The sequence below is a fragment of the Cryptomeria japonica genome, chromosome 2, assembly GCF_030272615.1.
Source record: "Cryptomeria japonica chromosome 2, Sugi_1.0, whole genome shotgun sequence".
In the NCBI taxonomy this organism is placed as follows: Eukaryota; Viridiplantae; Streptophyta; class Pinopsida; order Cupressales; family Cupressaceae; genus Cryptomeria; species Cryptomeria japonica.
In genome coordinates, this window is record NC_081406.1 from 201,915,607 (window position 1) to 202,059,785 (window position 144,179).

The following is a 144,179-nucleotide window of genomic DNA, read 5'->3' on the forward strand; positions in this document are numbered from 1 at the left end:
GCATCCGCTAGATCCTACCGAACTACCTACCAACCCTGTCCACTAGCTGCCTCTCTAGCACATAGGGCATCCGCCCAATCAGGTACCTGCTCTGGAAGGTGTAGGGAAGCTCAAACACATCGTCCTCCCACTGCCAATTTGTGGCTGCGACGTGATCATGTCGTATAAATGTACGAAACTGCATCCGTGACCTCTGCCTTTGAAGTGTATCGGCCTCGTCACTGGCAGATGCTCATAAGCCCACACCTACAACAATGTCACCCCGCAGCCCAATCCCACTGATCCGTGGTATACAAATTGATGTAGCTCATAGTACAGGTGTGCCAGCACACATGGTCCCCAGACATATCTGGTGTGCTGTGTCACCAGTGTCTCCAATGCTCCTCCCCAGCCTACAACCAACCCCCGTGTCGCCCTATCCAGACACAGGAACCCATTGATCGCTCCTCCTATCACTGTCGGTAGCGCTAGCCTTGTAGCTGTCATAGTGTCCCAAGCCACATGCCCTGCCCTCATCTCCAGTCCTGGGTCCTGGAACACTTGTCTCAGGGCCTCCCTGTCTCCATCTCGATCATATGGGATCAGCTCCCCATCGATTGGTATCCTCAAGATCCTATATACATCCTTGAGGGTGACTGTCATCTCCCCCATCGGCAAATGAAATGTACAAGTCTCAGAGTGCCATCTCTCCGCCAGTGCAGTCAATAGTCCCATGTTCGCCTGAAACTCAGGCACATACAACACGTGTCTCAATCCCATAGCCTCGATAGTAGCTCGCTCCTCGGCTGTCAGCTCAGGTCGCAATCTCTAAGTCGATGGGAATCTATCCCATGACTCTAGCATAGGCAAATACTCCTGCAGTCAAGCAAATCAATCATGTCAGTCATCATGGCATTCCCTGTTTATCACAAAATGCTACTTTTTATCTAAATGCATATGTAATTCTATCCTAGTGACACTCACTGTTCATCACAAAGTGTTGCTTCTATCCTAGTGGTACTCCCTGTTCATCACAAAGTACTACGTGTGTGGCACTCCTTGTTCATCACAAAGTGTTGCTCACATTTGCACTCACTGTTCATCACAAAGTGTTGCTCATATTTTAGTACTCCCTGTTCATCACAAAGTACTCTATCTTGGTACTCACTGTTCATCACAAAGTGCCTTGATCTATCCTAGTCTTCCCTAGAGGACCTGTTGAGTGTATCCACTTAGCAACTTATCCAATCGACAGTGTATGTTCATTACAGAACTGTCGATTTGACCTAGAAGACACAAATTCATATTTTTTAGACACAAACACGCTTACCTGACATAAATGCACTTGAAGACTGCACAGACATGCCTGAAAAACACAAACGCGCCTGACAAACATAGACGTGCCTATGCTCTGCACAGATGCGCCTAGGTGACATAGACGTGCCTTCTTGGCACAGACGTGCCTACACATCACAAACGCGGCCGCATTTGGCACAGACGCGGTTTCCATCACAGACGTGCTTGGCACAAACACAGACGCGCCTTGTGAGCATGGATGCGCTGGATGTTTTTGGACATTTTTTGGACCCTATTCTAAGCGCATTTATTACCCTATCTACCATGCATTAATGACAACAATAAATGCATTGAAGTACGAGGAGGTTTGGTGGTACTTACCGACTCTCCTGCCTCTACTGGCCTCTGGAATCGACGAACGCGATCGAATCTATGAATGAAGGCCATCGCTGCTGACTGCTGCTGCTCTATTTTCGCTCTGCACTCTACTCTTGTGGATGTGTAGATGACAATGAGGATGTATTTCCCCCGTGGTCTATCTTATAGACTAACCTAGCCCTAGCCCTCGTTTTCCGAGTCAGCCTTCATTATCCCGTGACTTTGTCACTTTATCCGGTCAGTCCATTCTATCTCATCTTTCTTATCGAGAGATTGTCTGCAATCTTTTCAGACATTCTCATCCAATCTCTTGAGGGGGCATATCATTCCCATCTTGGAGCAAATTTGTATCAGTTCATCTTATCTTCTTTGAAACAACGCAACAAGCCACATTGTCTCAAAGAGGGGCAAAATGTAGACACCTAAAATTGTCATGTCTAATTAAATAAATATCTTTATTTATTTAATTACTTTAGCCTAATTCATCTATTAATTAAATAAATCTTTATTTATTTAATTAATTCATTTATCCTCTTCTAGCCTTATTTCTCATTTAAATAAATAGATTTATTAATTTAAATTATCCTTTTTCTAAATTAAATAAATATCTTATTTATTTAATTATCCCACTTCTTCTATTAATTAAATAAATCTTTATTTATTTAATTAATTAATTAACCTTTTCTACCTATGACACATGTCATTCATCTCTTAATTCATACACTACCTACCCCTTTCATTATTTTATTATTTCTTTTACCTACCCTTTAATCATAGCCGACCTCCTTTTACACCTCTCAATCTTATACCTCCATTTCTTATTGTGTCTTCTATATAAGGAGATGCTTCCTTCATTATCAAACCCTACTCAATTATCCTAATCATCTTTTATGCACTTGACTACACTACAATCCTACTTGCAACCACATTCCGTTCTTTGTTGAGCTCTTGTGCACATAAAATCTGAGAGCAAATATATCAAGCAAGATCAATGGAGATAGGAAGAATGGAGATCAAAACCCTATTGGACATGTGATGGTATAATCTTTGTGATTTCATTTGGTTTGCATTGTCTTAGGTAATCTTCATATGTTATGGTGGATCTTTGTTGTTGTTAGGCTAGGGTTTTGTGGTTGAATTCATTTAGCCTTTCAATATTGTTATTATTGTTATCCATTTTCACCATATACACATACAATTGGCCATCTCCTGTAGTGTTATGTTCTTTCTCTCAGCAACACCATTCTACTGAGGGGTGTAAGGAACTGATAGCTAATGTTGCAAACCATACTGTGTGCATAATTTTTGTAAAAGCCTAATTCATATACTCTCTCCCATTATTTGTGTGTATCCTCTAGATAGAAAGACCAAACTACTTCTATACAAATGTCTTAAAGACTCGAAATGAATCAAAGACATCAGACTTGTACTTAAGAAAGTATACCCATGTACGTCTAGAGAAGTCATCAATGAATGTGAGCACATATTTGGCCCCTGAAATTGATGGAGTCAGAAATGACATACGATCATTGTGTACCAAATCCAAGGGTGATTTAGCATGTGTGGCTCTACCCATAGGAAAAGGATCCTGGTGATGTTTGCCAAGTGCACAACCTCGACAGACACCATCAGTATAGGATATTTGAGGGAGCCCAATCACAAGTGCATGTGTACTCATCTGTTGTAAGTATCTGTAATTGACATGGCCAAAGCGCTCATGCCAAAGTCTGTTCATTGAATCTACATGTGCTACAAGAGAAACACCTAAACCATCTAGACTCTTAAATCCATCAAACCAGTATAACTAAGAATCAGGACCAACATTGCTAGTAGCCACAACCAAATCAATATCATGGAGCTCTCTAATAACCACATCATGTGGTGAGAACTCAATTGATTTACCAGAGCCAGAATGATAAATTTTATAAAAAAAGAGGAGGTTTGTCGAAATGTTAGGAACCAGAAGAACATCCTAAATACAACCACCTGTCAATCAAACAGTACCTAAACCTAAAACTAAAAGTTGTGTTGAGTCAACAAATGCAATCTGTAAAGTATCACTATGAGCAAGTGAGGTAATAAGTTGTTGAGAGTATGTCATGTGGTGAGAATCCCATAAATCAATAATTCAAGTGGGTGTGGAAGTAATAGCTCATGCAGAAAGAGCATGTCCTTTCCCTATAGAAGAGGAAGAAGGAGGCTGAGGAGAAGAAATATGATGTTGTTGCATGGCTTCCTCCAAAGTCTCTAATTGTTTCAAACACTGGGAAATTGGATGTCCTTCTTTGCCACAGAAATGGCAAAGTTCTTCTGATTTCTTCTTAGTCTTGGAGGAAGACTCACCAAACTTAGATGATTTCTCCTGTTTGGGATAGGACTTCAATTTAGAATAAGACTTAGGTGGTGGCTGGGAGGGACTCTCACTGCCAACTGAATCATTCTTAGGCTTCGGTTTCTACTTCTTGTTCTCTTTAGATGTATGTGCAACCAATTCTTTGTTATTTGATCTTATGAGAGAGTCCAATTGAGATAGGTGATCCTTCTCATGAGTCAAGCAATCACAAAACACATGAAATGTAGGAATGGTGAAACGTGCACCCGAGGCATCCATAGTAGAATAGAATGTAGAAGCAAATATCTGATAGGGACCTCGAAGATTAGAGAGAATCAAGTATATAAACTTTGTGTCTGTCTTATTTTTACCACAACTGTGGAGGATAGATCTGCTGATTTTAAACTTGTTCAGAAAGCCCTCAATGTGAGGAAAGGAATCAGATAACAAAGAAGAGAGTTCTACCTCAATTTGTAATGCTTTGAACTCATTAATGGTACCAAAAAGATCAGAAAACTTGGACCACATAGCCCGAGGAGTGAGAAAACCATCAAGGTGAAAGAGGAAGTTGTTTGAAACATGTAAGGAGATGACACCCATAGCCCCATCCATCTTATTTCTGTGGTGAAGAATCTCAAAAAGATGCTACAATTGAGGCTGAGCCTCATCCAAACAAGACCACAACCCTCTTGGTCTGAGAAGCCTCGTCATACGAGCTTTGCAAAGGTGATAGTTCTATGATGTAAGAATCTCAACTGAAGAATCTACCATTTGTACATGTACCTATACCTATACCTGCTCTTGTGTTTTTTTTAATTAAGTAATCTTTTAGACTAGATAGAGGATGCAGAGGGGTTTTTTTTTTTTAGTTTTAGGTGTTCTAATTTTCTGAAGTAAATTGCAGAAAGTAGAAAATAACACCCCCCCACAAGATGAAAACCAAAGCCTAGTACAATCTGAGAGCCAGAAAGAAAAGCAAGAGCAAAAAAATTGCTTTAGACAATATCTTGTGTACCTCATAAAAATTATATAACAATGGACCCCAAATCTGAATAGGGCTCTCCAAGACCTTTTTGACGCCTATGTTTGCCAAAAAAGGAATTTGTTTGCCCAGGTTATGGCTCCTGGAGTGCGGAAAAGAGCTTTGACTTTGATGGCAAAAAATAATTACAAAATGAAAAAATCTTCAAATCTCACCTCCAGATCTGAAAAGAGCTCAAAGAGAGCTTTCGAGTGATGTAAAATTTTCCAAAAAATTACTTTGTTTTCCCAAGCTATGGTGAAAAAACCACCCCCCCTATCCAAAAGACTTGCAAGAGGGGCCTGAGTGGTGACTAGGCGAAGCTGCCGATGGAGGTGGCACACAGGAAGAGCGGAGGCGGCGCTGCTGGCGGTGGCGGTGGTGGTTGGCTGGCAGGCGAGCTAACTGCTAACCACAACAGTTAACAAACCGCAAGCCACTACTGCTAGCCACAAAGGTTATTAACCGTCAGTGGCAACAAGCCTTGCGATGGCTTCGGTCACCACGATGGTGTAATAATTGCGCGGCCTGGGCAAGCCATTAAACTTCCCAAAACAATTTTTATTTTATTTTTGACGAATTTCTCGAAATTTGTTGCAAAAAATGGGCAAAAACCCAAAAAAAAATCTAGAGGCCAAAGTTGTCCAAATTGGACAAATTTATATGAAAATGGGGGTTTTGGGGTGTTTTGAGCTCAACGGTGAGGTTTGTTTGAGCCCAAAATGCCCAAAAACAAAGAAGCACACCATATTCAAATAAAAAGCTCTGAAAAACTTGAAACCCTAGCCTCCAAAAATCTTCTGAAAAATCAAGAACAAGTAGCAGTAGATGGAAGCTCTAATACCATGAATAAGTTGAGAAATACAACTTCAGAGATCCCAAGAACACCTGCATTCAAAATACTTGTCACAAGAGAAGAATCGAGGCAAAAAAGCAATAATGGCTCTAAAGAAAAAGATTTTCATTCAGAGAGGTAATAAAAAAGAAATACAATACAATCCTTATAAAAGGAGAGTGTGCAGCCCTAAAAGGTTTGCAACCCTAAATGAAAATGTATTTAATAATTAAATTAATTATTAAATACATAAAATACATAACTAAGAGAATCTTAAGAAGGAACAAAAGGTGACTTAATTAAACCAATTAAGTGAAAATAACCTTTTACTCTAACAAAAACTATATTTATTTCCTTTCTAAAAGACAAACAGAGTTTTATTTTATTTCCTAAGATATTACAAAGAAATAAAAAAACTTCATATTTTTTGAAATAAAAATAAATTAATTTTATAGATCAAACTTCCTTAATCCTTTGGAGGAAAATCCACTTATCTGGTAATGCTCTCCTTTGTTGAAGATCTTCAATCCCTTTGATTTCTTCTTGAATTTTCCTCTCACTTCCTTCCAAAAATCTTAACTTTTATTCAATTCTCAAGTAAAATTTCCTACAAAAATCTAGAAAGAGAAAGAGAAACTCCAAAAAACAACATTTAAAAAAAAAAATCTTCCAAAAACAAACTTGTCCAATGCATACAACATTCTCTATATTTATAGATTTTGAAGATGTAAAATAATTTTTTACCATCATAAGAATAATTTTCAAATTAGGGAGATTCTTCAATTGATAATTGTGAGAGAATATGCCAAAATTAAAATTGTAACTCCCTTATGTGACGATCTTTGATAAAAGAAGGTAATTGAAGAATTCCATGAAAATGGCGGACGAAAGTTCTTGGCAGGGTTTCAGAAGGCATGAAGGCTTTCGTTACAGAGATGGTTTAAATCTGAAATGGCCTCTAAATAGAAACTAGAACCGTGGTCATTTCAGAGATGACTGATCAAGGTTCAGAAGACAGTCATGGCCATGGAAGGGTCTGGAGACCTCTCAACAAAGAAGCCCTTCAACTGGAGCAACCACGAAAAATGACAGGGACTGGAGAAAGGCAAGATTTGATGGCTATGCAACATTAAACAACAGGCAGTAGACCGACTTAAAAATGGTGCAGGAGAAATTTTGGAGGCCAAAACCCTCGATAGAAGCTGCAAAGGTCCTAGACGTATGCCCGAACTTAGTCTACAGTAGATTTTTGAGCATAGAGATTTCTAATGAGGAATGGAGTGAAAATATAAGATTTTTTAGTGAACATGTCCTTTTTTTGAAATGGGGGGGGCACATGGCCAACTTTCTCTAAGATCAAAGCGTGGTGTGTTTCCATTTGGGGTGAGGGAGTGGAGCTTAAAACTTTAGAAAATGGTTTCTTTCTAGTTATATGCCCCTCTGCCCAGGACAGGAACTGAATTTTGGATAATGACCCCTTCTTTATGGATGGGAAAGGTTTTAATATTATCAAGTGGAAACCAAATTTTAACCCTAAGGAAGAGATTCTCAATAGGGTTCCAATATGGCTAAAACTTCCAAGGCTGCCCCAAGAATACAAGGATATAGAAACCCTAAGGAGAATAGGTGAAAGTCTAGGGGTTTTCAAGAAAGCAAAAGAATTTATTGATCCTTCGAACTTCAACATGATTTTGAGGATTTACATAGAATGGAATCCGGTTCACAATATATTGGACACCCTAGAAATCAAAACAGGATCGGGTATTTGGATTCAAAAGGTGGTGTTAGAAGATTTTATGGAGTCATGCCCATAGTGCAAATATTTTGCTCATCCAAAAGGGGATTGCAAAATAGGGGATAAAGGGAAGCTCAAAGAATAGAATTTTCTGGCTGAGGAAATTATAAGGCTCTAGGAATCTAATGGCTGGGAACATCATTGGGAAGCTTTGGACTGGGATGTGCTTCATAACCACAAATAGGGGAGTGCTTTAGAGCACGACACAATCTATAAAGTTGGTTTAATGAAAGGGCCTATTGATGAAATGTTTGAATCAGAGTCCTCTACGATGGATTTAGAGACTTTTTTAGTTGTTTGCAGGATAAAATCTTTGGTTTGGGAGACCAATCATCAAGAAAATGATCCTCAAAGGCAGAATTGGGAGAGGCTTATAGATGAGAATCCCTGGGCTACTGAAGTAGGTAATAGTGTTTCAGATAAAATCATAGAGGAGGAGAACATCCAGGATGTTGATCATCTAAAACATGTCGATAACTATATATCAAACGAGATCCAAGATGACAATAAAGATGATAAGGAGGAGACAATAGTCCCAAAGACTCAGCCAGAAAACATGGACAAGAGATTTACAAGAGATGATCAAATGGTCCCAAATCCAAGACAATAGGGAAACCTTACAAGATTTTCATAATGGTCAAGACCTAGAAGAAACAGTTTTCAAAGATATGCAAATCTCTCCCATTCGAAATCTAGAGGCATCTTTTGAAGGAGTTAAAGATAATGGAGGGGAATTGATATCATCATATTCAAAGGGAGAATAATTTGATACCCCAGAAGAGGAGGATGAGTAAGGTTTACTTTCTCTCGGAGGGGATCTGGAAAAGAGATCTCTGGAAATGACACCTACTTAAGATGGCAAAGTGAAAGTACAGGAAAAGAAGAAAAGAGGACCTAAATCCAACAGAATTAGACTGGAAATTGCAAGAAGTGTTGTTGGCTAGAGTAAACTCAGACTAAGATCGGGAAGGGATGTGGTCTCTTCCTGAAGGAAATGAGGCTCCTTTCATGGAATGTTAGGGGCTACAATGCCCCTGACAAGATTACACAGATAAAGAGATGCCTTGACCAGTTTAGACCGGATCTAGTTTGTTTGCAGGAAACTACAATTAATATAGAGGATTTAGATACTTTTTACAGTAGATTCAAAAAATGGAAATGTGCTTTACTGGAAGCTTAGAGAGCTTTAGGTGGTCTAGCTATTATGTGGAATGACTCCTTGGTGGATGTTACAATCATGAGACAGGGTAATTGGTGGCAATGGGTGAGAGTTTACTCAAAACAATTGCATATGCATGTGTATATGATCAATGTTTATGGTCCAAATAACACTAATTTAAAAAAATAGGTCTAGATTGATTTATCTGAGTGTCTTAAATAGGACACTGAAAATCCTTTCATTATAGGTGGTGACTTTAATGCCTTGGTTAGACCTTTAGATAAAATGGGTGGAGTTGGTTGGAATAGACAAAGTAATAAAGACTCCAATTCCTTTAATACAGAATCTGGTTTAATTGAGATTCCTTTCAAGACTGGTGAATACACATGGACCAATAGAAGAAGTCATTTTTAAACATAGCTCAAAGACTGGATAGGTTCTTCATAGCTGGTGATTGGTCATCTAGTCTTTGGACTTGCACTGCAGATATTCTTCCTTTTATAGGGTTTGATCATTACCCCATATGTCTTCGAATACAAGATGAAAAAGCTCCAGATAGATGTTCGTTCAAATTTGAAGCAATGCGGCTTAGGGACATCAACCCCAGATCTCTAATGGAGGTTTGGTGGAAGCACATTCTAGAAAAGACAGGAAACAAAGCTTTCACTTTCTTTAAAAAACTTCAATTTGTTAAAGAACAACTAAATAAATGGAATAGAGAATCTTTCAAGAACATTTTCAATGAGAAATTGAAATTAGAAGAAGAGTTGAAACAGATCCATGAACAAGTCATCCTACAAGGCATGGACGAAGTATATTTTTTGAAAGAGAAGGAGCTTAACAAGTTGTATTATGAAATGTTAGCAAGAGAGGAATCATTTTGGAGACAAAAATCCCATGAAACTTGGCTGAAGGAAGGCGACAGAAACACCAATTTTTTTCCACACATCAGTAAAGGTGAGGAGAACACAAAATAAGATTTTATCAATTAAGAATATGGAGGGTGATCTTCTAACAGATCAGGAAACTATTAACAGGGAGGCTATTAGTCACTTTTCCAAATCTTCCAATGGAGAAGTGCTAATAGATCAGGATCTATAGTCCATTATGGACATCATCCCTACTTGTGTGAAGGAACAACATAACAGGATGCTATTGAGTGTGGTGTCAATGGAGGAGGTGAGATTTGAGGTTTTTGGTATGGGCTCTGACAAAGCTCCAGGCTCGGATGGTTTCCCTACCCTCTTTTTTCAAAAATTTTGCAACATTCTGGCTAGAGATTTGTGGGAAGTTGTGGAGGAATCAAGAAAGGGTGGATTTGTCCTTAGGGATTTCAATAACACATTCATAGCCCTAATACCGAAGAAGGAGAATATCTCTACTTTCAATGATTTTAGGCCTATATCCCTTTGTAACACCATCTATAAAGTGATATCAAAGGTGAGAGCAAATAGATTGAAACAAATTTTGGAGGAGGTTATTTCTCCGGAACAGAGTGGGTTTGTACCTGGAAGATCCATCTATGAAGGAATCATCTTAGCACATGAGGCAATCTATTCCATTCGGCTATCAAAAGGGGAAAAAATGATGATAAAAGTGGATATCAAAAAAGATTATGATGAGGTAAATAGGGGTTTCCTTTTAAAAGTCTTAACTAAATTCGACTTTCATCCACTTTGGATAGCTTGGGTAGATAGTTGTATCAATAACCCATGCTTTTCTGTTCTCATCAATGGGAGCCCACATGGTTTCTTTCCATCAAACAAAGGGTTAAGACAGGGGGATCCCTTATCCCCTTTTTTATTTATAATTATGGTAGAGATTTTGGGGAGATTGATCACTAAAGAGTGTAGGGTAGGCCGTTGGAAGGGGGTGAAGATTGTAGTAGGGGTGGAACCACTTACCCATCTTCAATTTGCAAATGACACATTATTGGCTAGAGAGGCATCGGCAAGGGAGGCTAGAGTCATAAAATGGATCATTGATAAATATGAACACGTGTCAGGTCAAAGAGTGAACTGGATCAAGTCAAAGATTTTTTTTTTTTACATAGAACCCTTCAAACAAAGGGAGATTAGTGGAATACTTGGCATGAAATTGGGAAGCCTACTAAGCAAGTTCCTAGGCATTCCTCTCTTTGGGGGAGCAAATAAATCAGCTTTATGAAAAAATTTGGTGGAGAGCTGTTTCAACAGACTTGAGGGGTGGAAAAGTAAATTGCTTACATTGGCTGGTAGAATTTTAATTCTTAAAATGGTTGTCTCGACGATTCCAATTTTATCTATGATGTGCCTCAAAATTCCAAGTAAAATCATAATTGTGATTAAACAAAAAATGAGGAAATTTTTTTGGAATGGAGAAAATGAGCAGGATAAAATCCCTTTATTGGCTTGGGAAAAAGTTTATAGTTCGAAGATGAAGGGGGGTGTAGGCCTAAGGAATTGGAAAACTATGAATGAGGCTCTCGAAGAAAAACTTACCTAGAGCATTTATGTTAATACGAACCGGTTATGGGTTAAGGTAATAAGGGCTAAATATTTGGACTCTATGGAGGACCACCAAATTTTCACAATTAGAAATCTGCCAAAGGGATCTGCACTATGGAACTTCATAGTGAGTTGTAGAAAAGTCCTAATAGGTCATCTAACATGGCATATTGAGAATGGAAGTTCAGCTAAATTTTGGGATGACTCTTGGGCAACTTATCCTGTAATATAAAATATGGCTGACTTTTCCAATATAAAGACACAACTATGCAGTATTTGGGGTGACCGGGTCAGAGATTATTTGGAGGTTAAACAAGTCTTTTTGGGGGAGGAATGGTGCTAGAAAGATCTATCAAACACGGGGCTTTTAGAGGATCAACAATCACTTTTAAAATAGATTTTAGTTCAAAGGAAGATTTTTATCATGAAAGAACATGATAGAGTGGTTTGGTGTGGATTCAAGGATGGTAAATATTCAGTAAAATCAGGCTATCAGATCTTGGAAGGTATGGTGGAAGACCACTCAAAAGTGAACGACTTAATTTGGCACAAACACTACCTCCCCAAAGCATGAGCTTTTACATGGTTGGCTATCAAAGGGAGAATTCTTACAGGTGAAAGAAGGAAGTGTCTAGGGCTGGTAGGGCCCACAAAGTGTGTAATGTGTGGGGAAGATGAAGAGGATCTTGACCATCTTTTACTACAATGTAAGGTAGCTCAGAACTATTGGTTAAATGTAAAGGGAAGGCTAAATTGGCATGGCCCTTTACAAAATTCTCTCAAAGATTTCTTTGAAAGTTGGCCAAGGAAAAATAAGCGGTCTAATTTTTCAAGCATATGGAATATTTGCCCATCTCTAGTGATATGAGAAATATGGAAGGAAAGAAACTAAAGGATTTTTCAAGATAAGATAGAAGATGTAAGGAGGCTTGTGAGTAGAATTGATCAGGCAATCGAAGAGTCTTTAGGGGCAGCAACTTCCCAACTGGAATCCATGAATGTCCCTTTCACTCTAGAGGATAAGAGGATTCAAAAGTTATGGCCAAATATCAAAATAAGACACAGGGTCTGGAATAACAATAAGCAAAGTAATAAAATGGACACATCCATAGAGTGGAATCCACCCCAAAGGGGATGGATCAAAGCAAATTTTGATGGAGCTGCGCAATATAGTATGGGCTTGTCTAGTGTGGATGTGGTGCTAAGGGATCATTGTGGAGATTTGGTGAAATTAGGGGCCCAACATATTAGGAAGGGAACTAATAATGAAGATGAAGCATATGCAGCTTTGTTTGCAATCCGGTGCGCTCGGGAACTTGGTGTTAAGAAATTACATCTGGAAGGGGATTCGCTGATCATAATCCAAGCTATCAAAAATGGAGAAATTAAGGACTGGCATTTGCAGAACTTTTTATCATTGATATTAGAGGATTTGAATTCATTTGAAGATGTTGTGGTCAGTCGTGTTAGGAGGGAGGGTAATAAGGTGGCTGACAAATTATCTAAATGGGCCTTGTCTTTTAACTAAGTGGAGGATTCAAGATTTGAAGTTTTTTATGGTGATTTAAATTTAGATGAATCACTTTAAATAATGATGACCCAACATATATTTTTGTAAGCTGAGAGGTTGAATACTTTTCATGAGGTAAGGTGGTGCGAAGGATGGGTAGTGTCAGAGGATTTTTTAAGATGAACAAGCATTTTTTTAAATGGATGTTTTCTATGGTTTTGAAGTTTTTAAATTCAAACACCTTCTGAAGGATAGGAAATTAGATGGCAGTTAAGGGGTGTTGGGGACATGCGTGTAACTTTTTCAATAGAAGCTTAAAACAGGGTCTCTCAGTTGTCATTTTTAAGAGTTTTTTGAAAAAATTGGTAGGGGAAGTTATAACATGTCCTTCGTAAGTAATATGCCTTAATGATGGTAGTGGCATTAGTGAAGCGAGCCGAGGATAGTGGATTATAATCAAGCAAGTATATTTAATGATTCTATTCACACTCTGCATGAAGGTGGTAATTTGATAGTTAAAGCAAAGCACATTTATAACTTGGCGTCCCGATGTTTATGTAAGCGACAGTTCACACAAGCTAGCTTTATTTTTAATGAAGCTAAGATCCCAGATTTTCTTCAAATCTCTCTTTTTCTTTATCTCTATGTTTATTTGCAGGTGCAGATTGGGTTGAAAGATGGGGGCCACTTTCACTTTCAAGACGCGGAAGCAACAGAAGGCTCTGTATGGGTCGGTAGAGAATCACAGGCTTAAACTCCTCCTCAAATGCCTATCTGATGAGGTGGTGAATGCAGTGCAGAGGATGCTTGGTTTCTTTTTTCAGTAGGCAACCCATAGATGGAAATTAAATGTGGACATCGCAACGATGCTCATGGCACGGGGTCTTGAATTAGGGGTTGCAGTAGGTGACATTCGTTGGGTCATGAAATCCCTATTTGAACAAGATTTACTAACTAGAATTGACTCTATCTTGGAATGGGCTTACCTAGGATATGGGTTTGATTATGGAGAATGTTTCGAGAGTCAGATTGCAGTGGAGAGTTGGGTTCGTTCCCTTTGTGTGCTAGCCCAGAATGGTTAATCAAAGACTTTACTTGAACCATATTTGGATAGAATGACATTCTTTAGTGGCGGCAATAAGGGAGTATCAAATATCTAGGGGAAGTCAAAGGCCTTGGTTCCTGACTATCATTCCTAGGAGGAGACGTAGCGCAAGACATCGATCGACTCGGGCATGATTCCTTTACTAATTGTGTTTGGTTCCCTGTGGTCTTTTTGTCTGCTCGACAGTGACCAAAAGTATGAAATTTACAACATTTTGTAGTTTTGTTTATGGGTTCTTTTAGTAGCTATACTTGGTCCTACACAGGGTGATTTTCTTAAGTATAAACCCGTTGAAATCCTTTTTATTATAAGGTTGATGGATTTCTTATTGTTTAAAAATAGTGGGGGAAGTGTCTAGATTTGAAGCCTTATCCCCTTGAAGGGGTTAGTGGCTTGTAGAATGAATGATATGCATAGCTTTTTGAAGAACTTATGTAAAAATTAGTAAGCAGTAGATAATTTGTGAGATTATGGCCTTTTTTGGGTGATGATTAGGCCCAATATATGTAATGTTACTTTTATTTCCTTATCCTTAATAAAAATTAATTTTTATCGACCAAAAAAAAATGTAACTCCCTTCTTGTCAATTTATTTATTTCTTCCATTTTATCAAAAATAATTTTTGTAACTCCCTTGTCATAAAAATACTGTGAATAGAGATATTCATGTCATAGAATTAATTTGTAACTCTCATGTCATAATATTTGCTAAAATAATATTTATTCCTTCTAAAATAAATAAATAAATATTGTAACTTCCACTTGTTTTTTATAGTAACTTTCCTCTTCTTTTATGCCAAGTGTCTTGGCCTTCCTCTTTTCTCCTACACCATGTGCTTAATAAACTATATGCATTAAAATAAATATAAAATAAGTATTTACTTATTGGTTGAATTTTAAAATTAATTACTTGCATCTACTTATTATTATAATGTAAAGAATATATATATTTATATATATCTATTTTTGGTTTCTTAGTAAAATTAGTTTTATATATATTAGTCTATTATTATATTTAATCAAGTTTATTATTTAATTTAATACATTTATTTATTTTAAGTTTGTTTGATTTATGAGTTAATTTTTAATTTATTACAAATAAATAATTAATCGATTTCAAACTTATAATTTTTTTGAATATTCTAAGTAAGAGAGTTATGACATCCTCCTCCCCTTACATTTTGCATCGTCCCAATGCACTTATAGAACTTACATAAAGTTAGCAATCATCCACCAAAATAAAACTCACTAAATACGTTTATCAGTTCTTTGTATTCATTTACATATGTTATCTTTTATTCATTTAGGTTGTTCATAACCCAAAATATACGACATAAATTGAACCATTCAAACAATCCATCCCAAAAATAAAGTTAACATCAAGTAGAAATAAAAAAATATATTCATTCAAATAAAAATGTATCTTTATACAAACAATATGACACTAATTCTTCATTCAACAATAATAAATAATGTGTATCAACAATAATACATAAAGTGTATAATTCATTCAACAATTCATAAAATAATATAGTCATGTCAACAATAAATTGTATAAAATTTCAACAATAAGTCATAAAACATGTTCATTTCAATAATAAGTCATGAAATCCATGAACAATAAAGTATAAAATATGTATCATTTGTAACAATAAATCAAATACATCCATTTGAACAATAGGTCAAATAATGTAATTATATCAATAATCAAAAATTGTTTATATCATATCAATATCAACATTAAATAATAAATAAAATCAGTTCAACAATAAAATCTCTTCAATTTCAATCCATAGAAGGGATAAAAATGGTTTAACAATAAGTCATATAATGAGCCAAATTTTCAAATAAAATATTATTACAACAATAAGTTAAAACGTATATCAACAGTAAGTTATAAAATATATATGTTCAAGTGCAACATTAAATTCAAGGACATCAAAAGATCAAAAATTAAATAAAGGAAAAATCTTTGTATATAATAAAAGAATTCATCAAAATTAAATAAATAAATAAATGAATGAATGAAAATCAAAATCTAAAAGATTTTTAAAATCTTGAGGAGGGCAACGGTGATGAAAATTTGAATGAGTTGGTGGGAGATGAGGTTGCCATTGCCTCTATGGACATGGCTGAAATGGACAACTCTAGGCCCCCTCTAGGTCCTAAGAACTTGAACCTAAACAATGAGGAACCTGTTGATAATATTGACCCTATGTGTAGAATTTTGTAGCTAATCCTGCAAAATAGAGAAAAGATCTAGCTGGAAAATAAAAGCAAAACTAGCAGAGAAAATCTAAACAAAGAACTCATCAACCATTGTATATTCATTGTAATATGCAAAGCATTATTTTATACAAAGAATAAACCAACGCATGAACATAGATCATGCAGAAATTGTTGGAGTGGATGGAATAGGAAGAGTAAGTTAAACTCTAGTTCTCCGTTGTTAGCTTAAATGCAAAACATGCAACATCTATTGTGATTATGGTGCAAACTGTGCTCCCACCATAAATCACGGAGCAAACAGAAGTAATGCGCTAACACCCTCCATTAAGCCTAACTAAGGAGAGATCTGGGTCCTAGCAACAAAACTTTATCAGGTACCCAATTAAGAAGAAAGAAGAAAACCCAATTGAAAAAAAATCCTAACCATTATTCAAACTATAGAAGAAAGCCACAAACTACAAATGAATCCACACTGCAACAGGATTGTATAGAATCATAGAAACCACTACATGAGTACCTTTGGGATACTTTGAAAATGCTCCAAGCTAAAGAACTGCAAAATTTCCTCTAATTAGGATGATGCCATTGTTTATCCATTGATCAATAATGTCCCACTAGAAAGAAACTCTGGAAGCACACAAGGATGCGACTCTGGAATCTCATGTAGTTAGGAACCCTGCTAGAAAGAATCTCTAGGAGCAAACAAAGTTGCAACATTGGAATCTCATGTAGACAGAAATGTAGAACAAAAGAATAATTTTGGCTGTCAATTGGAGGAAGAGTGCATAGCAACTTTAATCTTCTATTTTATTAGGAAACTTATTGAAAGAAACCTATACTAAATGCATTAAGCAAAACCCCCATATAAACTTTCTAAAGTTCTTTTTTTTTTTACAAAGCCCCAAATTTTTCAGATCTTTGTCATGTAGTGCTTGCAATGCATGTACAAGTTTTAAAGAATCAATATAGGAAAAAAAAGCAAAGAGCATGCAAAAAATAGGGGAAGAATATGCATGCATCTAAAAACAGAGGTCTACGACAACTTCCATGGTGATGGTAATCTTCAGAAATCTGCCTGCAAATAATTGTGTTTAGCTTCTTCTTCCTAGCAACCTCGCTCTGATACCATGTAGAATTTTGTAGCCAATCCTGCAAAATAGAGAAAAGATCTAGCTAGAAAATAAAAGCAAAACTTGCAGAGAAAATCTAAACAAAGAACTCATCAACCATTGTATATTCATTATAATATGCAAAGCATTATTTTATACAAAGAATAAACCAACGCATGAACATAGATCATGCAGAAATTGTTGGAGTGGATGGAATAGGAAGAGTGAGTTAAACTCTAGTTCTCCGTTGTTAGCTTAATTGCAAAACATGCAACATTTGTTGTGATTACGACGCAAACTGTGCTTCCACCATAAATCACGAAGCAAACAGAAGTTATGCGCTAACACTATGGACCTAGACCAAATTATGGAAATGGTGGACCTTGTTATTCACAGGGCTTCTGAGCCAGATAATGGGAACCAGGATGATATGAGGACTACTATTGATGAGGGGGCTAAAGACAAGAAGACCGACAAGGACGAAAAAGAAAAAGAAGGCAATACATGACTGCCCAAACAAGAGGAGCATAAGGACATGTCAAAGGAAGATGAAGTGGTTCCCAAGGGCATAGAGGAGCTGCAAGCCTTTAACAACGAGGTCCATGATTTGCTCAACCGCATTGATAGCTTGGGGCCAATTGTGGAGGCTAAGAAGTTGAAAGAAGAAATAAGTTGAATCAAATGTAAATTGGGTACCAAAGACAAATAGATGGTCAACATTAACAAATTATGCCTTAGGGTGCTTCACAGCTCTACATTGACACTCTCCCTCCTACGCGAAAGGACTACTAAGGACGAAACCGATAAACAAGCAGTTGGGGAACTCTACAAGTTCCTTTTTCATGATTGGGAAAAATTCATAGACATGATTGGGGTCTATAAGTTGGCTCCTTAGGTCTTAGGCTACTGGTCTTTGTTTTTTGGTCTAGTATTGGGGTTTGGCCCTTTTGTTTTTGCTGCAAAACTCTCGTTGCTCATTACGTTTTTTATATTTTGAAACTATTTTAGTGTTGTGAAAGTGTTGTTGATAGCTTATGACTATGTTATCTGTCAGTGCCCTGGTTAATGTTTTTTTTTAATAAAAAGTATACACTATGTGAATAGCTTGGTTTCAAAAGAGGATAAAAGAAAAAAAGAAAAAAGAAAAAAAAGCATCAATAAAAATAAGTTTAACAAAGGTTAATTCGTAATTCAAAATATTACACACTTTAATTTACGCAAGTTGTAGTAAGCTCAAGGCCTAGCCTTTGAACCTTGCTCTGATACCACATGTAATGACCCACTTAACTTAATCCAAAATTACACAACATTTTTTAATACTTATTCTTACTTGTGTTCGATTCAATCACATACTCAAGTACTTCTATCCAAACAGGATAGGCATCCATCCAACTAGGGTAGGCATCTAACCATAGGGGTTAGGAATATGTCCATACGGGACAAGTAGTTTAACCTATCCAATTCGGGATAAGAATCTACCCAATTGGGGTAGGCATCTATTCATAAGGAGTAGGAAGCACTTTGGCCAGAGACTTGGACTCATCGGGACCATTTGAGTCCTGAGTAACTCTCTAAAGACTACACCCCCCTACTAGGAGTGCATCGAGGTCACCATCCTTAGGAGTATATGAAAATAATAATATAAACAAGCTTGAGTTCAACCTTGGAATTTGGCCTAAACCTTAGGGAAGTCAAGCGAATCCATATGAGATTTCTTCCAAGTATGCATTGAATTAATTTAATCTTTTGATTGGTATTATCTAGACCCTTTGATTGAAAGACTAAGGAGCTTCAAAAAAATAACAACTCATCCTTAACCAAATCCCCATCCCCATCCCTGAAAGCTTTAGTACTAGGGACAACTCTGCCCCTAGATTGCCTACATACTAGCTTCGACACGGGATCAAGGTGCAAAATATTTAGTTTTGGTTTCTAACTATGGTTTAAGTGTAAACTGTTTGGTGGGTACACAACCCTTTCTAGGGTCAATTTTCCAAACGTTTTCTTTGCGGTTACTACCCACGGTGGTAGCTCTATAGTAAAAAGGCTCAAGGTGGCCTTTTGCTTGTGGCCTAAAACAACTAATTCCCATTTCCTATTAAATACATCACCCTTGACCCATTATCATCCATTGAATTTCCATCAAGATAATTAAATTCCAAAATATCACACACAACCAAACCCTAATGGGGTTTTCTAAGATTTAATTGAGCAAATGTAAATTCATTTAAAATTTATTTTTTTAGATTATGGATCCAAATGGAATTACCCACCCCTTGGATTTTAAATTCCAAATGAGACTTATTTCTCCTTGGCGGTTTATAGGGATGATGTCACAGACGTCATTGTTGCACTTTTGTTAGGTGTTTAGTGTAGTACTTCAACACAATGACATTACTCATAAGCATGCCTCAAAGGCACTTTAGCTACAGAACACTGCTAAGTTTTTGGTTTCATCTCCTCTTGTATAGTTTTTTATTATGGCAAAACCAGGTTTTGAAGGGACCCAAAACCCTTTACAGTATGAAAGTTCCATGAAGCCTCAACCAACAGTTAAGCCAACAAAGAAAACAACAACAAAAAAGCCCCATAACAAAGATAATACACAAAATAACAAATTGGGCATAGACCAGATAAAGAAAAAAGATAACACAAAACACAGGAAAACCAACAGAAGACCAACACAGAAGCATCCAAGAGCCAACCCTAATCCAACAATTTCATTGCTTGTTCCATCTTCCCAAACTTCTGAAAGTCAAGAGGAGGACCAATTGCCTTCCTCTAAAACATACCTCTGGTCCTTTTTTTTGGGTCTCGAAGAAGTGTCCTGTTCAACATTGGCTTCCACATCCACAACATTCTTCAAATAAAATTATTCTTCAAAGCTACTAATCATATTTGTAAGGCTCTCCACTGTGGAACCAAGTACCCCACGACCAGTCTTAACAACATTCTTGATGGATTCCTTTATTTTAGCATTTTCATTTTCCAGGGCATCCATCCTAGCTTCATAGCCTTTTTTAAAATTATCAAAGGTCTCCCTAGTGGATTTGAAGCTTTCAATTATAGAGGTAATCTCCTTCTCAAATCTAGGGGCAAACTCATCCAACACTTTCCCTTTATCCATCTGCTTGACCTTATCTTTAACAATTTCCAAGTTGTTGCTATTAGCTCTTTGTTTGAGCTGAATCTCCTTAATTTCATGGAAAACCCATTTCAAGATTTTAAAATTGTCCGCGGCCCCATCTCTGGCAAGAGCAAGAACATCAATGATAGACTCCTTCTCAGAGGACAACAATTGCGAATTAGGATCAAGAGAAGTCGGGAAGGGCTCTTTATTTTTAAAGTTTTGAACAGGAAGGGACTGACTAGAAGCAGAGGGAGAAGGGATATTACCTTGGATACACGGCTTACCGGCCAAGGCACCAACATTAGCAGAGGGAGGGGTGCATGAGGTATGAGGGTTTTTAATTTTAGGGATTTTACTGTTGGCATATGCACACTCCAATGAGACATTGTAGGTGATTGAAGGTTTTGTCATTGATGGCAACCTTACAATCCTATGGCATCGGCAAGGCATTACACTGACAAGATAGTTCACCGACATCAATAGATCACACTCTACACCGACACTCAAACCACCGGCACCGGCACAGAGAAAGGAAGCATACCGACACATAGGCCGACAGGATTTTTGATATATTATATTTTGTTTATTATTGTAAAAACTTTGTAAGCCGACTTGGCAAGTTGTAAAATGACTCTTATATATAAGAGAGATCATTGTAGACATTTTGGAAGCGAAAAAAGAAGATATTAGGCAGACCTATTATGTGAAATATAGGTTAAAGGTTTTATGTAAAGAACATAGCAGAAACCGGTACTGGATCTGGCATTATAGATGCTATTGTAAAGAAGTACAAGATATTGGATATGTATAATCCACATTGTAAGTTAGTGAGACTTCCCATTTTGTGTTTGAGCAGTGAGCTCTAGGCAGTTAGCCTTCCTGCATGTGCAGGCCCCTCTTGTAAGTAATATTCTCTTATTGGCCAGTAAGTGAATATTGTGGGTCACAAATCCCACCGAGGTTTTTCCCAAACCAGGTTTCCTCATTAAATCCTTGTGTCATGGCGTGCTTTTCATGTGGATGTTTTTAATTCTATTTATTGCATTATTCCTTGCATACCGGTACATTGTTATAATATGCTCTACATGTTTTAAGTTAAGAAATTCAATTCACCGATTAGATACTGATTCACCCCCCCTCTCAATATCTGTGGGAATCCTAACATTTACTAGCACAAACTTTCCCTTTATTTTTTGCTGAAGAGGGGATAAATTCCTCATCCTTAGACTCAGTATTAAAATCATCCTCCAAAGACTAAGAGTCATTTGTCTCAGAATTGACCTCGTGGATGGAGGCAGCCAAAAGTGGCATAACTTTCACATGATCAGAAATAAGAAGGATGAGGCCTTCATGCAGAATAGGGTTTTTCACGAGATCCTTAAAATGATCAGAAATGCTTGCATTAAGGGATTTCACAAGAAAAAATGGAAAAGAGATCCGAACCTTATGCCAAAAATGGTTAAGAAGAGTGAAATGGTAGACAAAGGCATGAGTATACCTTCCATCAAGAGTCACGTACTCCATGACCACCTTCATAACAACTCTCTAGATGGACTTTATCTTTGAAGTATTGTAACTAGTTGTTCCATCTCTCACTAACTTTCTCTTCTCCATCTCCTTTTTAGGGAAGAGTTTAAGAGCCTCCTCATAAAATTTCATGTCTTTAAAAAATTTAGCTCCTTTTGTAGAAAGACCAGTAACCTCAGCAATGAGGTCTCCAGTATCCTCCAAATGGTTTGGTTGTGTCTCAAAACAGCGTATTCATGGGCTCCACTCTTTTCAAATCTCCCCCCATTTTACCATACCTATACCCCACAAATAGTCTGTGAGTTATCCAACCACTACAAATCTTCAAGTAGGAATAGGAAATGTGTTTGGATCTCAAATTCGCCCAGAAAATGCATGGAAATAATGCACTAGAAGGGAAATAAATTCTGAAATCCCAGTAAGTGTCCTTTGCACACCACACACTATTACTTCTAATAATAAAAAATATGACAAGCAAATTATAAATCATTTTTATCATCATTATAACTTAACTTCATGACTGATGAGGTTATCCTACCATATTAACCCCCTCACGTCATCATTCAATTTGTTCCCTTTTCTCCACATTAACTTTTCATAGGCCCTTAATACCTAGGTTGGCAAAATAGTCCACCACCTTATTGTTTTCTCTATAAGTGTGAGATATATAACATTGTTCAAAGGATTGAATAATTGAAAGTGAGAGATTTATCTAATTTGCAATGTTCCATGAGGAACTTGAGACTTTTTTAAGGCACTGTATAACATTTTTAGAATCCTCTTCAATCCAAACCTTAGAACAATTCATCTGTTTAGCAATCAGAAGTGCCTGGTAGGCTCCAATGGTTTCAGCAATGTGGTTGGTCTAGGTACCCAAGGGGAGTGCCACAATCGGGATACAAACACCATTACTATCCCCTATCACTCCCCCACACCCAGCTGGACTCGAATGTATAGTTGTCTAGCTAAGAATTCAACTTTAATTTCATGAAAGCTTAAATAAAACATTATACTAAAACCCACTTTGAAAATGAAACTATTACATGCAAATAATTATTGCTTGAAATTAAAAACTAAGATATAAATTTTACATATTTGAAAGGAACATTTGATGAGAATAGAAATAAACAAATAAACTACTTTAGAAAATATTACTTCTTGAAAAGGAAGGACTAAAAAAAAAAACTAACTTCATGAAAGGTAACTTTGCATGAAATATAAACAATTCTATTTTATTAAAATAAAAACTAATTAGTACTAACAATGAGATTGCTTGAAAGGAAGTGGTAAGTAAACACTTGAAAGGTGAATCTATGTTCTTGTAAAAACACTAGTTGTTAAGTACTTTTAGGAAGGCTTCAAGTTAATACTTGGCATCTAAATATGTACATACTAAACACTCATCTAAATTATTTCTTATTCAATCTACTTCTCCTTACTCTTCGACTAATGTCAAATCCTTTGAAAAATTATAAAGAGATAAACTAACTAAAGTTGTTTTTCTTTCTTTCCTTTTGTTTTTACACTTGAAGTAAAGCATGTTGAAATTACATGCTCGAACCATATGAGATGAAAATCTACCATCAATATGAGATCAATTGACATGGTAAAATAAGCATATTGTGAGTAATGTTAAAACAATGTAATGATTTAGGTTTTAGATCCACACCAATTAAAATTAACCCCATTTTTTAACTAGGTTAGATAAATTTAATTTTAAACAATTAAAGGGTATATAGTTTTCCCTATCACTTGATAATATAATGATTTACCAGTGAATTAATTAGACTAAATTATACATTATATTAAATAATTCAAAGAATAAGATTTCCACTTAAACAATAAATAACATTTATCAAATTGAACCCACTATACTATAATTTAAATAATTAGAAGGAACTTATATTTCATTTAATAATAAGAGAGATGTTTAATTAATGATAATCTATTTCATATGTTATTTGAACTCCTGACTATAATTCATCATCAACATATTACTTGTAAATTCCTCCTTATCCATTTATATCCCAAATATAAGGATTATATATAGCATTAAAATAATTTAAATGTAAAGTCCTATTTAAATAATTAGAGCGCACATAATAAGGTCATAAGTAAACAATCATCCAAATATAAAAAGAAATAAATCCTCTTTTCCTTTTTAATAAAATTTCCAAAACGCTTAAATTAAGATTTTTCTTTTTAATAAATATAATTTAACAAATGATTTTAAAATTTATAGTTAATAGGGAAACTCAAATAAGAAAGTTTTAAAGCATACTAGATATCCTTTAGATAACTTACTAATTGTCAAAAAGATAATCTTCAAGAATTTTAAATTTTAATCCTCAAGTAATTTAAATAATAAGTTGAGTTAAATCATTGGTTCAAAACTATTGGTGTTAATATCTATTTATAAATAAGCAATCTCAACCCTTAGATTAGAGCTAATCTTAGCCCTGAGATGTAGAGTTCACCACAACCCTAAATTTTTTATACTAATAATAAAATTTAGGGCTTTTCTTTCATTTCATTGTTGTGGATCTTGCAAGGAAGAATGGAGGAGGAAGAATGCATATAGAAGAGTTCTACGAAATCTACATTGCTTGTCTATGAGTTTACAACTACTCATCGTCAACTAGCTTCCTATTTTGTATAAAACCAGGTCTTAACATGATATTTTTCCCACTCTTATTTGTTGGTTAATATATGCAAATTTCTGCAGATTTTGAAAACCCTTTTGCAAGGATTGAATGGTTGATTTAGTTGCAGGGTTTTAAGTTTAGTTTTATTTTTATTTTTTATTTTTAAATAAAACTTTAAATCAATTTTTACCCTCCTTCAATGGGTATAAGATCCATCAATCTAAGAATGAAGCCTTGAAAGAGCCTTGTGTGTCATTTATCCAAGCTTCTTCTCCTTCCAACATGTGTCTTGCTAATGATGGGGGCTCTTTAGACTTTGACACTGAGAATGAACCCTCTCCTCTAGATATTTCACCATCTATGCATGGACATATTGGACATGATTTAGGATGTGTACAAAAAAGTTTTGATGGTCATGATAAATCTACATCACATTTTTCCAAAGAGGTTCAAGGTTTCCAAAGTCCTCCTTTGTCGGCACCCCCTCCCCCATTGTCTAATACATCTATGTCCTCTTACAATTTCTCACCACAATAAGAGAGTATCTTGTATGAGCTTCTTAAAGCCAACTTGATTACTCTCCATTTAAAAAAGCAAAGAAAGAGTCCTAAGAAAAATCAACACAACCCTTCTTTTTGCAAGTATCATGAAATCCATGGCCATTCCACTAATGAATGCCATGATTTAGTAGATTAAATTCAACAACTTATTATAACTAGTATCATTCAATTATTAGATGACAATGAGTTGAAATCCCATCTTATTTCTTCAAAATAACATTTATGTTCCTATTATGTTGCTCCTCACTGTGTGGCATTGCTAGCTTATCCATTAGAGATCATTTGCATTCATGGTGGTACAATTTCAGGTGCAATCATACTTAGGTAGAAACATAATAGCATTATTATTCGTGTCTCCACTCTTGGTGGGCAAGAATAGCCTTTCAATCATTCTTCCTTTCTAAGGATCCACTTTTCCTTTCTTGAGTGGTGTTTTCTTATGATATGATGTTATTCCTTGCGTGAAGTTGTTTTTTTGCTCAGGGATTCTCTCTTATGTAATAGGTGTGTATCCTTGTCTACAACCTCTTCTTCACTAGAAAATGTATATCTATTGTAAACAAACCACTGGAGACACATCCATAGCACAATTTTAGAGAAGAAACCTAACCATAAGTAACTTAGTAATGATAATAGATAAGTAAAACTATAAATTTTGAAAGGATTAAATAGTACAACAGTGTCCCATTGTCACCTTGTTAGGATCATAGGTAAGAAGGCAATTAAAAAAAACAAATCCACTCTTAGATAAAGTTGTCTTCCTAGCAAATGAAGTTGCTTGTAGTTGGAATATGCAAGTGAATATAAAAATATGTTTGCATCATCAGCTTCCAAATTCAATTGAGATTTGGTTTCACTATGATAGTAAATTTCTCACAAATGACAATTGAATCGAGTACTCACCTGATAAGTTGATAATATTGGTCAACTATATTGTTCTATAATTAAACCTGCCTTCTACAGTGCTAGTCCCTAGAGAATACATCTATGTAAGTTTGTGGTTCTCAATTTTCTTAGAATAAAATTAAAGCCATTTAACTAAGAGACAATTGAAAGAAACAACAAATAATCAAAGTCACTTGTAGACCAATCAAAATAAAATCATGCACTACCAAAATAACATTTAGAGCACAAAATTTCGAGGACTTCAAGCTCTAATGACTATCATATGCCTTTGAAATCCCTTGAGTAGTTAGGGAGATCCCCAACTACGACTAGAAGTCATTGCATTCTAGCACATTTTTCTTCATCTTGTGCATGAAATGTCTTATGCAAACAAAAGATCTCCACTTATACCCTGGAGAAATATATTGCCTCTCCTAAAATTGGAAAAAGAGTCTCAATATCACAATATTTAAAATGAATAAAAATAAATGTGAAGAGAATTTACCCTTTCCTATTCAGAGACAATTGCCATCATTTGCAATTAGACAATAAGTTATAAAGGAAAATAAGATCAAAAGATGCATTAGGGAACAACAAAATGCTCATAGTGTGCAAATAACCATTAAGAAAGCTAAAAATGTCGCAAGATTTGAATGAAAGAAAAGTTAAGGAAATAGAAAGGTTCATAAAGCTTTCCTATGGTTAACTTCATTTAACACTGATTTGCAAAGGGTGAAAATTTTAATTGAATTTATAGAAAATTTTCAAGTATGAAAATATAATTTTCATTATCATAATATCTACTTTAAAATGTAAAATAAATCACTAAATCCACCAAGATGAAAATTGTTTCTTAATATTCAAACATCTAACACAGTGACAAAAAACTTTCTTGACATTTTCTCAGTGACCTAGGTTCATCTCTCTAGTTAAAAAAAATTATTAGCACCCACAAGTTGTCTTAATTGTAACTGGGTTTTTCTAATGTGTCTCTTTCTCAATCTAATTTCTAATTTTTTTGGCTTTTTCATAAGGACATGGTGATTAGATCAACAGATACAATATCCAACACTTTAGAATGGGCAATGGAATTACCTCAACTTACTTTTTTCTCGGATAAGACTCCACACAATTTCTTTCCTAACAAAATTTGATTTACTCAAAGCTTATAATAAGTGCTCAATAAAATCCACTACATTACTGACAATAATAACATCTTAAACTAAGTTGTAGAGCCCTAAAACAAGGACACATAAAATGAGAGGAATAGAGATTAAAGAAAAAAGAAAAACCCAAAATAAGACACATCGAAAAGATAAGCAAAGCTTTGATTATTTTTTAGGAAGCATATACCAAAATGAATCTCTATGCAATTTTTTATGCATAGCAGTAGGTTGAAGTTATGCACTATTGAGCATAATAACTATTATCTACATAACATTAATGACAAAAGAGATGCTTGACATGCATGCAAATTAAAGAAACACTGTCATGACCTAATAACTATAAACAAAAATAGCTTAGAATTGATAGGAGGACGTACTTGAGAACCTGGATTAATTAATTTTACTTTATAAACACACAAGAAAATGAAGCAGGCTAGTGATTAGCTAGTACACATAACATTACCTTCCATTTTCATTGCCTATGCCACAATGGGCATTTTGGGGCCGATATGGAAATTAAAAGAACCGTCTTAGGTTAGCAGTTCAAGAATTTTTCATGCAAATGCATTATGAAGAAAAATAAACTAAATACTATAGAGCAAGAAACTATGCTATAGTCTCAGTAATGAAGTAAATATACTAAAATAGATTTCGGGGCTCTAAAACCATATGCTTTTATCTCTAAAACTTATATTTATGAATCCATATTTTCTAAATTAAAAGAACATAACCATTCTTGTAGGTTAGCCTCTTATACATAGGATTAATAGAATTGATAACCAAGAAATAATGTAGAAGCATAATAATAAGGATGCACATTCGGTACAAGGAATACATAGTATACAAAAGAAGAAAAATATAGAGTTTGTTCTATAAATGTAAGATGCAAAATAGAAAATTGTGCAATATGCATAGAGCACAAAATGCAAGGGATATGGATAGCTCATTTTTAACGTAAAATATACTAATCTTCTTACTTTTTTACTCCAAAGTCTTACATTAATACAGATTAAGGATTGCCTTAAGAGGGAAATGCTAAATGATTTGATTAAAGTGATTAAAAGGATAGGCAAGAACTATTCCAAGGTTGATCAGAATGAGCTATTAATGTTTAGTCATTAATGTCAACATGCTTTGGTCGTCATTAGTGACTAGCTAGTATAATTGATGTTGAGTTCTCTGTGTAGTTGGGTTGAGAGATTTGCTCCACATATCTTCTAGTATGTACATCTATTCACGTAGTTTGGATATGTTGTTAAGTAATGTTTATAGATGCTATATTTTGGAATTGGTGCTCCAGATTGTTGTGCTAAGGAAGTTTTGTTTACTCGTATGTTTGATAGTGTTTGACATTGTTCTTGTATGAAATGCATGCTCTACGTTTCTTCGCATTATGGTTTTTGGTGTTGCGGTTTTTGAGTTAAGTTGATAATGTCCTTAGCTTCATTCTATTCAGTTGGCACATATTCTTGGGTTTTAGAAGCATGGTTTCAAAGTTCAATGGTGTTTACTCTAGGTTTGACCAACCTCAGGTGTTTACACTTCATATTATTGCTGCGATGATTATGGATCATTATATAACATGTTTAATGTTTTATTTTGTCTCATTTAAGAAGTGTTATGGCCCACTTTACATTATTTTCTACCGCGGGAATGTTTAGTGCTAACCTAATTTGAAATTTGTTCGATTAAGTTACTTAGATGACCTTGGGAGACTTTGCATATGTGGGGATGATATAAATAGAGGTGTGTGTGAAGAGAGAATAGATAGATGTATGGGTGTTGTGAAAGAAAGTGAAGTGCAATGAAGGTGTATGAAATAGGATCTATCTCCTTGATCGTTTGATGATTGTTGTGTGAGTTGGTGAAAAGTGTTGAGTAGTGTGAAATTTCATGTGTTAGTTACTAGAAGCAGTGAGCTAAAGGTACCTACAAATCTTGCGGTTGCAAAGGTGCATCAATGGTGGATTTTTTCTCTTTTATTTTTCTTCATTTTGCCAACGAGCCCTCCAAAAAATGAGCCTCTCATTTTTTCTTTCTCTCAGTTAGTGATCCCTTTGGTAGTGAACCTCTGAGAATGAACCTTTCTTTGTAAAAATCACCTTAACCGGAGTCACCCTAATAGGTGTTCATATATTGAGAATAACATTCTATGTGGTTTTTCCCTTAACATGGTGTTCAATGTAAAAATCTAGTGTTTCATTATGTATGGTGTGCTCTAGTTTTCATGTTCTTTCAAGCTCACATTTATCTATGGATTAAGTGTTAAGGTTAAGTTGTTGTGAATATGATTTAAGGGAATAGATTTAAGATTTATTTACACAACTAATTTACCCCCCACTCAGTAGTCTTGTGCGTTAGAACATTCAACAAGAACAAAGAAAATGACTTATTAAAGTTAGATGGATTACTTTGTTTAAAAAATAAGCACTAAATATATGAATCCACCCTATGATCTAGATGATATTCACATGTACAAATATTAAAGAATAATAGCAGAAAGGGTTCAAACCTTGAATGACTGCTTTAAGTGCGTAACCTCAACCTATAGCTCGATAGTTTCTCGGTGTTGGTGAGTGAACATGAATGTCTTCTCTATCAAGACATGCCACAAATTTATTTTAGCTCTCCTTTGTTAGAGAGAAGTCCCTAACCTGGGATTAATCACAATGAATTCAGTGAAACATAAAATAGTAAAACAAAAGAGGAATTTCCATGATGAAGCAATACAATGAACATTTATAATACATAGAATCAATCAATGAAAAGGTGCAAGGGGCATACCATGTCATCCATATTTGATGTAAATTGCAACACATTTTTTTGCATTTATTTTGCTAACGTTCTCTATTCATTACAATAATTTGGACTCATATAACCCAACAATCTAATAGTAAGTTTTTTCCTGAAAGATTCAACATAATGGAATTATTTGGGTTAATGCATAATGGAGATAATGAAATTGTTTGTGTCATTTTCCATGACCTATCTTTTAGTTCATTTCCTAATGAAGTTCATTTATAGTTCATGATAGTATAACTATGAAGGTGGGGAAATATCACCTGCAGAATTCTATAAATTAATCTTTATCTTCAAAGCATGCAAGAGATTTCACCACTTGCAGTTTATAAAAGAATATAAATAAAACATATGATTCATTGTAAAACCCCCATCAACAACTAAATTTAAGATTTTTCAGAATTCAACCAGCTTACTATCATTTACCATAGTGTCAAAGTAGAATATGGTGCCTAATAAAGAAAGGTAATGGAAATCAGAAACCTAGAAATGAAAGAAGCCACACTATGGAAATTATAAGAGGACCAAAAAATTCATTGACCTAAAAGCTAGCACAAACAAATAAAGAAAACACACTATGGCTACTAAAAGAGGAGCAAAAAATTCATTGGCCCAAAAGCTGCCATGGATAATGTTGAACCATAGTGAAATGCGCTACAATCAATACTCAAGAGCACTAATTTATTCCTGAAAGATGTTGTAGGAGATAGATACAAGCATACCTGGATTGCTGTCATGAGATGAAAATAATCTTCAAGATTTGTTGGTTGTATTATTTGCTTGGTCAATCATAAACAAAAGTTATTATTCAATAACAGGTTAACAAATTATACAAGTATTCCAAAAACCATTTATCATATAGTTGACAGTGACAATAGATTCATACAAAGAATGGACACATTAATAAATCTGAAAATGAAAATCTCTATACAAAAATAGAAATTGTAAATGAGGTTCAAATGAGGCTAGCAGGGCTTTGGTTTGTCATTGCCATGTATACGATAAATAGTTTGTAGAATACCAACATAATTGAGAAATAACCACTGTTTACGTAGGTTGACCCAACGAATAAAAAACAAAACAAATCTTGAAGAACATATCTATACCACTAGAAGGAACAACCATTTTCAAAGCAAAAAAGCAATCCACTAGCCCTTCAATTTTATAAAATAATTGATAATCCTAAAAGTTGACTACTTATATCAGTTTTGGTCAACAATCATTAGTAAAAGGATTGGTAATTGCAATTCATCATAATAAGATGCTTATATTTACCTCGTTTTTAATGCTGGAAGACATATTTTTTTTTACTAGCTTGTTTGTAATATCCCTAGTAAATTATTAAGTTCTAGGGCATATTTGACCATTAAAACCAAGACATATTCTTTTGACAATACCCATACTTTTTTTCAACCAGAAAATTTTCCTACTTTGGTTGTATACTAATTGAAGCACTTCTATATATTCCACACGAAAACCAGTTTACAAAGCATTTCTTCTGATAAATTACTCTATTGAACTATATACCATTGAACATGTAATCTATTTTCTAGCCTATTTTTTTCTTGCAAAATTTTCCCTAAACTATTGAGATCACACACATAATGTTTTCCATTTTAGAGTCCAAATTTGAGGCTTACCTATTTTGTCAAAATCCAAGCCGTGGCCTCATCTTTTGATTCCAATGTGATTTAGGTGCCCACCTCACAATTAGAATGGAACACTTGTGGAAGTAGACTAAAACACCTCCAAATTTAGCTATTTGATACATTCCCATTTGAAATCTCTTCTAGGGTTTTAAAATTTGGGCTCAACTTAATTCAAAATCATTCTAAAGATTTAAAGTATGATCTATAACTGGTAGAATTGCATCTAGAAAATGATTATCAGTAGTGGAATCTAAAATCCTTTACCCTTGAAACTCCATGCATAGACAACATGATTTATTATAAAAATAATAATGCCACAACATCATTATCTGTAAGATGTCGTACTCAAAGATCAGATCCATATTAAAGTCATATCGATGCAGAGGGTTTTAAACAAGATTTTAAGGGATTGGAAGAATCTCCATAAAAAAATTGTGCAAGAAAACTCAAAATTTTCCAAAAATAAGTATTTTTTCTATATTTTTAATTCTTCTACATTGAAGAATAGTTCATGAAAAGGAACACTAAAAAAATTGTACTTTAGTTAAATGAAAATGATGATACTAATCCATATTCTAAAGAGTGACTAGGTTGTATGGATTTGAAGGAACCACGAGGAAAACCATTCTTTCATTAGATGAAATTATTGAAAACTTTTGCAAACAAGATTTCAATTTAAGCAACTTCTAAGATTGCAGTATTTAAACAAAATACATTTCTCAAAAGAGAATAAATATCTTAAAAGACCCAATAAACTATATTTATCATTTTGGACAAGAGCTTTTCAAAAGTGTGGTTGCACATGAAATTCAAGAGCCTCTATTTAATAATCTTGCACAAAACCTTATGAAAACTTTGGTGAAAATTGAACACAACGGTAATGTTTATGTTTATTAGTCGAAAAACCAAGAACCAAACCCAGTACAATGCAATAAATGTAGGGGGGTTTATTATGTTGATAAGTTTTCAGGTTGGCTGACCAGAAAATGTGATCGACAAAGAAAAATTAGGAGAGTTAACAATTTTCCAAGCTCAAAAGCCCACACTAAAGCTTATCGGCTAATTAATAGAAGATAATTAATTTAATTAAAAAATATAATTTTAATTTTTTTTTTTTATGATTTTATAAGACAAAATAAGATAGCTCCAATTGATATCTAAAACATTTCTTTAAATAGATTATTTAAGATATCTTATACTAATGATATGTCACATTTGAATAACATAAACATCAAAACATAGATAATAACCTAGTCTATTTATGCTTTTATTCGTATGCGTTTCATTGGTTCCACTAAAGTGAAGTTATTTTCCTTAACAAATGTAAAGCAATAGTAGTATGTTCGATGAAGATGTTCTAGAGGGATCTCGAGAAAGTAGCGAGGGAATGTATATTCTGATATTATAAAATTGACACTAGCAACAAGAGCAAGATACGCGAGGGTTTGTGGAGCGGAGGATTGAGAGGGTTTGAATTTTTTAATAAAATTCTTCGATTACATTTTGTAAAGTACGAATCTGAGTAAAAATCATTGCCCAGATTATATTTTTATGTTCATTTGATTTGGCGGGCCAGTTGCAGCTATTCTTTTGCAGTTTTTGATACGATTTTTTCTTCGCATATTTTCATAAGCAGGGGAATTCAGAGCGTAAAAATGGCGAATAGCTTAAATGGTCGTCTGAAGAGGAAGGGGACGGCTGACATTGAAGCAGAATATAGTTATGGCGATGTCTTAGCGTCTACAAAAAGATTCCGGCTTGTAAGTATTTCGGGTTTTGATTATAGCAAGGGTAGATTTCATGGCGGGATTGTTTGGTGGTTTCATTGGATATGTTTTACTTCAAATTTATGGAATTGCATTTCTTTTTATTTGTTTTTAGAATACATCATATACTTGAAAAAAAACCAAGGAAATGGCAATGCTGGTTTTTGCTTTCGTTTGGAATTCCTAGGGTTTCACAAATCAAGAAAATTTGCGAGATTTAGATGAAAAACTCTAGGATGCTAGGGTTTATAGTAGTTAGGGTACGTAAGCTCCATTGTTAAGGGTTGCAATTAATAAAGTATTTAACTTTCATTTCAGTTTTCTATGGTAATGGTATACTTGAAAAAGGATGTTTGCTGGCGTAAGTTGGATATTTAAATAGTACAAACTGTGAATCGTAACTGAAGAAATTGCAACTGAAATGTGCTTCATAATGCTGCAAAATTTCTGATCAGGGACAGTTTTAAGGAACACAATACTCTTAGTTTAGAAATTTTGGTCAATTGTTTCGATATTAAATTCTAAATTCTGTAATCATGCAAACATGTTTTTCAGTTTCCATTTGTCATATACAAATTTGGTCAATGATCACAGAAATAATTAATACTCTGTAGAAAATGGAGTCGACCCTCTTTCCCAAATCTTTAGAAGTTATGCAAATAGTTAATTGGCCAAGATTAGTTATTAAAATCTAAAGTTATTATTCATTCTGGCTCATTTTGCTACACTCTTGTTGCTTCTATACATATTTTGTTGCATGCTGGTGTCGTGCAGAAATTGCATGTGGAAGTTGGGACCTCTTTTTTTTTGTACGTGGGAGTTACTTTTCTCTCTCTGTTATTTGTCTTCAGGGGAGGCTGGAATGTACTTTAGTTCATTTTCACTTATAAAACTAATCAGAAATGACCCCTCCATGTGATCTCTTTGTCTGAGATTGGTTTGTTTACAATTTTACATCCAAGCTGCAAACTTTGAAGGAGAAACATGTTGCGAAGGGAATAATTATCAAAATTTGATGTGCTCTGTGTTTACTTGATTTATGGATTACATTAGATTTACCTGCGAAATATTTAAGTTTGGATTTGATTTTTTAGTTTTTAGCCTATTTTTTAATTTATTTTTAACATCTTCACGATGCACAGAGTGTGCTTGTTATGCCCATTTTTTTGTATAAGGTCAATTACATGTCTTGCTATCATTAGAATATTTGTATTTGGTGATTCTGTATATATGCTTTGTCTTCTATCTGTATAAAAGATGTTATTTGGCAGGAAAGGAAGATCAGGTGGTCAGTTGCTATGAGCCCAACTTTTCTGGAAATGTTACTGATATTTAAATGTCTCCTTTTACAGTTATAGAAAACAATTTTAGAAATATAATAATTTGCTTCTTGAGTAGGGTAAAATTGTCACCAGCGGAGATAATTTTTCTGTTAATTAGCAATTTTTCAATGTATTGCCATTGCTATATTTCAAGAGTGGCTGACCCTGGGCATGTTATTGATGGGTAGCCATTGGAGCGTGTTTGATTATGTAATTTAAAGATATATCTGATGTGGTAAAAATTGGATAACAGAATCCGGAGTTGCCAGTGTTTTGTGGAGAGCGAGGATTTTTAGGGGTTTCATGTGATGACACACTAATGCAAATACCGGAAATGCCAAATTTCGTGGAAATATCAGAATTGCAGCAGCCAGCCGAGCCTTCTGCAATGGCTACAGAACCTTTATCATATGTTCCCAATGATGAAAAGGCACTCGTGCTCTACAAGCCAATCAATCCACCAATTTTTCCAGGTCTTCCAGCAGCTGGCTCTCCTGATCTTCCAATCAAATTCAACATGAATTGCTTTTCAAACCATAAGGGTACTAATCGTTATGCTTTTTATGTTTAGTTTTTTTGTTAACAGGATTTGTTGCTAAGGGGTAAAGGATAAACACACTGTAGTGGTTTGTAGGTATCTTCTATTCTGTAGTGGAGTTGGTTGTTTTAGTTGTAAAAGAGCTCAATATAAAAATAGTTTATATTGTAGGAGATATTAATTTTTTCTGTGTTGTTGCTAGCAGCATGGGAGATTCAAGGGAGGGGAAACTTGCCTGACCTATTTCGTCTTGCAAGACGATCTGATCCTGCATCAAACATGAAGATATCAACAAGCCAACCCGTAGATAATCGCCTTGCAGTGGTTCCATGGACGCCTTCCCAATTTCCCACATGTGTGCAGGAGTTGTCATTAGATCAGAAGTCAGGTTGTGATAACGTCACTGAGAATGAGGACCACATGATGATGGATGAAGATAATGTGGCTTCGATGGAGGAGGATCCGATTCAACCACCACAAGCAATCACTGCATGTAATAATGTAGTAAATGAAATCAACAGTGATGGATTGCAGTGGCAGCATTGCATGACCCCTCAGTCGCCACTCAACCCACAGGTGATGTGGTCTTATTAATGACTCTCTGAACTTGAAGCCTCTTTCCATGATGAAAGGTATGGTACGTAAGACTAGTCCTGAATGGAGAGATTGAAAATTTTTCTATATAGAACTTGGAGGAGGCAACAGTGATGGAGTTGGAGGCTGAGTTATTGTTTATTCTAAGATGGATTTGAGTTCATTTTGAGCTATATGCATATATTTTTCAAAGCAAATCCTACATGTCTGATGCTCATCGATGAAGCATCTTTTCTGTGATTACTGTTAAGACATGTAGTTCTTTTGCTCTCTTTTTTACGCTTCAAGATTTTCGATCTGTATCTTGGTCTCAAGACCCCCACAAGGATTATCTAATATACTGAAGTAGACGCTTTCCTCCATCAGATTTGTGTTTTTCTTCACCTCTCTCTGTAGAATTTTAGTTGATAACAGAGTTAAGACTCCATTGCAACTTGATTTGTGTGTATATATAAAAATATATATTAGTATATTACTGATAATTTTTTTCTAATTTTCCTTTTTTAAAAAGAAAACACATTTTTAGATTTTTTTTTATCTTTATAAATGTGAAAAGACTACAGAAAAAATCCAAAGGTATTATATTAAATCATATAGATTTAATGACTGAAGATGCAGATGATAAGTGGAAGTGTAATATATAAGAAAGAAAAACCTAGGTCAGTTGTTTGAGTTTCTAAAACCTCTGCGTTGAAGGCCAATGGAGGTTACCTCTCCAAGATATCAACCACGAAAATTAAGATTACAGTTCTGGAAGTAGATGTTAATTCCTTTTTAAGTGATGCATCATAGCAACAGTTTTGGGAGTTGATAGACTGATAAAAAATTGTATTCTTCTCAAGGTTTGTACATATAAGATGACTGGTTCCTTGAAAGCATTTTAGTATTAATATTTAAGAGCACGAGGTTGAAATTAAATTTTGAATAGGCTTGAACATAGAGTCCCTCACTAGACCGCAAGGGATACCATCTAAGGTTGATATAATCAACTAGAAAAGCAATTGAACTAAACAAGCTTTCGGATACTGTCTTGTAGGTATCGTCCAAGATTATGAATAAGGGATACCACGTAAGGTTGATATAAGCAGCTAGAAAAGCAATTGAACTAAACAAGCTTCTGGATGCTGTCTAGTAGGTACCGTCCAAGATTGTGAACCAATCATCCCAACATCTATTAGCCAGGTTAGTCTGTAGTCTGAAAAATTACAAGTCCAATGTAAATGCAAAGAAAGAATATAATAATCAATCTGGATGGAAGGATTATAATCAATGGTAAGGTCAAAGGGGTATTACTATTGATGATAGATATCTGTACGACTGCCTTAAATATCTACTCAAATGAATTCCATTGCCTATCATAAACCAATCTATAATTGATCATATAGCCAAGCATTTATCACACTTTTTAAATTTTTAGTCCGTTCGGATGTGTTGAAACCTGTAATAAGGTTTGGAATGGTTTCTGTCTTGACAAGATAATCTAGGATGTGTCATAAATTAATGATGAGATATTGACAAAGTGCCTAGATGCCTCTTAGCTGTAGATGAATGGTCTTGAATCGTCTTCTGATAGGTAGACGCAATTGGTGTAAGATCTTGCTATGAAACAAACACTACAGATTCCGCAGAAGATATATGCATGCCATCATTTAATGAATAATCCAAACTGGCACTTTCATGTGTAAAACCAGGCTCAAGTGGAGCAACATCTATTTTACCTTGTTTCCAAGTCCACTTCCTTTATATCTCATATGGCATATAGACTTCGACTCAATACCATTTGCTTTTACGAGAAGTAAAGTAAAATGAGAAGTGGACCCAACAACAATGATATTTAGAGTTACTAACAACATAAACATCAATACTATTGCGAAATATCATCTTCTGCATCAGTAGAATCATCAATAATATGTTTAAATTCAGTTATTTCAACTCTTTCTATGCATAAGATATGATTCTCAATTGAAATGTAGCAAAATTTTGGTTCTTATTTTAAATGTAGTAAAGTCTTGGTTGGTAATTTAAATGGAACAATTTCTTCATTCTTGTAAATGTAAATAGACTGTTATTATTTTCTAAGCAATCAGAATTCTGAGACAACTAGTTTAAGGGTTTTAGCGTAGAATATAAGGAATGTAAAACCGATTTTAATAGTCTTATCGATTTGCCTCTGCAGTTGAAAACAAATGATTATGTTTTACTACTGATCACTGTATTGTTTTCTCCTATCGAAATTATCTTATTCAACGGAGAGGGTAGCGTATATATATCATTTGCTTCCATTGGATCGTGCCTCCACAGGGGGTCGCGATCCTACGTGGAACCACGGTAGCGTATATATATCGTTTGCTTCCATTGGATCGTGCCTCCATAGGGGGTCGCAATCCTATGTGGAACCACGTGGTTCCACATAGGGTCGTGACCCCTGTGTGGAGCCACGATCCTTCTACACCGGCGATCATTTCCTTAAGTAAACTCAACGATGCATTAACATAGCATAGCAATTTTGTTAGTTAATACTAACTAAATTTAATCTTAATTAAATTGCACTTGACAGACTTAGTTTCTGTGCGCTGATAAAAATAAGGAGATAGATTTATTTTTTCTGAGTGTTACAACTGAGACTATAATTAACACTCCCTCTTAGTCTTAGGAGTATAGACCTAAAACTTAATTGAGCTCACCACTAATCTCATGAGAATTACATCACCTAGGTGTGAAGTATCATCGCGTGATACTCAGGATATACTCACTTTGATATCCAATTTTAAGTATCAGTCTGTGATACTAAGGATATACTCACTTTGATATCCAATTTTAAGTATCAGTCTGTGATACTAGGGATATACTCACTTTGATATCCCTGTTATAGTATGTGCACTGACATTAATCCGCTTACATAATGTCTACTATAACTTATCATATTATTGATATTCAAATTTTCTGATTTTCAGTTTATATGATCTTTCAAACATTTATAAGATCGTCACCTTACAATGTTAAAATACAAGTGTTCATTAACTAAAGAATTGTCATCCTTTAGGAGTGAACACAAGGAAAGGTTACATACTTCATATACTTAGATATATGACCAAGAAGTTTACATAAATTTTAGACATCAATTACATTTTAACCATACCAAGATACTTCCTGAAGTGATCAATTTTCACTCTTGCTAGGGGTTTGGTGAGAATGTCAGCTGTCTGATCTCCTATATTGACATATTCCAATCTTATTACCTTTCTCTCTGTCATGTCTCTTACATAGTGATATGGGATCTCAATGTTCTTGGATCTATCATGAAAAACTGGATTCACTGAAAGTTTAATGCAGCTCTGATTGGCACAATGAATGATAGTAGGCTTCAGACTTTCACCAAACAGTCCTACTATCAATTTCCTCAACCATACGGCTTCCTTAGCTACCATGGATGCAGCTATATATTCAGCCTTTGTGGAGCTCTGAGCTACGGAAGATTGTTTTCTGCAGATCCAAGATACCATAGCTGACCCTAAGCTGAAACAACATCTTGAAGTGCTCTTCCTGTCTATCACGCTTCCAGCCCAGTCTGAATCAGAGTATCCATGTAGGTTCAATGCAGTGTGTTCATAATGCAGTCCATAGTCCAAGGTACCTTGTAGATATCTCAATATATGCTTTACTACAACCAAATGTATTTCTTTGGGTTCAACCATGTGTTGGTTGAGTGCATTTACTGCATAACATATATCAGGTCTGGTATTGACTAGGTACATTAATGATCCAATAATCTGTCTGTATAATGTTGGATTTGCAAATTTGGAATTTGCAGTAGCTTCTTTTAGTTTATGTAGGTTTGTTTCCATAGGAGATGACATTGGCTTACAATTCATCATTCCAAATCTCTTCAGAATGTCAATGGTGTATTTACCTTGATTTAGATAAATACCATCTGGTTTTTGCCATACGTCTAATCCAAGGAAATAATGGAGTAGACCTAAATCCTTCATCTCAAACTCTGAAGCTAGTTCCTGTTTGCATTTTGCAATGAGATGATCTCCGTTTGTAATTAATAAGTCATCTACATATAATATGAGTATCAACATTTCACCTTTGATTATTTTGAAATACAGACTTGGATCAGCAATGTTTTTAGACAAACCTATCTCTAATAAGTAACTGTCAATTCTTTCGTACCATGCTTTAGGGCTTGTTTTAATCCATATAGTGCTTTCTCTAACTTGCATACATGTGTTTTAGCATTATTTACCTCAAATCCCTCAAGTTGCTCTAGATATACTTCTTCAATTGTTCCATTCAAAAATGCAGTTTTTACATCCATTTGATGAACTTTCCATCCTTTAGATGCTGCTATAGCCAGGATTGTTCTGACAGAAGTGTATCGTGCAATAGGTGCAAATGTTTCTTCATAGTCAATTCCTTCCTTCTGTGAGAACCCTCGAGCAACAAATCTTGCCTTATGTTTTTCTATACTGCCATCAGCAGCATGCTTAATTTTAAAGAACCATTTAGAAGATACAACTGATTTTTCTTTAGGTCTAGGCACAATTTTCCACACATCATTCTTTAAGATAGATTGATATTCTTCTATCATCGCATCCTTCCATACTTGTTGTTTAAGAGCCTCTCGGGCACTTGAAGGTTTCGCATTTATCAGGTCTGTCATTAGAGTAACATAGCTAGAGAACTTTGAAGGTCTTTTGCTTTCTCTAACTGTTGCTCTAGGTGTTGCAAAGGATTCTGCTTCCTGTACTGTTTTAATGGCCCATAGTGGTCTCTTCCTGGGATTCTCTGTTGTAGTGTTCTCAAGTTCCAAGGTGATATGCTCAGGATGGTCCCTCTGAGTTTCAGAAAGAGAATCTTCTTCCAAATTAATGGAATTAGTTGGGATTTCCAGTGTGATGGAACTCCTTGTTCTGTTAATAGCTATATCTTCCTCAAATATGATATCTTTGCTTAATTCTATTTGTCTTTGACCAGGGATGAATATTCGGTAGGCTTTAGATGTTTCACTATATCCTACAAAAATCCCTTTCTGTCCAGTAGGTTCTAATTTAGTTCTTTTCTCCTTAGGTACATGAATATAAACAGGACATCCAAATATTTTGAGATGGCTAATATCAGGTTTAATTCCAGTAAAGACTTCTTCAGGAGTTTTGTCACCAATATGAGAGTGAGGACATCTGTTTTGAATGTATACAGCGGTATTAGTGGCTTCTCCCCAAAGTGCAGTTTCTAGGTTTTGATCTAACAACATAGCCCTTGTTGCTTCTACTATTGTTCTATTTTTTCTTTCAACAACCCCGTTTTGTTGAGAATTGTAGGGTACAATGAACTCCCTCTTAATCCCAACATTTTTGCAAAACTCTTTAAATACTTCTGATGTGTATTCCCTACCATTGTCAGTCCTAATAGTTTTGATTTTCCTACCAGAGTGATTTTCTGTAATAGATTTGAACTCTTTAAATTTCCTAAGAATATCTTCAGATTCTTTACTTTTAAGGAAATAAATCCAAGTTTTTCTAGAAAAATCGTCTACAAAGATTACATAGTATAATGCGTTTCCTAGTGATGTTTCAGACATAGGCCCACATAAGTCAGAGTGAACTAGTTCTAGTACTCCTTTAGTTTTTCTAGAATTGCAGTCCTTTAGTTTTTCTAGAATTGCAGGGAAAAGAGCTTTTAGTGTTTTTCCCTAGTGCACATCCTTTACAAACATCTGAATGAATTGGCTTTAGTTTAGGTAGTCCTGTGACTAATTTCTCCATAGAGGGCAGAGCACGAAAATGTAAGTGCCCTAGTCTTCTATGCCAAATTTCCGCTTGATCTATGACTTCATGAAGTAAGATTTGATTTGGCTCATTACACAATTCATATAGGTGTCCTTGTCTGTAACCAATCACTTGTGCTCTTTTGAAGGTGGATGTTTTTGGCCATGCCATTACCTTTCCTTCTATGAATGAGACTCTATATCCGTCATCCTCAAGTGCAGAGATAGAGACTAAGTTCCTTTTGATGCCCGGTACAAATAGTACCCCAGTGAGTTGGATTGAGATTCCAAACTACAGTCTGATTGTACATGTTCCGACACCTTTTACAGGATGTGCAGAGTCATCCCCTATTGTTACCTCTTCATTTGATCCCTCTTCTATTGAGTCTAGTAATTCTCTGAATCCGGTGACATGTCTTGACGATCCACTGTCTATCACCCAAGTGTTAGACTTGTTTGAAGCTTGACTTGATAGTGCTGAATATAATACAAACTTCTTAGATTCAAGTTCTGTGTTCCTCTCTACTTTGGCGAATGATGCCTGCTGTTTTACTTTATCAGGACAATTGAATGACATGTGTCTGTATTGATCACATCTATGACATTGGATTTTTGACATGTCTTTCTTATGAAAGCTTTTCCCATGATGGGATTTTCTCTTCTTGCCTTTCTTACGGGAGTTGGTATTCAAAATGTGGAGCCCCTCATCTTTAGTTTTGTGATTTCCCCCTTTCATTTGCCTTGACTCTTCAAGGAGGTAGCCATCCCTTAGTCAATCAAATTCTATAAATTTATCCTTTGCATTTATGCCTTGTTTGAATGATTCCCAGGATTCAGGTAATCCATCTAGAGTAATCATTGATAGTTCTTGCTTCTCGACATGATAATCAAGTTTTTGCAGTTGATCTCTAAGTGAACCTATCCTCATGAAGTATGAGTTTATTGTTTCACCTTTATTTATACTTATGTGGTTCAACTGTCTTTTTAGAGCTAGGGTTTTGCTTGGATTGTTTATCTCATACATCCTTTCAAGGGTTTTGAACATTTCATAAGCGTTGTCATATTTTAATATAAGTGGTATTATGTGATCCCTTACTGCATCTATCATGATTTTTACAGCTTTATCATTTCCTTCATTCCACACGGTTTTCTCAGGTTCGTCTGCAGGTTCGGGCTCGTCTTCTTTTATGAATTTGATTACTTTGTTCTCTTTTAATACTATCATAATTCTGACTTTCCAAGCCACAAAATTTGCTGCTCCTTCGAGTCTGTCCTCGAATCTGATTGTGTTTGCCATTTTAGAAATCTTCGATTTGGTATGTAAACTTCGCTTTTAGTCTATTCGGATCTTAAGTAGTTAGGCTCTGATACCATGTAAATGTAAATAGACTGTTATTATTTTCTGAGCAATCAGAATTCTGACACAACTAGTTTAAAGGTTTTAGCGTAGAATATAAGGAATGTAAAACCGATTTTAATAGTCTTATCGATTTGCCTCTGCAGTTGAAAACAAATGATTATGTTTTACTAACGATCACTGTATTGTTTTCTCCTATCGAAATTATCTTATTCAATGGAGAGGGTAGCGTATATATATCGTTTGCTTCCATTGGATCGTGCCTCCACAGGGGGTCGTGATCCTATGTGGAACCACGTGGTTCCACAGAGGGTCGTGACCCCTGTGTGGAGCCACGATCCTTCTACACCGGCAATCATTTCCTTAAGTAAACTCAACGATGCATTAACATACGTGGTTCCACAGAGGGTCATGACCCCTGTGTGGAGCCACGATCCTTCTACACCGGCAATCATTTCCTTAAGTAAACTCAACGATGCATTAACATAGCATAGCAATTTTGTTAGTTAATACTAACGAAATTTAATCTTAATTAAATTGCACATGACAGACTTAGTTTCTGTGCGCTGATAAAAAATAAGGAGATAGATTTATTTTTTCTGAGTGTTACGACTGAGACTATAATTAACAATTCTCAATTTAAATATTGCAATTATGTTTAATAGCAATTTGTCCGTTCTCAGTTTAATTATTGTAATTTTGTTTAATCCTTTCCAGTGATTCACACAAATGTATAATTTCTTTCATAATTCAAGCAATATTAATTTTTTTCGTTAATATTTGTCTTTATAACAAAATTTGTCGCTTTTTAAGCAACTCATTGATACTAGCACACTGACTAAATGCAACAAGCCTGCCTATCCATGGCTTTTAACTTTTAAGTGATCCATTTACTTCAGGCTCTATATGCCACGTCACAATGGCACAAGGGCAAATCCCTTATAGCAAACAGTCACAGCCCCACATAGCAATCGAGATTAATTATAATATGACTCATATATGCAGAAATTATCTGAACGTTACATTTATGTATGCGACAAATCTTTTGTTCTTGTAGAATTGTCTTCATTAGCTATGTTATGGTATGCTTTAATTAGTAGCAGTAAAGTGTCTTGAACGCACTAATTTAAAAGTTTCTCCTTGCACAGTTTCTTGTTTTCATGGGGGCTTGGCCATATAGCCTAAGTTCAAACTCTTAACAAGCTGAATGCTCTAAATGACATTGTAGAAATACTTTGAACCTTTAGAATTTATTCTGGATGGATTCTTTTTAATAAGAACTTAATATATTCCCTCCATGGGGATGCGTCCATTGCCCTCAAAGTGCTGTCTCCATCCCTGATGGTTTTTCGGGTATGGTGGAATGGCAGGGGATGTCCCCTAGCCATGTCCAATAGTCTTCAAATCTTTGTAATGTTTCTGAAACTTGTTACAGAAATAGGAAACTGGCAGGGATATTTTGCCATCTCCAAGATGGCAGGGGATGTCTGAGATGCCCCTTGACTGTCCCGGGGATAGCCATACTTCCTGAACAGCAAGACAAGTTTTTTTAATGTTTTAAAGAATTCATTCATGATATTTAAACAAGACTGATAAATGTATCATGACATCATTATAACAGCAATATAACATGATAGGATTAAAAAGCAGCAATAAATATATCTTAAAAGCAGTATGGCAATAATAAAATTGATCATGGCAGCAATGTCACTATTATACCATGTTACCCCAAGTTTCCGGGACGGGGGGACGGGGGGACGAGTTTCTGGGACGGCAAATTTTTTTCCCAAATTTGGGGACGGGGGGGACGGCAAAGGGGACGGCTGTATAAAATATAGGGAAAATTTAAAATATATAGGAAAATTCTAAATGTTCATATGAAAACATGGATAAAGCATGCATCTATACATTATATTCATATGAAAACATGGATATAGCATGTGTATGATACTATGAAAACATTTTAGAATGCAAACATCGAACATACAACATTATCAATAGACTCAATACTCAATATGCACTCATAATTCAGAATTTCAATTCATTCACATTGTCAATATGCATATCATAATAGATATTAAAGAAATAAAATACATAATGGAGCCTAATCAGACTCAGAGGTTAAATTTTCACTACTTCCATCAGCGCAGTTCCCCCCTATATTTTTTGACGGGGGTTTGGGGGCAGCGCCCCCAACTTGGGGTCAAGGGGCATTGCCCCTTGCGGGGTCAAGGGGCAGCGCCCCTTGCGCGCTCCCTGTCGCGATACAGGGCGGGGTCGAGGGGCAGCGCCCCGCGAGGCCAAAAATACTTTTATTATTTTATATAGGCATCGGGTGTTATTTTTCTATTGGCAAAAAACCCTTCATGAGATATTTCACTCCCTCAATTACGCAAAAAACATCATTAAAAAAAATTGAAAATACGACATTTTTTATTTTAATATTTTTCCCTAGCCCTAGATGTGGGGGACGTGTGGCCGTCCCCGGGACGGCTGGGACGTCCCCAATCCGTCCCCAGCCGTCCCCGGGACGTACGGACGTCCCCCACAGCTAGGGAAGCCGTCCCCCCGTTTCGGGGACATCCCCTCAAAATTTTGACAATTTGGGGACGGGGGGGGGACGTCCCCTGGCCGTCCCCAAGTCCCCGAAACGTCCCCGGGACTGGGACGGGGGTTTTCAGGTAGGGGACGCGTCCCCGGGTTTCGTAGCTATTATAGCAACAATAAATATATAACTATATAGATTTGTAGCTAATGATATAAGTTATGTAGCAGTGAACAGTAACAGCAACAAATTTGTTTCTGATGTCATTGTTTAAACCGTAACTCAAAGTCAACATCAATATTTTCTACATGGTATTATTGTAGGTTATTATTGTCAGTTGGAAAAAGAGGTTAAAGATGCATTGGCCATGATCTGGTACAATGTATTATTGTGGTTAAGTGCAGACAAACTATTTCTTTGGAATGTGGTTGGTGTGAGTCAGTTATCGTTGTTAGTTGCAAAAGAATTAAGGTGCATTGGCTGTAGTCTCGTATATTGTAGTGTTGTGTGGGAAGTGCAGACAAACAATTTCTTTTTGGAATATGGTTGGTCTAGAGTTTTTTGCAGAGATCATATAACATTGATAACATTGTTTTAACAGCGTCATGTTATATTGTCGCTGATATACTGATGTCCATGAACTTGTAGAAATTTCTATTTTCTCCATTTTAATGAGCAGTGTGTCATGATCTGAATGGATATACATGGTACTAGGGTCACTTTTATATTACAAATCGAACCACCATAATCTAATATATGGTACTGAGTGCGATAAACAAGTGCCAGAACTGGGTAAGTTCCTATAACACATTTCCTTCGGCCCCCACCATTATTAGCACACTTTTTAAATCTCACTGGATCTAGATATGCAAGCTTCCACGGCTACTGTGGGCTGGTTCACAAGGCCATGAACTTTTTTAAATACACTTACAATTATCCACTTCCCTGCTTTAAAATCATGCATTTTTGTCAGTTGTTATCTGGTCTGTGTCTATTAGCTCATAGCCAGTGGTTGTTATAAAGGAATTTTATAACAAAATGCATTTTAGCCAATTGGTGTTGTTTAGATTGTGACTTCGAACATCTGCCACTTTCTCTGATTCCTCAATAAGTGAAACTGTCGTAAGGTTTGGAAAGCCAGAGAGTTGATAATTGATTCCACATTATTGACTGTCCTTCCTCTTACCATTATGTACGGCCATTTCTGCAATACATTTGCAAAATATATTTCAATTTTTTTTTTAATTAAAGTAAATAATCAATATTATTAACAGTTTTGATCACCTTTGTAGTTTGAATGCATGGTTGAAGATTTGATATTGTGCTCTTTTATCAGTTTCAATGATTTCAATTTCTCTGTATACTCCAAACTTTGTATATGCTCTGTGACTTCCATGAGGTCTTCACTGTCAAAATCTCCAATGCTGTCAAATGTTCCAGGCCTTTGATTTCTCAACTTTGTTACAGCTTTCTATTTAAATTTCTCTATATGGTCCAAACTTTGCATAAGTTTTGTGACTTCCACGAGGTATTTGCTGTCAAAATCTCCAATGATGTCAAATGTTCTAGGCCTTTGATTTTCTGAATTTCGTTACAGCTTTCTATTTAAATTCCTTTGACGAGTCTTCAAAACTTTGGTGCTCATCTAATTTGCAGCACTTATGAAAAGGTAAACTTCAAAGATTTATGAGACCACAAATCTCCTTATCTCCTTGAGCATCACACAATAACTAATTTTAAATGGTCTTCACTGATGTTGGCAATATTTCTATAACTATTAGACGGCTATTTTCCTCGAGTACAAGATTTTCAAGGTTAGGACTAGTGTCTCGCGGTATTAATATTGTTGACACTACTAGTGTAACTTAAATATATGTATCTTTTTCACGAGTGGGTGCTCCAGCTGCAAAAATGAGGGAATCCATAGGCGATTCAATTTTAAATTTATCTGCTTTAAATTTGCAAAATGAAGAACCTGATATTCTGTGAGTGGGCAGCTATAAATCCCCAAATGGTGAAGCAGAGTCATTTTCTCAAATGTATTTTAGGTAAGGCTTCCCTTCTGACTGGACTACATATAAACTACATATAAATCTTGTAACAGACTCAGATATTCACAGGGTTGGGTAACTATTTCAACGTTTTACAATTTCATATATGCAGACTGCAAGCAAGACAATTTTGCAACAAACGACTCACTAACTTGAGCACTTCCAATCTACCCGTTGATTAATGTTCCATCCCTTAAACCTGTATAATGAAGATACAGCTCTCTCAAAGATGTCATAATTGGGATTTGATGAGGCAACTCTTGTGATTCCTGGCATCCACCAAATTCACTTGATTGACCTTTTTTGTGTTTTCTAGCAAATCCAATGTTAACAAGAGCATGACATATTCCCAAATTTTAAGATGTTGAAGATTTTAACAGCTGCTTGAAAGAACCTAGTAACTCTTTTAACTTTGCTCCATTGGCTTGAGTCGATACGGCATGTTTACTAAATTCCCAAAACAGTTTGGCAGTGAAGACAGCACTATACAGCTGGTTAACTCAGGTGCTTAAGAGATCGGAAATTGGAAGACTCTTGGGGCAGATTCGTCACTTGAGTTTCAGAGGCAATTATCTTTTTCAAATGCTTGAAACATCCTATTGAGGTTGGAAACCTTTGTAATTTATTGCCGTGAATCAGCACTCTTAACTGCAATGAAGCCCGTGCATGGGACAATTTTCAGTTCAGTTCAGTATAGTTCAGTTACACAGAAAGCATGCAACACTAAAGATTGTAAGATTGGATGTGGTCCGGAACAAATAGTAAAGAAAATTCTTACATTGGCATTGGCCCATAATTTTCTTTTGTATCCTCGAGCCAAAAAAATCCTAATTTTCTTAGTGAAAGCCATGAGGGATGCGTTCTCTTCTTAAAGTAGCCCACAAAACCAGACACAGTTTTTTGACGGTATGGCAAATGATTTGATGAGTCCATATGCTCCACTAATAAGTTTTAATCCAAGAAAGGAATTTTGAGGCCACCTAAACTTCTATTTTAGATTCCCCTTAAGCTCCATGAACTTTAATGAAGGCAATGCTACACCAGTAAAATCAATCTTTTTACTTGCACAGACGGTATTTCTTGGATGGAAATACTTAAAAACACAAAGTTGTGGCAGGAAGCAAGTATATGTAGAAACCTGATAAAATAAAATATTAAACAGAGGAGAGCTCACCTGTGCTTGTTTCAGAGTGTTGATTATCTCTCTTGATGCTTTAAATGCGAAGGTGATTGACTATTAACGAGATCCCTTACCAAATCCCTCTGATACTCCTGCATGGTTTTGCAATTATCTTGTTCTAAATTAACAAGACATTTACAAGCATTTCTTGAACATCCAGATCACTCTACTCCGATCCATCTCATGATAGTTCTGATACTTAATATAAGTACAGATCCAATAGCCAACAAGATGAGGGGGGGGGGGTGAATCATACAAACTTAATCTTCCATAAAAACATAAGATTCAACCTCGGTAACACATACTTTAGTAATATAATCAAAACTGTTGAATAGAAACTCAAAAGCATATAAACGTCATAAACCTCATAACACTAGATTTAACGTGAAAACCCAAATAGAAAAAAACCACTGGGGGATTTCGGACCCACTAAGAAATATGTTCTTTTAGAGTATGCTCGGTTAAAAGCAAATCCTGTTAAAGATTACAAACACATTGTTAGATGTGATCCGGTTAAAAGATTTCCCTTAGATCTGTTAGGACCTTCATCTTGTTAGAAGTGACCTTGTTAAAGGATTTCAAACACTCAATAGAATGTCACTTTGCTAGAGGGTTTTACAAATAAGACTGTTAAGTCCACTCGGTTAAGAGATTTTCTGTCACTTTCACAAAATAACAAGCAGATTTTTATTTGTTTAATACAATCTAAACATAGAACTAATCTTGTCCATCTGCTGGGCTTCTATACTCCGTTATTCAAACAGGTCTTCAAGCTTCTGTGCTCGGTAATCACTATGTAGCATCCCTGTGCATACACTTGCTCGCATACATTGTTTATCAATAGTTCCCTATTTATAAACAATTAGCTAATCGCTTAATCTTCTTGATCACATTTCCCATGATCAATCATAGCCATCAGATCTTCAATCTTGTCCAGGTTCAATGTATCTTTCGATCTGAAAACGTTTTACCCTGCCTAGGAACTTGCATATATTTCTTGGAACTTGTGTTAGGGTGTTGCGGTTCAATCTGCGTTGTAGATCTTCATGCCGACTTTCCTTTGCCATAGATTCATTAACAAACTATATTTACGGCATACCAATCATTTAATCAGTTCCAGCTCATCAACTTCTTTAATTAAATAACGCATGTAAACATTTAATGCATTATGTTATAGCTCGGTTACAACTCGGTAACAACTCGGTAAATACTAAACTTCACTCGGTAGACATTCCGCCTTCATTAACTGATAGCGATAACCTTAGGGTTTACCGACTAGGTTCTTTGCTTGATAACATAGTATAGTATTAACCTTACAATTTACAACATATGTATGATGTCAAAACAATCTAAACATCATGATCTCATCATTGTCTGACTCGGTAATAGTTGTCCATTGAATATCTTATTCATCATAATCTTTCCTGTGCCTTTTACTGACATCTTTATATTCTTCAAAGCATACTTCTCAAGATATGGCAACATCATATTGAATTAGAAAATCAATTTCTTGACATCAATAACAAAATAATAATATCAAGACAGTAAACATTCTTAATCAGTTATATCCATAATCATCAACAATCTTCTCAATATCTTTAGGAAATGCCAACAATCTTTCATTGTCTTTTATAATGCTATATTGCCAACATCTCATACAGCCATAGCCAAATTTATCTTTTCTTCATTTTAAAAGTAAGCCACATCCAAGAACATCCGTTGTTTATCTTTGTCTAAGGCATCGCAGCTGATTGTCGGTCTATGCTTAATGTCTTCCTGCAGAAGATACTGTTGCAATGGGGATTCCCAGCAACTCTTGGACTTTCTATAGAGCTGTTCGCCAAAACACCTGGAGAGATAAAGGTAATCCACCACAAGCACTCAAAGACTTCAACCAAATCTTCAAACCAGGAAGTGGACGGGGTTGGGTTGTAAGAAAGAGTGCCAACAAAAATGCTGCTTGACATGAGACAGAATCAATTTTCTCGTTTTATGGATGGAGGTGATGCCCCATTTCACAAGGACTCCCAATTGACAGGGCTGTAACAATGATCAAACTGCCATGTCCAAAACAATCCCCTGACTGGGCAGAATTCCTTCTCCTTCTATATTATCGAATAATAAATCTGTCTTTGACCTTTATTATTATGAAACTGGAGTTATAGAAGAGTATTTGTTGTCTGTACACTGTTTTGCTACTATGGTTTACCCAATCAACCCATTCACATGGTTACAATAATATGTACATATGGTGCTCACTGTTGCAAGATTCAAGTGTGCTTCTTTCAAAGTCTTGTAACATATCATTCAGTTCAATGGGATGTTTGGCGAACTTGAAAAGCACCTTATCGATTACCTTGACCATCATATTTACAATATTCGTCAACTCTCCTGAGCTCCTCTCGTCTCTCAACACGCCCAACAAAGTAAGAAAACAAAAATAACTAGAATTACTATACTACAAATTAAATAATAGCAGGAGTGAATGAGATTAAGGATTCCCAAGAATGAATTTGATACTTCATTTTATTTCTAGTCGTGCATCTAGAATGGAATGAAATGCTATTTAGTGCCATTTTTCGTACTTTGAGCTTTTCTAAGGTGTATCTTCTCTGGTCTTTATTGCATCTTTGTTGAATCTAGTTTAATATTTCAAAGACATAACGGGAATGATCTTTCAAATGTGAGACCTTTTTAAATTTGAGATTAGTCGACCTTCAAAGAAGGTTGACTCCTTTCTAAGTTTGAATGCAGTCATTGATCCAGCTTATCATAGATCAGAATAATGTTTACTCCTACTCTAATTAGGAGTAGGGAAAGGGAGAAGGAAAACAATTGAAAAGGAAATATGGTAATCCTACAACTTAATATGTTCCAACTTGCCTCTAGAGCATGAGACAATATCCATTACTCACGATGGATCGCACAACTTATATTAGAATACTGTCAAGAGCTAAAATATCTAAAACATACAACTACAAGAGGGGTAAGATGTTTAATCAATTTGAAGTAAGCGTTAAAAAAAAATTAAAACTCACATAGTGCAATTTAAACTCAGGAAATACATAGCATAAGAGCCATAGGAGGTAAAATATCAATCTTTTTATTACGTGCAATGTTCATGGATACATTTTCCTACTTCAAAGAACAACAAATTTGTTACATAGAAGGTTCTTTTTTTGGCTATATTTCTTGGAATTAAGAACTCCACGATGAATGAGGATTGTTGGGTCCTCTTGAAGGAAGGCATTAAATCTGTAATAAATTTCTTGATGTGCCATGGATGTGATTGTTGGAGTACAAAGAACACTGAGAGGGGGGTGAATCAGTGCTCTACCAATGTGCTCTAAATTAAAACTTCTCAAATAACTTGTTTTGATTTACTTGAATAACCATAGAAGCAAACAACCGAAATGAAATATGACAAATGAATCATGCAACCATGAAAGTTGACACAAGGAATTTCATGAGTGGAAAACCTTCTCGGGGAATAAAAACCACTCGTAAATGCCTCATTGGCTTAATATGAAATCTTTATGTTTACAATGCCTCACTGGCTGAATGATATGCATCACTGACAATACTATCTCACTAGTAGATTTTTAAATGCCTCACAGGCTATACATCAGATTTAAATCATTGCTTTGAATTAATACACAAAGTACAATCTCTGTTTCTTTTCACAACATTTTCTGAACTCACAACACTTGAGAGTTTCAGAAGAAACAATCAAATACAGTATACTACAGTGTATATGATTTGTATACGCAATAATACACAGTATTTTTACAATGATATGAAACAACTTCAATAATGCTTTCAAGCACAGATTCAAACCGAGAAATGATGCCTTTTGTATCTCTGACAATTTTTCAGAGTATATGCAACAATGAAAAGATTTTTCTTTCTAATCAACTCTATATATTGGATGCCTTCAATATAGCATATATAGTGCCCAATGTTTTTGAACTAAAAGCAAACTTCCATTTGTACACAACTGTCTTTCAAATAACAGAATGCCAATGCTTAACAAATAACAGAATGGATAATGCTAAAACCGAACAACATTATTATTTGCTAACCATATGCATTTGGGTTTGACAAAAACTTACTTTTCACTAAACAAAACTATACAAACCCAAACTTCGGTTCCAATTAGAAAACCCTAAACCCACAAGCTTTCCATATAAAAAAAATACAGGTAACGCTACAAATTTACCACGCTTTGAACAAACTAGGGTTTGAAATCTGTATAACACATTTAGGCAAAATCATAACATTAAGGCATTTGAAAAACTCAACAAGGGTTACAATGTAACCATTCCTTAACAAAGATAGTTAACCAAAATTTTTTTTATCAACAAATCCAAAACAAGGGTTTGAGATATAAACCAAATATGCAAACTAAAACCTTAACCCCCTTAACAGAAAAAAACAAACTTCAACGACGGTTATAGAAATAGAACTCGACTCAGGTTTAAGAAAAAAAAAAACACCCAACAACATGTTCTTGCAAAACCTGATTAGGGTTAACGAAAGTTTTAATAGAACCAATGAAAGATAATAAGAACAAGAATGATATTCTACCATTAAAATACATTAGACAAAACAACCCTTCTTTTAATTTAGAAACTAAGAACAAGAAATTAAGTAATGAAAGCACCTAAAACCATTTTTGTTTAACCAAAGAATGAACTTCTCTTTTCTACCAAATCATTCTTTGTAGATTGTCAAAATCCTCGATTCTGATAAGCGTTCAAAGTAGTTGGTTCCTTTTTCGAAATAAAATAGAAACCCTAGAACCTATTCATGTCATGCCCTAGCTCGAGAGTTCTTTCCAAAAGAAATGATTGTGTCTTCGAAATGAACTTCGGGTATTACACTTTACTTTTATGACATGTCATATGCCATTAAACCTTGTAAGCTTCAGAACAAATTTATTTCCCTTTCTTTTATTTCCAATGCCTTAGCAAATGTTTATGCCCTAGGTCTTTTGATTTAGTCACAAAAGTCTTCTAGGTAAGAAAAAAGAACCATGACATCACTTTGCCCATACACTAGGAATAGTGTTACATGTATAAAGAATGCAAACAAATGAGACCACCAAGGTGGAGACATATTCACCTTAGCAAAACTGAATTATGAACTCTGATTGATATACCACACTAAATGCCAAGGAGAGAACCATTGCAAGATTATCTTAGGGATTTTGACATTAATGCTAACACATGCCAAAGAGAACCCCCTTTGGCATTGATGTCAAACTCAATAAGATAAAACATCAAAGCCATATATCAGCTAAAGAGCAATATACTTGTCTTGGAAATATCTCTGACTTGTGCACATGAAATGTCTTGTCATAAACCACATAAATTGTCAACCCAAACTTTGGATCTTAAAGACTAAGCATGAAACCATACGATCTATACTGTCACCAAACATAGATCACAATAAGGCCCACAAAGAATAAAATCAAAATGCTCAGAAAGTATGAACGTATCAAATTGCATCCAAAATGTCACAGTCACTATCAAGAATGTTGGAATCAAAATCAATGTACTGCTCGACAACTGTAATGAATCACATATCTGCATAACCACTGTCCACTACTCACTATATGCAACATAATGACTGCATTTCACAACAAGCATACAAAAACAAACTATAATCTGCTGTAGATATGTCATTTCACCAAATCACCAATGCCAAACAAAAGAATTGAATCACTGACTAATCACCAATGCCAAAACATTGAATTTGAATCATTGACTAATCACCAATTCCAAAACACTGAATCATCTCCCCCTTTTGACAACAATGCCAAAGAAGAAACATGGAAGATGTTGTAAGAAAACCAAGATGGGCATCAAAGTATAATGTATGGTACATAAAAGTACAATTGTACAGTCATGCATCATACAAAACACCATGCAAAAACCCAAAATGCCAAACATGTTCAACATGGGTATAAGTAAGCATGAAGAGCTCCCCCTGACTCCATTACTAGGAGTAATCACTGACAAGATTTGAGAGGAAAGACACCAAGTCTATCCCTGAAGGATTAAAACACTGCTTTGGGTAAGGGCTTGGTAAAAATGTTAGCCACTTGTTCATTGGAGGCCAAATAATCCAGAATCACATCATTTCCCAAAACCTTTTCTCGAAGAAAATGGTATCTAATATCAATGTGCTTAGTACGAGAAGGTTGAACACGATTCTTTGAAATATTGATGGTACTAGTATTATCATAGAGTATATACATTGGTTTAGGAACATCAATTTTAATGTCTTTCAAAGTTTGCACCATCCAAAGTACTTGTGTGTAGCAAGTAGCAACTGCAATGTATTCTGCCTCAGTAGTTGATAGGGACACAAAGTCTTTCTTTTTGCTGTGCCAAGATACCAATCTGCCTCCTAGGAAGAATGCACCACCAAAAGTGTTTTTCTTGTCATCTATACAACTTGCCCAATCAACATTAGTATAGGTAATTAAGGTGAAACAATTGTGTCTAGGATACCACATACCAAAATCAAGTGTAGCGGAAATATACCTCAGAATTATTTTGACAACATTTAAATGAGATTGTTTAGGTGCAGATTGAAACCTTGAAACCAAGCATACAAAATGCATAATATCAAGTCTAGTTGTAGTCAAGAACAATAAACCGCCAATCATGGACCTGTACATTGTATGATCCACATTAGGCTGATCAACTTCTTGCTTAAGTTTGCAACTTGTTTCCATAGGAGTGCTAACAGGTTTGCACTCATCCATTTGGAATATTTTTAACATTTCTTTAGCATACTTTGTTTGAGATATAAAGATTCCTTTATCAGCCTGACTGACTTGTAAACCCAAAAAGAATGAAAGTTCACCTAACATTGACATTTCAAACTGTGCATTCATAATATTGGGAAACTTAGAGCATAAATTAGAATCATTACTACCTGTAGACACCTAAAATTGTCATGTCTAATTAAATAAATATTTTATTTATTTAATTACTTTAGCTTAATTCTTCTATTAATTAAATAAATCTTTATTTATTTAATTAATTCATTTATCCTCTTCTAGCCTTATTTCTCATTTAAATAAATACAGTTATTTATTTAAATTATCCCTTTCCTAAATTAAATAAATATTTTATTTATTTAATTGCCCTACTTCTTCTATTAATTAAATAAATCTTTATTTATTTAATTAATTCATTAACCTTTTCTACACATGACACATGTCATTCATCTCTTATTTCCTACACTACCTACCCCTTTCATTATTTTGGTATTTCTTATACCTACCCTCTAATCCTAGCCGACCTCTCTTTTTACACCTCTCAATCTTAACCCTCCATTTTCTATTGTGTCTTCTATTTAAGGAGATGCTTTCTTCATTACCAGAACCCTAATGATTAATTTTGGAGGACTTGGCTACACTACGATCCTACTTGCAACCACATTCCGTTCTTTGTTGAGCTCTTGTGCATACAAAAATCTGAGAGCAAGCATATCAAACAAGATCAATGGAGATAGGAAGAATGGAGATCAAAAACCCTAGTGGACATGTGATGGTATAATCTTTTTGATTTTTTGAGTTATTTTGCATTGTCTTAGGTTATCTTCATATGTTATGGTGGATCTTTGTTCATTGTTAGGCTAGGGTTTGGTGGTTGAATCCATTTTAGTCTTTCAATATTGTTGTTTATTGCTATCCATTTTCACCATATACATTTTGGCACGCCCGGTGGGACTCTTGTCCCTTTTGCATTTAACATTTTGTTGCAGATTTTGCATTTTTGAAGTTGCAGATCGGACGATTTCGACGACATTTTAGGTTTTTTTTTTCGCGTCTGCGAGTGTTCGGATCGCGTTTTTGTATTTCAGAGGCGTCTGTGACATCTTTTATCGCGTCTGTGTTTCTGTCATTTTCTATTTTTGCAGGTTTCCGAAAGTCGCGTCTGTGATCCCGAATCGCGTCTGTGAACCCTCTGATCGCGTCTGAAGAATAAAAAGGCGTCTGTGTTCTGAAATCACGTCTGCGAATCACAGAGCCGCGTCTGTGTCTGGTATAACAGCGTCTGTGCATTCTGTTTTGCAAAAAAAAAAAATTTTTTTTTTTTTTTTTCAAGTTTTTCGATTCGGGTTTTCGGATTTTGTACTTAGGGTTTCAGATCTGGTTTATTTTTGGCTAACCTTTGCAGATCTAGCTAACCTGGTTTGTGCAGCTTGCTTTGGAGGCAAATACGTTTTTGTTGAAGGCCCCTTTTCACAAAGTCTTTTTGGGTTTTCTTAAAATTTACCTAACTCGTGTGCTTGCAGGAAGGGGTTATCATTTGAAACAACCCAAACTACTAACAATTTTGTTGCAGGGCCTTAGCTAGGGTTTTGTAATTTTATTTGTGTGCCTTGTCTTCATAGCTTAGCAAACACTTCAATTGGTGCACTAAAATTGAACCATTGTCTTTTGTGTCTTGAGCAATAGGCTCTTTTTGTTTATTCTTTAGAGGGCCTGTCTTCCCGTGTGGTCATTAGGACTACTAGTGAGAAGAGAACGACCCAAGTGGTAGCGAGGAAAACCCACCTCATCCAAACCACTATAATCAAATGTATTCATGGTGAAAACTATGAATAACGTGTGCTGATTAGTTCATACCGACACTATGTCTCCCCATAAACCCGTTTGATCAAATTTATTTGATCATTTGTAGGGCGTAACCCCTACCGGCTGGGAGCCTTCTGTATTTACAGAGCTGAAAGTGCCGCATGTATGGCCACACGAGCGGATGCCCTTACTAGCACCTCATTGTTTTAGATGCCCAAATCCTTCTAGTTGTTGAGGCAGGAGGTCGGACCTCTGGTAGCGGCCCACACACATACGGTTCTTAGTAGAGATACAAAGTTCGCCATGGGGAGTTTTCATGGGGACTGATGCTTGGCTGACCCGAGAAGTGAGTGCCGAGGGTGGAGCCAGTGAGGTCAAGCATCTAAGTATCCGCTCTGAATAGCGTAGCCTCGGGGGTAAAACCCCATGTGGGATCAACAATTATTGTCCTGGCCAGCCATAAGAATTGTGCTTGACTTATGATAAACACTCAAACAATCAAGACAAAACAGCAAAACATTGTGTCTTTTGTGTCTTCAAGTGTATGCAAAAACTTTTTACATCAAACAACACACTTTTTTGGAGTCTAAACAGTCTGCAAACATTGGGTCATCAACACTGTGTCCTCTTGTCACGAAAAACAGTCGAAAAATCAGATTTGGTCACAGCAAAACAAATTCACAGATAGGAAAGATTGCACTAAGGTTACAGAAACGCGTCTGTGTCTGTTAAAACCGCGTCTGTGTCTGATAAACGCGTCTGTGAAGTACAGAATAGCGTCTGTGTTTTTATCAGCGTCTGTGTCGAACAGAGACACGTCTGTGTCTGGAAATAGCGTCTGTGAAGTATACAGGCGCGTCTGTGTCCGCAATTGCAAAAATCTGTCAGTCTTAGCAAACATCAACAGGAAATCTCAGAATCACGTTTGTGTCAAACAGAATAGCGTCTGTGTCTTAAAACCGCGTCTGTGAAGTATACAGAGGCGTCTGTGTCAGGATTTGAAAAAAGTCTAACAGTCAAGCAAACAAAGAAATCAGTTTCGGCACACTTGAGCTTCCTAGGTTATCTCTTCAGGTTCATCTAGCATTCAGCCTGTTCTAAGGTCTTACACAGTCCATCATTGCTTCATACCTCATACTTGAGTCAAAAAGTCACTTGCTTGTCCTCACTATACTTTGTCAACACACTACATACTACAACACTTTGCTAAGTGATCCCTCATCAAGGTTTCTTACCTTTGGGTCTCATTTGGTCTTACTTAGAGTCAAGGTCAGCTTACCTCATCAAGAGAAACTATCCTCTCTTTGGAAGTCACACCTACTCTACAACATACATACTTGGTCTTACACTTTGGACATTGCAAGTAAACTTCAGATTCATTTACACTCCATACAACTCTTGGTCTTACATACCCTTGTCATTTTCGTCTAAGTCTCTCACATATTGGTCTAACACCTAGTTCATGGTTGAAACCCGTCTTCAAAAATCTAGGAGAAAAGCTAAAGAAGCTCAAGGACCCGTAAACATGAGTTCTTATGAGTATGACAATGATGTCTTCTACAATCCTGAGCACACTACATTACCAGACATGAATGTTTATAGACACAATTCAAATATGGAAAGCGCAAACGCTATACACAACGCTACACACAATGATAATGTGGACAATTCTTCAATACTATCAGCAGACATACAAGAATCTATAATGGATCCTCAATTCAATAGATTGGTTGAAGAGATAATGAGGAGGGATCGTCAATACTTTCTAAACATGATGGCACAAAGTGGAGCTAAGATACCACATGATTTTGACTTATCTCAACTTATGGAAAGTAGACCTTCACAACAAACTCAACCAAATAGTGGAAGACCAAATAATATGATGCCGGAGTCACCATCAGTTTTGCTTCAGAAACCAGCAATCCCACATACACAAGCTCAAATGCACGATACTTACACTCAAAGACCATCATGGAGGCCTTATGTTCAAACACATGCTCAAGATATGGGTCAACCAAGACAAATGGATACTCAAGGACTTCCTCAAAATTTTGACACAAGAAGACCTCATGCCAAAATTGGGGGCAACACAATGGAAAATGAAAGGCCCATTGAATATGGTTTATATACACAAAACAGATATGGGGTTCCTCAACAAGAAATTATGCCAAGTGCTCCATACATGTCGCAACAATATAGACCTCCATATGGACATGTCTACGATCAGTATCATCCATACATGCAACAAGCTCCTCCTCAAATGGGTGTTTCAAACATGGGATATGCTACAAGAAATCCATCTCCTCCCAAAAATAATTTGGAGCAACAAATTAGAGATCTACAAAAGAAAGTGGAAGACATGGGCACATCAAAACCCACATATACTATGAGAGATATATGCCCTTATCCCTTTGATAAGAGCATTCCAATGCCTCCGTTTCCTCCGCACTTTGCAACACCGAAATTTGACAAATATAGAGGGAGAGGAGATCCCAAGGCACACATAAGACAATTCTTCACAGCTTGCATTGAGGTAGCGGCAGAAGAAACATACTTAATGAGGTTGTTCCCACAGAGCTTAGGAGATCAAGCGATGGAATGGTTTTCTCAATTACCTCCTGGTATTAAGTCATGGGGTGACTTGGCAGAGGCATTCATTCAACATTTCTCTTACAACATTGAAACAGATGTCTCAGTTACTACCTTGTGCAATACGAAACAAAAAGAAGGAGAATCTTTTGCGTCATTTTTGCAAAGATGGAGGAACTTAGCTAGCAGATGCTCTTGTGAAATCCCGCAAAAACAAATGGTGGAAATGTTCACACAAAATGTTAACAAGGCTATTGGTTATGATCTCAGAAAAGCTTGTTTGTCTACATTCAAGGATGTCATTGAAAAGGGCCTAGCAACAGAAAGAGTCTTAATTGAACAAGGAGTTATCAAACTATTCAAAGAAAACAAAGAGGACTTTAAGGGAAAAGACAAACCAAAGTTTTGGAACAAGAACAAGAACACAGTTAATGATGGTGTTGTTGATGCCAATACAGTGAGACCAAAGTTCATCTTTTCTGGATCAAATTCTACCAACAATCAAGTGAACAATCAAACAGCTTCCAAACCACGAAGGAAGTACACTCCATTGGGAGAACCACTTGAATCAGTATTCAAAAAGCTTGTAGCAAACAAAGTGATCACGGTCCCAGATTTTCCTCCATATGAACCAAAGGTAAAACCGAATTGGTGGAATGATGATGAATATTGTGAATTTCATAAGAGCAAGGGTCACAAGACAAGTAATTGCCATCGATTGAAAAACATTGTACAAGATCTCATTGACAGAGGAGATATTGAGATTGAGGGACATTCATCTAACCAAGAGCATGAGGTGTTTAAGGAACCATTCCCAAAACATGACAAGGGAAAAGGCAAAGTCACAGATGATCAAGCCAATTACACCAGAACATCTTACAATTATGATTCCACTATTAATCACATCTCAATGGACAATCATATTTCTACCATTACTATCAAAAATAAAAATCCTGAGAATCCTCCTCAGCGACCTAAAATTGTCCTAAAAGGTGTGGGATCTTCATCCGAAGCTACCTCTGAATGTCATGTTACAACCCGTCGAGGTAAGATCACATTGCCAGGAACCTCTTCTAAGAATACCAATCTTCCGTCAACTAAGCCTGAGTACGATCTTGTAGAGCAATTAGGGAAAACACCCGCACTCATCTCTATTCTTGAGCTCTTACGTATATCTCCTGCACATAAAGCTGTCCTTGACAAAACCTTGAGAGATACTGCTGTCCCTACGGATCTAAACGTGGATCAGTTTCAAGCCATGGTGGGATACCTATCCGTTCCACACTCCCTCACATTTACAGAAGCCGATGACGCCTCCATAAGTCAGCCTCACAATGCACCTCTACATATTGAAGCCTTCATACATAAACACCGAATAAAACGAGTCCTGATAGATGGAGGAGCAGGTCTTAATATTTGTACATTGAGCACCATCAGACAATTGGGATATTCTGACAAAGCTGTGAATGCTACAAACCAAATCACTATTAAGGCTTATGATGATGAAGAGCGCTCGTCCAAGGGCACGGTCATCTTACCACTCAGAATAGGGCCAGTAACAAAGGACGTGATTTGTCAAGTCCTGGATCTAGACCTCACGTATAACATATTGCTAGGACGTCCATGGATTCATGAAATGAGAGCGGTCCCATCAACATACCATCAGTGCATAAAATTTCCTCATAATGGAGTCGAGGTAACGGTCAATGGTGATCCAAATCCATTCATATATTGCAATAACTTGAGATCACATACTGAGATTATCATTCCCAACAATCGTGAGGCTACTCCTTCTTCAGCATATATTGATCCTGAGTCATTAAAGCCCTCGACATCCGAACAAGGTGAACTTAGAGCCAAGTTTCAAGACAAAGGCATGGGAGAATACACTCTGAATCAAACAATGTTCTTACGACAAGTCATGAACTCCCCCAAGGAATATGGGCGACCACATCCAAATAAGCAAATCTCCATCATGCTCCTCAAATGGGATCCTACCGTCTTTCAAAAATGGGGCGAACTAGAGGAAGAAAGTTTATATAAAATGCTATATAAGGACGCTGGAGATGATACACATGATCAAATTATAATACCCTGTGAAAACTATGGTAAAGGTTTCAAAATTCTGCAGAGATTCGGGTATGATGGAAAAAGTCCTCTCGGACTACGCAAAGAAGGTGTCATGGAGCCTCTACAACCTGAGCTAACTACAAGAAGGGAACGCTCTAAGGGGCTTGGTTTTCTAAACCCCAAGATTCAACACAAGAAAACAAAACAGATATGGCGAGTCAAAGTGGCTGAAGTTCAACAAGAGGATAATTATTCCACAGACTCCAATAAGTGGGAATGGGGTTCAGACAAATCCTCCAGCGATTATGAACTTAATGAGACATTTAGAGAGCCAGATGAACCTACAGAGGAGGAGGAGTTTTACAAGAAATTCAGAGTTGGTCAAGAACCGACCCATAAGGATCCCGCACAAGCTTCGTTTCAGGGCCCTAGGTCAGGATCACATAGGATGAGGACACCTGTCCCTGAGGGTGCTACTAGTGATGATAATTTGGACTCACTCACGATCGACACTGATGAGGAGAGTGCCATTGATGACCTCGATGACTACCTTGACATACCTGAATATAACCACATCTTCACTATTAGCCTTGCGGATTCTAAAAACACTAAAGACCTTCCCCTCGTTCACCCCCAACTCATTGACTGGGATCAGGATGGACCACCACAGATCGATACATTTCAAAATGACGAAGCTATCGTGGATTATCTTGGCATTCGCGATGATCTTCCTCTTGGAGACCATAAAGCAGGATACGCCATAGAGCTAAATAACATGGCATACTTTGGTGAGGGTGTCGGGCCTTCTAGTCGCAAAAATGTGAAAATAAAGACAAAACAAGGGTCTTACGGCGAAAACCACACTGTGGCGCTCTCTGACTCTAAAAAAGTAAAAAGAAAGGACGTATCTGAGGGTGAAAACCTCTCTGAGGCGCCTGAAGATGGAAGGCTTGACATTCTCCCAACATCATACGAGGAAAAATCATCCATGTTGGTAGAGGAGACTATAAAGACAAACATTGGTACAGCCGAGGTTCCACACAACATATTTTTGGCTCAATCATTGACAGAGGCCGAGAAAGCAAGGTTCATAAGCTTCTTTAAGGCACGACAAGTCAACTTCGCATGGTCTTATGCTGATATGCCTGGACTAGACCCCGACTTAGTAATGCATCATTTAACAGTCAAACCGGGGGCAAAACCAGTAAAACAGAAATTGAGAAAAATGCATCCACAGGTGGCATTATTAGTCAAGGCAGAGCTGGAGAAATTACTAGATGTCGGATTCATACGCCCAATTGATTATCCTGAATGGATTTCCAACTTAGTGCCTGTTAGCAAACCAGATCGCAGCATCCGAATATGTACAGACTTCAGGGATATCAACAAGGCTTGTCCGAAGGATGATTTCCCATTACCAAACATTGATTTAATTGTTGATCTCACAGCAGGCCATGAGATGTTATCTTTAATGGACGGATTCTCTGGATATAATCAGATCAGGATTGCACCTGAAGATCAACATAAAACATCATTCACTTGTCCATGGGGAACCTTCTGCTGGAATGTCATGCCCTTTGGGCTGAAAAATGCAGGTGCCACGTATCAACGAGCCATGACGACTATCTTCCATGATCTCATGCATGTAAAGGTGGAAGATTATGTCGACGACCTTTTGGTTAAATCAATAGACAGAAATACACACTTGGACATACTTTCAGTTGCTTTTGATAGGCTGGAAAAATACAAGGTAAGATTAAATCCAAAGAAATGTGTCTTTGGAGTAACCTCCGGGAAGCTCCTAGGATTCATTGTGTCTAAAAGAGGAATAGAAGCGGATCCAGCAAAAGTCAAGGCTATCTTGGACATGCCGCCACCCAAGAATATCAGTCAACTTCGGTCTTTACAAGGGAGACTCCAGTCCATACGAAGATTCATAGCACAACTTGCAGATAAGTGTAATCCTTTCCAGCACCTGCTACACAAAAACATTAAGTTCAAATGGGACGAGAACTGTCAACAGGCTTTTCAGACACTTAAAGACTATCTTTTGAACCCGCCAGTTTTGATGCCACCAATTCCGAATCAACCATTGCTACTTTACATATCAGCTACTCCAACAGCACTGGGGGCACTACTAGCACAGCAAATACCTGACGGCAAGGAAAAAGCAGTCTACTATATCAGTCGCACATTAGTGGGATATGAGCTAAACTACACACCAATTGAGCGTGCATGTCTCGCTGTGGTCTTCGCTTCACAAAAATTACGACATTATATGCTCACTCACAAGACCAAGTTGATTGCCAGAATTGATCCACTAAAATATCTGCTCAACAAAGCTACACTTACTGGGCGACTGGCCAAGTGGGTAATGATTTTGAGTGAATTCGACATTGAATACGTGGACAGAAAAGCAATCAAAGGACAAGCCATTGCAGATCAACTGGCAGATGCTCCCATGATAGATGATGTTCCTCTACAGTCAGAATTTCCAGATGAGTCCATTCTAACAATATCACCTGCAAAGCTATGGCAACTATACTTTGATGGCTCATACACACAGCACGGGGCAGGAGCGGGTATACTCTTTATAACTCCCCAAGGCGATTCTATACCAAAGTCATACCGCTTATCATTTCCTTGCACCAACAATATAGCGGAATACGAGGCATTAACAACAGGGTTAAGAATTGCAGTTCAGTGGAAGATCCAGGAACTTCGTGTTTTTGGCGATTCTCAACTTGTCATCCGTCAAGCAACTGATGATTATCAAACAAAAGATGAAAAGCTAATGCCTTACAAACAACTGGTAGATGATCTGAAACAACACTTTGCAAAGATAGAGTTCGAGCAGATACCAAGAGAACAGAATCGCGCTGCTGATGCCATGGCTACAATTGCTTCACTCATTGACCTACCACAAAATGAGACCTGTTATGAGTTCCTGGTTGACAACCTGCTGATTCCGTCATATGAGATCACTCTCACGGAAATGATATGTGTTGTTGGTCCTGAATCCCAGTTATATGGTTCCATATTCACATACCTTCGCGACAACATTTTACCTCCCGATTTATCGAACAACCAACGTCGCACTTTCATCCGCCAATCCTCCCGATACGTTATCCTAGCTGATATCCTATACCGACGAGGTCTAGATGGCACCCTCCTTAGATGTTTAGAGAGTGACGAAGCTCAGATTGCGTTACGAGAAGTGCACGAAGGGATATGTGGTCCGCATACTAGTGGTCCTACCTTGGCCAAGAAACTCATCAGGACTGGATACTACTGGCCTACTATGGAAAAAGATGCATATCAGTTTGTCAAGAAGTGTAAGCAGTGTCAAATTCATGGAGACCTCATACACGCACCAGCACAAGAACTACAGCCACTTGCATCTCCTTGGCCCTTTTGTCAGTGGGGACTCGATCTCATAGGCAAGATTCACCCTCCTTCTTCCAACGGACATAAATTCATTATCACAGCCACAGAGTATTTCACAAAGTGGATTGAAGCTGTGCCTCTCATGCAAGTTACTGGGAAACAAATCGCTACTTTCATCCTGAACTACATCATTTGCCGATACGGGATTCCTACTTCCATTATTACCGACAACGGGCGTCCTTTCAAGAATCAGGATGTTCGTGAACTCTGTGAGCGATTCCATATCTCTCATCGTTTCTCCACACCATATTACCCCCAAGGTAATGGCCAAGCTGAGGCGTCTAACAAAACAATTCTCAAAATACTTAAAAAGACAGTCGACGACGCTGGCCGTAACTGGCATGTCCAACTCAATCCCGCACTTTGGGCCTATCGTACCAGTGTCCGCACACCTACAGGAGCTACACCTTACTCACTTGTCTATGGTGCTGAAGCCATCTTGCCTATTGAGGTCGAGTTACCTTCTTTACGGGTCTCCTTGAGAAACATAATCAACGATGAAGACTACAGGGTCTCTCGCTTACAAGAACTAGAACTGTTGGAGGAACGACGACACACTGCTTTTAATCATCTCAAGGCTTACCAACAACGAATGAGTCGCAGTTATAATCACAAGGTCAAGCCTCGCACATTTGAGGTAGGTGACTTAGTCCTCAGAGAGAACCCCAAGAATCAGCAAGATAGAGAAAAGAAGGGCAAATTTGAACCCAACTGGCTTGGTCCTTACATCATCACAGCAGCATATGGATCTGGGGCATATCAGCTCTCAACTACAGAAGGTGAATCTTTGGAGGATCCTATCAACAGCATGCACCTTCGCAGGTTCTACACATAAGCTCTTTTTGAGTATCCTAATGCAAAAATACAAAAAAAATCAAAAAAAATTCAAAAATACAAAAAAAAAATTATAAAACAAAAAAATTGTTACTTGGTGAAAACCTGGCAAACAGGCGCCTTGTGACAACAAAAAAATTGCAAAATCCAAAAAAGTAAAGAGAAATAATTTCGTCCAACGGTGAAAACCACTTCGGTGGCGCCCTGGGCAAGTACCATGGTGAAAACTGGGTCACCAGCGCCATGCGTAGGGACTTTGCTCCTCCCTCTTTCAGGATTCCCTTTCATTCTTTCACTTCGCACACAATCACGACCAATTCACCCACAATAAACTTACCCATTCCCATCATGGCTTGTTATTGATCTACCCGAGATTGGTTAGCCATTCATAATAAACCCTCCCTTTTCACTCTCTTTCCATCCATAATAAATCAGATCCTATCTGTGACTACGGCCAATTCCTGCGTCTAGTAATGGGTGTGGAACTGAGAACATCACATGTTTCGAGGAATACAGTTTCTTTCAGCTCTCTTCAGTCTATCCGCGCACAATTCGCAATAAAGCAACATTTTGCATCACAGATCCGCAATAAAGTTCCATCTTCTCCACAATAAGGTATCAGTTTCATGGATTCAGTCAGTTTCCAAGGAAACACAGCAGCAACAATGGGCTTCAACAAAATCAAATCTTTTAACAGACTCAGACAACATATGGTTCAGTGCTATCTATCCTTTTTGTGAAAGTAAACATTGTGACCACAATCAAAATTTGACTTAAACAAGTGACAAGAGACACAAACTTGAGGACTACAGTGGATGTTGGTGTCGAGTCTTGGTTTTCTTTTGGTTTTATCTTTTTGGTGACATGTCTTTTAGCTTTTCCGGGATGTCTTTGACTAGAGATTCTATCTCCACGATGTCTTTGACTAGAAAGGCGAGGATGGGGTATCGTCACTTATTTGCATTTGCTGTCTGTGGATTGTCTTTTAGTAATGCTATGACTTGTCCAAGGATATGAGGACACTGTGAGTCTAGTGTGAACTGGGGCATTCCTTGTTTGTGACTGTCTTATCTCCATGCAAACAGGTACAATGACTTTCTGGGCCGAACATATGCCTCGATTGTCATAACCTATTCTGCCATAATAAAGCTCAATGATGATAACGCACAAGAAGCTCTTTCACGTTCATATCTTCTGTCTTCCATCCCCCTTTCTTGATTGACTTCCATTGTCCTTCTCGAGTCCGCGTAGCCCGCTATCACATGACTGAGTATAATGACACACCAAAAACATGTGCATTTCATATAGTTGCACCTGCATCACCACATATAAGCATTTCATACATATAGATATTATAATGGCATCACATCCTGCATACAACACATGTTAGCACATCTCACATTTTCATTATATAAATAATCATTTGCATCACATACATTTTCATTTGCATCATGCATCACATATACAACATAAAAGAACAAAAATATATGGCCTTGCATCATATAAGCATCCATATCATAAAACATGCATCACATAAGAACATCTCATCACACAAGGTACACATGCATATAGCTGCCGCAAAAGATGAATCATCTCATATATATAATCAATCAAATGTGTCATAATACAATGATGTCAAAAGAATCATATGGCTACAAAAGAATCACCCGCAGGTGTCTACAATACAACAATGATACATCTACTGATACAATGGGAGCCCACTATAGCTATGAGGAACTCCCTCCCTCGGAGCCACCTCGCCTCGACGGAGTCTGAGCTGTAGATGGCCCTGCCCCTAGATCCCCCTGTCCCTCTGGTGGTGGTGGAGGCCCCATAACCCCACCGCTGGATGCCTGTCTCCTGCGGCTCCCTCCCGTAGCCGTCGCTGTGCGCGACGACCTCTGGAAGCTCCTAGCCCGCTGCTCTGCTGGCACGGCTGCATAATATAGATCCCTCCAGTAGGCGATCTCCTCTCCCGCTCGCAAAACATAGGCGTAGCCTGCCCCTGCATCCTCTGCTGCCCGCCTACCTGCCCTCAGAGCTGTCTCGGCCTCGGTATATCTCTGGATGGCCTGATCCCTCTCCCGCTCTGTGTCTCGGACCCTGATCCTGAGGTGGTTCCTCTCTCGAACCAAATCCTCAATCTCATCTGCCTGGCCCTGGCAGATCTCCCGCAGCCTCACCACCTCATCCTCCTCGGAGTCTCCGCTCTCCGCCCCTGCCTGTGGCTCCTCCTCTACAGGTGCCTGTCCCTGTGCCTCTGCCTGCACCTGTCCCTGTGCCTGTATAGGTACCTGTGGCTGTACCTGTCTCTGTCCCTCTGGCTGTACCTGTCTCTGTCCCTCTCTGGGACCCTGTGCTGCTGGCACCTGTAGGGGCAGTCCACCCCGTCCTCTCACCACTGGAGCTGCTCTCTCCTGACCTCCCTCCCTCCGAGGTGCTACCCGTCTCTCTCCCACCACTCCCCTCTGCCTCCGCCGGCCCCTACCTGCATCCCCTCCTCCCTCATCATCATCTCCTCCAACCTCTCCATCCACTGGCTCTGCCGGATCTGTCAACCTCGGAAATGGATGCTCTGCCCAGTACGCAGAATACTCTGCGTCCATCCCTGCATCATCTACCTCTGGCCACATGTCCCATGGCATCGGCATCATCTCTGCTAGCTGCATCACTGCCTGATCATAAGATAGCAGTGGGCCAAACTGCACCTGATCTCTAACAGTACGGGCATACATACCCGAGCCTCGGGGCATCCTCTGAATCCGGCCATACTGCCTGCATACCCTATCCACCAGCTGTCTCTCTAATATATAGGGCGTCCGTCCAATCAGGTACCTGCTCCGGAAGGTGTAGGGTAGCTCCAGTGCATCGTCACCCCACTCCTCGCACCCTAGGTACGGCCTCCAGATCACCATATCAATGTCATCAATGACTCTCCTCCAGTGCTCCAATCTCCCAATCCGAGGCTGGGATGTGATCATGGCATACAAATGAACAAAACTCTGTCCCTGTCCTCTGCCTCTGAAATGAATCGGCCTCGTCACTGGAAGGTGCTCATAGGCCCACACCTGCAATAGAGTCACACCGCAGCCCAGCCCCACTGATCCGTGGTATACAAACTGATGCAGCTCATAGTACAAATGTGCTAGGACACATGGCCCCCATGCATACCTAGTGTGCTCTGCCATCAGCGTCTCCAAGGCCCCTCCCCAGCCCACTGCCAATCCTCGTGTGGCCCTGTCTGGACACAGGTATCCACTGATAACTCCCCCAATAACTGCCGGCAATGCCAATCCTGTGGCAGTCATGGTGTCCCAGGCTACATGACCTGCTCTCATCTCCAACTCAGGATCCTGAAAAACCCGTCTCAAGGCCTCCCTGTCACCGTCACGGTCGTAGGGGATCAACTCTCCATCAATAGGGACATGTAATATCCTGTATACATCCTCCAGTGTCACTGTCATCTCACCCATCGGCAGGTGAAACGTGCATGTCTCTGAGTGCCATCTCTCGGCCAATGCAGTCAGCAACCCCATGTTTGCCCGAAACTCAGGCACATAGAGCATATATGTGAGACCCATCTCCTCAATGGAAATCATGTCCTGGATGGACAACTCTGGACGCAGTCTCTGAGTCGATGGGAATCTCTCCCGTGACTCCAACATCGGCAAATACTCCTGCAGTCAAGCAAATCAATCTTGTCAGTTATCGTGGCATTCACTGTTTATCACAAAATGCTACTCGCTACCCAAATGCATATGGCTATCTACCCTAGTGACACTCACTGTTCATCACAAAGTGTTGCTATTTATCCTAGTAGTGCTCACTGTTCATCACAAAGTACTACGTGTGTGACATTCCCTGTTCATCACAAAGTGTCACTCACATTCGCACTCCCTGTTCATCACAAAGTGCTGCATATCCTGGTGCTCCCTGTTCATCACAAAGTGCCTTGATCTATCCTAATCTTCCTAGAGGACCTGCTTGAGTGTATCCTCTCAGCAGCTTATCCAATCGACAGCGTATGTTCATCACAGAACTGCCGATTTGACCTTAAGGACTAAAACTATGCATTTAAACACATAAACGCACTTTTTCAACACACACGCGCTTTTAACTCATAAACGCGCTTATAGACTGCATAAACGCGCCTCTGCAACACAGACGCGCTTTCTAAACACAAACGTGCCTATGCCAGACATAAACGCGACCAGGGAACACAGACGTCCCTGCATGACATAAACGCTATTCAAAAGCACAGACGCTACTACATTTCACAAACGCGTCCGCATTCAACACAAACGCGGTTCCAGGCACAGACGCGCCTGGACCCGACACAGACGCGCCTGTTGGACACAGACGCGCCTGGCGCTGACACAGACGCGGTTGCGCGTTTTTGCACTTTTAAACTACCCTATTTCTAGCGCATTTATTGCTCCTAAACATGCATTAATGACAAAACTTGAAATGCGTGAAAGTACGAGGAGGTTTTCGGGTACTTACTGGCTCTCCTGCATCGGCTGGTCGCTGGAATCGGCGGACACGATCGAATCTATGAACGAATGCCATCGCTGCTGACTGCTGCTGCTCTTTTCTCGCTCTGCACTGTGATCTCGTAAGGGTGTGAATGACAATGAGGATGTCTTTTGCCCGTGGTTTATCTTATAGCCTACCCTAGCCCTGCCCTTCATTTTCCCGAGTCAGTATTCTTCATCCTGTGATTTTGTCACATTATCCAATCAGCCCATTCTTTCCCATCTTTCTTATCGCGAGATTGTCTGCAATCTTTCCAGACTTTTTCATCCAATCTCTCGAGGGGGCATATCATTCCCATCCTGGGGCAACTCTGTATCAGTTCAGCTTATCTTCTTTGAAACAACGCGACAAGCCGCATTGTCTCAAAGAGGGGCAAAATGTAGACACCTAAAATTGTCATGTCTAATTAAATAAATATTTTATTTATTTAATTACTTTAGCTTAATTCTTCTATTAATTAAATAAATCTTTATTTATTTAATTAATTCATTTATCCTCTTCTAGCCTTATTTCTCATTTAAATAAATACAGTTATTTATTTAAATTATCCCTTTCCTAAATTAAATAAATATTTTATTTATTTAATTGCCCTACTTCTTCTATTAATTAAATAAATCTTTATTTATTTAATTAATTCATTAACCTTTTCTACACATGACACATGTCATTCATCTCTTATTTCCTACACTACCTACCCCTTTCATTATTTTGGTATTTCTTATACCTACCCTCTAATCCTAGCCGACCTCTCTTTTTACACCTCTCAATCTTAACCCTCCATTTTCTATTGTGTCTTCTATTTAAGGAGATGCTTTCTTCATTACCAGAACCCTAATGACTAATTTTGGAGGACTTGGCTACACTACGATCCTACTTGCAACCACATTCCGTTCTTTGTTGAGCTCTTGTGCATACAAAAATCTGAGAGCAAGCATATCAAACAAGATCAATGGAGATAGGAAGAATGGAGATCAAAAACCCTAGTGGACATGTGATGGTATAATCTTTTTGATTTTTTGAGTTATTTTGCATTGTCTTAGGTTATCTTCATATGTTATGGTGGATCTTTGTTCATTGTTAGGCTAGGGTTTGGTGGTTGAATCCATTTTAGTCTTTCAATATTGTTGTTTATTGCTATCCATTTTCACCATATACACTACCAACTATGATATCATCTACATAGACAACAAAAACTAGTATGCTATTACCTTTTGTTTTGAAAAAGTTGTTGTCTACTGCATCTTTTGTGAAACCTTGTTCACATAGATGTTTATCTAGCTTGGAATACTAGGCTCTTGGAGCTTGTTTCATGCCATACAAAGCTCCTTTTAGTTTGTAAACATGATCTTCTTCTCCTGCACATGCAAAACTTTTAGGATGTTCCATATAAACCTCTTCTTCAAGATCACCATTTAAAAACACAATTTTTACATCCATTTGGAAAACTTTGAGATTCTTGTAGACAAAATAGGCCAAAAACAATCTTATGGCCTCAAGTCTGGTCACAGGAGCAAATGTTTCATCAAAATCTATACCCTGAATCTGAGAGTACCCTTTGCATACTAGCTTTGCTTTATTTCTGACCACATTTCCCTTATCATCAAGTTTGTTTCTAAAGTCTCAGTTAGCTCCAATCACATTTTTATCAAAGGGCCTAGGAACTAGTTCCCAAGTTTTATTCTTCTCTATTTGATCAAGTTCTTCTTGCATAACTTTGATCCATAGATCATCTTTACTGGCTTCTGAATATGTTTTAGGCTCAAATTGAGCTATCAGACACAAATAAACCCGATTGCTTTCATTTGCAAGTTTCCTTCTAGTTTGAATTCCAATAGTTTTATCACCTATTATCTAGATCTTGAGGATGATTTTTCTGCAATAATTTAGTGGACCTTATGGGAGTAGAACTTACAGGTTCACCAGAAACATTTTGTTCATTTTCAGATTTTTGTTCATGTTTAGGTGATCCAATAGCATCATTATCTTCAGTTGGCTTTTAATTAGAATTGATCATTTCATCAACTTTGAATTTAGTACTTTCTACTACTTTTTTAACCTTTTGTTATAACATTTGTAAGATTTTCTATGAGTAGAGTAACCTAGAAAGATGCCTTCATCACAGTGTGATTCAAAGCTACCTATATTATCACTATCTTTTTTAATGAAACATTTACTGCCAAAAAATTTAAAATAACCAACATTAGCTGTTCTACCATACCACATCTCAAAAGGAGTAAATTTTGTATTCACTCTCAACTGAACTCTATTTAAGAAATAAACAATAGTATGAAATGCCTCTTTCTAGTAGATATTTAACATACTTGCATCCTGAAGCATTGTTCTAGCCATTTCTTTTATAGTCTGGTTCTTTCTTTCAGCAACACCATTTTGTTGTGGTGTTCTAGAGGCTGACTATTGCCTCTTAATGCCATGTTCTTCATAGTAATCGATGAATTCTTGTGAAGTATACTCTCCACCGTTGTAAGATCTAAGACATTTAATTTTTAAGTAAGATTCTTTTTGAACCATCTTCCTGAAAACTATGAATCTGTTAAAGGCTTATGCCTTATGTTTTAGGAAAGTTACCCATGTCATCATTGTGTAGTCATCTTTCCATCCTTCCTTTGGTTCCCTGTTGTGAGGGTAAATCTTTCAACGTTTTTCATTTGGCATTTGTCCTTCCCTCCATCACAAGAGGTTCCTAATGCCCTAGATGGTGAAATGTCTAGATCATCTTTTGAACTATAGCAAGAACAACCAATAAGAAGAGGGGCTAGAGGTATCCAATTACGTGCCCACTTTGAAGAGTCATCAATGAAAAGTGTGAAATATCTTTCATTGTTTAGAGATTTTGTCTTCGTAGGACCACACAGATCAATATGTACAAGCTACAATGGTTTAGTAGAAGAATACTCTTTAGGCTTAAAACTAAGTCTTGTTTGTTTGCCCTCTTGACACTCTTTGCAAATACTATTTTCTGGTTTGGAAAGAACCCACATATTCCTAACATTATGATTTTTACTATTTTTAATCAGATTATCGTAGTTTATATGCCCCAATCTTTTATGCCAGAGTTTAGTTTTATCAATTTGACTCATAAAGCACACATTGTATTCTTTTTTACTATTTGAACTTTCATGAAGGTTATAGATATTTCCATTAGTTTTGAATCTTGCTGCTATAGTCTTACTAGATTTCTTTTTGATTTCACATCCTAGTGCAGAGAAGGTAACATGAAATTCATTACCACAGATTTGACCCACACTGAGTAAATTGTGTCAACCCTTCCAGATAATACACATCATGCATTGGAGTATCATTATCAAGTAAAACAATTCCTTTTCCTATGATTTGGATACAGTGATCATTTCCAAACCTTACAGATCCACTTGATAAGGTTTCATAATGAACAAAATTTATTTTATCACTTGTCATATGGTGAGAACAACCACTATCTATAACCCAAAGGTTTTTCTTGACAAAATGTAAGGCTGTTCAAACAACCAATGCTTCAAACCTTTTCTTTGGTTTCCAAACTAGTTTTAGTTTGTCATTTTTCTCTGATTTATTCGACTGTTTTACTAAATCAGATTTACAAAGAAAAGCTTTATGTTCTAGTTCATTACAATGATAGCATATGAGATTGCTTAGAAATTTATAAAGATTACCATTCACAAAACTAGGCTTTCTTCTAGACATATTTCTGCATTCATTTGCTTTATGCCCAAATTGATTGCAATAGAAACAATATCTAGAGAAATTAAAATTATATCTAGAAAAATTACTTGTTTTCTCAATATATTTTTCTTTTCCAGCACTAGTATGATTTGAGGATTCTCCTTCTGAAAATCTTAGATTACTTTTGCCTTTGTAATCTTGCTAGTGATTTGAGGATTCTCCTTCTGAAAATCTTAGATTACTTTTGCCTTTGCAATCTTTTTTATTGCTTAACAAGTTAGATGGTTCATCATTATTTTCATATAATGCAAGCTTCTTTTGTAAATCAATAAGTTTTTCTTCTACAAAGTAACATTCTTTCTCTTTGTGATTCAATTTTTCTTGAGTTACCTCAAGAATTTTTTTACCTTCTTTAGTCTGAAGGTTAAGACCATATATGAGTTTAATATCATTCTGATTTTGATCTTTCAATATAAAAACTTCTTTTTGAGTTTCTTTATTTCTTTGAGAGCACACTTTGATTCTCCTTCTAGATCAATTTCAGATTCAAAATGATCTGAAATAATTTCCTCCCGTTTTTAACTAGGAGTTATAATATCCATAAACAATGTTTCATCTCCTTCCTCAAGAGATTCACCAGAACAACTATCTGTAATATCATCATAAAAACTTTTTTTTCTTTTTATTATTAAAAGATTTTTTTTTTCCTTGTCCTCTAACATCTTCATTATCACTTGCAACTTCCTTATTAGGACATTGTTCAACATAGTGACCAATTTTCCCACAGTTAAAGCACTTAAAGGGTAATTTCCCTTTATATCTACCAAATTCTCTTCTAAGTCGATTTACAAAAGTAGACTCATCCTCATCAAGCTTATGAGATTCAGATTCATTATCCTTTTTCTGAGTTTTGAAAGCAATTTCTTTACTAGTTGAGACATCTTCACAAATTCTCATTTCATAAGCAGTTAAGATGCCATGCATCTCATTTATAGTAAGTTTATTCAGATCTCTTACTTCGAGTATTACACTTTACTTTTATGACTTATGTCATATGTCATTAAACCTTGTAAGCTTGAGAAGGAATTTATTTCCCTTTCTTTTATTTTCAATGCCTTAGCAAATGTTTATGCCCTAGGTCTTTTGACTTAGCCACAAAATTCCTCTAGGTAATAAAAAATCCATGACATCACCTTGTATAGTGTTATATGTATAAAGAATGTAAACAAGGAATGTAAACAAGGAATGTAAACAAATGAGATCACCAAGGTGGAGACATGTTCATATTAGCAAAACTAAATTATGAACTTTGATTGATATACCACACTAAATGCCAAGGAGAGAACCATTCAAGATTATCTTATGGTTTTTGACATTAATGCCAACACATGCTAGAGGGGACAACAATGATATAGAGAATGCCCTCGACCAAGCCATCATTTTCAGTAATGTTTTGTGTAGAAGAATCTATCTTCAAGGTTTGCAAGCATTTAGAAATGTGAAAAGAACATCCCTTGCACCTCTACCATACCTTTGTGCATTGGTGGCTTGTGGAGTTGACTTTAACGATCATAATTTTTTTCAAGAAACCTATTCAAATAACAACTTGGGGATGGTATATCAATCATTAGGCTCTATGATAATAATTGCGGTAGGGGTTGAGCACCATTTTCCTTCTTTGAATTTGTGCGAATTTGCATAAAGATAGATTTTTGGGTGCAAATGGAATTGATTTGGTAGTTGGCAAGTACTGTAGATGCATTCATGATGCCTTGGGTCATCACAGTTAGGTGAGAGTTTCAAACTTCAAATGATGAAGTTTCAAGACTTAGTGTGCCAAGCACAAAAAGTTTGACAAACATGATGGGATGACCAAGCTTACAATCTTGAAAAGGAACAAGGTGTTGGGATGTCAGGATTGACGGTGATGGGGAAGTAATGCCAAGGGAGATGTGAGATGAGAAGGCTAACAATGGAACCTCAAAAAGGAAACTCGACAAAGATAAAACTTTTGGGATGTTGGGATCAAAGTCTCAGACAAGGCCTAAATTGGTATTGAATTAAAGAATAGTTCAAACTCCAACTTCAATATGAGTAATCAAAGTAGTTTTAAGCATTTGGGGTTGTAGAAAAGGGTTACTTGAATGGTAGATGAGGAGATATATTTGATGTATCTATTCCCTAAAAGTCTTGGAGGTCAAGCTATAGAACGGTTTTCACACTTACCCCTGAAAATAACTTCATGGGGAGAATTGACAGAGCTTTTTATCACAACCCATGCACACAACATAAATAACTCAGTAACATTGTTGGAATTATGCACTATGTAATAAAATGAAGGGGAATCCTTTGCGTCTTTTCTGCAACGATGGGACTCTCTTGTATGAAGATACTGGCCTCCCGTATACTAGAAAATGAGCAAGTTGACATATTCAGAGAGAATCTCATCCCCTAGATCAAGTATCCGTTACAAATGCAATGTTTAAACTTCTTTTATCAAGTCATTGAGAAGGGTTTGAAATGTAAAAAGGGCCTCATTGAGCAAGGAATCTTGAAAATTAATAAAGAGGGAAACACTATCAATGATAGGTCCAGATATTAGTCAAAGAACAAGAATGTGACAAATGATGGATTTGTGGACGCACAAGTAGTAAACACAGGTCAACTAGTCATTTCTTTACAAGGACCTGCCAATCCTTTCATTCGAAATAGGAATCCACTTTAGGACAATAATGCAGTTTCAATGAATGTAATACAATCCACCAATCCTCGACGACCTAGAAATAATGTGCAAAGACAAAATTACACACCACTGGGGGAACCTATAGAATCAACACCCAAGAAGTTGGTCCATAATAATTTGATAACATTACCTGAATAAAAAACTTATGAACCAGGTCCCTTTAAGATGACTTGGTGGAACGATAATGTTTTTTGTGACTACCATTGAACCAAAGGTCATAAGACATCCAATTGTTATAAACTCAAGAACTTGATCAAGGGGACATAACTCTCGACAATACTAAAGGGTCATCCAATAAATATTGCATCATTTTTAATAACCTATTTGTTAAACATGATGAAGAGAAAGATTCAAGTTCAAGGTCACAGGACAACAAGGAAAATTATACAAGAGCCTCCTATGATTACACTATCAACACTCTTAGGCAGGAAGATGAAAGAGTTGCGACCATCATTGTCAAGCCCAAGAATACTGATTGTTCAGTAGTCACTCATCGTTCCAAGGTTACACTTCAAGAGGTCCCTTTGAATCCTACTCAGGTAGTGGGGAACTATAATATAATTGAGAAAATAAAGAAAACCCCCGTACAAATATCCATCTTTGAGTTGCTGCAAATCTCCCCCTCTCATAGGGCCATCTTGGATAAAGCCCTTCATGAGTCAATTTTTTCAAGGGACATCGATGAAAACACTTTTCAGGATATGGTCGAGAACTTGACCGCAACTCCTTGTGTTTCTTTCATAAAAGAGGATATTCTAGTAGACAGACCATCACATAATGATCCCTTGCATTGTGAAGTTGTTGTTCACTAGAAAAGAATTAAGAGGGGTTTGATATATGACAAATATGGTTTGAACATATGTACCTTGAATTTGATCAAGGCTTTGAGTTATTCAAAAAATCATATCGATCCCACTAAAAATATAAACATTAAAGCCTATGATGATGAGGAGCGCCCGTCAAAAGTTGTAGTTACTTTACCAGTACAAGTTGGGCCGGTTATTATACAAACTAAATTTCAAGTCCTAGATAGAGAATTAGGATACAACATGCCATGCAAGAAGTGCCCTCCATGTTTCATCAGTGTACCATGACATTGAAATAATAATATCGGGACACCCAAATTCATTCCAACATTGCAATAATCTAAGGACAAGTTTAGAAAATCAGGTTCCAATAAATCAAGCGGCTCCACCTATATCACAACTTAAATATTTGACAATAGAAAACACATTAACACCTTCAACATCTAACACACAATTACAAATTTAGGATAAAGGGTGTGGAGAGTATTCCTACTCAGAGGGACTTTGCATTGGCCGATTACCTCTATCTCTAAAATCTTTTGTGACACCATCATTGAATCTCTTTGATCAACGTAAAGGCAAAGAAGTAATCCAATATTCACCTTCTTGTTCCTTTGTTAGATGTGGAGAACTAGATGAGGAATCCCTAGAGGAAGATGTATGTAAATGACTATATAGGGATGAAGATGAACATAATCAATCAACTCAACTCCTTTTAAAACAGTATGGAAAAGGTTACCAGATGTTACAAAGCATGGATATGACGATACTATGGGCTTAGGAACACAACATTAAGGAGTTGTAGAACCAATATTACCATCAAAGAATCTAAAAAATAGGGTTTGGGATATAATGGAGTAGAAAAAAGACCCCCAAGGCAAGATAGTAAAATAGTGGAACCTAATCAACCTTTGGTCACACAACCTCTCCCTAGACAAGTTACCAATACAAAACAAGAGCAAGATCCTGATGAGGTTACACATATTTAGATACCACAAAGTGATCAGAATTATCAAAGTGTTGTAAGAGATCCCGAAACAACACACCAAGTAGAAGTGGCAATGATTGTCTATGTGATTTCCACTTAGCTGATTGAATTAGATGGCTTAAATCTATATCTGAAAAATGAATTTCATGCAGGACATCCTAATTTTCTCATTACCCAAATAGAACCAGGATTAGTCAGTCATAATCTCACAAATCTACCTAAAGTAAACATGAGACCCTCATCATCACCTATTGGAAAACCAAATGAAGAAGAAGTATTAGATGGGTGAATTCACAATACTGGTTCCCACTTTTTGACCAACTTTGACACTTAGATGAATATTTTAAAAAAACCCTTCACTTTCCGACACCTATAACTTTTAAACCGTTAAGAATTTGAAGATGATATAAACTAGTGTTTTTTAGCATCTTGTTTGTAGATTCTAAATATTTTTTTTTCAAATTTGTTTGAATAAAATTTTATTGATTTTTCCATCTCCCTCAAAAAGTAGTTTTTTACAGCAAACAACATTTTTTAAGAGTGATGTGTATCCCGAAACACATAATTTTTTTTCTATAAATGATAAAAACTTAACTCTTTTGAATTTTGGTTTGTAACATCAATACCCAGGGCATGTAGTTGGTTTGATAGTGACATGTTTAATATTTTTCATTTTATTAAGTTTTGAAGTTCAACTAATTATAATTCAGATATAGGTGTACGTTTGAACACATAACTTATTCTATATATATCAAAATTCAATTTTCTTTTTTTTAGAAAGAAAACACCAATACCTAGTGCATAGATATTTTTTAGATTTTTTTTGAATTAGTTTACTATTTTTCCCAGTGCATTGAACAAAGAAGTTCATGTTCGGTGAAAAACCTACATTCATAAGAAATAAAATAAAAATATATTAATGAAATTAAATATATTAAAAGTTATACTATTTGGAAAGCTTATAATAAGGACTAAATACCTAAAAAAAAAACTTTTAAATGAATTAATTTGACCCCCCAAAAGCTAATGTAAAATTGGTTTTTTATCAGCATTTGATAGATGCAAAGGAGATTCCATTGCAAGTATGATTTAGATGTAGAGAGGTTCTATCCAAGAAATTTTGTTCTAAGAGCCTTTTATTTAACTCTCTTCAATTAATTACTTCAAATGGGACCTCTTAAAGCTTAAATCATTATATTTTCTAGAAAATGTATGATTTCAGTAAAAATCAGGACGCACCAAAAAGTGGGAACCAACTTTGTGAGTTCACCCAGCTACAAAGACAGACACATAAGACGACATTCCTTGTGAGGACAAAGACATTGATCCAAATTCATTGATAGATGATAGAGACACCCGTATATGCTCTATAACCACAATCTCTAATGCTGATGAAGGCAACAATCTATCACTTGTCTTTCCAGACCTTGTAGATTGGGGAAAACAAGAAAGATCACACCTAGATTGGTTTCAGAATGATGAAGAAATAGCAGAATTTCTTGGTGCATGCAAAGGGCTACCCTATGATGATCATAAGGCTATATTTACAATTGATCTAAACATAACAATATACTTTAGGGTATCAAGTACACCCTCTAGCCATGATGATTCAGAAAAAAACCCGAAAGAAAGGACAAAGAAAGATTAGATTATTTGCCTATTGACCAAGAAATATCATCACTGTTGGTTGAGAAATTAGAAGAAGTCAACCTTGGTGAAGGTGAAGTTGTATGTAAAATCTATTTGGCAGAATCCTTGAAACTAGTAGAGAATGAGAAATTTATTCAGTTTTACAAGAGGAGACAAATTAACTTTGCATGGTCATATGCCGACATGTCTAGATTGGATCCCAAACTTGTTTTACACCCATCTGCCATTGCTTCCTAGAGAAAAACCTTACAAGCAGAAGCTTAGGAACATGCATCCTCAGGTAGCCCTATTAGTCAAAGTAGAGCTACAAAAATTGTTAGATGTGGGTTTCATTAGAATGATAGAATATGCAGAGTGGATTTCCAATTTGCTATCAGTGACAAAGACCACTAGAGGAATCATCATTTGCATAGACTTTAGAGATTTGAACAAACCATGCTCGAAAGATTTACCTCTTCCAAATATAGACATGATCATAGATCTTATTGCTGGATATGAGATGCTATCCTTGATGGATTTTTTCTCTGGATATAATCAAATCAAAATTGTACTAGAGGATCAACATAAAATTGCACTCACCTGTCTGTGGGGAACATACTATTGGAATGTGATGTCGTTTGTGTTAAAGAATGCAAGAGCTACATATCAAAGATCCATGAAGACATTATTTCATGACATGATCCATGACATTATGGAAGACTATGTAGATGACTTGCTAGCTAAATCTAAGACCATAGAAAACCATGTTTATGTCCTTGCAAAGATCTTTGATAGGCTTGACAATAAAAGGTCTGTTTGAACCCTAAAAATTGTGTCATTGGAGTCACAATGGGTAAGCTCTTAGGATTCATACTGTCAAACATGGGTATTGAGTTTGACCCAGCTAAAGTGAAAGCAATTTCATAAATGCCTCTGCCATCCAATTTGAAATAATTATGAAGCCTACAAGGAAAACTATAGTCAATCAAGAGATTCATAGAGCCGAAAAATGCCAACCATTTCAACATCTTCTCAGAAAAGGAGTTGCCTTTAAGTGGACAAAACAATGTCAGAAAGCTTTTCAAGCCTTTAAAGATTATGTTATCTCCACCAATTTTAGTTCCATCGACACTGGGAAAGCCCTTATTATTGCATATCTCTACAATTAATTCATCCTTAGGAGCACTCTTAGAGCAACATGATGACCAGGGGAGAGAACGAGCAATCTATTATATCAACAAAACACTGGTGGGGTATGAACTAAATTACACTCCTATTGAAAAAACATGTTTGGCAGTAGTCTTTGCATCCTAGAAGCTTAAACACTATATGCTTAGTCATAATGTTCAACTGATTTCTAACATTTATCCACTTAAAATACCTTTAAAGCATAGCGACATTGACAAGTAGATTAGCTAAATGGTTGATGATGCTTAGCGAATTTGATATTGAGTATGTGGATTGTAAAGTCATTAAGGGTCAAATCATAGCAGACCAGTTAGCAGAAGCTCGTATTCAAGATGATCATCCCTCGTTGACTAATTTTGTCGATTCTATGGTTACACTAGCAACCTCTACAAAATGGAAGCTTTACTTTCATAGATCATGCACTAATCATGAAGCCGAAGATGGTATACTTTTTATCACACCTCAAGGTGTTTCCATCCGAAAATCATACAAAATCAATTTTCCTTGCACAAACAATATAACTGAATATTCAGCTATATTGTCATAGCTTCTAATTAACTAGGTTAATGATGACTATATCACTAAGGATGACAAGCTGATGCCTTACAAGAGGATGGTCGATCACTTTGAGAAATATTTCAATCATATTATTTTCCAACAAATACCTTGAGTCCACAACAAAGCAGCAGATGCCATGGCAACTGTAGGTTCTATTCTTGACATGCCAAGCAATGTGACATAATTCAATTTTTTAGTGGAGCAATTAATGGTACTCGCATATGAGATCCCACAGTCTGAATGTGTATACATGATAGATGGTCCTGATTCACCATGGTATAAAGATGTATACAACTATCTCCATGATCAATATGTCCTGATCTTTCTAGAAATCACCATAAAACATTGATACATCAAGCCTCCAGATATGCTATTATTGTAGACACCTTATATCACAAAGGTTTAGATGGAACATTGCTCCAATGCCTTGATGCAGAAGAATGTCAATTGGATCTTAGTGAAGTGTTGACTTTTTGGTCAACACCTCCTTCAGGATCCGTGACATGTGCTTAATCGCCTCCCATGGATCCTTGTCTCTAGCCGTTGTGGCGTTTGTTGATATCTCAAGCTTTTGGCATAATGACAACGGTGATTCCAATGGTGGTATCAGAGCACCGGGTTATGGGTTTGAATCTCAAGAGATCTCCTTCATTCCATCAGTGCGGAACCCTCAGTTGGTGTTGAGGGGGAGATTGTTGACTTGGTGGTCAACACCTCCTTCGGGATTCATGACATGTGCTTAACCACCTCCCGTGGATCCTTGTCTTTGGCCATTATGGCATTCGTTAAAGCTCAAGCTTTTGGCGCAACTGTAGCAGTGATTCCAACAAGAAGTACATAATGGAATTTGTGGTGCTCATTCTAGTGGACTTGCTTTAGCAAAGAAGCTATTGTGCACATGATATTATTGGCCAACTATGTAGAAAGATGCATATAAGTATGTACAAAAGTGCAAGAAATGTTAAATATACAGTGATTCAATTCATGAACCTGCTCAAGATCTCCAACCCATCAAATCACCTTGGTCCTTTTCACAATGGGGGTTGGACCTTTTTGGCAAGATTAGTCCTACTTCTTCCAAACAAATATAAATTCTTTTGACAACCACTGAATATTTAACTAAATGGGTAGAAGCAATTTCACTCACATATATAACCGGCAAATAATTATCAAAGTTCCTTCTTAACTACAACATTTGTTGGTATGGAATTCCAATGTGCATAGTAACAAATAATATACACCCTTTCAAGAACCAAGAAGTACATGAGCTTTGTGATTGGTTCCACATTCAACAATATTTTTCTACACCTTATTATCTATAGATCAATGGTCAAGTTGAAGCAACAAAGAAAAAAAACATGAAAATCCTTAAGAAAGTTGTCAATATGGTGCAGGAGCACCCTCAGGACCTGATATGCCTACAAGAGGAAAAGTTTATATTTTTGATTTGTCTTGTGTTGTTTAATGTTTTTAAGGTCATTTGTGACAATTCATGATCATTTTTTATCATTATTTCAAGTTTTGAGTCATTTGGATAAAAATTGTAAAAGTTGCTCAAAAGTTGTCAAAATTGTCATGACAACTTTTGCAACTTGATGACAACTTTTTTAAAGTTTAAGAGTTGTTTATGGGTAGTTGTAGGTTAGTTGGGTAGTTTAATATGATTAAAATTGTATAAATTGTTTTCAAAAACTCTAATTTGGAGGTTGGAGACGGTTGTAGAAGGATGGAATAAAGAAGGAACTTACTCTAATTTGGAGGTTGGAGACGGTTGTAGAAGGATGAAATAAAGAAGGAACTTATTTTTGTAGCATCCTTACATTGCTTTCTAAAGTTTTCAGAATTTACAGATTGAAACATGCCATTGTACAAACTTTTGATGGCCTCATATTGAGGGATTGTAATATATGGATGTAAATATATTTGTTTCTAGTTTCCAAATATTTTTGTCTCATTAAATTTTATTGAGTTTTGTGTAAGATATGTCATTTTTAGTACAGGTTATCTTGAATGATTGATGTTTCTATAACAATCTGAAAGAAACGTAGGGTATGGATTGGTAAGATACAATAACGGTCTGAAACCAATGGGAAAAAGTGGAGAAATGAGTATATTTTCATTTACTTTTTATTTGATCCAATTTCATTAAGTTTTGAATGAGTTATGACATTTTTGGTGAGAGCAGGTCCGTGATAAAACTAGGGTTTCCAACAAGCAATAAGAAAACTATATATTTATATTGCATCATCCCAAAGGGCTCAAACTTGGTGAGATTATTCTTTACATTTTTGCACAAGGCTCCTACAAATGAATTTGGGTTATTTGATTATTTGGCCAAGCTACAAGAATTAGAAGCACTTGATGACTTGAGATATAATGCATTGAATCATTTACAAGGATACTATAACAAATTAAGACACGGTGAGATACAAAATAAAAAAATCTCAGACACATATATATTTATCAAAATTTGAGAGAGTACATTGATACATTTATTTTGTATGTGATTTCTCCCTCCTCCTTTTGAGGCTGAAACATTGCCTCATTTTATACATGAAAATAAACTAAATTAAGTCTTCTACGAATCTAATTACGATCCCATTATTTAGAAAATAGTTCAACCTCCTATATTATTGTTAGAAAAAACTTTATTCAAAGGTTTTACAACCTCTCATTTATCAATCAAGACAAGAAAAATTAATAGTAAGATGCACCTGCATTAGACTCACAAGGAATAAAAACTTGTTCATGGATCCTTGCCCATGAGCTCATTAACACTGCTACCATACTTGGATATGTTTATGGTTGTCATCCATGTAGCTTCTTCAAGTGATCAATTCTTCCACTTGACCAAGTATTGGAAATATTCTTTGCCCCTGGTTTTTTCTACCATTTTCTCATCTAAAATTGTCTCTAGTTGCCTTCGTGTCTCCTTAAGAAATTGCTTCTTCCACTTGATGACCTATTCTTCTCTTGTGTTAGGGCCCTATACCATCTTCTCTTCACCCTTATAAGGGTATAAATCAATAACATTGAAAATAGGATAAATCCCAATGCCTAGTGGAAGTTCTATCTTATAAGCATTGCTAGAGAACCCAAACATAGAATCTTACAGGGACCAATTTTCTTTTCTTTCAACTTGTTGCATTCTCCTCTTGGAAACCTTAATTTTCTAAGATGATCTAGGACTAGATCTTTGACATAAAAATTAATTTCTTTCCTTTTCATATAATATTTATTCTTGTACTTGATGGTAATTTCCTCAAGCTTCCTTTTCACTTGTTCTACAAATATTGCATTGCACTAGCAAAATATTCATCATCAACACTCATCTCCATTTTACCCAGATTCCTTTTCTCATACACTCCTCTAGGATTCATACCATAGTTGATCTGAAAGGGACTCATATTAATCCTTTTGTTAGGAGAATAATTATATGCAAACTCAACTTGTGCAAGCACCAAGTCCTATTGTTTTGGATGTATACTCATTAAGCTTCGTAGGATGTTTCCAAGGCTTCTGTTGACAACCTCTATTTGACAATCAGTCTAAGGATGGTAAGATAAGATGAAACTTATATTAGTACCCAATTTATTCCATAGGGTCCTCCAAAAGTGTCCTACAAATTTAGTGTCTTGATCAGAGACAATACTCCTAGGAAGCCCATGTAGTCAAACTATCTCCTTGAAGAACAAATTGGGAATGCGAGTGGCATCACTTATCTTAGTACATGGAATGAAATGAACCATCTTATAAAATATGTCAACTACTACAAATATTGAATCATATCCCTTTTGAGTTATGGGTAGACCAAGTGCAAAGTCCATACTTATTAAATCCCATGGTCTATTTGGAATTGGAAACGATTGATCCAAACCTCCATCCTGACTGCTCCCTTTGGCATGTTGGCATACTTTACACTTCTCTACAAAATTCTTAACATTATTTTCCATACCTGGCCAATAATAGTGTGAACTCAATTAAGCTAGTGTCTTGTTTTGTCCAAAATGCCCTGCTAAGCCACCACTATATTTCTCCTTCAATAGGTTCTCTCTCATAGAACTCCTCGGAATGCAAAGCTAGCTACCCTTGAGTAGTAGACCCTCCTATAGCATGTAATCTATCCAAGAACTAATATCCCTACCAAGAGGATTTAAACATGCTTCATATGCCTCTTTGAAGTCTCTATCTTCCTTGTACATCTCCTTCAGGTCATCGAATCCCAATATGTTCATTTGAGATTCTTTTATAATCAAAATCCTTCTACTCAAAGCATCTACACCTTTGTTAGATTGACCACTCTTATGCTTAATAACAAAATTAGAACTTTGCAAAAATTCAACCCATTTGACATGTCTCTGTCTCAACTTAGGTTGACTACTAGGATAAACTGCAAAGAATGATTATCAGTGAACAAAACAAACTCATTGAGCATGAGATAATGCCTCCATTTATTCAAAGCTTACACGATGGAATAGAACTCCTGATCATATGTTGAATATCTCTTTTTTGTATCATTAAGCTTTTCGCTAAAGTAAGCAATATCCTTTCCATCTTGACTCAGGACAACACTTATAGCGGTCCCACTGACATGACATTCAACTTGAAAAATCTTCGTAAAATCAGGTAAGGACAATATAGGCTCTTCTCTAATTTTCTTCTTAAACACTTGGAAACTTCTATCAGTAGCTTCAGTTCGGTGAAATGTCCTTTTATCTCCCTTAATTGTATCCACTATTGGAACACAGATCACACTAAAATTCCTTATTAATTTTTTATAGAAGCTAGCCAAACCATGAAATATTCTTACCTCAAAGATACTCTTAGGAGTAGGCCACTCAATGATTTCTTTTATCTTTTCCTTGTCCATCTTCAATCCTTCCCGTGAGATCACAAATCCCAAGTAAACCAATTTTGTCATCAAGAGGTATACTTCTTAAGATTGATTAATAACTTTTCTTCATGAAGCTTGTCCAATACCATTATTAAATGCCTCAGTTGTTCTTCATTTGATTGAATATACACTAGGATGTCATCAAGGTACACTATGACAAACATACTAGTGAAATCTTTAAGCACTTAGTTCATAAGCTTCATGAAAGTGCTTTAAGCATTAGTTAAACCAAAAGGTATAACCAACCATTCATAGAGTCCATCATTTATTTTGAAGGATATTTTCCATTCATCACCTTCTCTAATCCTAATTTGGCGATAGCCACTTTTCAGGTCTATCTTAGAAAAATATTTAGCTCCACTTAAACAATCTAACAAATCATCAATCCTTGGCAAAGGAAACCTATACCTGATTGTCATTTTATTGTTTTCTCTTGAATTTGTACATATTCTCCAATTTCCATCCTTCTTTGGACTCAACAATGTTGGAACAACACAAGGACTCAAACTTTCTCTTATTAGTCCTTTGTCCAACAACTCTTGCACCTGATTCTTGATTTCTTTGTTCTCCTTTGGAGTCATCGTGTAGGCTGCCTTGTTTGGAAGATTTGCTCCTAGAATCAAATATATGTAATGGATAATACTTCTCAATGGAGGTAAAGCACTAGGAAGATCATCCACTACTATGTCTACATACTCTTTCAACATGTCTTGAATTTCTTCAGGCAAATCAATTAGCTTTGTACTAGTGACTACAATTTTAAGATTTCCTATCAAAGCAAATTTTATCTCTTCCTTCTTCATTTGGTGTAAAAATTCCTTACCTCCCATCAACATCACATTAGAGCTAGGTTTAGCAACAACTTTTTCTTCCTTTAGGGGTGTAAGAATGTGTTTCTTGCCATCTTTCTCAAAAGTGTAAGTATTGTGCTTCCCATCACGTATAACTTTTTTGTCATATTGCCAGGGTCTTCCAAGAAAAATATGGAAAACATCCATGGGCATACCATCACACACGATTATAATCTTTATAAGCTCCTATTTTGAAACCCACCTTGCATTGTTCATTAACCAAAAGTTGATGCCCTTTTTGCAATCATGATAGTTTATAGGGAGTAGGATGCATTACCTTTTTCAATCCTAGTTTCTCCACCGTCTCTGTTGAAACTAGATTGTCTGTGCTCCCACTATCTATGATGATTTTGCAACATTTTCCTCCACTCTTGCAGGTTGTTCTAAACAAAGTCTTTCTTTGAGGTGGTCCTATTATCTCCTTATTGGGTTTAAGTAACACTCTCTTAATCAAGAGTAATTCTCCAATCTCAGGTGCATCTTTATAAGCGACAAGTTCCTTTGTAGCTTCCTCCTCTTCACCATGAGAAATATGGGAACTTCTTTGACTAGTGGTAGGATTATCTAGACACTCATAATATTTATGTCCTATCTTATTGCATTTTAAATATTCACCAAAAAATTCTCTACCTCTACCTCTTGAATAGGGCCTTCTTCCCCTAAAAGAATCATTACCTCAAGAAGATTGTCCTTGGTGATTTGAACTACTGGCCTCTTCTATTTGAGCTTGCCATTGACCTCTACCACCTTGTGAGCCTCTTCCTCTGGAGCTTTGTGTTTGTTTCCTAATGAGTTTCTCTTTTGCATTGAGAGCATATTGGTATGCTTCTTCCATTTTTCTAGGGAACAACATGTTAATTTCATCTTGAATATTGTATCTCAATCCATTGAGAAATCTAGCCACTTTTTCAGGACCATCCTTGATGTGACCATTTCTAATGATCAACCTATAAAACTCTTTAGTATAATCTTTGACTAATAATTCTTTCTGTCTAAGATTTTGCAATTTATTGAAAATATTAATCTGGTAATCTTTAGGCAAGAATTTATGTTTTAGCTTCACCACCATCATGTCCCAGCTCTTGATCTTGGACTTGCCTTTCTGTCTCCTTTCATCTTGCACTCCATCCCACCAGAGGGATGCATGACCCTTCAATCAGGTTACTACAAACTTCACTCTCTTGTCATCAACAACATCTTTGTACTCAAAATATTTATTCATTGCACTGATCCAGTTGGTTAGATCCTCAACATCCAAGCTACCTTCATACATAGGCACCTCCAACTTTGGTTTGGAACTCGCTCCTAGAATCGCTCTAACGATTCTTATTTTAAATTATTCTTCCTCAAGCTCCGTCTCTTCTTCTTGAGGTTCTTCCTCTCAGTGATTGGCATCTCTCATGTTAGCTCCCCTTCTTTGTGCAAATTCTATTTCTTGCAATTGTGCTTGAATTTGTCTCATCTCTTCTAAAATCTCTTCATTCACAACTTGTCTTCCTCAACCTCATCCTCTTCCATGAACTCTGAATGCAATTTCTTGACAAAGAAAGTTTCCTCTTTTACCTATAGGAACTCTTTCATTTTTGGATACCAATAATGGTATATGATTAAAAATCAACCTTCTTCTCATACAAGCTTCAATTCTCAACAAGATCATATCATTTCTTTCCTTCATTGTGGTTGATAGATCATATACAAAAGGAATCTTTAAATATACAAATTATATGAACTCTGAATACATAAAAATGTAACCACATCAAATTAAATTGGTACTCCAACATAAAAAACTCGTCATTTTGTCATTAAAACTTCTCATTCACTAAAATTATTTTCCAGAATGATTTTCGAGTTTGTTACTGCTGCTTTCCATCTTTCCAGATCATTTTGAATTTCTTTATTTCGTTAAGAAATGAGAAATTTATGAGTGTTTTAATAAGACTATTTTTTTTAGACAAAAACCTTCCACAATCTCACTATTTACAATATTTGTGCAACAATTCTAACTTTTCTTCCACAAAGTGCTAGTGAGCTTAGTGTTTACTCAACAACAAATTTTACTAAAGAAGAGTAAATTTTTTTATAAAAAATATTGTGGTTCACCACCTTTCAAACTACAACCTTTGTAAATAATTCCAACTGTACCTTGCCTTTGTTCTTTGTAACTGTCTCTTGTCTTTAATGATTGGTTGTAATCACCTTGCATCTTTAGAAAACAGGCTTTATTATTTATTTGTTTATTTCTAATCTCTCCTCTTTCTGGTTGTGATCACCTCTTCAAGACACAACTCCATTTCTACAAACTTCCTTGAAATATTTGACATGTTCAACAACAACAATTCCCATATTTTTTTCATTTGCATATAACTTTATATAAATGAATTCAAAATTTCTTTGCAAAGTGAATTCTACAACATACTCTCCAGCAGTGACTTGATCTTATATGACTTCTACAGAGCAGTGGTTTGAGTATCTCAGTCTTCTTTCTTTTCTTTTTTTGCAACCTCCTTTAATAGGGCAGCCAACAACTTCAACAATGACCGACAAGAGTGGCTTCTTTCCTAAATGCTACATTCTAGATTTCTTCTATCTTTGATCTCCATTGCACCAACTCTGATACCAAACTGATGAGATCCAAAATCACAAAACTCTCAAAGATATATATTTATTAGAAAATGAGAGAGTACATTGATATATTCTTTTTGTACACAACTTCTACCTCCTCTCAAGGCTAAAACATTGCCTCATTTTATATATGAAAATAAACTAAATCAAGTCTTCAACATATCCAATTAGGATCCCATTATTTAGAAAACACTTTAATCTCCTATATTATTGTTAAAATAAACTTATTTCGAAGGTTGTACAACCTCCCATTTATCAATCAAGACAAGCAAAATAACAATAAGATGCACTTGCATCAAGACACAATTACAACAAATGAGTAAGAAATGAGTTCTTTCAAGTAGGGGATCTAATCTTAAAAGAGTATAAAAAAATCTAGTAGAGTGAGAATGACCTGGAAAGTTTGAACCTAATTGGTCGGGTCCCTATGTAATAACAAAAGTTCTTGGAAATGGTGCATACAATCTGACAACAATGGAGGGTGATCCACTCTCTAAACCTATCAACAACATGCATTTAAAGAAAGATTATCCTTGATAGTTGTTTAGGTTTTCTTTTTCTTTTTCTTCTTCGCATTTTAATTTGTTTTTCTTGCATCTCAATTGATTTTTCAAGCATTCCAATTTGTCTTGTTCAACATTTTATTTTTCTTTTTTTATGTTTTATTATGCTTTGATTGCATTTTATTTGTTGCTTCTGCGTTTCATGTTGCTTTGATTGCATTTTACTTGATTTTGATCTTGTTTCACTCCATCTGGCTTCATTGGCATTGCATTTACATGTATTTGCATTTCATTTTATGTCACTTGCATATAGTTTTCTAGGCACTTTTTGTTGGAATGAAGGGGTGCTCATCTAGGTTTTTCATGTATATGCATTCACAAGATTCTATGTTCACCTCATTTCTTAGATATTCATTCATGAAGTTCTTGAAATCCGAGTTTGCTTATCTTTGGCATCACCTTGTGGTTAGGGCTTGTCTTCAATTGAGTAGAAGAGTCACCATTTCCTCATGTTACCAAAATATTGTGGTTGCTATATCTTTCACACATTAAACATTTGCTCAACATCATCATCAATACTTGGTTGATGACAGAGCTAGTGAAAAATATAAAATTCTACTTCAACGTCCCTATAATTTTCAAACCCATGTGAGCTTCATTGCTTATGACCCAATACTAGAAAATATCATGAAGAAAGGCAAAATATGAGTTGAAATGTGTTGCTCTCATATTTGGCATACCTATTGTTTGAATTTCAAATTGTTCCCAGGGTTAGAAAGAGGACTAATGAGTGTTTACGCGTAGGTAATGAGCGCGTTGCCCAAGGTCATTACTAGTCAAAATTTGAAAAATGGAAAAATCTTGAGAATCATCACAATTTGAGGGAAATCGCTTGATAGTCAGGATCTAAACGTCATTTTATGTTGTGGCCAGCTTTCACTTGAACCCAATTCATACTTTGTCATATTTTAAACTTTCCATTTTTGGTGTCTGTTGCCCCCAAAATGATTAAATATCTCATCCTAGGCTTCATCATGAGGTGTAAATAATCATGTTGACATTTTTCCCTTTCATTGATACGTGTTTCAAATTTCACTACCTAGCTCCTTACCGTTTGAAAGTTATGCCATTTTTCGTCGGCCAAAACAATATATTTGAAATATTTAAATTATTTCTCAAATAATAATTTAATATTTTAAATTATTTTAATATGTCTGATCTTTTGTGCTTAAAAAGTTGTTCAAAAGCATCAGTTGCACTCTTCCTTGTTTCCTTGCGGTGATCAATGGTTTCTAAGGTCTAAAGGATAGTTCGTGAAGCTCAAGGTTAGAAATGCTCAATTTTTGAGCATTCTTAACCTCTTTTTTTAACCTTTGCCAAAAAAAGGTTAGAAATGCTCACTTTTTGAGCATTTCTAACCCATTTTTCTAACCTATCCCCAAAAGGTTAAGAATGCTCAAAATTTAAGCATTTCTAACCCCATTTCTTAACCTTTCGGGCCCCACTTTGTCAAGAAGGTTAGAAATGCTCAATTTCTGAGCATTCTTAACCTCTTTTTGATTTTATCAAAGAAAGGGAAAAGAGTAAAGGAAAAACAATAAGGAAAAGAAGGAAATTGAGCATTTCTAACCCATTTTTCTAACCTATCCCCAAAAGGTTAAGAATGCTCAAAATTTGAGCATTTCTAATCCCATTTCTTAACCTTTCAGGCCCCACTTTGTCAAGAAGGTTAGAAATGCTCATTTTCTGAGCATTCTTAACCTCTTTTTGATTTTATCAAAGAAAGAGAAAATAGTAAAGGAAAAACAATAAGGAAAAGAAGGATTCAAATACTAGGTAATGAATGTTCATCAAATGTATTGAAGAGAGGAAATGGTTTCATCAAAGATTGAAGTTGCAATTGCTAACGAAATACACATGCCAACGTGGAGTCAAAATTCCATCAGGCATTGCATTGGTAAACTCTCTAACTTAGTCCAGCGTCCTCCTTGCCTGTGCTAAAATGGAAACTCTAAAGCAAGGTGCAGATCAAGCATAGACGAGCACATAAGCAGTTAGCAAAATATTTCAAATACATGTCATTTCATTGAGTGTAGCGGTTGCAAAGATGAGTAGAAAATATATTTTGATGAAAAAGCTCTATAGTTTGGCAGCTATTAATGATGGTGTTATTGCAAAATGTGGAAGTAAGGAAAAAGAAAATAGACTGTTTGATCAAGCAAGTGCATGTAAATTGTTTGACGAAATGCCTTAAAGAAATGTCACCTCATCATGACAAGCAAGGATTGCAGAATGCACACAAAATGAATTTCTTGAAAAAAGCTTTCAAATCTTTCAAGGTAATGTAATTAGCAGGTGTAAGGCCGAATTCCACAACCATTGAAAACATCCTTTCTATCTGTAATGGTGATCGCTCGAATGGTGGTCAACCCATCGCTTCTTAGGCTAATATGTCAACTCCAAATCTTGTTGCAAGAGTTATGATTATTAAGAGTGAAATCTAGTATTTCATGATTGAAATTTGTTTGCACCCGCCTCAATTTCACTGCGATATGGCTACTGGCCCCTCACCTCTCATCCTGAGCTGAACTGAGACCGATTGGTCCCAAAGATGGCGCACCCTTCAATACACAGAAGTTGATATGCACGTTGTGGATATGTGGTTCGATAAGAAGGACCAATATTTGATACTTGATGATAGAGCGCACTGGCAAATCAAAATGGAAGGTATCAATTGCTAAAGCATAGACCACACACGTGAAAAGTTTGACAAAATGCCTCAAAGAAATGATATCTCATGAAATGCGATGATTGCTGGTTGACAAATTTCCTCGAAGAAATGTGGGCTCATGAAATGCCATAGGGAGAGCATAGACAGTGCACGTGAAAAGTTTGACAGAATTCCTCAAAGAAATGTGGGCTCATGAAATGTGATCATTGTTGGGTATCACTTGAGGATTCAGAGAGCAGAGGCAATGCATGCGAGCTATGTTAGCGAGTTTGAAGGCAATGCTGGAAGCATAGATTCAACGCACATGAACGGTTTGGCAAAATGTTTTCAAAGAATGCCATGCTTGTGGTGATGGTGCGCAATGCTGGAAGCATAGATACAATGTGTTAATTGTTTGGCAAAATCCCTCACAGTCACATGGTCTCAGGCCATGAAATGATTGATATAATTCCCCAAAGTCATGTGGTCTCTTGGCATAATAATAATACGTTTTATTTTCATGACTGTTTCCAGCATCCTCCTTGCCAACAATAAGAAGAAATCAATCACTCCAGGACGTTATCTCAAATGCGTTTTAAAGACAAATGATATGAATTTTCAGTCAAGTCGCAGAGATAATTTCTGTCATATTTTGTTGATGCAACCACTCCAGTAGCCAGATATCACAAATCAAGGTGAAAGTTAAGGTGAATAATCAAAACAAGATTTATGTTGCAATGGGAAATGTCCTGATATCAGAAGGCTTTCAACATATGGAGAAAACACATGAAATGTTTTGACAAAGTTATCAATCCTATTTTAGTGTTGTGTGGGTATTATTTTCGTTTTGGCATAATGAAATATAAATTCCATAGCCCCGATTATGCTCCCATTCTTAAATGTTTGCATTCAGATATTGGAGATACCAAGTTGGGAAATGTAAATCTTGCAGACTTCTGGAAAACAATGGAACGGGAAGATAAGACTTTGACAACTCAGAGATTATTAGACAGTGGACTAGCTCACGCAGCAGGATATCCCACATCGGTGCAATGTCCAGAGTTAGTTCTGGAATGCATGAAAGCATTTAATCCAGAGACAAAAGAAATCAGGACGACAAAAGGTAGCGTAGTTGCCAAACTTGATCTAGTTTCCATTGCTATAACTTTCGGGTTACCTTTCAAAGATCAGTTCACAAAGGCAAATAGGGAATATGCCAAAATTTATTTTATTGACAATGAAACCCAGTGCTTGAATAGCATAGCCAAAAAATGGTTAGCAAAGCCAAGGAAAGGAAAAAGACAGCTTCCCAAAATAATTCACAGGTCTCTGCTGATGGAAGATATCGCTAATATGGTGATTTTCTTGAATCGGGTCACGAGAAATGAAGACTCAAATGACTTGGAAGGATGGATGTTCTTATTCATTAATATCATATGTGAGGGCATACAATTCATTAATTGGGCTGAGATTATCAGCGATAATCTTTGTGATCAGTTACTCAAACTAAAGGACAATCATAACTTCTACATGACATCGTACCTCTTCTATGCTATTGTTGGGATGAAGAAATGGCCAGGATTAAATGTTGAAGGCATTTATGATGATATGACCCAAATCTACAATTATCATCCACAATTGCAGCTGGAGGAAAGTTATCATCACTTCAGGAGGATTAATGATGCTTTCACTATGTTGATAGTAAGAGAACTGCAGGGAAATATTGGACTTAGAATATCCTCAGAAGCAGCAGCATTGATTCAGAAATTTGGTAGTTATTTTATACAGTTTCCGAGATTCACATGCATTCGGATAGGCAGTTATGATGGCTGCCCTCTCATGTTGCCAAGGTTTGTTGAAGATAAGTTAGTTCTCATCGAAGTTTGCCGACAGATTGCACAAGTCAACAAAATTTGTCGGAATAAAAGAAAGGGTAACATTTCTTTTCCCATTGGACTTGGTTATTATAGCTGCGAGAGCCATTAAGATGCATAGAGTATCGAGAGGTCTATAGCAAAGATTCACCTGTATCCTTATGAGATGAGATTTCCCTTTGATAGCAAAGGATATGCTACAGGAGAGTTAGAGCTCGGTGCTGGATTTGAACACTTTCCTGATATGGAAGATTTTTGGCAAGACTGTGAAGATGATTTTGAAGTGCGGAAAAGAGACTGGATGAGATTTTCTATTAAACAAATAATTGATTATAGAATTGAAATAAATGTAAATGGCATTGAAGATGATGAATCTGATTTGATCAATGGTTTCTACTTTGAAAAGATTCAGCTTCTTCCACTTCCACCCATCAATTGGTCAATTCCAGAAATAAGGAGTATTCAAGAAAGATCAGCTTATGTGGTTCAAAGAACTTTCGAATGGGTTAAAGGCAAGAGGATTGAGTCTACGACAACTAGACCTTCAAATATACCAATTCCTTGAAGGATAGATATGGGGCACAAGGAAATTCTTCCATTCCAACTAATTTGCAAAGATCTAATCCAGAGATGGGTTCACACCAAAATGTTTCCAAAGGAGGTGATGATGGAGAAGATCCAGAAGAAGGAAAGGATCTTGCCAAGGCATGTGAAGTCAACTCTATCAAGAAAAAGAAGAGATCAAAGACAAAGGGAAAAATAGTGAATCTTGTTCAAGAACTTGAAGATGAATTGGAAATCGCTTCACCCCAACATCCTCCCAATATTGAAAGTCAGCAATTTCCTTCAGTTTCACCAACTATCATTATTTCTTCTCCCCAACAGGATGATTTTTCTATTCATGAGGAAGTCGAAATAAACGATGCTCAAGCTGAAATTCAATCTCCACCCTTCCCAAATAATTTAGCATCTTTAACCTCTGCATATGTGAACAATCAAAAATCATTGCCATCATCCTCATCATTCTGGTCATAGCAGAGTTTACAGAATAAAAAGAGAAATGTCCAGCTGGTAACTCCTAGTTTTGATGCAGTTGCGAATGTACTTCATAGGACAACTAAATCCAAGAAAACTAAAGTTGCATCCAGATTGGGAATTAATCCATCCTCAGGAAACTTATGTGTTGAAATAGCTCAACCAATTGTTGAAAAAGATATAAATGAAGCTAAAGAGGCTGATTTTAGTATGACACAGCTGGATCTTGGTCCTACAACACATGAGGGAGCTGTTCATAATTTTCAGATTTCAGCAGCTATCCTTATCGATAAAGCAAATAAAGATAAGGAAAAAAAGGATCAACTTAAGCAGCAAATTCAAGTTCTTTCATCCTACATTAAATCTATTGTGGATTCTTCAGATACACAATTGGAATCAGCTTCAACTTCTATGTTGACACACACTAGAGGAATTATTGAGAAAAAGGTAATGAAAGATATACACAAATGCAGGAAACAGAGTAGAATGCTAGAAGATTCGATTAATCAAATGAAATCTGAAGCACAAGGTTTTATTGAGAAGGCCAAAGATATTCACACTAAGTTGGATGCACATGAATAGGAAATTGCAACAATTGAAGAATGCTAAAGAGAAAGAGATGTCTTGGCAAGATACCTTATAGGAATTCCAAAAGATGGCAAAAATGGACATGAATGTACTCATTGCTGAGAAGGTCTTCTCTCATAAAGAAGAAAATTAGTCACATACATGGTGCAGAAGTATAAGTTGGAAAATCGAGAATATCAAGCAATGCTTGGATGAATACCAAAAACTCTTGATAGCTTGTGAACAGATAAAGATGAAGATTAAAGAAGATACAATGAATATCATTGGTGATGTATCGATAAAAGAGCAATTTCAGCAAATGGACAAGCAACTGCTCTTAACCAAGTTTCATGACATAATTAATTCCGAGTTAACAGATGTACAGGTGTCAGATGCAAATAAGATGAAGAGACTCAATGTTGTTTCAGTTGCCTTAGAAGCTTGTGATATGTCTTCATGTTTTCGGGATTTGGTCAATATTCAAGATAATCAAGCAATTGCTAAACTAAAAATGGATAATATGATCATTCCCAGGTACAAGTTCATGGTGGAAGCGCTCAAAGCATACAAGTTATTCAAAGCTAAAGTATCAATTCAATAGAAGAAAATAGTCAATTAGCATGCTTTTTGGGATATCGAAAAGCCATACCATGTTCACATCATTGTATATTTTATTTTGTAGTGTGATACGTGGTTAGTCTTTAGTTTATTGCTGATTTTCCATAGCATAGAGTCAAGGTTAATAGGTTGACTATTTCCGCGCATAAATGTACTAGTTATTAACTTATTGTAATTTGCACATAAATGAGTTAGTTGCTAACTTAGAATCAGTTAGTTACGAGGTAGTTATTTTGAGACACTATAAATGTTATAAACATAGATGAAGAAAAGACTTTTTTTTGGATTTTATGATTTTGGGACAGCTGAAAATTTTGGATTCTATTATTTCATCATTTTTGAATACAAGGCAAATTGGGAGTGCTCCTATGATTGTTAAGTGTTCATTTGCTTGATGTTATGTGATTGTCATATGATATTGCAATAGTAAGCTTGGAAATTACTTTCCCAGTTTCATGAAGACAATGATCATATAACGTTACTAGTTTCTTTGGTATCTCAGAAATATATATATGTTATGCAAGTTAAATGTGTTGTATCACTCTCTCCTCATGCGTAGTCTAGAGTTGATAGTGACAGGTTTAAAAGTCAATGGAATCCAAGTGGCAATCGTATGTTTGTTGTGAGGATTCCTTCTAAATCCATTTGTAGTAATTTTCCGTTTTCATTCGCAAGGTTAATTATCCTCAAAAATACAAATACACCTATCATACGAGGGACCTGCCCCTCTCAAACATAGAGGAAGATCGTGTCCCACAAAACGATCTCTCCAACTATTGGGAGCTTTTTGTCACTCCTCCATTGGGCACATAGTAAAAGATTTCAAAGTGACAAATCTGTTTACCAACAAAATGCAATATCAAAAATCTTGGCTTCGGGAACATGCGAGTAACTCTATCAGGGCTATGGATATCTGACTGGCAACGGAGCAATATTCATGAAACTACAGTGATAACCTCATTGGGGCTATAGATGATTGACTGGTAGAAAGGCTCTATCTAGGATGCTTTTGGAGTTAGGATAAATCATATAGCTATTCATGTAAGATTGTAAGGGTCGACAATGGTCCTAGAATCAAAATAAACTAAATTGCACACACATAGGTAATCAAAGAAAAAAAAATTAGGAGTTGATGGTGAATCTTTCTCCTCCTCTAAATGCACATCTCAGTCAAATGGTGCGTTACGCTGAGTTATCAAAAGATTTTGAGAACAAAGTGGATCTTTATCTTTCAAATGTTTTGTAATGTTGAATTTTGTTAGTGTACGATACAGTAAAAGCGTTGCATAGTCATCCTTCTTTAGGTAGAAATTTTTACACAATTAGAGTATTGATGATAAGTTTCATAGCTATTACTTGCATCATAAGCATTGATAAACTGGGGGCATTCCCCTAACAAAATCGCCCCCCCCCCCCCCCACCACAAAAAAAATAAAAATAAAATATAGGTGCATTTTAGTTGCATTGTCATTTAGATGCATTATAATTTAATTGCATTGTCATTCAATGTTTTTTTCAAAAAACACGATAAACAAAATTCAAAATTCAAAATTCAAAAAAAATCAAATCAAATATACAAAAAAATCATAAAATGTTCTGAAAAATCCAAAAAAATCCAAAAATTCAAATATACAAAAAAATCATAAAATTTAATCTTTTTTTAATCATCTTCCTTTACTTATTTACTAACATTTCTTCTAAAAAGGACAAGGTAAGTCAAACAAACTCAAAAATTCACGAAATTTGAAACTATCACTCATGAGCACATTATCATTAAATTGCTCTCAATTTTTCAAATTTTTGAGTAATTTCAGAGGGGGCATAATTACACCTTAAACTGTCGCTAGGGTAGAAATTTTTTCATTTTCATTGAAATAACGTTGTTCCAACATTGCCTCAAAGAAGGGCAAATGTAGACAACTAAAAATGTCGCATTACTAACACACTAATTATTCCTCTTTATTAATTAAATAATTAAGTAATTATTTAATTAATCTAATTTTTATTCTTCTAAATTAATTTAATCATCACATTTCATCATTACTAATTATTCAATTTATTCTAATTTCCCTCCAATCATTTAATCATTCAACTTTTCCTCTTTAAATTAATTAAATAATTTATTATTTAATTAATTTTGAATTTATAACTTTACTTAAATAATATTTATTAATTAATTAAATTCAATTTCTATTTCCCCCCTAATTAAATACATTTCTCAAATTTATTTAATCTAATTTTTCTCTTAGTTCTAATTCAAAATTCTCAAATTCTAATTTCGCTTCATGTGCATGATTTTGGATATTTTCAAAATCAATTCAAAATCAATTCAAAATCAATTTTAAATCCAAATTTAGATTAAATGCAATTTCATGATAATTCCTATTACACATGCTAATTTCTTACAAACACTCACCCTTGAGTTCCACCTTTTCTGACTAATTCATCAATTCAATTAATTCCTTCAATCATCTTTCGAACTATCAATCAATTTTTTTGCTTACTCTAGTTCCACCTCTCAATCAATTCTTTTCAATTTCTATAAATCTATCATCAATCTCCCTTTTTTTATCAACCACTATCTTAGAACCAATATATTCGAAATCTTTGTGTCTTAATGCAGGTTTTCATGTGTGTCTTTGAGAGCCATTTAACTAGAAGATTGAGAAGAGAAATAGCAACTTTTGTGTAGACAACGATTGATTATGTTTGATTGAATTGATTTTATTTTTCAATTGTTGATCTTTGCAAATTTCTTATTGTGTTTGTAGATTTTGTCAATTGGATTTGAGTTTTGGTGGTTAACTTGCTAAGTCTGATTGTCTTATGCATATTTTCCCCTATAGTTAAGCTAGTGCAATTGCTGTGTTGGTTGTTTCATAAGTGCTTGGGTCTAAATTTTGTTGTTGATGTTGAATATTATTGTTATCTTCATTGAATATAGTTTTGGTATCGTGGATTTGTTTGTTTTTGAGGTCTAGAAACATCTTTGTGTTCTTCAGGTGTCGTGGTATTGTTCGTGTTGGTTGCAAGATTCTATGCTTGACCTATCCTTGGGTTTGGATATGATTTCTGGAAGTGTGTTTGATGTTTTATGGGTCTCACCATAGCATGTGGAGATTCATATTTGAATTATTTTCTTTGGAGAGTATATTTTGATCAGTAATTACATATATGATTGTGTAGAATGTGGATATGATATTGGTTAGGTTTTGATGATTGCGGATCTGTAAATTAATCTTTAGAAGATGTGTTTTGGTTCTCTCTTTCTCTTGGAGTGGATCAATGTGTGTGTTTTTGGTTTAGAAAGTATATTTTTATTTAGGGTGACTTGTTTTATGCTTTGATGATCTATCTTGTATATAAGGCATTTGAATTTTTGAGTTAGATATAGGAGAATGAGAGAGAGTGTAGATGATGCGGTGAAGTGAAAAGATAAGAGGAAGTGTGAGTAGTGAAGAAGAGTTGTGTTGGAATGATATGCAAGTTCTGTTGTGATTGTGATAGAGTTGAGATATGGTGTTGGCAATTGAGATCAAATTTGTGTGTGTTGATGTTGGTCACTTGATGCAAAGTTCAAGGACAATTTCATGATCAGGAGATCCTTCTTTTCAGAGTATTTTTATGTATCTTTCTTTGAGTCTAGTTAGCTTCAGGTTTTGCGAGTCCTCTTTGTATCTTATCCCATGAGCAGTTTGCCTTGGTGTACAAGTCTGGAGTAGTGATCTCTATCTTTGTAATCATTTTATATATAGTGGATATATTCTTGTGGGTTAACTCCCACCGTGGTTTTTCAATGTTTGGATTTTCCACATATAAATCTTGGTGTTCATGTGTTTGATATGTGTTGTTCATTAATTGTTGATGTGCTACTGTAATTGTTTGTTTGGATTGACTCACCTCCCCTCTCAGTCCTTCCTTTGATTCAACAATTGGTAACAGAGTGTGGTTCCTCTTGAGTAAAGCTTAACTACTTGAGGTAGATTTGGTATGGCGCATGACATTCATTGCAAAGTTCCTATCTTTGATAGTACAATTTTTTCATATTGGAAGGAGAGAATGGTTTTGCATTTGGAGACATTGTATAATGGAATTTGGGAGATCATTTAGATTGGATATACCAAGCTTTCTGGTGGTGCTAAGACTCTGGATGAGATAAAGTGGAAGGAAGCTAATGCAAAGGATAGAGCTATAATTATGAGTTGCATAAGTTATTTAGTGTTTGGAAGAGTAAAAGGATTGAAGGAAGCTAAATATGTTTGAAACAAATTGTGTTTGGCATATGAAGGTGATGCAAAGGAAAAATAGGCTAGGCTAATGAATTTGAAGTAGAAGTATGAGTACCTGGGAATGCTTGAAGATGAGAGAGTTGAGAACTAATTCACAAAGTGATCGATCTTGCAATGACTTTAGAGTTTTCAGAGGACATTTAGAGGAATGTGATATTGTGCATAAGATCTTGTTGACTTTACCTAAATCCTACAAGTCATAGAGATGTTCTATTTATGAGAGTAATAATTTGAGAAAATATTCTATTGATCAGCTTATTGGTATCTTAGTAGCCTATGAGATTTCAGAAATTGAGGAAGAGAAAAGAGAAAAAAGAGAAGCAACATTGAATGTTTCCAAGTTTGATGATTTGGAAAGCAGTAAATACCTAGATGAAGTTGAAGAAAATTTTGTGAGAAGAGTACATGAAAGATTATAAGAGATCAGATGATGATGAGATGAAGAGAAAGTTTAGAAGACATAATTTCAATAAAAAAGAGAAGAAGCCATTGTGCTCTATTGAGTAAAGGAAATGGAAGAAGAACTAAATCAGCTTCTATTAGAGACTAAGTCAAAGACTTATGAGGAAGAAGTCAAAGATGAATGTTGGGTAAAGGCAATGGAAGAAGAACTAAATCAGCTTCAGAAGAACAAGACTTGGGAGTTGGTACCTAGATCGGTGGACAAGAATGCAATTGGAACCAAGTGAGTATTTAGAAATAAGTTGAATGAACAAGGACAAGTGATAAGGAATAAAGAAAGTTTGGCATGTAAAGGATATTCTCAAGTAGAAGGTATAGAATTTGAAGAAATTTTTTCTCCTGTAGCAAGGATGGAAGCTATATGCATGTTTCTTGCATTTCCTACTTACAATAACTTTAAGGTTTATCAAATGGATGTAAAATCAACATTTTTGAATGGAGATCCAAAAGAAGGGGTTTACATTGAGCAACTAGATGGATTCAAATTGACAAAAGATCTGGATATGGTGTGCAAACTGAAGAAAGCTTTGTATTAACTTAAACAGGCACCTAGAGCCTAGTATGCAAGATTGGACAAGTATTTACTTCAACAAAACTTCAATAAAGGTACAACATACAATAATTTTTATTTCAAGTTTGATGGAGATAAGTTGCTATTTGTTATAGTTTATGTTGATGATTTTTTTTTTTGGAGGAAATGATGCTTTATGTAAAGAATTTGCTAGGGTCATGTAGAATGAATTTGAGATGTCAATAGTTGGTGAGTTGTTTTTCTTTCTTGGGTTTTAAGTTAGTCAATTAGAGGATGGAATCTTTTTTTCTCAAAGAAAGTATGTGATGGAAATGTTGAAAAAGTTTGGTTTTGATGATTGCAAATCGGTTACTACTCCTTTAACTATTGGGTGCAAGTTATGAAAAGACGATGAGTCTTTGGAAGTTGAATAAACGTAGTACAAATCGATGATTGGAGGATTATTGTATTTGACTGCATCTAGACCAAATATCGTGTAGGCTATTTTCTGATAGCTAGATTTCAGGTGAATCTGAAGGTGACACATGAGAAAGCAGTGACAAGAATTTTCAAATGCTTGAAAGGAATAATGGACTTTGGACTTTGATACAAGAAAGGTGGAGATTTCATGTTGAAAGCCTATATTGCTATTGATTGGGCCGAAAGTATTGATTAATGAAAGTGTACTCTAGTGGTGGTTTATTCTTTTTAGGAGATAGATTAGTTTCTTGGTTTATTAAGAAACAAGATTAAGTTTCCTTATCTACTACTGAAGAAGAGTATATTGCAGCGACATCTTATTGTACTTAGGTGATGTGGATGAGACAAACTCTTAAGGGTACAAAGGTACCATACGATGAAGCAATTCCTATTTTGTGACACAATATAAGTGTAATAATATTTTTGAATAATCCTATTATGCATTCAAGAACAAAGCATATTTCAATTAGATTCCATTATTTAAGGGAGAAAGTGACTAGGAAGGAAGTTCAGTTGGAATACATTTCTACAAAGGAATAGGTTGCATATATTTTTACTAGGGTATTGGGGAAGGATTCATTTGAGTTTATTCAGGAGAAGCTTGGGGTAATTGCCCCTCCTTCTAGCTAGGTGCATTATGGGGATGCATCTTTCTAGGGGGAGCTTTCATGCCTATTTATTTTCTTGGATCGATGTTGTGGCTACTCTAAGGGGGAGCAGTGGTAAGAAATGGTGTGCAATGGTATGTAGTGTTGCTATGACCTTTGTCTTTGATGGAAAAGGGGGAGAGATTGAGTTGTTGACTGAGAGATTGAGTTGTTAGTTGTGAGAGATTGAGCATTGTGTGTTGGGAGAGATTGTGTTAGTTTTGGCAGAGTTTGAGAGCAATATTCTTCTTCTTTGAGTTTTAGTTGAAACATAGGTTTTATCAAGTGCTTATCAAGTGTTATCAAGTGTTTCCATCAATGACAAAGGGGGATATTTTTGGAAATATGAATTGATGTGGCTGTCATTGATGTCAAACTTGTTGTTCTAGTTTTGGTCCAAAATTTTTGTGGTGCAGAGTTATCTTGTTGTGTTGTTGGTGCAGTTGATGTGTTGGTTGTTCTAGAAGTGTTTGGGTCTAGAATCTACTATTGGTATTGAACATTATTGTTATCTTCATTGGATATAGTTTCGGTATCATGGATTTGTTGGTTTTTGAGGTCAGAAACATCTTTGTGTTCTCTAGGTGTTGTGATATTGTTTGTTACTGGTTGTGAGATTCTATGCTTGACCTATCCTTAGGCTTGGATATGATTTGTGGAAGTGTTTTTGATGTTTTATGGGTCTCACTATAGCATGTGGAGATCTGGATTTGAGTTATTTGCTTTGGAGATTATGCTTTTATTGGTAATTGCTTATATGGTTGCGTAGCATGTGGATATAATGTTACTTAGGTTTCAGTGATTGTAGATCAGTAAATTAATCTTTGAAAGATGTGTTTTGGTCCTCTCTTTCTCCTGGAGTGGATCAATGTGTGTGTTTTTGGTTTGGAAAGTATATTGTGATTCAAGCAGAATTGTTTTATGCTTTGCTAATCTATCTTGCATATAAGGCATTTGAATATTTGAGTTGTATATAGGGGAATGAGAGAGATTGTAGATGATGTGGTGAAGTGTAAAGATAGGAGGAAGTGTGAGCAGTGAAGAAGAGTTGTGTTCGAATGATATGCAAGTTGTGTTGTGACTATGACAAGAGTTGAGACAAAGTGTTGGTAGTTGAGATTAGAGTTGTGTGTGTCGATGTTGGTTGCTTGATGCAAAGTTCAAGGACAACTTTCATGACTAGGAGATCCTTATTTTCAGAGTATTTTTTTGTATCTTGTCATGAGTGCAGTGAGCTTTAGATTTTGCAAGTCCTCTTTGTATCTTGTACCATGACCAGTTAGTTGTGGTGTACAAGTCCAGAGCAATGAGCTCTACTTTGGCAACCATTTTATATATAGTGGATATATTCATGTGGGTTAACTCCCACCGTGGTTTTTCCTTGTTTGGGTTCTCCACGTATAAATCTTGGTGTTCATGTGTTGGATATTTGTTGTTCATTAACTATTTATGTGTGGTTGTAATTATTTGTTTGGACTAATTCACCCCCCTATCAATCCTACCTTGGGTTCAACAACAAGATGCAAGAGGAGAAACTTCGAGCATGGTAGATGAAGCTACTCCAAGCTCCAAACAAGGACAATTCTCTAGTGATGAGTCATTTTGTTAGTCACTAGGAGCTAGGATTAATACTTTTGAAAATTGTTTAGATAAATAACTTTCAACATCAACAAGCTCATACATTTCATCATAATCATTAGCATCATCATTGTTAACATGAACACCATTTTCATCCATTTCTTCATTGAGTAATAAAAACATGATCTCTAATATAAATAAGATATGAACCATCATTTTTCTTAAGCATTTTTAATGTTGTTGATTTAGGTTAAACTTCCTCCCTAGGGTCAGGCTAAGGCTGGACAAATGGGACGAAGTCAACATTTGGTGCCTTCGGAAAGGAAATAGGTTGAGAAGCAAGTTAACGAGCCTTAGCATGACGTCTCCATAAATATTATCTTGTATAATGGTTTCTTTTAGTTTTAGTTGAGGGTTGTGAAGGTTTAGCATCAATGGACATAGGATTATTTTCTTCCGTTAAAGGAGAAGGAATGGGAGAAGGTCTACTAGGTTGAAAAATAGGAGATGCCAGACACTTTCCTTTGTAAGACATAGGAGGTGGGACTGCGACATATATAGGAGGAATAGAAGGTGTAGGAAGGATACCGGGTCCATCATGAGGAGGAGGAATATTTCTGGGATCTCTAGGCTTACTGAAAGATAAGATTAGACCTCATTTGCCCACTTTTGATAAGATAAAAAAAGAACATCGATATGAGTCTTAAGAGGTTAAAATTGTTTAAGCCAAAAGTAATCAAGGTTGAAATCTCCATGCCTCACCATGGTTTGGTACATGCTATGATTAATTATTATTATGGTGCCATTATGAGGGAATTTTAGACTTTTATGAATAGTAGAAGGAATTTCTTTAATGGAAGAGAGCCAAGGATTTCCCAACTTCATATAAAAATGATATGATGTAGGAATGATAGCAAAAATGACATATAAGCACTTAGTACCAACCTCAATGAGAAGAGTAATATAAACGATAGTTGGGTAAGAGAAACCATTATACACCTTGACCACTACATCAAATTTATCATATGTAACTTGATGCAATCATAAAGTATAAATATATTCTTCAATGATCACATTCACCATACACATTGGATCAATGAACACCCCTCGTGAGAGTTTTTCTTTGATATTTAGAGTGATATATAGTGGGTCATCACAATAGTCTCACTAGAATCAAAGGTAATTCATAGGTCCTTAGGAGGTGTATGTTTATCAACAAGATTCACAATATTATTGGATTCAACACCAAGGTCATGAAGAGAAAAATCAAGAGGTTCACGCTCAACCACATTAGTAGAATGGGAAGGCAAAGGATTAGTAAAGATTTGGAGGTTTTGATTAGGAGTGTTATCATTTGGCATTATAATAGACAATGGAAGATTGTTGGCATTTCAATAAGGATATTGAGAAGGTTGTTGATGATTATGGAGATAACTAATTAAGGATGTTTACTGTCTTGATATTATTATTTTGTCATTGATGTCAAGAAATTGATTTTCTAATTCAGTATGATGTTGCCATATCTTGAAAAGTATGATTTGAAGAGTATAAAGATGTCGGTAAAAGACATAGAAAGAATATGATGAATAAGGGGATGAATAAGGTATTCAATAGACAACTATTACCGAGTCAGACAATGATGAGATCACGATGTTTAGATTGTTTTGACATCATACATATGTTGTAAATTGTAAGGTTAATACTATACTATGTTATCAAACAAAGAACCTAGTCAGTAAACCCTAAGGTTATCGCTATCGGTTAATGAAGGCGGAATGTCTACCAAGTGAAGTTTAGTATTTACCGAGTTGTAACCGAGCTATAACAGAATACATTAAATGGTTACATGCGTTATTTAATGAAGGAAGCTGATGAGCTAGAACTGATTAGATGATTGGTATGCCATGCATAAAGTTTGTTAATGAATCTATGACAAAGGAAAATCGGTATGAAGATCTACAGCTCAGATTGAACCGCAACACCCTAGCACAAGTTCCAAAAAATGTATGCAAGTTCCTAGGCGGGGTAAAACATTTTTCCGATCGAAGGATACATTGAACCTGGACAAGATTGAAGATCTGATGGCTATGATTGATCATGGGAAATGTGATCAAGGAGATTAAGTGGTTAGCTAATTGTTTATAAATAGGGAACTATTGATAAACAATGTATGTGGGAAAATGTATGCATAAGAATGCTACATAGTGATTACCGAGCACAGAAGCTTGAAGACCTGTTTGAATAACAGAGTATAGAAGCCCAACAAATGGACAAGATTAGTTCTATGTCTAGATTGTATTGAACAAATAAGAATCCGCTTTAGCATTTTAGATGTGAAGTTGCAGATAGATTTTTATTACTATTATTTTGTAAAAGTGACAAAAAATCTCTTAACCAAGTGGACTTAACAGTCTTATTTGTAAAACCCTTTAGCAAGGTGACATTCTGATTGAGTGTTTGAAATCCTTTAACAAGGTCACTTCTAACAAGGTGAAGATCCTAACAGGTATGAAGGAAATCCCTTAACCGGGTCACATCTAGCAATGTGTTTGTAATCTTTAACAAGATTTGCTTTTAACCGAGCATACTCTAGAAGAGTATATTTCTTAGTGGGTCTGAAATCCCACAATGGTTTTTCCCTATTTGGGTTTCCACATTAAATCTGGTGTTATGAGGTTTATGATGTTTATATGCTTTTGAGTTTGCATGTTTAGCAGTTTTGGTTATATTATTGAAGTATATGTTACCGAGGTTGAATCTGATGTTTTTATGGAAGATTAAGTTTGTATGATTCACCCCCCCCCTCTCTCATCTTGTTGGACTGTACTTACATTAAGTATCATAACTATCAATTGGTATCAGAGCTTTGGGCTCCGGAAGAAAAGTTTAAAGGTACTTGAGGCAAAGATCCAAAGATGTATAAGAGGGATGCACCGAAGCTGAACAAGTCAAGTTTCTCCACATGGCAGAAAAGGATGAAGCTGCACCTATCAGGAGTTGGAGAATATGTTGTATATTATCTGGAGAATGATTTCATCACACCGAGCACCTATCTATTGACAATGGAAGAGATAAACACAAAACAAGAACATATCCAAGCAATGATTGAAATAACATCTGCATTGACCGACTTAGAGTTTAATGATCTAGAAGGTTGTAATGATGCAAAGGCTATGTGGGATAAGCTCATATCAGTATATGGAGGAGATGAACACGTTCAAAGAGAAAAAGTAGATAGTCTAAGAGGACAACTTGAATCTATGAGGATGAATGAAGGTGAGAACATAACTCAGTACAGTACAAGACTAAAGGAGATTGTCAATCAAATCAAAGGAGCATGTGGAACTATTGAAGAAAAAGATATAACAAGTAAGTTGTTAAGAACCCTTCTACCTGCTTATGCATCTGAGTCTCTGCAATCAATGAATTGAGGTCTGTACCTAATATGCCAGTTTCTTTAGATGCTACTATTGGTAAGCTACATGCATTTGAGTTAAGTAACTTTGATAATAGTGAATCTTTGGTAAATAAAGTTGAATCTGCATTTAGTTCTTCTCATCTTGATGAATCTATTGATTACAATGAAAGAAAGTATAAGTACTTTGAAGGAGATCACAGTGGAGCAAGTGAAAGATTTTGTAAGAACATGGAAGAAGTACACAAACTGTATGAGGAAATCAGAAAGCAGGAAGAGTTTGAAGCACTATTAGCCAGAAGGTTACCGAGAGGCAAAGGTAAGTATAAAGGAAAACTACCTTTGAAATGTTTCAATTGTGATAAGATAGGACATATGGCTTCTAAGTGTCCTGACAAAAATTCTACTGAAAAGAGAGATTACCGAGATGACAGATAGAAAGACAATCATTACAAAGGACACCGAGACTTCAGAAGAAGAGATAGAAAGACATGCTTAATAGCTAATGAGGAATCCAATGATGACAAATAAGATGAAATTGATACAAAGGAAGTAGTTTATGTGGCTATCAAAGATGGATCAGATGAAGAAAGGTATGAGGAAAAAGACCTAATATCTCACATAAACACTAATGATTCTTGGATCATAGATAGTGGATGCTCACATCATATGATAGGTGATAAACACAAGTTTGTTATGTTAGAAGATTATGATGAAGGCTATGTTAGATTTGGTAATGATGCACCATGTCTAGTGAAAGATAAAGGATCTATAACACTTCTTGACAATGCAAGATGCAATGATGTTTATTGGGTTGAAGGTTTAAAATACAATTTGTTGAGTGTAGCACAACTAAACAATACAGGTTACCGAATAGAATTTCAGAAAGGAGTTGTCAAAGTTCATGAAAAGAATGGAAAGTTAGCTGCTACCGGGACACAAACAAAAGGTAACACATTTCACCTTGACTCAACTCGAAACAAGTGTTTGTATGCAAAGATAGATGATACCTGGTTATGGCATAAAAGGTTTTGTCATGTAAATTTTGATAATCTGATCAAAATAAGTAAGAAGCACCAAGTAAGAGGTCTACCGAGTCTTGAAAAACCTGAGAATGCTATGTGCCGAGGATGCCAGATGGGTAAGATTACAAGATCAAGCTTTACAAGTAAGTCTTACACTCCTAAGGGAATTTTAGATCTTGTGCACACTGATCTTTGTGGTCCTATGAAAGTTCAAAATCATTATGGTGATAAATATTTCATATTATTTGTGGATGACTATTCAAGGATGATGTCAGTAATGTTTTTACAAGAAAAATTAGAAGCTTTTCAAATGTTTAAATGGTACAAGGCAAGACTTGAAAATGGAACAGGAAGACAACTGAAATGTCTTAGATCAGATAGAGGAGGAGAGTTTACATCTGATGAGTTCAACTTATTCTAGAATGATCATGGTATTAAAAGACAAGTCTATGCACCGAGAACTCCATAGCAGAATGGAATAGCTGAGAGAAGAAACAGATCTATTGTGGATTGCACTAGAACACTGATGATTGAAAAGAAAGTGCCACAAACATTTTGGAGAGAAGCAATAAGCACAACAGTTTACACCCTGAACCGAGTACAACTGAAGAAAGGTACTTTGAAGACACCATATGAAATCTGGTATGACAAGAAACTTAATGTAAGTTATTTTAAAATCTTTGGAAGTAGATGCTATGTACACAAAAATGATAGAAATGGCAAGTTTGATCAAAAAAGTGAAGAAGGAACATTTCTAGGTTATTCTTCTAGAAACAAAGCATTTAAATGTCTGATCAAATCATCTAACAAAATAGTGGAAAGTGCAAATGTGAAAATTGATGAATTTGTAGAAAGAAATGATGAAGGAAATTCCAAGGAACCAAAAGATTATGATGAATTTGTCTATGTTCAACTGACAAGTCTTACCGAGAATATTGTTGAAGAAAATGAAGAGAATATCCAGTTACCGAGTGATGAAGAAGATCATACAGAGCCTACCGAGCCTGTATTAGCCAAGTATGTCAGAAGACATCATGCACCAAGTCAGATTATAGGAGATAAGGATGATCCAGTGATGACAAAGATCAAACTGAGACAGAACACATGTTTGATATCTGAATTTGAACCGAGAATAGTGAAAGAGGCATTTAACAGTGAAGATTGGATAAATGCTATGACAAAAGAGATTGATCAAATCAAGAAGAATGACACATGGACACTAATCCCAAGACCAAAGGACAAAAATGTAATCGATACAAAGTGGATTTTTAGAAACAAGCTAAATGAAAAAGGAGAGGTCATTTGAAATAAAGCAAGACTAGTTTGCAAAGGTTATGCTCAAGAAGAAGGAATTGATTATGGTGAAACTTTTGCACCTGTGGCTAGACTTGAAGGAGTAAGATCATTGTTGGCATATGCTGCTTTCAAAAACTTCAAGGTATATCAAATGGACGTCAAATCTGCATTTCTGAATGGAATATTAGAAGAAGAAGTTTTTATTGAACAACCTGAAGGATTTGTTGAAGACAATAATAAAGATCAGGTATGTAAATTGAATAAAGCATTATATGGTCTAAAACAAGCACCTAGAGCATGGTATGAAAGATTGCACTCTTATTTGATTAAAATTGTTTTTATAAGGACAAGTGAGAATATCAATATATACATGATGAATGATGAAAATGGAATACTGATCTTAGCCATATTTGTTGATGATATTATATTTTGTGGAAATGACTCTCTATGTAAGAACTTTGGAAATGAAATGAACAAAGAATTTGAGATGTCATTAATCGGTGAGATAAAGTATTTTATAGGTTTACAGATACTGCAAATGAAAAATGAGATTTTCATTACTCAATCCAAGTACATAAAGGAAATCTTGAAGAAATTTGGAATGGAGGATTCAAAACCAGTAAGTACTCCTATGACTACCAACTGTAAACTATCAAAAAATGACGAATCTGCATCTGTTGATGAGACACTTTACCGATCCATGATTGGAAAGCTACAATATGTTGTTCACAGTAGACCAGACATAGCACATGCAGTTGGTATAGTTGCAAGATTCTCTGCAGATCCTAAGGAAACACACATGACATCAATCAAAAGAATTTTTAGATACTTGAAAGGCACAGAGGATTATGGCTTAGTATATCAGAAAGGAAATAATTTTGATTTAAAAGTTTATACTGATGTTGATTGGGCAGACAACATTGATGACAGAAAAAGCACAAGTGGAGGAGCTTTCTTTTTAGGAGAAAGACTAGTGAGTTGGCTTAGCAAGAAACAAGGATGTGTTTCACAGTCAACAGCAGAAGCTGAATACGTTGTTGCATCATTGAATTGTACCAACATTGCATGGATCAAACAATTGTTGGAAGGAATAAATGAGAAAGTTACCAAGCTAGTAACTATATTATGTGACAATACTAGTGCCATTAACATTTCAAAGAATCCTATTATGCACTTTAAGAAAAAGCACATCTCTATCAAATATCATTATCCTAGAGAAGAAGCTCAAGAGAAGAAAGTGGTGTTGGAGTATGTTAGCACAAAGGAAAAAATAGCAGATATCTTTACCAAGCCACTACCAAGGGACACTTTTGAATATCTCAGAAGTAAGTTAGGGGTAATACCCCTATCTTCTACTCACTGACTGAGTTCAGTGAAAGCATCAATTCAATGACTCTATCAAATATCTTTTTAGAGTTGATTCTGATTTACATACTTTAGGATGTTTTCTAAAGGTGTACAGGAAATAATACATGAAACAATATAGGGAACAAGAATTGAAGACAAAATGCTCTGATTGAGACTCGGTTGATACACAACAACAGGAAATCACTTCATACAGGAAGAAATTATGTTTTAGTTCTTTACTTTTTGGCATTGTTGTCAAAGGGGGAGAAGACTAATATAAGGGAGAGAAGACTGATTGAAAAGACTGAAGGAGAAGTCTAATGTATGGGGGAGAAAATTTGTTGACAACAAGAGAGCATTTCAACATTTCAGAATCACAACAATCCGAATCTTTTTAAGGTCAATTCAATTGGTTTTGCCATCAATGCCAAAGGAGGAGATTGTTAGCATTTGACATTATAACAGACAATGGAAGATTGTTGGCATTTCAATAGGGATATTGAGAAGGTTGTTGATGATTATGGATATAACCGATTAAGGATGTTTACTGTCTTGATATTATTATTTTGTCATTGATGTCAAGAAATTGATTTTCTAATTCAGTATGATGTTGCCATATCTTGAGAAGTATGATTTGAAGAGTATAAAAATATCGGTAAAAGACATAGAAAGAATATGATGAATAAGGGGATGAATAAGGTATTCAATGGGCAACTATTACCGAGTCAGACAATGATGAGATCATGATGTTTAGATTGTTTTGACATCATACATATGTTGTAAATTGTAAGGTTAATACTATACTATGTTATCGAACAAAGAACCTAGTCGGTAAACCCTAAGGAACCTAGTCAGTAAACCCTAAGGTTATCGCTATCGGTTAATGAAGGCGGAATGTCTACCGAGTGAAGTTTAGTATTTACTGAGTTGTAACCAAGCTATAACAAAATACATTAAATGGTTACATGCGTTATTTAATGAAGAAAGCTGATGAGCTGGAACTGATTAGATGATTGGTACGCCATGCATAAAGTTTGTTAATGAATCTACGACAAAGGAAAGTTGGCATGAAGATCTACAACTCAGATTGAACCACAATACCCTAGCACAAGTTCCAAAAAATGTATGCAAGTTCCTAGGTGGGGTAAAAATTTTTTCCAATCGAAGGATACATTGAACCTGGACAAGATTGAAGATCTGATGGCTATGATAGATCATGGGAAATGTGATCAAGGAGATTAAGTGGTTAGCTAATTGTTTATAAATAGGGAACTATTGATAAACAATGTATGCAGGCAAATGTATGCACAAGAATTCTACATAGTGATTACCGAGCACAAAAGCTTGAAGACCTGTTTGAATAATAGAGTATAGAAGCCCAATAGATGGACAAGATTAGCTCTATGTCTAGATTATATTGAACAAATAAGAATCTGCTTTAGCATTTTAGATGTGAAGTTGTAGATAGATTTTTATTACTGGTATTTTGTAAAAGTGACAGAAAATCTCTTAACCGAGTGGACTTAACAATCTTATTTGTAAAACCCTTTAGCAAGGTGACATTTTGATTGAGTGTTTGAAATCCTTTAACAAGGTCACTTCTAACAAGGTGAAGATCCTAACAGATTTGAGGGAAATCCCTTAACCGGGTCACATCTAGCAATGTGTTTGTAATCTTAAACAAGATTTTCTTTTAACCGAGCATACTCTAGAAGAGTATATTTCTTAGTGGGTCCGAAATCCCACAGTGGTTTTTCCGTATTTGGGTTTCCACGTTAAATCTGGTGTTATGAGGTTTATGATGTTTATATGCTTTTGAGTTTGTATGTTTAGTAGTTTTGGTTATATTACTGAAGTATATGTTACCGAGGTTGAATCTGATGTTTTTATGGAAGATTAAGTTTGTATGATTCACCCCCCCCTTCTCATCTTGTTGGACTGTACTTACATTAAGTATCAGAACTATCAAGGAGGAGCTATGGATTTGTTTCCTTTGTCATTCACACCATCTATGGATATGGTATTGTTATTAATAAAGTCTTGAATTCTAATCCTTAAGGTATAACACATCTCAATATCATGACCTGGTTGACGATGAAATTGGCAAAATTCTTTAGCATCATGATAAGGTGGCAAAGGTTTGGAGGTATCAATTGGCTTGATGGGAGGAAGTTTCAATACATTTTTATTTATCAATTGTGTAATTATGCTATGCAAAGACTCAAAAAGAGGATTAAATTATTTTCTAAAGTATTTGGATAAAGGGGCCACACCTGATGTCGACATGGCTGCCACTTGAGTATTAATGTTGTCATTGATCTTGATTTATCCCTTGTTCACTTTAGGATTCACAAAAAAATGTTGAGAACTCTCATTCTTATCAACTAGAGCCATTGACGGAGATTATTCAAATTGACTCACTTGAAGGTGATAATTATGAAACACTATACACAACTACGTAAAGGACGTAAACTAAGAAAAGAGAAGCATATCCCTAATGTCTTTTTGTAAATTAGAAATAAAAATTCTTTGAACATCATGATCAGGCATAGAATAAGAAATTTGAGAATACAAATGTTTATATCTACCAATAAAATTAGTCACGTTTTCTTTAACACCTTTCTTACAATAAATTGAATAAGTTAAAGTAATTTTAGGACCAATATTATTGTGAAATTGTTGAATGAAAGAATTAGCTAATTGTTGAAATGATGTAATAGAATAAGGAGGCAAAGAAAAATACCATTGCAAAGCTTTATCCCTAAATGTTTGAGTAAACAATTTAGCCATAAGTCTTTGATCATGAGCAAAGTCACCACATGAAGTTTGAAATATTTTTACATGAGTCAATGGATCACTTTTTCCATTGTAAAGATTCAATTAATGGACATCCATATGTTTAGGAGAGACAACATGGTCAATGTCATTGGATAATTGGATCTCTACATCAAATGCGGGGACAGTAAACTTGGATTGGGTAATGAAAGCCAACTATTGTTCTAGGAATGAGACAATTTGGGCTAATTTATTTATGGTTGCTTTGGTTGATGGATTGAAATTAGACATATTGGACTTTGATGGAGGAGTAATATTGTTGTATGTAAGTTGAGGTTGAGAGTAAGGAGGTGGAACACTATGTTATGTAGGTATAGGAGATGATTGGGATACAAATGGAAGACTCATGGAAGGAGGAATATAAGAATTTTAATTAATAAGGTTGCCTCTTTGACTAACATGTGTAGGATTAATATTTTGTGTGGAAGTAGTCATGATAGAAGATGTGAATGTAGACACACTAGGCAAGGATGTAGGCACAAGAATGAAATGATTGACTTGACTAGTGTTTTGAGTGTAACCAAAGACTTCGGCCTAACTTTTGATAGACATGTTATTAGTGTCAAAAATATGACCAAGGCCATGCACAACAAATCAACACCAATTTTATCACTTTGAACCATTCTTTTTAATCCTTCAATCAATGGGATTGCTTCACTTTATGGGTATCGTTGACTCATCCATTGTTGAATATTTTAAAATTCATTGTCAATCTTCTCCAATTGGTCAATGATAACCCTAGTTAGTTATTCATCCACATCATGAGAATTTTGAAAAGAATGAGGATAAATGATATCATTTGCTGGGTTAGAGGAATCACCAACATGCTCATGAGATAAGCTATCCAAATTAGGCTCCATATCCTTAGTAATTATACCTTGGGAAGCCTTAATTCTACAACTTCATCTCATGGGAATATTGTAGGTAGGGCTAATGGTAATAAAACTTATGCACAAAGGAGGAAAATTTGAATACACAGATTGATAATTGTGATTAAACAACACAAAATTTTGTAAAAGTGACCTTGATTAATCAACTAATTGAACAATTTAATATGTCAATTTGAAAGATAAATGCCTCTAAATCATAAAGATCAGATCTAAAAATAGATTTGAAAAATTATGCAAACCACAAGTAAATTTTAGAATTATAAATTAGGGGTTTTGTGAACTTAACCTCTAAATTTATGTAATTCAATTGAAAATTAGATCTATGAGTGCAAGTTTGAATTTTAAATTGCATAAATAATCATATCTGAAATAATTAATCCAAATCAAACAACTCATAAGTTCAATTTTAGAATTAAAAATTAGGGTTTGTGTGAATTTAACCTCTAAATTTATTTAATTCAATTGAAAATTAAACTTGTGAATTTAACTACTAATTTTTTTCTTACGGATCTTCACATTAGGGAAAGATAGAATTTGATAGATCTAGCCTTGATAGATCTAGATTCTGATTAGATTCTTGGTTTCCTAGATAAAACTCTTATTTCCCTTTAAATTGAATTGAATTAATTAAAGATACTAAAATTAGGGTAAATGTGTGTATATTGAAGCAATTATGCATAAATAGTGAGCTAAAGTCATCAAACGAAGCCGGGTAAAAGTACAAAACTGTGTCACATTTCATGCCAACTTATCAACACAAGTGAATTTAAGTAAGTCAAACTAAAAATTAATTTTAGTCAAACATATGGTCTATATGGATTCATTATAGCTAAGTTGTGTATGGGCCACGACTTTTCTAATTGGAAGTGTCTACTAAATGTATAATTTATACCATTTTGGGTCTGATTACCAAAAATATACTTTTTTTGAAAACTCGATGTTTCAACAACTCCCACTCTTATAAATAATATTTTTTTTGAAATGTAAAAATACCCATTTATAGATCTATAAGTGAATTTTACAATATATATATATATATATATATATATATATATATATATATATATATATATATATATATTGATTAGTAAATATATTTTATATTTTATTTTTATTGAAAGTAGGTCATCAACACTAAAATATAAGGTTGATTATCTTGTCAAGGAAAAATACTAGAATTTGTTTAAAATTTTTGAAAAAAAAATGATGCACTAGAGAAAAGAATCTATGTCAAGATGATACAATTATTTTCTTATTTGGATAAATAATAATGAAAAAAGGTGGTGCCAAATGGAAAGAGTTATATTTCAATACATGCAACTTTTCAATTTTTTTGAAAAATACATATTTATAAAAAATAGTAAAAAATATATCCATGCAATAAAGTTTCATGTTATCAATATACACAAAAAAATTGAATAAAAAAGGCAAAATTTACTATAAAAAGTGTGAAGCCTTGTGTAACTTCAATTTCAACATTTTATCTACAGCTAAATTTTAGTGTCTACTTTATAAAAAAAATTATATTAAAATAATTTTCTAAATTTTAAAAAAATAAACAAACAAAATACACTAGAAGTTCCAAATTTTATTAGTTCACTTCATTTCAAAATTCAAAACATATATGTCAATTTCTATTGATTCAATTTAAAAAGTTCAATCAACATTGTCCATTTCCATGATAAGTGTAACAGAGCTATCACCTTGGTCCTCTGAAATTTTCGTTGTCCAAAAGGGAACTTGTTTGTCTTTATGAATCCTGTCGTTCCTTCAAAATGTAGCTTTGTACCTATTCCTAGACACACTAGAAAGGGGAAAATAGTTGGGAATAGGGGTATGACTTAGGTCAAACCCTGGGTTTGGAATTAACCATGAAATATAATTAACATGTAAATGAAGTATTGTAATGAAAATGCTTTCATTTTAAGGGAAAGGCTGAAAATATCTTAAACACTAATGATATACCTTTTAATGAAGTTTTGTTTCTCTTCATAAGGAATTAGGGTTTTATGTAGATAGTCTTCATATAAAAAAGAACATGAATGCCATATCCAATGCTTGAATCTTGACTTCACTTCTACTCTAATTCTTGAAAGAAGATTGATATCTTGCTCACTTGAATTTGCAAAAGTGTAATTGAGATCTTGAATTCATCAGGTTAAAATGAGAGGGGTAGACCTCCTTTTATACATGCTAGTTGAAAAACAAATTAATTTTTCGACACTAGCTAACACAGGATCTAGGTTCCCACTCAAATTGAGTTACTATTACGAGGCCCTAAAATGGGCCCTTTTTGAGAGGACCATAGTAATGGGTGCCCTGTTCCTAGACATCAGGGTCCCAAGATTAAGGGGAGAGAAATACAGATAGTAAAAATTTGGATTTGATACATGGTGTGAGCAAAATCATAGCTTCAATCAAGCCTTAGAGGACAAACACCAAAGTGAGGGCCTAAGTGAGGACAAAATTGTAAGGGATTTCAAATTAGGATGCTACATGCCTATATAAGAAAGGTCTCAGAGGTACAATTTTGGCCACTTCATTAATCGTATTGATCTAACATATTTTCCATCCATTATTACAAATTTGTGTTTTTTAATTTCTCTGTTGTAGAAGGATATTTTGGTTTTTGTTAGTGATCCTAACAGATTGAGTCTAACAAATTCAAGTGTAGATTATGTATTATTAGTACCCACCTTTAGGCTAGTACTATAGTGTTCAGTATGCATAATTGTTCAATTACTTTGTCATGAGTTAACCAATCATTCCACGTAATTTGTCTCATCTCTATAGTTTTGAATGTTGAAAAAAATTGACTATCTATTAGAATTTATCCTCTTATTGTAGACTTCACCTAAACCAATACAAACATTAAATATTTAATTTGATATCAATCATGCCCAAAATCGAATGAAACAAATATGGCCCATACCCTAAATTGAATAAAATATAATTTATTATTGTAGAAGTCAATATGAAAATCAAATCCAATCACTAAAATTCATAAACAAAAATAAATGAATGGAATAATTTTGTTACGTGTCAACAATTATGTACTAGCAATTTCACTTTGGTGTGCAATGGGTATGCCGAAGAGGTGTGGAAGGTCAATTAGGAAAAAAATGGTCTATTTTTTTGCATAAATTTGTATTGTGCATGATTTCAATTTGTAGGCCATGATGTTGTTTGTGCAAAAAAAGTCTCATATGATAAGTGATAGCTTAAAATAAACTATGCATACACTTACGAGGATTCAATCATACCAGAACAAAATCTTTGATTCGAGAAGATAATCAAGTTTCATTACCAAAAGGCTCATGTTATGTTTGCAATAGGGTGAGCACAAGAGAGGTTGCGATAGGGATACAATAATATAGATATGGAGAAGAGTGAGATATATATAAAGAGATAGAGATAGAGATAGAGATATAAATAGAGAAGAAGATATAGATATAGATAAAATTGAAGATAGAGATAGAGAATGGGGAGAGGAAAATGGGGAGGAAAGAGATATGAGAGAGATAAAGAGAGAGAGGGGAGAGAAATATATAGAGATGGAAGAGACAAATAAATTGTTGGAAAGAAAGGGAGAGATATAAAGATATATATAGAGATGGAAAGTGATATATATAGAGGGAGAGATATAGTGGTAGAGAGAGATAGAGATAGATAGATAGATAGATAGATGGAAGAAGTGATATGGAGAGATAGATTAATGGATATAGAGGTCCAAAAAGAGGGATAAGGAGAGAGCGATATATAGAGATAGATGGATGGATAGAGGGAGGCATGTCTAGAGATATATGGGGAGAGAAGAAGGTAGAGGTAGAGATGAAGATTGAGCAATATAGGAAGAGGGAGAGACAAAGATAGAAAGATAGGGGATAGAAAGGGATAGATAAAGATAAAGAGATAGAGAGATATAAAAAGGAAGAAGGATGTGTGTGTGTGTGTGTGTGAGAGAGAGAGAGAGAGAGAGAGAGAGAGAGAGAGATACATATATTGGAAGAGAAAGAGATAGATAGGGGGATAGGGAGGGAATGAGGGAGGGAAAGATTAGGAGAAATAGTAAGGAGGGTAAGAGAGAGAAGGGGGACTAATATAGTTAGAGGGGAATATAGATAGATAGAGAGGGATAGTGAGTGAGAGGGAGATATATGCATAGAAAGAGAGATAGACAAGTGGGATATATATATATATATATATATATATATATATATAGTGTGTGTGTGTGTGTGTGTGTGTGAGAGAGAGAGAGAGAGAGAGAGAGAGTACACACATTAGAGAGAGCAGTTTAGTAGAGAGATATAAAAAGAGGGAGTGATCTAGAGAGAGGGAGAGATAAGATAAAAAGAGGGAGAGAGAGAGGGATATATATGGATATAAGGAGATAGAGATTGGGATAAAAGGACCTAGAGAGTAAATATAACTTGTAAAATATAAAGGGGATGAGAAAGTAGGAGAGATAGAATGAGAGAAAAGGGGGGAGAGGGAGGAATAGAGATAGAAAGAGGGTGAAAATGAGAGGGGGGATAGAGAGATATAATAGAGATAGGGAGAGATACATAAGGAGTGTGTTTGTGTGATTGAGAGAGATATAGATATAAAGATAATGAGGGGGAAAGAGAGAATGCGTGTGTGAGCGAAAGCGATATAGAGGTAGACATAAAAAGGGAGAAAGATATATAAATTGGTAGAGAGAGGGAGAGAGGGATAGAGAGGATATATAAGTAGTGAGATACAAAGAGAGAGAGAGAGAGAGAGAGAGAGAGAGAGAGAGAGAGAGAGAGAGAGAGAGAGAGAGAGAGAGAGAGGTAAGGAGATACATATAGGGGAGAGATGGATATGGAGATAATAATAAAATTACATGCCACCCTTAGCATAAATCCCCAAAGACATGTTATCCTTAAATTATTGGCATGAAATGAGTAATCAAAAGTTAGTTGCTCTATCTTGTTCTCTTTCTCTAAACACTTAATTTAGGTTTTAAGTTGATTTTTTTTTTTTGATTGGTAAAGGGTCGTAACTATAGAGGGATTTATATTGATTATCCAAAATTTACATATCATAGAAGAGAGACCAAGCAAGGCTCCAAGATATCTACCAAATCCAAAGATTACTTTAGTGGTGAATATTCACCAATGACAAATTTTTCACATCGGCGACCTGGGAAATGGCAAATATTTTGTAGCGACTAGGGGTGGCCATGTTGCCAGAACATTATCAATTTTCATCAAATTCATGGTCCGATCACCATATGTTTTATGTAATTAAATTTTTCTATGTGAGGATTTCACCAATACAATATATGGTGGACACACGGTAAATTTATTTTTTTCGCCTACACTCTCAAAGGTTTCCTTAATAAATGACCATAATTCGCCTATAGGCATATGAAGATTTTTTAGCCAGGAGGACCAAATTCGACCGACATTTTACTGATGTGTGTCTCCATTCACCCCAACTTTCGCCAACTATATTGTATTTGTCAATTATTTGGATGACCCAAAATCACCTCAAAAATTACATAAGTTATGTTATAGTTACGCGGGATTCGCCAAATATTTGTATACCATATAAAATTCCCACATAATTCACCATATAAGGATTGGTATAAATACATTCAAAGATCAGATCTATCTCTACACAATCTGGTGGGTTCTAGGCTCTAAATTCTAATCAATAGAGAGGTTTCAGACCAAGGAAAATCATTGTTGTTGACTGCATTGGCGACTGCTAGTGACCTAAAGGTGATCGATCATATTTTTGATGTGTTATAATAATATTCTAAATTTATCTATATTTGTTTGCACTGTTGAGTTCATTCTTATTCAGTGGGGACCCGTCAGTGCCAAGTGATTAGCCGAGAGATTCAAACCTCAGACATCTAGATTGTAGGTCGTAGGGCTAATGAAACATATCTTATACTTTATAGTCTACTAGTGCTTCTTCAATAAATTGATATTTTTTTGGCTGCCTTTAATTCGTTGGAGATGTTGAACAGGAAGAAGGGTAGGAAACCTAAATGTGGGGAAAGCCATGAGAGGCCAACAAAAAGCAGAACGTTGTCTTCATACTTTGTCTTTGGAAAAGATTGTGGTGAAAATCAGGAAGGTACATCATCACAAGTACAAGTACAAAATTCGCAACCTACACCGCATGTTGAAGACGACGACGAACCTGATATCTTAGATCAGAATGATCTTGAAGAAGATTATCTGGTAGATGCCCAAGTTAGCCGGAATGATATAATCGACTTGGGTGGTAATGCCATTGATGATAATGTACGAAAGGGGAAAAGAAAAGCCAGATCAAAAAAGGAACGGGAGTGGGATATATCAGTGAGGAATTTTCAAATTAATTGGGCATCAAAGTATCCACTCATTAAACAAGTTGAGAATCCAACTGAAGGTGAGCCTTCAATATAATGCAAGTGTAAGATTTGCACTTGGAAACATAACAAGGAAATTTGGTTGCAACTAAAATTTGACACCATAGAAAAGCATATGGGTAAAGTTTATGAAAAACAAATGATAGACGGAGTTGAAAAATCAGTGATAAGATGGAAAAAAAAGGAGCAATGTAAGCATGTGAGGAATGCCAAAGAGTATTATTTTCATGAGAAAATATAGACAAAGCCTGTTGAAGTTAAAGGTTATATTGAAGCTAGTTTTGGAAAAACAATGCAGATAGAACAACTAGGAAAAGCTATTCAGTTAAGTGTTGTTTTTTATATTTTGAGCAAAGGGAGTGCTATGATAAATTTCCCATCAATTAGTGGTTTATTACACTTTTTGAAAGTTCCTAACTATCCTAATAAACACTGGTTAGTAAACAGTGGATGGGAATGGGCAAGTTATCTTGATGAGGTTGAAAAAGATGTAAATGAAAAAATAAGTGAGTAAAACTTTATTGCATTTTCTTTAGACGAAGTTACGACAATAGACAATAGTTCATGGGTATTCATGCAGGTTTATACCATACATAATCATGCCCACCAACCTCATCTACTATATGTTGCTAAAATGAAGGAGAGTGCGATAGCGAAAAATTTATTTCAACTAGTAAAGAGAAGTTTAATTGAATATGGAGGTATGGATGACATGACGGTTGCCAAAAAAATGGTGTGTTGGAGAAGATGGAGCTTCAGTAATGCAAGGTCACAGGAACAGTCTTTGTACAAAGATTGAAACTTCATTTGCACTGTACATTACTGCAATTCACTGCATGGATCACATAATGAATCTAGCTTTTGGAATTGTGAGCAAGTATGCTTCAATAAAAAAATTGAAATTTTAATCAGAGAGCTCTACTCACACTTCTGTCGAAGTCCCAAGTGATTTATGGAATTTCAACACTTTGGTGATGGAATAACTGATGGTGACAAGCTTCTCAAGGATAATGATACCAGATGGATCTCTTTGGATGGTCCAGCGCATCGAGTTTTTTTAAAACATCCATCCTTGATTGGACTATTTCACACAACTCGCAATGAATTAGATCAACCAAAATTTTTTGACCTTCTTCGGAGGTTAAGTAATCTAGAGACACTCTAAACTTTAGAAGCTCTTCTACCCATGCTAGATGAAAAGAGGAATATTATGAAGGCTGCCCCAAAAATAGCTCTGTATATTGCAAAATATGCTACATTGCGTAAGATGACATGCATGACCCTCAAAAATCTCTATCGAAATCAACCAACACTATCTGATGAAAAATTTGTTAAGTGACAAACACACACAGATTTGAACAATCCTGATAACTTTTTACAAATCGGTGCAAACAGGGAGGTATGTGCCAATGTACAGGGAGTTGAGAATATAATGGAGTAACTATAAATGGAATATTAGACGAAACTCATCTTAGAGAGAAATCATCTCATTTAAATACACTATGAGGGAACAATATGGCACAATGGAGAGTCTCACGAAAAGGGATCAATAACAAGGCTTTGGAAATATATAGTTGAGAACGCAGCGTTGCGTGATTCAATGCCAGAATATTTGAAGCTTACTGATTTATGTCTTACCATGATATTGGGTTCGGTGGAAGATGAGAGAGTTTTTAGTGCTTTGGGGTTCCTAAAATCAAAGCTAGGAAAAAAACTAGACAAAAATTTGGAAAATTGCTTGAGGCTCTATACATCTAGGTATGATGTCCACACTTTTCCTTACGTATAAGGCACTGCAAATCTGGAGGTCCAAATGTGAAAGAAGAGGTTTGGGAAACACTTCAAACCAAAGTGCCAGTGGGACTATTGACTCATGTACAGGACCTACTGTTAGCATTGAGATGCAGTTCAATGAAGGTATGCAGACTCAGAGTGAAGAAAACACAGACAAGAATTAAGAAAGCTCTGAATTTGATGATGATGAATGACAACTGTAAGAGATTGGTATTTATTAATCTTATTACTTTATCTCATCATTCATATTACAAAAGCATATTATTATGGTTGATAACTTGATCATATTTTATGAGTTTGTCAACTTTTTGCAATTAGAATTTAATATTGATTTGTAATTGTATTTTTCAACTTTCTATTTCCAGATTTAAAATAGCATAATAAAAGACCATAATGTGTTTATTGATACATAGATGTTTATTTAGACATGTTTGAGAGCTTAGATTTTTATTATTTCTTTCAAAATATAGCCATATGACACAATTCATTCATTACACCACCCTGTGTGATTCTCCATGCAAAAGTCAATAAAAAGTTTCAAAACCCTTTGCAAATGACCTTGAATTCCCTTTTATAGAAACAAGGGAGCAACAACAACTTCAAGTCGATTTGTAACATGTGAAGACTCAACATCAAAATCACAAACTCAACACAAATTTACATGGCCATCATAGGATGGATTAGCAATTTAACAACTGCTACATGTCTGATGTCTCCTATTCAAAAAACGGAGTTCAAAATTAAATATTAATTCAAGCCATGACAAATTAAATATAGATAATAGTAGTGCCCGAAACCTAGTAATCAGAAATAGAGAAATGCAGAAATGTTAAAACTTGGGAGAATTTGAGAATACAAATTTACAAGCTGAAGGTTTGCACTGTGCATCATAGATTCATAGGCTGGATTAACAATAACGAGTGCTGGTTTTTTTCTGTTCATAAAACAAATTTATTTCAAACGATGCCAAATTCCAAATAGAAAAAACATAAAACCTTGAAATTAAGAGTAAAAATAGAAAACTGTGCAATACATACTATGATTATTAAGATTTATGTGTCAGTTTTTGTAGGGTGCTCCACTCTTCATCTGATAGAAGGTCAATATTCTTTAAACTATGGAAAGTCAACTGCAACTTAGTCAACAATCCATATTTAGAAGAGTGACTTGACATCACTGTTTCACCTAATACCGCATTCATAGTTGTAAATGGTTGGATGAATTTTAGAAAGCTTTGGGGAGTTGTGTTATTAGGAAGCAAGTCTAAATCAAACTTCATTTTTATCTCCATGTTTTTTTTGTAAGCTTCTTTTCCAATGAATTTATTTGATGGGTCAACGGTCTTAGGCAAACCAAGTTTAATCAAAGTAGTTGTCTTTTCTTGTAGCTTCAATATATTTTTGCCACATTTATCCATAACTTCTGATGTTTCCCTTAGTTTTTGGCATTTTTGAAGGATAGATGATGTCTTAACTGTGGCATCAATGCGGTTCTTAATTCCCTTGGATGCCAAATAGTTATCACTAGTACTGTAGACTACTTGCAAAATCTATTTTGCCATATCCTCTTTTGAATAAACATGTATGCTCTTCTCAATGTACCCTTTGATTTTCATATAAATTAATCTCAGACTTTCATTCAATTCAAACCATTCACACAACTTGTCACTCCTTTGCATTATTTGCCCCCAAATGTTTTCTTGTATATACTTCGTTGTATTTTTCATATTATCTTTCAATCTATCCTTCAAAGTTTTAATTTTATCATTTGCATTGTGCAGGTCTTCTTTCATTTGTGCACATTTTTTTCTTTCTTCCTCTACTTCCTCTTCCAAATGTTTTGCTTTTTCCTTCTCATGATCCAATAGGTCCTGTATTTTTCTTATTTCAGCAGCAACATACTCATAGATTTTGTATAATTTTTGAAAACTGGCTCTTTCCTCATCAATTTGTTTTACTGCTTTTAGCTAGTTTTTCTCTCAGGTCCTTCAATTATGCATCCATATTTTCTTGCTCTGCAATTTCTACTGCAGAGCTCAATTTTTTAATCCTTTTCTGTAAATCATTGCACTTGTTATCTATTGCTTTCCTCTTTGATTTTTTGTTTGTGAGGTCTGCCTATAACTTTTTTATTTGTTTTTGCTGTTTATTTTTTTCTTTCTTCACCTTTAGCAGTGAAGTGTAGACCAGTTCGTTAGTCCTTTTTGACACACTAATTTTGTCCACATTATGTACTTTGGAAAAATCCATTTGGAGGGTGCTAACTTGAAATTCAAAGGGATCTATCTGTCTGTGTGGTGGATTTTTATCTTTAGTTGGGGGCATAACAACCATGAACTCCATCATATCTTTATGTGGGTCATATGTTGGAAATACCATGTTCCTTGCAGGCTGTTCGTCTAAAACTTCAGTCAGGGCAACCCCATGAAATGCTCTCTCTTTTTCTTTATTTGCATTTGTTGTGTGTTCAATTTTTTCATAGTAATTACAAAATTGAAAATTTGAGCTTGCTGAAGCAATTGAATGTTTGAAAGGTGAAATAGGAATATCAGAGGTTCCAATTCCACCTATGCCTGTGGTTTTAATTAATGCATTACTAGGATTACCAACAACCATTCCTGATCCTGTCCCACTGTCACTTTCATGTGTAGTTTTAATAGTCTTTTGAGGGGTACTACTACTACTGATACTAGTTGTCTTGGTGTTGAACAAGGGTTTTTATAGTCTTTTGAGGGGTCTATTATTAAAAATCATTTCAAGAACGCTAGCACCCACTTCCCTATCATTTTCCAATCCCAGGCAAAATGTCAGCAAGGAGATAGTATCCCGAACCTATGGAAGAAAAATGTTAGAATCATAAGGAGGCTTATGATTCTGATCCAACAAAGTACCACACATTATTAGAGCTCTGATAAATGAATCTCTACGACCTTGATCGAGACTCATAATTCTTTGCCAGCTTTCCTAGGTCAATGTGGACGTTTGATTTTTGTGCTTCAAACCCTAGATTCAACAAACAAACAAATTCTCCCACGTTTATGGATATAATTTCCTCTTTTGTATTTTTATTGACAATTTTTTTTTTATCTTCATCATAATTTTAGGTGCAGACCATGACAAAATTAGGGCAAGAGAATACTTCAGGTAACACCATGCTTCCCAATCCAACATCCCACGATGCAATTTTATTTGTTCTTTGTTTTAACATTGTGTTGAAAACAATAAATTTTGCCCTGATTGGATCTGCCGCCTAATTAGACAATGCATATCTAATATCCATGATACGATTTTCACCATGGATAGAAGGGTCATTAATATCATGGTATTCATGAGTGAAACCTGATGTTTTAACTAGTTCGGTTAGGTACATTTTTTTTTCACTTGGCTTCCTATTGAACTACTGCTTCCCGTTTTCCCCATCGCTATTATTGTTAATAATTCAAAATAATACTAGATACAAGCCTGAAAATGCTAACCTCAAATTGAACCACGAGATTAAAAAAAGTAAAAGAGGCGGGATGTAGGTGCTCTAGATTTTACCTGAAATTTCTATTTCACTAGATTGGCGCAGACAGTCTCTGTTGCAACTTGTATTCCTCAATCTAGTAGCCATTTTTGAATCTCCCTCGATTTACTGGTTTGTCCATGAAATGAAATACTGTTATGATTTATGAGTCACTAATTTTGAAACACTGAAAAGTACAAAAGTAATACCTAAAGGGCAATTAAAGAAATATATAAATAAAATATATTAAGTGGCACTGCCACCTTTTAAAAAAAATAAAAAATACCTAAAGGGCAAAATATCTAGAAGCGTGTTGTAATTTTATTAATTATTATTAATATCTATTCACCATCGAAGGACAAAACATTCATTGCTTCAGTGTAAATTCTGAAGACGTTAAATGTAAAATGTTCAATTCTGGGTGAAGTTCTCACAAATGTGTTCACTGCCCACATTCTGGCCGAAGTTCTCACAAATGTGTTCACTACCCACATTCTGGCCGAAATCCACCCTAAGTCGTTGATCTATACTCATCCAACGGACGATGGTATCTGTTATCAATTGTTGTGGGTCCCATGACTTTTGCCATTTTTCGGGCATGTCACCACACTCAAGTCACTTTTCCGGACTGTTTTTTAAGTCTTTTTAATCCTTCAACTTCCGTCGAAATAGAGCTTTATCGACTTAATTATATTTAATTAAATATAAAATGTTCAATTCTGGGCGAAGTTCTCACAAATGTGTTCACTTCCCACATTCGGGCCAAAATCCACCCTAATTCGTCGATCTATGCTCATCCAATGGACGATGGTACATTGGTATCTGTTGTCAGTTGTTGTGGATCCCATGACTTTTGCCATTTTTCGGGCACGTCACCACACTCAAGTCACTTTTCTAGACTATTTTAAAGTCTTTTTAATCCTTCAACTTCCTCCAGAAATAGAGCTTTATAGACTTAATTATATTTGATTAAATGTAAAACGTTCAATTTTAGGCGAAGTTCTCACAAATGTGTTTACTTCCCACATTCAGGCCGAAATCCACCCTAATTCGTCGATCTGTGCTCATCCAACAGACGATGGTACATTGGTATCTGTTGTCAGTTGTCGTGGGTCCCATGACTTTTGCTAGTTTTTGGGCACGTCACCACACTCGAGTCACTTTTTCGGACTATTTTTTAAGTCTGTTTAATCATTTTCAACTTCTGCCCGATCATTTTCAACTTCCGCCCGAAATAGAGCTTTATAGACTTAATTATATATAATTAAATGTAAAACATTCAATTCTGGGTGAAGTTCTCACAAATGTGTTTACTTCCCACATTTGAGCTGAAATTCACCCTAAGTCGTTGATCTGTGCTCATCCAACGGACGATGGTACATTGGTATTTGTTGTCAGTTGTTGTGGGTCCCATGAATTTTGCCATTTTTCAAGCACATCACCACACTCAAGTCACTTTTTCAGATTGTTTTTTAAGTTCGTTTAATCATTTTCAACTTCTGCCCAAAATAGATTTTTTTGACTTAATTATATTTAATTAAATGTAAAACGTTCAATTCTGGGTGAAGTTCTCACAAATGTGTTTACTTCCCACATTCGGGCCGAAATCCACCCTAAGTCGTTGATCTATACTCATCCAACGAATGATGGTATCTGTTGTTAGTTGTCGTGGGTCCCATGTCTTTTTCCATTTTTTGGACACGTCACCAGACTCGAGTCATTTTTCCAGACTGTTTTTGAAGTCTTTTTAATCCTTTTCAACTTCCACCCGAAATAGAGCTTTTATAAACTTAATTATATTTAATTAAATGTAAAACGTTTAATTCTGGGTGAAGTTCTCACAAATGTGTTTACTTCCAACATTCGAGCCAAAATCCACCCTAAGCCGTTGATCTAATTAAGTCTAATCCTGTTCTCTAATTGAGTCTGAGAATCTTGAATTTTCTTCTAATGACCTTGGCCTTGAGTCTAATAATATGGTGAATCTTATTGATAAACCTACACCTCCTAAGGACCTATGCAATATGCATTACCTTTGATCCTAGTGAGACTATTGAAACACCTGATGGCCCACTATATATCACTGCAAAGATCAAAAACATACTCTCACGAGGGGCTCTCATTAATCCAACATGTATGGTGAATGTAATAACTTAAGAATATCTTTATACTTTACAATTGCATGAAGTAACATATGATAAATTTGATTTAGTGGTTAAGATCTTTGATGGTTTCTCTTGTCCTACTATAGGTTCTATTACTCTTCCCGTTAAGGTTGGTACTAAGCGCTTAGATGTCATTTTTGCTATCATTCCTACATCAGTTCAATTTTGTGTGAAGTTGGGACATCTTTGGTTCTCTTTCATGAAAGTGATCCCATCTACCGTTCATAAATGTCTCAATTTTCTTCATAATGACAAAATCTTTACTATAAATCATAGCATGTACCAACCCATGCATGCACTAGTTCAAAACTTCAATAACAAGTAAGTTGGACTTTTAATTCACTTGTTTTTCGCGAGATAAACATCTTTTTTTATATTTCTAAAATTATAATCAATGTACAAATAATTAATGGAATGGACTGGATTTTTTTTATATTAAATATAGAGGAAGAAACATTACATAAAAAAGATCACAATATTAAATTTATGTCCATTGTTTAACAAAATATTGAAATAACGTAGCTTAGAGACAAAAAACATTTGCAAAACTATCATTAATAAAATGAAATAGAAAGTATTTTTATATCCATAAGAGGCAAACTGAAACGAATTGGAATTTGCAAAATTATCATTAATATTTATATTTCAAAAATTTACAATTTTTACATCTTTGAGACTTGAGTCCCTCAAAAACTTTAAAGCCAAAATGAGTGAGCCACTGAGCTTGTGAGGTTATGAGGACATATCCAAAAAAAATAAATACTAGGGGGTCGGGGCTAGGGCATAGGTAGTGGATGGTTTACTCTAAGAATCTGGCCCTCCCTCCATGTAGAATTCTTTAGACAATATAAGCTGAGAGAATTCTTCAACCCAACTCTAGTTTGGAAATTCGTCCAGGAGCAACCATTTTCAGAGAAAGTCCCTGCCAATCTGCGCCCATTTCCTATGACACGTCAACTGCTCCGCATTCAAGTTCAAAAGAAACGGTTGCCTGGACACTGGTACTGTTTGGTCAGGGAGGAGAATCTTGGTTAATTCACGTGCCCAAGGGATCCCCACCCCTAATTCTACAAGGACAACAACAATAACGTCGTCTCTAAGAAAGTCTTCTTTAAACACATTCCTTAACAACATCAACATATCCACCTTGTCTCCTCTGAGGTCCAGAAGAGACGCCAAGAACCGGGATGTAATGCCCGTGTTAACACAATATCTATTTTTTTATATAGAAAGTCTCTGCCCAACACCATCCTCACAACCTCATTGGTGAACATCCCAACCTCCTTGCAGACTGATTGGAGGGTTGGTGATAGGGAGATTGAGTGAGAAGTTACTCAACAAGCCTAAATTGGTCTAATTTGTCAAGTGGACCCAAGGATATGTTTTTCTATTGTATTAAACTAGTGTTTGGAAACATAAAACTCCAATACCCACACCTCTCCTCAAACAACCAACCTAATGTGTGTTATGCAACTTTGTTCTAGCTTACTTCCTCAAGTTACTCAAGGCCTCCACCAAAGGTCCAAACTCCAAAAATTATGTCTTAATTGTCAAAATTGATGGGAATAGGTCCATTGTGTGTCTTTCAACTTCTTTTCACAAGTTTGGAAGGTTTTCACACCCTTAGGGCAATCGGGTTCAAATTTTAGTGAAAACAGGGCTAAAAGGCTACTAGCCCGTGGAGGCCTAATTGAGTGAATTTTGCTTGCATAGGACAACGATGACCATAAAAATCAAGAAACCTGACTTGGATGGTGTCAACAATGTGTAAAATCAAGGATTTTCATGGTTTTAGCCCCTGAGAAGTTGGTATAATGGCTGTCCACGTTTTTAGGCAAATAAGTAGGGTTTTGAAAGGGTTTTATCCATGTAACAAAGGAAGTCAATTCTAAACTACAAACCAAGCCCCCAAATTATTGTAGCACCTTTTCCACATCATTTGAAACAACTCTCCATCCCTGACCTGGATGAAATTATGACAAACATTTGCCACACAAACAATTAATTGACTGCTTTATGCACTATCACTGCAATTTCACTATTTTTACTACACTTTCAAAGGTTATAGTAACATGGAAACCTTCAACAAGGTATGTAGTAACTTTAAAACACTTTTTCAACACCTTCCACAAGATTCCAAGGCATGAACATGTCCACAAAGCAAGTTTAGACCCAAAAAGTCATTAAATCCCCAAAACTAGGTACTTGCTGCCAGCTAGAACTAACACATACTTGCAAGGTGAAAAGATCATTGTTTGGAGCTCCAAATACATCCAAAACTCCTTGAAGACTAGTGCAAACCTCTGCATCAAGTTTTCTCACTCAAATTGGTCTTTGAGCACAAAACAAGTTTGGTCTTACTCACATTGCTAGCCAAATCCATCTTGAATTTGCCTAGCATATGCTCAAAAATATTTCTTTCTCACAACACTGGCCAAAATGTGAAATATTTACACTATACATGTGCACTAAAACTTGTCTAAGTCCATCCATGGGAGCCCAAACCTGGATTTAGACAAGTTGATGCATTTTGGAGGCCAAAACCCTTGACAGGGTAGTCAAAGAGCCAAAAATGAAACTAATTTGTACAATCAACTTCTAAATGCAAAACAAATGAAACTAATACATAAAATGCCTTGAATTTACATTGAAATCAATCTCCAGCAAGTACAGTATAGAAGGAAACTATCCAGTATGGACTGTCACAAGAAAATGAGTTAAAAAACCATTAAAAGCCGGATTTTTGATATTTCCAATTGAGAACTTCTTCAAATACAATTGCCAACCCTATAAAAAGAAGAGGGAGGCATATTTATATCATCATGATTCAGTTATGAGGTCCTATACGAACAACCAGCTGTAGGAGGTTTGCTTTTACAACCTTGTCTTAAAAATGACAACTTTTCCAAACAAGAAAACAACTTTTGTTGCTCCAAATGACATTTTTGAGCAACCTAACTTATATATCACTCCTAGACACTTAGGAATGTTTAAAACCACTCACAAAACATGTTCCAAGAATTTCCCAACCATTTATATGCCTATAAGGCAATTTCCCACTTTTTAGCCCTTTTTGGCCTAGAAGCACAAAATTGACAAACTCAAGCCCTAAGAAGCAAAACTTGATCTCTCAAGAACAAAATGAGATCAAACACTTAGAAAAGAATAAAAATAACCTATAAAAACATTCAAAACCTATTACAAGACTCACAAACACTTAAACATGAAAAATACCAAAAATGGAGAGTATAAGCAAAACTAGGTGCTCTTGCACTAGTTGGGTCTTTAACGGAGCCCAAAAAGGCCCTCTGGTCCTTCGCAGAAATGCTTCTCAAGCAGATAGTGTTGGAAAATGCACACTCCAATGAGAAATTGTAGGTGATTGAAGGTTTTGTCATTGATGGCAACCTTGCAATCATAAGATACCGACAAGACAATTTACCAGCACCGACAATGACAAACTCTACACCGGCACACAAAACACCGACAGTGAAAGGAAGGATACCGACACCTAGGCTGACAAGAATTTTGTTGATAATGTATTTTGTAAATAATTGTAAAATCATTGTAAGCCAACATGGCGAGTTGTAATATGACTCATATATGTATGAGATCATTGTAGAACATTTTGTAATAATGTGATAGGTGAAATTATGCAGACCTAATATATGAATTATAGGTTAAGGGTTTATGTATGAAGCAGAGCTAAAACTGGTACTAGATCTGGCATTGCAGATGCTAATTTGAGGCAGTACAAGACATTGGATTTGCATAATCCATTTTTGTAAGTCAGTGTGACTTCCTTTGTAATTGAGCAACGAGCTCTAGGCACTTGGCCTTCCTACATGTGCAAGCCCCTCTTGTAAAACAGTAATATTCCTTTATTGGCCAATAAGTGAATATTGTGGGTCACAAATCCCACCGAGGTTTTTCCAACACCGGGTTTCCTTGTTAAACTATTGTGTTATGGTGTTCTTTTCATGTGGATGTTGTTACTCATTATTTCTGGTTTACTGGTACATAGTATTGATATGCTTTACATGTTTTAAATCAAGTAAATTCATTAACCGGTTAGATACTGATTCACCACCCCCTCTCAGTATCTTTGGGAATCCTAACAGATAGGAGTTTCCATCTTGACAAATCAGATTACCAAATTAAACAACCTGAGCCTATAGACCTAAACCAGAGGCAAAATTTAAATATCGTGCGCTCTGATGATTTATCTACCAAATGGCAAAGGCTAATTGAAGATGAAAGAATCAGAGATTGTATATAAATAGTTCAAGCTCTTGATTGTAATAATTACTTCTCTAACCATATTAATTCCTTCAATTTTTTTTAAATCTTCCGTATATCTCTGCAAATCTTTCCCATAAATGCACTAGTGTGTGAAATTGGAAACAACTATAAACCAATACCAAGTTGGCAAGTACCACATTGGAAGTCGTGGGGACATAGTGGATTGCAGTTAATGACTAGACATATTAAATGACCAACATTATCAATCGTGGCATTTGATACTGTAAAGCAGAAAATCGAACCCTAGGTGTTCCCCCCATTCCAAGGAGAGAGAAAGGAGGTCACTAGGATTGACGGTTTTCACTTAGGAAAGACTTTGCATTCAAAAGAGGGGTTGAAACTCACAAGATCCAATCCCACACAATGCAAGATTGAATTCTAAATGAGTTTCAAGGGTTGAGACATCAAGGATACCCTCTTTTGTAAAGAATGTAGATAGAAAGATCGAACTAGGAATGTATGTAAAAGTAAGAAAGATTCGCTTGTAGATAGAGATAGGGACACGGGATGAAGCTACAGACCTGAAATTAGTAGTAAAATGTTGAGACGATGCTATCCTGCAAATTTGAACAAAAGTTGACAGGACGATGGCGCCGGGAGTGCACACAGTCCTCCGAAAAATCCGCGAAACGAAGGGGGATCTGTTCGTCTCTGCACAAGGATTCCAGATCTTCAATTACAGCCGCGTACCTGCAACCTACACACAGAAAAGAGAGGATGACTGGGGGGTTAGGGATTAGGGGTTTGCCTTCAAGTCAAACCCCGGTTTTGGAATTAACCAAGAAATGAGAATGCTGTAAATGTAAATGTTTGTAATGTAATCAAGTATTGATACCTTGTTATAAGAATGTTTGTATTCTTACATGCGAAGGTGTAATGATGTTGTATGTTGTATGTTGTAGGTGATCTCCTCTTCAATGGTTGAATCCTTGTCTTGAATGCAACACCTAGCCTTGAATGGAGACCTAGAATGCTCAATTGCTTGAAGGAATGCTTGAATGCTTGAATGTTTGAACGTTTGAATGTTTGCCTAGCGCTTCCGCCTCTTGCACACATATATCTTTCCTCCTCCTTTTCTGGGAGGGAGAATGTAGTTTATATACTTGTCAATTAGGGTTAGGAGACTGATTTTTCCGACCTTAGGCCAACCTAGGAGCATTATTTTTCAAATTGCAAACTTGAAGACCCGATGCCCAACAAGAGACCGGGCCCAAAATAGGGCCAGGGACCACGGACCAAGGCGCCATGGTCCCACCTCCCGGGACAACAGGGTGCAAGGAGGATCAGGCCAAGGTGCAAAAAGATGCAGCTTTTGATGTCGCAAGCAGGTTTCGGGGTCTCCATTCAGGTTCAACGTTGCGCCACCATCGTGAAGACCCAAATGCAGTCGAAATTGCAAGTGTCTCAATTTTAGGACGCTACATTTAGCCCCCACTTTAGCGGGAGTATAAGCGTACGCCCATACTTCTGGTAAAGTACAAGGAAGCAACATTGAAAGAATTTCACCACGTCAAGGAGGCAAGATACACCAAGCCCCCAGTTGACTAAGGATCTTACGACTTCGATTGACAAAGTAAAAGGGAAGATCACAAGGGAGAACCATGACTGTTAGTAGTAAGGTTCCCTCACTATGAGTCATGCAAGAAAAATACCAAAAATTTTCAAGACAAAGCTAAGTTCGCCAAGAAATTTTCAAGTATCTTGAAGAGATATGGACAGAGTGTATGCCCCCCTACGTTAAAGCAATCGCACACGCCTCATCGGGGGTGATGGCTTTAAGGTAGTGATACACATAAGAAATGAGAAGGTAAAGGAGCACGTTATCACAAAGATTTAGCCCCCAACGGTGAGATAAACCCAAGGATAATAGACACAAAACACAAAGCACGAGGTGACTTTGCTTTCCTTGGGGTCAGTATGCTGTATGATAATTCATGTATATCATATGTATGTATGCATAATTGTTCTTCATTCCCCAATCAAGGAAGGTCACCTAGAAGAAGGGAACACCTGTGTCTTTTGAGTCAACATGAGAGAGACCAAAAGAGATCTCAATGCTTTGCATCATCCTCAAGTAGACAACACTAAGGACAACAAATAGAAGAATGAGAATAACACATAGAAGAAGTAACAAAAGAGATCAAGAGAGGAGGAGAGAGTCTGCTATGCTAATGAAACTAGTGTAGCACGTCATCCACCCCTCGATCTTACTGATCAATATTTCGAGAAGGTAGGAAACACGCTAGAGGAGGAACATCCAACACAACAGATGGAGCTATCACAAGATCCAAACAAGGGTTATGTTCATGTTCCAAGCCACGTTGTTCTTGTCTAGGAGCTAGGATAAGTGCTTTAGAAAATTCGTTAGATAAATGGTTATCAATATCAACATATTCATATTCACTATCAGAATGAAGAGGAGTAACATTTTCATCACGAATAACATTTTCATCTATATCATCATCAAGATTTATAAAAATAGGATCTTTAACTCACACAGGATCAAAACCATCATGCATCTTATGTTTAGGAGATTTTGACTCAATTTTCGGTTAAGGAGAAAATGGAATAATACTAGCTGAAGGTGTTTTTGGGGATTGCAAAGTTTGAGAAGCAGCTGCATGAGCTCTAAGATGACGCTTTCGTCGGTGTTCACACGCAGAACGATTTCGTCTAGTCTTAGTAGGAAGTTGAGAAGATTGAGGAGGAGGAATGTTCTCATCCTTATCACTTGGGTGTTTAGGTTGTGGTCTCTTAGGTTGAATAATAGGAGAAGAGGAAGGTCTCTTCTCTCTATAAGAGGAAGGAGGAGGAACTGCTCCATATAAAGGAGGAATATCTGGTTTAGGAAGGAGACCAAGTCCATCATGACGAGGAGGTATAGGTCTACCTTTAGAAAGTTTATTAGTCATAGACATAGTCACATCCATAGGGATGGGTTGGGAATCTTCTTGAGGAAAGACATTAGTTTTATCTTTCAAAGGAAGAACTTCCTTCTCAAGAATGATAGGAATATCAAGTTTGGGTGTTCTAGGTTCACTTAGAGATAGGATCATATCTTTTTTCCACTTTTGATAAGATTTGAAAAGATGATCACTTCGCAGTGGAAGAGATTGAATTTGTTTAGGCCATAAATAATCAATAGGAAAGCTAGAAGTTCTTTCAGCCGGTTTAAAAAGACTATGATTGACAGTAACAACTTCACCATTATGGGGAAATTTCAAACACTTGTGAATAGGAGAAGCAATAGCTTTCATGGAAGATAGCCAAGGATAGCCTAGCTTCACACGAAATTGTTCGGACGATGGAATAATAGCAAAACTCACATCAAGGGATTTGTTATGAACCTCAATAGGTAATGTAATAGAACCAATTGCAGGAGAAGAAAATGCATCAAATAGTTTCACAACCACATTTGTTTTGTCATAGATCACTTGATTCAATTGCAAAGTAAAAAGAAATTCTTCAGTAATGACATTAACCATACAAGAAGGATCAACAAGCACTCCACGGCAAGGTGTATTCTTGACTTTTGCAACTATATATAAAGGACCATCAGGTGCCCTGATAGTTTCACTGGAATCAAATGTGATGGAAGGCTCTTTAGGGATTTTCTGCTGCTCTACAAAGTTAATCACATTTGGAGTCATAGACACAAGACCATCAGGTGAGAAAGAGGAACCATTAGTCTCAATCACATTAGAGGTATGAGAAGGTAATGGATCAGTAAAAATCTTAAGATTTTGGTTAGGAGGAGCTACAGATGTGTTGCCTTTATCATTCACACCAGAAACAGAGATAGTATTATTATCAATCAAATCTTGAATTTTACCCTTTAAAGCAAAACATTTTTCAGTATCATGCCCAGGTTGACGATGAAATTGACAAAAAGATTTGTTATCAAAATAGGGTGAATTAATCTTTGCAGGATCTATTTGCTTTATAGGAGGGAGAGTGAGCACATTTTGTTCCAATAACTTATTCATAATACTATGCAATGATTCATTCAAAGGAGTAAACTTTCTTTCTTTCTTGAAAAATTTAGAAATAGGAGGAGGTGCAAAAAGATGCATCTTTTGATGTCGCAAGTAGGTTTCGAGGTCTCCATTCAGGTTCAACGTTGCGCCGCCATCGTGAAGACCCAAATGCAGTCGAAATTGCAAGTGTCGCAATTTTAGGACACTACAGATACGTGTCTATTGAATCCAATTCCATTCCGGGCACTTTCTGGTGAACTATGTTCTCTTTAGAAAATTGGGCCGAAATAAAACTTCAGCCATTGATCTACAATCATCGAACGGTTTAAAATCATTTATGGATTTTAGGTACGTGTCACCCTTTACGTGCCAAAGAGGCCGTGCTTATTGATACGTCATGCTTAGTCCGGACTCAATGTGATGCATTGATGTGATGTGACGTGCCTTGTCTATTAATGGCAACGAATTCATGAAATTGCCAATAAAATATATATTTTTCCATAAATAACAAAATATTAGCCAAACAAATTAAATAATTTTCAAGCAGTGGATAAAAATCGCCAATACACTTAAATAATTTTTCCTTCGGAGTAAAATTTTTCGCCCATACAATTATATATTTGCTCCTTTAAACAAAAAAATATTTGCCTCCTACAATATATATTTTCCCCATAGAACAAGGTATTATTCACCAGAAATTTATGGAATTTTCATACCCTAGAAAAAAATCACCAATACAAAATAATTTTTTTCCCTATTTTGAAACAAAATTTCGCCATCAATATGAAAATTTCCCCCAAAAAATAATGTTTGATTTGCTAGGATTTTACACTTTTGCCCGGGGGGTGGTTTCTTAAAGTTATCCCTATCCAAATCTATTTAACAAGCATAACTACCAAAAATGCCCAGTTCCAAGAGACCATGATTGCAAAAATGTCATAGGAGTTCTATATCCAAAATGACAAAACTTCACCTATCAAATAAAACCCCAACCTCACAAAATTATGGTAAAAATATTAAAAAAGAAATAGGGGCAACTTAAGTACTAGTTTGTGCTAATCCTTTGTCTCTAGAAGTAGGAGAAGACAAGGGGTCAACAACACGCAAGCTTGAGCCTTGAGGAAAACCCAAATCAACAACTGGTGAATTCCCTTTAGTTGCAAACTCCATTTTAGGCTCAACCTCACTAGAATAATCACCACCCAGCCCATCCAAACCTTCATCAGACTTGCATTGCAAAACTCAGTTAGCCCCTTCATCCATAGTGTCACCAACAATTTCACCTAAGAGAACTCTAGGGTAAATCCCATCAACTATTTAAGAAAATCCAAACTCCTTTGAATTATGGATTTCTTGATATCCATTGTCACTCCATCTCACACTGTGATCACTAGGAACCTAAGGACTTATTTCCTAGCATGCCTAACCGCAAAATAATGCTTGGGGTAAGGAATAGTGATATTCTTGTCCACATTTTGCAACACTTGATCAAGGTCCCCCAAAAAGGATTTGTTGAATACCATCCTACATAGGTCCTTGACAACCAACCACCTTCTACTCTTCTACCATCAATATGGTAGCAAGGAAAACAACTGGAATGTTAGTATTGACTGGGTATCTATTATTGGGAGCGAGAAATTATCCTCCCAGAATTCACTCGATTGCATAAATAAATAGCCTGTGAGAATAATTCAACACCTCACTAAGGCATTTGTTAGTCATTGGCCCACGAAAAGACATTTGCCTTTTGTCTGTAACTAGCCTAACAAGTGAATCTACAAGACCAAAGATTGATAAAGTAGGAAGAAGGACCGGAGAAAGAAAACTGAGAACAAAGAGAGCATCAACATTCTCTTGGAGAGGTTTATTTATAAAAAAGATTACAAACGATCCATTTATCTCGAAAAGGAAAACAATAAATGACAAAGTGTGTTACAAGCCATGTCATCCTTTCAACTAGTTGGAATGACCAACATTTGAGCAATTTCCACTCTTGTAAAAACATTTGTCTTTAATGTTATGCAAACCAAGTTGGCAACCCTGCCACCAAAGATATGGTATGATGTTTAAATTCATCATTGGAATTGGTGTTGGGAAGTGAAATAATGATACTATAATTGATAGTCCTACAAGGCATCCAACTCAATCCCCCAAACCATGATATCATCCAAATTTTCTTCACCATATCAAATTTTTCTAAGGGCCCAAACTGCCAAAGAGAAGACCTTTGGTGGCAACATTAGCCAACATGGTGTCTTAAAAACCCTCCATACAATATGTTAAAGAGGCGACCGTATTGGGAGCTCCGTGTGGATGAAACTCCACATGTCCTTTGCTAATGAAAAATAGGTTGTCAATAAATTGATTACTGATGAAAAATACCAAGTTGGGATGTGGGAGTTATTGCTACAAGAATGCAATCAAAGATCCTTAGATACTAGAGAGGATCTCTTCATCTTTGCAGGAATATTGTAACTCATAATATAAATCCTATTCATATTGGTGACTTGTCAATTGTAATGCTTAGTTGGAGATCCCTTTGCAACCTTGATAATTAAAGCTCTATACACCCCCTAAAGATAAATAGGAAACTTTTCCCTTGGTCACTACCCACTAAAACTCTACTAGTCAAAATCTAACTAGTCATTAGGGCCAATTCTACCAAATTCAATCCCATCCACCCCCAAATTACCCACTTGATAAATAATTTTGTTTGCCTCCTTGTATACATGATTGATAGTGAATGCTTCAAAGGTTTTGAACAATTATAATGTTTTACCCAACATAGCATTAAGCTTCCAGTTTAGAGTTGCCCCGACTCTGACTGCATTGACCACAATTGTTGAATCTCCTTCAATTTCAATCTTCTAGATCTCCAAATCCTTGAAAAGAAGAAAACCTTTTGTGAGAGCCTTGAAATATGTCATATTGTTTTTATCATCCTCTAGAGGTTTAGCCAGTTTGGCCACCACATACCCATCCCAAAAATGAATAACATATCATACCCCTGAAGCCCTAGGGTTACCCTAGTAAGCACCATCAAAGTTCAACTCGAACCATCCTATTTTATGTGGAGCCCATGCACATTGGTTTCTTTCTTGTTTTCTCTCTAGACCACCAGTGCCAAGGAAAGGCGATATATTTAATCCATGCCAATGCCCTCTAATCTTCCCATCCCAATTAGTAAATTGAGCCTCTTTTAGGGGATGGGTCTCAGTTATGCCATTTACAACTTGCACTATATCTTCATCCATTTTATTTATTTGTGACCCCCACTCCATCTTCTTTTCTTGAAAAATTCTTTGATTTCTCTCCTTCCATAATTCCCACAATATTAGGGAAGGGCAAGCAATCCAAAGGTTGCCATAAAGGTGCACCTTATTCATCATAGGCTAGCCTTTAAATAGACTCAAGATATTATTGAGGAGTGTTGTAAGTCATCCCAATTTGGCATACAACCACTGGACAACACTTTTTGTGAGAAATGACAACTTAGTAAAATATTATTGACCGTTTCCTCATCTTGCTCACAAAGGACACATCTAGATGGACCTTCAAATCCATTTTTTTGAAACCACTCTATTGTGAGGACATGGCCTTAAGAGCTACCTAAGTAAAGATTCCTACTTTAGGTAGACACATTTTATCCCAACAAAGTTGGGGAGGAATCTCTGTTTGCTGAAAATGTTATTTTTTAATAGCCTTATATCCATCCTTAGAATTATAATTCCCCGATTTTTCTCCCAACCAAAGAAAATTATCTTGACCATTGCAGAATTATAGAGACTTGTTTGTTAGGATGTCCTTTAGCTATATTAAATCATCTTTAGGAAGTGGTATTTTCTCACAGGATTTCCATTTCTAGTTAATGGATGGATCACCATCTGAAAACTCCACATAATCTTTGATGTAAGGACCCCACTCATGCTCCAAGAGTTCTCCGATTCTTCCAACCTCCATGATCTTGGATATGATTGAACAACCCAAAAAGAATATTTCCTAAATAAAGCATTAAGACCATCTGCTATGTCCTAAGATAAATTCTATGTGATAATATATTTGCATTTCATCATAAAGTTCCATGCCCTAGAACTTTTTAGTGCGCTAGCAGTTCTAAAGACTACACTAGGATTAAAATCATCCAAATATTTACCTTGTAGTATCTGATCCCACTTGAGATGAGGTTCCTTATACATCTTCCATACTAGTTTGGCTCCTGAAGCCTTGTTTTGTCACAATTAATTTCTCATCCCCACACCTCTCTCCTCTTTGGATTTGCATATTTTATCCCAAGCTATCATTGCCATTATTTTATTTTATTTTTCTATCAATACTTGCTAATAAAATGTTCTCATCTTTTGCACTAGTTTAGAATTATCCCCGACTGAGAGGGAGAGGTTAGACATCAAGTGTATAAGTAGAGTAGACATGAAAACCTTAAGCATAGTCACTCTACTAGCCCACAAAAGCCATATGCTTTTATAGGGGCCCATCTTACTATCCATATTTCCACCAACTAGATCCCATACTTTGGTTGATCTAATTCTTTATCTAATAAGAGTCCCAAATAAGTGTAAGGCAATTTACCTAGTCTGAAGCCCAAAGAGTTTAGGATGACTCTTTCCTCCCTTGGTTTCATATAAAAGAAGAAGAATTTTGATTTCTCTTGGCTGATCAATTTCCTTGAAGCCTTCAAATATTGATCTAGGATCTTCTTGAAATGATTTTCTTCCTACTTATCCCCCACCCCAAAGAGCATAGTATCATCAACAAATTGTTGATGAGATAAAGCCTAGATTGAATTAGTTACCTTAATTCCACTTATCTAATCTAATTATTGATCCTTCTTGATGGCTCTACCTAGAGACTTTTCCATGATGATAAAGAGAAAATGAGATATTGGGTCCCCTTGTCTAAAACCTTTTGATGTCTCAAAAAACTTGCTCATGTGAGCCATTTACTAGGATAGAGAATCTTCGACTAGATAGACAAAATAAAATCAGATTGATCCATTGTCTACAAAAACCAAAAGCCTCCAAACATTTACAAAGAAACCTCTAATCAATTTTATCATATGCTTTCTTGATATCATGTTTGATAAGCATGCTCAGTTGTTTATTGTTTTGTATGGAATGAATAGTTTCCTGAGCCATAATCACTCCATCTAGAATAGAACTTCCTAGAACAAAAATGGTCTGCTCTTCTGAGATGATGG

General features: G+C 35.8%; 2 protein-coding genes across 2 annotated transcripts; one reads left to right on the plus strand and one right to left on the minus strand.

Annotated features, from left to right (window-relative positions):
• Positions 1–32,933: 32,933 nt before the first annotated feature.
• On the plus strand, positions 32,934–36,179 carry LOC131046326 (uncharacterized). Its single transcript, XM_057980044.2, has 4 exons — positions 32,934–33,104; positions 33,231–33,354; positions 34,936–35,224; positions 35,426–36,179. Exons 2-4 carry the CDS (start codon positions 33,250–33,252, stop codon positions 35,812–35,814), a joined length of 783 nt encoding a protein of 260 aa, XP_057836027.2. The 5' UTR covers positions 32,934–33,104; positions 33,231–33,249; the 3' UTR covers positions 35,815–36,179.
• An 8,162-nt stretch (positions 36,180–44,341) lies between these two features.
• On the minus strand, positions 44,342–88,274 carry LOC131859776 (uncharacterized). The gene is made up of 2 exons (XM_059213824.1): positions 87,685–88,274; positions 44,342–44,468 (listed from the first exon to the last, which is right to left on the minus strand). Exons 1-2 carry the CDS (start codon positions 88,272–88,274, stop codon positions 44,342–44,344), a joined length of 717 nt encoding a protein of 238 aa, XP_059069807.1.
• Positions 88,275–144,179: the final 55,905 nt, after the last annotated feature.

Bases quoted from the DNA above. Each gene is read 5' to 3' on its own strand.
- LOC131046326 (XM_057980044.2), top strand. From the start codon at position 33,250: ATGGCGAATAGCTTAAATGGTCGTCTGAAGAGGAAGGGGACGGCTGAC. The intron at 33,355-34,935 runs GTAAGTATTTCG...ATTGGATAACAG, and splicing joins CTACAAAAAGATTCCGGCTT to AATCCGGAGTTGCCAGTGTT. The intron at 35,225-35,425 runs GTACTAATCGTT...TGTTGCTAGCAG, and splicing joins TTGCTTTTCAAACCATAAGG to CATGGGAGATTCAAGGGAGG.
- LOC131859776 (XM_059213824.1), bottom strand. From the start codon at position 88,274: ATGGATGTTTTCCATATTTTTCTTGGAAGACCCTGGCAATATGACAAA. The intron at 44,469-87,684 runs GTATAGGTTTCC...CTTGCTGTTCAG, and splicing joins AACAATAAAATGACAATCAG to GAAGTATGGCTATCCCCGGG.